Source organism: Anomalospiza imberbis, chromosome 23, assembly GCF_031753505.1.
Source record: "Anomalospiza imberbis isolate Cuckoo-Finch-1a 21T00152 chromosome 23, ASM3175350v1, whole genome shotgun sequence".
In the NCBI taxonomy this organism is placed as follows: Eukaryota; Metazoa; Chordata; class Aves; order Passeriformes; family Viduidae; genus Anomalospiza; species Anomalospiza imberbis.
The window spans coordinates 1665105-1771128 of NC_089703.1; the positions used below are offsets into that span (position 1 = coordinate 1665105).

At 52.7% G+C, this 106024-nt stretch overlaps 2 protein-coding genes across 8 annotated transcripts; one reads left to right on the forward strand and one right to left on the reverse strand.

The window, feature by feature from the left end:
• Positions 1-31766: 31766 nt before the first annotated feature.
• On the reverse strand, positions 31767-68701 carry ARHGEF10L (Rho guanine nucleotide exchange factor 10 like). Of its 6 annotated transcripts, XM_068171771.1 has the most exons (29): positions 68470-68610; positions 64298-64358; positions 60548-60766; positions 60057-60084; positions 59430-59515; positions 59217-59300; positions 58166-58344; positions 57063-57179; positions 55600-55708; positions 53255-53347; positions 51576-51682; positions 50692-50769; positions 50438-50617; positions 49083-49199; positions 48893-48985; positions 48041-48214; positions 46872-47017; positions 45444-45631; positions 44343-44458; positions 44125-44252; positions 43292-43392; positions 42268-42389; positions 41040-41126; positions 39870-40090; positions 38825-38979; positions 35295-35437; positions 34501-34675; positions 33377-33499; positions 31767-32714 (listed from the first exon to the last, which is right to left on the reverse strand). In XM_068171771.1, the coding sequence occupies exons 2-29, from the start codon at positions 64323-64325 to the stop codon at positions 32224-32226; spliced, it is 3888 nt and encodes a 1295-aa protein (XP_068027872.1). In that variant the 5' UTR covers positions 64326-64358; positions 68470-68610; the 3' UTR covers positions 31767-32223. The 6 variants fall into 6 exon arrangements, with proteins under 6 accessions (XP_068027872.1, XP_068027869.1, XP_068027871.1 ...); XM_068171768.1 differs by lacking the exon at positions 64298-64358 and having other exon boundaries at positions 68470-68701; XM_068171770.1 differs by lacking the exons at positions 57063-57179; positions 64298-64358 and having other exon boundaries at positions 68470-68701.
• A 14143-nt stretch (positions 68702-82844) lies between these two features.
• RCC2 (regulator of chromosome condensation 2) lies at positions 82845-103925 on the forward strand. 2 transcript variants are annotated; one of them, XM_068171857.1, is made up of 14 exons: positions 82845-83015; positions 83183-83257; positions 85591-85907; positions 88366-88459; positions 90801-90944; positions 92567-92698; positions 93483-93571; positions 94892-95006; positions 96605-96771; positions 97933-98113; positions 99101-99206; positions 99292-99364; positions 100716-100793; positions 103600-103925. In XM_068171857.1, exons 3-14 carry the CDS (start codon positions 85593-85595, stop codon positions 103702-103704), a joined length of 1599 nt encoding a protein of 532 aa, XP_068027958.1. In that variant the 5' UTR covers positions 82845-83015; positions 83183-83257; positions 85591-85592; the 3' UTR covers positions 103705-103925. The 2 variants fall into 2 exon arrangements, with proteins under 2 accessions (XP_068027958.1, XP_068027956.1); XM_068171855.1 differs by lacking the exons at positions 82845-83015; positions 83183-83257 and having other exon boundaries at positions 85490-85907.
• Positions 103926-106024: the final 2099 nt, after the last annotated feature.

The following is a 106024-nucleotide window of genomic DNA, read 5'->3' on the forward strand; positions in this document are numbered from 1 at the left end:
GTGACAGGAGGGGGGACACGGCGGGGTGGGGGTGGCACGGATGCAGGAGGGGTTGGATGCAGGCAGGGATGTGGGAAGGGGGATTGGGATGCAGGCAGGGATTTAGGATGCAGGATGGGGTTGGGATGCAGGGTTGGGATCTGGAAAGCAGGATTGGGGTGCAGGGTTGGGATGCAGGCAGGGATGTGGGATACTGCATGGGGTTGGAATACGGGGTTGGGATTTGGGATGCAGGGTTGGGATGCAGGGTTGGGATGTGGGGTTGGGATGCAGGCAGGGATGTGGGATACTGCATGGGGTTGGGGATGCAGGGTTGGGATGTGGGGTTGGGATGCAGGGTTGGGATGCAGGCAGGGATGTAGGATGCAGGGTTGGGATATGATCAGGGATGTGGGATACGGGATAGGGAGTAGGATCCAGACAGGGATGTAGGATACACGATGGGTTGGGATGCAGGAGGGGCTGGGATGCAAGATGGGGTTGGGATCCAGGATAAGGAGCAGAATGCAGGCAGGGATGTGGAGTCCAGGATGGGGTTGGGATGCAGGCAGGGATGCAGGATGCAGGATCCAGGAGCAGGGATCCACAGGGACCCACAGGGATAGACAGGGATCTGCAGGCATCCACGTTTTCTCCCTGCCCCCTCTTCCCTCAGCAATTCCCATCTCCCTGAACCCCCAGATCCAGCCTGGAGTGATCCCAGACTCCCCAAAATCCCCCCCTGGCTGGGATCCCAACCGCTTCAGGGCCCTGCCCCACAGCTTTTCCTGATTTTCCTGCAGCTCTCAGACTTCAGGAAAATGCCAGGATTCCTTGGGAAGAGGGATTGGGATGCCTGGGGCTTCCTGAGGGCAGAAGAGCTGGAGATCCACACCCCTTTTCTTACAAAACCCCACATTTTTATCCCTTATTCCTGCTTCCAGGTGGTCTCCCTGCCTTCCCAAATCCTTTCCTTCCAGCCCTCCACCCCCACCCATTCCCAAAATCCCAGGGTAACACTCCCTGATTTCCAGCTGGACAAAGCCATCCCATGGAAAAAAAACCCAAACCCACTCAGAATCCTCTTTGGGGGCTCAAATTTGGGAAAAAACACCGGGACAAAAGTTTTCCCTGGGGTGGGGATGGGAAACAGCTGGAATTCCAGCCCAGTAACACTGAGGGGAAAAGTCCTGGATTGGGTCAGCCCATGGCGATGGATTTGGACATTTTTGGCTCCTGGTGGTTCCTGTCAGGGAGGTTTTTTGGGAATCAAGTCCTACCAGTTTGGATCAGACTGGTGTTACCAGTTGGGCTGGAATTCCAGCTGTTCCCAATCCCCCTGAAAGCAAATTCCATGGAAAATCCCTCAATTTTCCCTCCCGGGATCCTCTTTTGAGGCTCTGCTTGGGCAAAAACACTGGGACAAAATTTTGGAGTCACCCATCCTCAATGCCTGGATATCTGGGATAAACCCAAATCCAACCCCATATTCCCAAGTTCCAATCTTTCATTTTCCCCCACATGAGGAGTTTTCCATGAAAAGCGGAACCACCAGGAGTCAAAAATTCCCAAATCCATCACCACGGGATGCCCCAATCCAGGATGCCCTCAGCTGCCAGAGCCCAAAGTCTGGCTCTTCCCGTCTTTTTTTCCATGGAAAACACGACATTCCCAACATTCTGCTCTCCCAGCATTCCCACTTTCCCCAGACAGGGCTGTTTCCATGGCTGGAACATTCCTTTGGATGGGAGTCACCCCTGGATGAGGTGGGTGGAGATTTTCAGGGAGCTGGGAATTGCTTCCCAAAGACTCGACAGCTCCAATACCTCCTTGGAAAACAAAAATAAACCGGGATTTAAAAAATTCCCACAATTCCACAGCTTCCCAATGGGAACTTCAGCCCCTTTCAGCACAACCTCACCCCAGAGCCAAACCCATGATCAGGTGGGGAAGGATAAAGGGGAATAACCCGGAATGTTAGGAGCAGAATTTGTTTTCCGAGGGCAAAGCTTCCTCGTCGGCCTCCAGATTCCGCGGGGAATTCCCAGGAGTGGCTCCCAGGACATCGGAACCCCGGGAATGGTGGTACACCAACCCCGCCATGTCCACATCGCTCCCATTTCCCCCAGCTTTGAATTCCCTGTGAATCCATCACTGGTGGGATCTCCCTTGGAATGCCCCGGGGAATTCCTGGCCTCGGGAAGGGAGGGAATGCATGGGGAATGCTGCTCCTGCCTCATCCAGACACGTCCAGCAGGGTGATTATTCCCAGTTTTTTCTGTAAATACGGATTTTCCCATGCTACCTTCCAAAGCTGGATCCCTTCACTCCCTAAAAAAAACCAATCCCTGTCTTTGGATGGAGCTGGCGCCCTCCTGTCCTTCCCAGATTCCCAAGGGATGGATCCAGCCTGGAAAACCAGGCCCAAGCCTCATTCCGTGCGTCCCTTGGGAACAGCCAGAACCCAGGGCAGCGCATTCCAGGCGAGGCTCCTCCATCCGCCCTCGGAGGTGGGAATTTGGGCCAAAAAAAATTCCCAAGGGGAAAAATTTCCAGTTTCTCTTTTTTTCCCCATCACCTTTCCAGAACAAATCCAGGGGCTAAATCCCAAATTAGAGAAGAAAACCCCAAATTTAGGGAAAAAGTCCAAAATTTTGGGGAGAAAGCCCTAAATTTAGGGAGAAAGTACCAATTTGGAAGACAAAGTCCCAAATTCAGGGGTAAAGTCACAAATTTAGAGAGAAAATGCCAGACTGGAAGAGAAAACCCCAAATTTAGGGAGAAAGTTCCAAATTTGGAATAATCAGGAATTTATTCCAGAGAATCATCCTGGGGAACAAATCCCAGGGAGGATGTTTTGATGGAACTTCGCCTCGGACAAATTCCAGGAATTTTGGTGCAGGAATGGGGTTTGGAAAGGAGGAATAAAGGAAAAATGGGAGGATTGGGATGAAAAATTCCCTGGTGACCAAAAATGGGGAAGGGCACCTGGAAATACCAAGAGTGGGAACGAGGAAAAGCCGGGAATATCCGGTGCTCCCGGAGCTGAGCCAGTCACCGGCTCAACCACTGGTAAAAATCCAAGGAGATGGAAAAAATCAGGGAATAGGGAGAGGAAAGAAGGGAAAACTCGAGGCTCTCAATGAATTTGGAATTTTGACTGGAATTTCCTTGGAACTGAGGGGATGAAGGATGGAGTTGGGTTCCCTGTGAAGTCCCATGGGATTTTTTGGGATTGATCCTGTTCTCTAGTGGAAAAGCCTGGAAAAAATGGAAAAAGGGGGAATATTCCCCATTCCAAACAAGGCTTGGTGAAGGGTGAGGAGTTGGAGCTGAGCCCCAAAATTCCTGCCTGGGTGAGGGAAGTGGATTTGGGATTTCAGTGGGATTTGGGGTTTGATCCCACAGCTTGGGGAGTGAGAAATAATTGGAATTTATCCTGGAGGGATCCAGGAAGACAAATAGGAACAGGGGTTTGGTTTTTTGGGAAGAAGGACTGGAAGTGCTGGTTTGGGGATATTTAGAGATAAAATAGGATCAGTGCCTGGATGTGGAATTTTTGGGATAGAGGGGAAGGATGGGGGGTCCTAAGCCCGGTTCTGTAGCGCTGGCACTTGGCAGCTCCTAAAAATTCCCAAAATTTCCCAAAAAATCCTTAGTTTCCTCATTCCATGCTCCCCCACTCCCAAGGGGGAATTTTCCAGTGCAAATCCCCAAAAAAATTGGCTGCGGCTCCAGCCAACAGGAAAAATCCCTCTGAGTATTTTCCAGCCCCAAATCCCATCCATGGAATGCTCTCTCATCCTGACGGACACAGGGACAGAGGGAAAACCCCTTGGAAAAGCGGGAACAGTTCCACATCAGCCTGAGGCTGCTCCCCCAAAAAGCTGGGATTTTAGGAAATTTTAGGGTATTTTGGCCATTTTTTGGGAGCATCCCTGGCTTTTCACAGTTCCCTCCTTCCTGCCACTTGTTTTTCCCAGTTTTTCATGGAATTTTTTCCCTGCAGGTGACACGAGGTCCCGGAACCCAGCCCCACTGCGGTCTCATCCCAGAGATTTCCAGGATTTTTTTCCAGATGTCCATCCCAATCCTTCCCTTCCTGAGGCCTCTTGGGTCCTCTTTGTTTCCAGGAGCTTCCAGGTGCTGATCCCAGGTTTATCCCGGATATTCCCATAGGTAACAGGACAATATATTCATTTTTCCTGGAAAATCAGTCATTAAGGGGATTTTCCTTGGGAATTCGGAGATTCTTTCCTTGGGAATTTGGAGTGCTGGGATATCCCCAAACTGGGAATGTTGCTGGAGCTTTTCCAGCTCCACCTCCACCCCCAAACCTTGGGAAGAGCCAAGGCTGGGAAGGCTCGGCGGGATCAACGGGATGGGACAGGTCCCCGGAGCCTCCGGGAACGTGGCAGGAGCAGATCCAGTGGGATTCCCACACCTGGCACCGGGATGAGCGGTTTTTCCAAACATTTCCCACCCCAAAGGCTCGAGAGCAAACAGAGCCAGGGCTGTGCAAGCAGAGATGCCACGGGATGGATCCTGGGATATTGACACTCCTGGAAAACCAATCCCGCATTCCCAGCTGGCGCCTCCGGCACAGCTCATCCCTGATTCCCAAATTCTGCCCCATCCTGCATTCCTGGCTTGGCTTCCCATTGGGGAAATCCTGCTGCATCCATAGCCCAGAGGAATCGCTCCACTTCCTTTGGGAATTCCATATCCTGGAGGGATTTCTCCACTTCCTTTGGTAATTCCACAGCCTGAAGGGATTTCTCCACTTCCTATGGGAATTCCACAGCCTGGAGGGATGGCTCTGCTTCCTTTGGGAATTCCTCCCTGGAGGAGGTGTGGTGCCACTGTGGCTGCTCTGGAATTTGGGAGTCACTGTCCAATCCTGCCCTGATCCTTCCATCCCGGGGCCTTCCCATATTCCCATCTCCCATCTTCCCGTATTCCCATCTTCCCATCACTGCAGGAGCATCTGGAGCAGGAGCTGGGATAGGAACCCTCCACGTGGAAATGTCAAAATTCCAGCAGGATAAATTCTGCTCCTGTCTCCAGGAGAATCCCGGCACCTCCTTCTTCATGAACTCCATGGAAAGCAGCGTTTGGATCCCAGCACGAGACCCTTGGAGCTGGAAAATCCCACCTGGATTTTCCCATTCTGCCTGCTCTCTTGGGAGCGGGGATGGTTTGGCTGCTCCAGGCTGAGGAGGAAGCAGGAATACGGTAGGAAAACCAGGATCCTGAATCCCGCCGGTTTTCCCTTCTGTCTCTTCCCACTCCTCCCCTCCCTGCTCCACCTCCCGGCCCTGGGAGTGGGATGAGCCAGGGGATTGTGGATCCCGGGAAAGGAATTTAATAAATATGGAAATGGCTGCTCCTCGGGTGGGAGAGGGACACGGGAAGAGGCTGGAATGAGGGAATGAATCCATCCAAGTACCTGGAAAAGAGGTGGAGGAAGAAGGGCTGGGAAAAACAGGGGAAAATGGATCTGAGGGCAACAAGGACGATTTTCTTGGAAGATGAATCCAAACTGTTGCACACAGGAAGGGAAAGTACCTTAATCCAGACAAGAGATCCCAAATCCACAAAACTGATCCCAAATCCACAAAATATATCTCAAATCTGGAAAACAGACCTGAAACCCACTAAATATATCCCAAATCCAAAAAATACATCCCAAATCCACAAAATATATCCCCAATTCACAAAATAGATCCTAGATCCATAAAATTGATCCAAAATCCAGAAAATATATCCCAAGTCTGCAAAATATATGCCAAATCCAGAAAATACTCCCCAAATCCACAAAATAGATCCCAAATCCGGAAAATAGAAATCCCAAATCCACAGAATACAGTCACATCCCAGCTTTTTACCAAGTAAGTTTCCCCCAGGGATTTTTCCAGCATTTCTGACTCCTCCTCCAGGACCTCCTGATTCTTCAGCTTTCCCCTATCCCACATTTCCCAGGTTCCGAATTCTCGAGCTCCAGGGTCTGCTCCTGGATCAATAAATCCAATCTTGGCCACGGCCCTTTGGAGAGGAGTTTTTGCAGGACAAGGAGCTTTGGGAATGTTTCGCCCATGGAATAAATCCCAATTTTCCCTTCAGGGCAACCAGGAAAATTCCTTGGGAATTTCCCTGCCACCAACAATTTCCCAGCTTTCCCTGCAGCCAGCATTCCAAAGAATTCCTGGAATATCCCACCACCACCACCAAGTGGCACTGGCAAATTCCATGGGTGACTCCCGGATCCAGCCACTCCACATCGCATGGGATCATCTTTTCCAAGAGATGGGAAGGAGCTGAGGAGATCCTGGATTTCCCAGGACCCAATCCTGGGAAACACCTAGGAGCTCCAAAAGGATGGAAAAGAGGGCAGGAAGAGGAGGAAGGAGCCATTTTTTGGTGGAAAGTCGCCTGGAATTTCCAACTTTGGAGCTTCACCAGAGGACAGGACTCGCCTTGGATGGATTTTAGGAGGAATTTGTCCATCCTGGGAATGTTCGGCTGTTGGGAAGCTCCAGAGTCGTTATCTCCACACAATTTAATTAAAGTCTGGCGTTAATGACACAATGGCCACTAATTAATTTAATTAATTTAATTAATTTTTAATTAATTTAATTAATTCTCGCTCCTGCCCAGGAGATTGGGGGCGGGGGGGAATGGGGATTTTTTTGGTTGGGAAGCAAAATTGAATTCCAGCCCTGGAAGTGTGGGGGGACCTCAGGAAACAAAGGGATTTGGGAATGCATGGGGGGCATCCAGGACAGGGAACTGGGAAAGTTTCTGGGAATATTGACTGGGAACCAGGAAAATCAATTGGGAACCAGGAATATTGGCTGGGTATTGGGAATATTGACTGGGAACTGGGAATGTTGACTGGGAACCAGGAATATTGGCTGGGAATTGGGAATATTGACTGGGAACTGGGAATGTTGAGTGGGAACTGGGAATATTGGCTGGAAGCTGGGAATACTGGCTGGGAACTGGGAATACTGGCTGGGAACAGGAATGTTGATGGGACAAAGCAGCACCAGGCAGGGTCAAGCAATGGGGACATCTCCAACTGGTTCCATTCCCATTTGGTCATGGAAAGATGGGAACAGGCTGTGACAAATCTGGAATTTTTAGGATGCCTTGGAAAGGACCTGGAAGCTGATCCCATTCCAATCCACTTCCCACGATCGCAGGCTGCTCCAGGGCCCATCCAGCCTGGCCTTGGGCACTTCCAGGGATCCAGGGGCAGCCACAGCTGCTCTGGAATTCCATCCCAGGGCCTTGCCACCCTCCCAGGAAGGATTTATCCCAATTATCCCATCTAACCCAGCTCATGGATTCCTGGAATGCTTCGGGTGCATGTAGGGTGCTCCAAGCCCTGTCCTTGGACACTCCAGGGATGGAGCAGCCCCAGATTCCCTGGATAAGCTGTGCCAGGGCCTCCCCATCCCGCTTATTCCTACAGCATCAAGCAGGAATTTTGGGATGAAGCAGAACTTCGGGATACAAACAATTTTGGCTGCTCCAATCGTGGCACAAAATCCAGGGATGGAGTTTGCCGACGGGAGATGAAACTCCTTGGAATGACACCGAAATCCGCTTTTCCTCCCTAAATAACTTCCCACACCGCAGCCCATCTCTGAGCTGTCACTTCTTTGGGAAAAATCCCTCTCCGCCTCAATCTGGCTCTTTCAAGCGGAATTATTCCCGCTCGGAGCCGCCGTGGCTCCGAACGCTCCGCGGCAATTTCAGCTCCACTCTTTCACCTCATCAGCAGAGTAGGGATTTGGGAATTCTGCTTTCCTTCCCTCCCTCCTGCCCAGCTTTATGCTGCTGAGAGATTTCCCAGCTTTCAGCCTCAGCTTCCCTGGAATTTGGAGATAACGAAGCCCAAATTCCTTTGATCTTTGAATTCCAGCACCCTCAGCTCTGCTGCCCCTCCTAAATCCATGGGGCGGAATTAAACATGGAATTTTCTCATCCCAGGGTGGAGTCTGGAAGTTCTCCAGGGGTCTGGGGAAGTTCTGCAACTTTGAGAAAATCCCCGGAATTTTTGGGTCCATTTTTGATGGATTCCCCCCACCTTGATATGAAAAAAAATCTCCACATTCCAAAGGGTTTCTTGTAGGGAATCTCCATTTTCCCACCAGACTTGGGAAATCTGGGAATGGTTGTTTCATGGAGATGTCGGAAACACCCGGCAATTCTGGCTGCTCCAAACACGAAATTGCCATCCCAGGATCCTGGACATCCCTAAAAATCCAGGTTTGTCCCAGCTGATGGATGGGGAATCCTCACTTGAAGGCTTCAAATATCCATGAAATATCCCAAAGTTTGGTGGACTGGGGGAAAAATCCTGCAGGATGCTTTTCCCAGCAGCATGACCTTGACTGGGAATTTTGCAAAGACATCCCAGAGAATTTGCATCCATGATTTTCCTCCTCCTCCTCCTCCTCCTCCTCAGCCATCTGCTCCCCTGGAATGGCTCCTGCTCCTCGGGGAGAAGTTTTCCGAGGTTGGAAGGAGCTGGAAAAGCTGGGATGGGAGCAGGAAGAGCCCTGGGAGGGGTTGGGAAGGGAGGGACGGAGCCACCTCAATGGCCTTTTCCACAGGGATTGTCTTGAGCTTTGAACACGGAGAAAAGACTTAAAAAATGAGGGAAAGGGGAGAAAAAAACGGGAAAAAAAGGAGGGGAAAAAGGAGCAGGAAAAAAGTGGCCAAAAAAAAATAGTGGGAAAAAGGAGGAAAAAGGAGGGAAGAAAGGACAAAAAAGAAAAAAGCAAAAAAAAAAAAGAGGAAAATAGGAAAGGAATATGAAAAAAGGAGGGAAAAGGGGGAAGAAAAGGAGGGAAAAGAGGGAGGAAAAAGGAGGAGGGAAAAGGAGGAAAATGAAAAAAAAAGGAGGGAGAAAATGAGGAATGTGCTCATTGCACATTCCAAGTTTTTTTCCCAGCTATGGGTAGCTCCATAAAAAGTTGAAATCCTCAGGAACAAATCAAAATAACAATGAAAAAATCCCAACGGGAGTGGCCAAGCTGGAGCATCCTGAGGGCTGGAAGTGGAGCCATTCCAAATCCATCCCTTTGGAAGCCTCCAGAGTTTTCCTTCTCCTCCAGAGCTCTGGGAATTCAGGAGAAGGGACCTCGGGGGTGGCTGAGCTGATCCCTCGTGCTCTGAGTCATTCCCAGTCGGATTTAGGCGCTCTCCCACGCGTGTTCCGGGTGTCCCAGCCCACCTGGAATTGCTGAGTCAGGATGACTTCCAGTCCCACACAGCCAATTCCAGGGCATCGGGAGCAGCCCGGATTCCCTGGAAAAGTTGGGGTCCAAGGATGCTCCCAGTCCACTCTGGCTGCATCCTGGGCAGAGGAATCCCAAGGGATTTTCCCACCCCTGCCCACAAGCCCAACCCCAAATTCCCAGGAACATGAATCCCATCGTCCTCCCAGCACAACTTTTGATGCTTTCCTACTGCAAATCCCAAAAAAACCCCCCAAATTCCCAGGAACACAAGTCCTGGCACCACCCAGCACAACTGTTGATTATTTGCTCCTGAAAAATCAAAAAAAACCCCACCCAAATTCCCACCAAAACATCTCCTGGCTGCTCTCAAAGCTGCATCCTGGGCAGAGGAATCCCGTGGGATTTTCCCACTGCTTCCCACCTGCCCAACCCCAAATTCCCAGGAACACTAATCCCATCATGCTCCCAGCACATCTTCTGATGTTTTGCTCCTGCAAATCCCAAAAAAACCCTAAATTCCCAAGAATGTGAATCCCATTGTCATATCAGCACAGCTTCACTGCTTTGCTCCTGCAAAATCCCAAAAAAACCCAAAATTCCCAGGAACATGAATCCCGTTGCCCCCACCAAGCACAACTTCACTTCTTTCCTCCTGAAAACCCCAAAAATCCCTGAATTCCCACCAAAACCTCTCCTCTCCTGCTTTTCCAGCAGCTCCTTCCTTTGGCTTGGCTGGGAACAGATCCAACGGGATCATCCCACACTGGGAAAACCAACCCGACCCCACAACAGGCCCGGAATCGGCAGAAATTCCCCCAAATCCCGCTTGCCGCATTCCAGCTGCTCCCTGTATTCCCAGGAGCTTCCCACTCCCACCGTGACTCCCTGGCACCGGTGGGTGCAGCTGTTCCCACCTTCCCAAAAAACCCTGAAATTATGTATTCCCACAAAACAGAGCTTTTTTCCAGCCCCTGTAGGATTCCTAGAAATAATAAAAAAAAAAAGGTGGAAAATATTCCCAGTGCGAGGTGGTGATGAAAAAACCCAGCCCCCAGCTCCCATTCCCAGGGGAAGAGCGGGAGGCTCCCCTTCCGCTGGAATAATTCCCGCTGGGAATTCTCACCCCTGGATTGGGAAAGGAGCTGCTCCCGAAATTCTGGGGGATGGGGGGGAGCAGGTGCTCTGCTTCCCAAGGTGAGGAACTCTTCCCGATCCCAAAAATCCATGGGGAGAGGTCAGGGGAGGTTTCCCTAAAAATCCAATTTTTTTTCACTGCTGGCGCATTCGAGGCTGCATTTTTCCTGGGAAAAGGGAGCTCAAGAAAAAGGGGAGAAAGGGGGAAAAGGGGAAAAAAGGGAAAAAAGAGGGTGTGCTGGTTTTGCATTAGAGCTACCAACAAAAGTAATTTTCTCTGAGAAGCAAAAAAAAAAGGGGGGGGGAAGAGGGAAAAAGGTAAAAAAGGGGAAAAAGGCGAAAAAGCTCAGAGGAAAAAGAGGAAAATCTCCCTCCATGAGGCCGGATCAACAGGCAATGGAAAATTCCTGTGGAAGGTGGAAAATCCAAGCTGGAAAACCAAAGGAAAGGGCAAAAAATGCTTCAGTTTCCCCCAGAGTGCTACAAAAGAGGAGAAAATCCAGGAAAAAACCCTGGAAATATTCCAAACCTCATTCCCGAAGGACATCCAGTTAAAGTGGGATGGGGAAAGGCTGGGAGATCAAAGCTGGATCCAAGTTGGAAGCTGAGGAAGGGCCTGAGCAGGCAACAAAGCCCCAATTCCAGGGATTTGTCTTTGCCTGAGGTCATTCCAGAGGAGAAAATGGGATTTTGGCAGAATTGAACCAAAAAATGGCTCGGATGTGACACAAACTGACTTCCTGGGAATTTCTCCCTCTCTGGGATGAACAGATGAACTCCCATAAGAACTCGTCAAATCCAGGAATTTAGTCCAGCTCTTTCCCACCTTCTCCATCCTCAAAACCAGCTTGAATACAGGAACCAGAACTTGGGAATGGCTGGAAAAAACCTGGATTTAATTCCAACTTCAGGATGATCTAGATCCCGGAGCCCAGGGTGGGATCCAGTGGGACCACACACCTTTGCCATCCTCCAGAATTCCATAAATCATTCATGATTCCCTCAAATCCCAGGATGGGATCCAATGGGAGCACGAGCCTAGACTGGCGTCATCGTAACTCATCCATAATTCCTGGAAATCTCGGGAATCCCATGTCACTTCCAGGCACCTGTCCCTCACTCTGACAGGGATAACGAAATCCAAGGGATCCATCCATAATGTGTGAAAGGAATGGGAAGAGAAAGGGTTTGAGCCCCAAAAACCTGGAAATGGCTCCCTCTGGGCATTCCCTTCCCAAAAAAACGCCAGATTTTGGCCATGGATTGAGGGATCATTTTCTCCTTGGGAATGGAAAATCCTCAGAGCTGGGTTTGTTTCCAAACAAAAACCAGGAAAACATCCCAAAAGTGTGAGAGAGGATGACATTTGGGATTTGAGGCCGTGGTCAATCCCCATCCTTGGATGTTGGATCATGGAAATATCCAGGTGGGAAAAGGCCATTGAGGTCACGGATTCCAACCATTCCCACAGGAATTCCAAGCCCCAAGGGCCACATCCAGGGATTTTTGAACAATTCCAGGGATGGGAAGCTCACACCAGAGCTTCCCCACCTTTTCCACAAAGGAATTTTCCCTATATCCAACCTAAACCCCTCCTGCTTCACCTTGAGGCCATTCCCTTTTTTCCCGCCCTTTATTCCCTGGGAAAAAGGATGGATCCCTGGAAATGCAGCCAGTAACCTCAGAGAGACTCCAAGAGGTGAGGAAAAGCCTCATTCAAACATCTCCTTAGTCCCTCAATCCCTGGTTTTCATCCCTAGAAACCTCCATCAGGAGGAAAACCACCCCAAAAACTCATGATTTTCCACAAAAAATCAGGAAAATCCCATCCAGGCAACAACTGGGAATAATTTTGACGATCCCGATGGAGCAGCTTTGGGATTCAGCCTCTCCAGCCTGTCCAAACTTGGGAATTCTGACATTTTTGTCCCATATATGGATAATTCCCACATCTGGATCTCCATGCTCCTCTCCCAGCTGGATGATGCTCCCATGGATTGGCCTTTCCTTAAATCCCAAGAAAAGCCAAACCCGAAGAAAACCTAACTTCCAAATCCTGGATTTTATCCCGTCCCATCCTCCAAGCTCGGCCTCAGAGGTCCCAAAGGCCCTTCCCCCACCTGGAAGCTCGCAACCAACATTTCCATCATGGAAAAGATGGAAAATTCCGGATCCCTCCCAGGAAAACCACAAAACCTCTGGAATTAGGGGCTACCCTGTGGATCCTTTTTCAGGGGTTTTGCGTCTGGATAAACCAGGAATTCTGGCTCCCTGCCAAGCTTGGGAAAGTTTTCCTCTCCCAAAAAAAAACCACAGGATCCTTCCCACCCCTTCCTGCCTTTTCCCTCCTCCAGCCGGGGCTCCTTGCTTCGGAGCAAGCTCAGCACCGGAAAATCTCATTTTCCCAGCTTTTTTTCTCTCCCCTCCTCCTTTCTCCCCCCAATTCCTGATGCAAATTTATGGAAATCAAGCGGTGCCTGCTCCCAGCCAGGGATAATAAAGGAGAAGGATGAAAAGAGGGAGGAATCCCAGCACGGGAAGGCTGGAAAAATCCATTGTTCCATGGAAAGGGGCGGATTTATTTTCCTGGTAAAGGCAAGGTTGGCTTTAATTAAATTTGTGTTTTCCACGCTTTTAATGAGCCCTGCTGTTGGGTGGTTCCTTCCTGAGGGATCGTTGGGGAATGGGAAAAGGGGGACCCAGCAGCCGGATCTGGCTCACCCGATCCCAGCAGTGTTTGGATGAGGATGGAAAAGGGCCAAACTGGGGGAAAATCCATTGGAAACTCATTTTTTCCAGGGAAATTTGAGCATGATCCCATTTAAACCTCATATTCCCAAAACTGCAACTTTGGGAGGATGCAAATGTTCCCATTTCCCTCATATTTCCAAATTTGTCACATTTGGAGGATGCAAACACATCCAAAGAGTTCTTGGAAAGAACCACGGAGCCAAATCCAGTTGGGAATTGTGGCTGGAAGGGAAAAGGGGGACCCGGCAGCCAGATCCGGCTCATCCCATTCACAGCAGTGCTTGGCAGAGGATGGGAAGGGGCCAAATTGGGGAAAAATCCATTGGAAATGGGTTTTTTTTTCCTGAGAAATTTGACCATGATCCCAACTTGAGCCTGTATTCCCAAACATCCCATGTTTGGAGGATGCAAACATTCCTGTATCTCTCAAATTCCCAAAAATGCTGCATTTGGAGGATGCAAACATTCCCATATCCCTAAAAACACCACATTTGAAGGATGCAAACATTCCCATATCTCTCATATTCCCAAAAACGCCACTTTTGAGGATGCAAACATTCCTATATCCCACAAATCCCCAAAACCCCCGCATCTGGAGGATTCCATCATTCCCATATCCTCCACATTCCCAAATGTGCCACCTTTGGAGGATGCACTCATCCAAGGAAAGGAGCACGGAGCCAAATTCAGCTGGGAATCGGAGGAAAATCTCCTTTGCAAAGGAGCCAGATCCAGCCAGGAATGGGATCAGAAGCAAATCTGGGGAGATGTAGCCCATGGAAAGCTGGGGATGCTCCGGAGAACCCCATTCCCACATCCCATTCCCGCTCCAGTCGGCATCGCCACCGGAGAGGCCAATCCCTTCCCTCCCCTCCTGGCCTGATCAAGGTTTTGGGAGGGGTTTCCATCCTTCCTCCCCTTCCAGCCCTTCCCACCAGCTCCGATACCATCTCGGGTCCTTCCATTCTCACTGCTCCAATAATCCCGATCTAATTTGCCGGGAGCCAGCGCCGACTTCCTTCGGCACTTCATTAGGGAGCGTGAGCAGCATCTCATTATCCCAACCCCGCCACCATTCCTGGCAAATTCCCTGCTGGAAAAACCCAAAGTCCAAGCCGGATTTGCCGTCCCCGCCATCCCCTGGGATGGGGGATCCCAGATCCATCCTTGATAGTACACAGAGCAGTTTCCACTCTCCAGACCTGGATTTATCCTTCAGGATTCCCCGGGTTGAGCTCAGTTTTAGCTTTTCCCAAAATTTCAGGCGCTTTCATCGGGATAATTTTGACTTTTTGGAGCTTTGTGTTCATACCAACCTTGGAATTATTTCTGGAATTCCACATTCCCATGGGCCAAGGGACCCTGGTCCTAATCCACATGCAGTCATTCCCTCCCAATCCACTCCAAACCCATCGTACCCAAAACAGGCTGGGAAGCATCATCACCAACATTTTCCTTTGGGAAATGTGCAGATTTAGGGATATTTTTGGGGTGGAAACCTAATGGCATCCTTGGGGGGAATGTTTAGGAAGCAGCTGCCTGGATTTGGGACTATCAGGAAGGATAAAAGGAAATCCAGGAATTATTTATGGGGGGATTGGGGATGAAATTGGTGTGTGGGGGGGAGGTTTGCATAAATCCAATTAAAAATTCCCCCACGTGCTTTGGATGCGGCTGATTCCAGGGATGAGGGGGCCATGGATGAGCTCAACCCCCACTCCTGGATTTTCCGGCGGCTCCTCCCGGCAGGAGAAGGGACAGACAAGGAGAAAGGAAGACGGATCCGAGGGAAGCAGGGAGGGGGAGCGAGCACGAGCCGCAGTTATTTATAGGAGCTGCGTTTGTGCCGGAGGAGGGAGCGCTGCCAAAAAGGGATGGGAAAAATAATCCCGGAGCCAGGTGCCGCCGCCTCGGGAAGAGCCAGGGGGGAGCTCAAGGTGAGACAGAAAATGAGGGAAGGAAGGGAGAGAAGGAAATCATAAAAATTGGGATTTGTCCGGGTTTCTCTGTCAGCTCTCACCTAGCTGAGAGCAGCTCCGACCTCTGCAAGCCCCGCATGCCACAGGATTGGAGGTTGGACATGAAGGATTTTCCTTCTGGCTGAGAATTTGGGATGCGGCCACGTCTCCGGATCAGGGTCTGGGGAGAGGAGATCCCTAAAATCCAAAGGAAGGGCCTGGGATGGGATTAGAGCCAGGGCACAGCTGACAACCAATTCCCAAGGGAACCGTAGGGAAAACAACCCCTGGATCCCACCATGAATCCCAGCCCACTTTGCCCCCATGGATGGAAACCCTCATCCCAAAAAACCCTTCTCCACAGCCGGCTTCCGGCCCAAACTGCACATGAATTAAAAATTATTTAACTCAGCCTGCAAGGTCTTACCCCCACCTTGGGGGAAAAAGGAGGAAATCTCCACATTATTTTAGGGAAAAGACCCATCCTGTCTTAATTTCGGGGTCACCCTGGAGTTCTTCATGCTCCAGGTGGAACATGGGAAGGGACAATCCCAGATCCACATGGACCATTCCACGTCCTCACACCACACAACACTGGGATGGCTCCTGATTTATTTATGGAAAAGTATAAATATAAAAGATACAAAATCTATAAAAATAACCTCGGGAAAAGCCAGGAGAAGCGGGGGAGGACACGAGTCCCATCTCCCAGGGAAGGGGGAGGCGAATCCGGCTCCAAGGAGCTGGGATGGGATAATCACGGCGAGTGCGAGCAGCGAAGTGGCATCTCCACATCTCCTCACTCCCTCCCAACCTCCTTCTCTGCCTCCCTCCCTCCTCTTCCCTGTTTTTCTCCCCCCCTGCACAAATCCATCGCCTCCCCCTCTTTTCGGAGCCGCTGTCATCACGTTGTCACCCGGCAATGCCGAGCAGGGCTCTGAGTGAGATGGAAAAAAATCTGGAGGAAAAAGAAGGGAAAAAAACCCATCAGAATGTTCCAACCCCGCCCCAAACTCGATTTGCCATCCCAATAACACAAAACCTGGGAATTTATTCCTAAACTGGAGGCGTTTTTGGCAGGAGGAGCTGACAGCGGCACCCGAGCCAGCAAAGGGAAGAGGGACCATGGAACTGGGGAGGTTGGGAAAGGTCTCCAAGGTCGTGGAGTCCAACCCTGAGCCCAGCGCTGAACACGGCCCCGAGCACCACGTCCACGGGGTGTGAACGCTGCCAGGGATGGGAACTCCATCGTCTCCTTGGGAAAAGAAGGAGAAGGAAGCAAGGAGACGGGCCAAGCCTTGCTGGGGGCTTTGGGAAGGAAAGGGCAAGTTGGGTTTTGGGAAGGAGAAGGCCAAGTCAGGCTTTGGAAAGAAAGAGCTGAGCTGGGTTTGGGAAAGAAAGACCCAAGTGGGGCTTTAGAAAGACATGGTCAAGTGGGCCTTTAGGAAGGAAAAGTCAAGTCAGGCTCTGGAAAGAAAAAGTCAAGTCGGGCTTTAGGAGGAAAAGGCCAAGTCAGGCTTTGGAAAGGAAGAAACAAGCGGGAATTTAGAAAGGAAGGAGTCAAGACAGGCTTTAGGAAGAAAGGGCCAAGTCGGGCTCTAGGAAGGAGAAGGCCAAGTCAGGCTCTGGAGAGGAAGAGGTAAATTGGGATTTAGAAAGGAAGAAAGAGCTAAGCTGGGCTTTAGGAAGGAAAGGCCAAAATGGGCTCTGGGAAACAAAGGTCAAGTCGGGCTTTAGGAAGGAAGAGCCAAGCAGGGCTTAGGAAAAAAAAAAAGGCCAAGTCAGGCTCTAGGAATGAAGGGCCAAGCCAGGCTTTAGCCCGTGATGGGCTGGGGTTAAATCTCTTTGCGAAGCAGAAACACAAAGCCCCTCGGGATTATGGCTTTTCTCGCCTTCGCTCCAGCCTGTGGAATGCGGAGGAGGAGGCCGAGCGGGATCTCCCCGGGCCGGGCTGACAAGGGCAGGACAAATGAGAGCGTTTAGGCGCTAATTAGGCACTAATGACCTGCTCGGAGGTCTCGGGAAAGCAGCGCAGCCGGGCGGCAGCTCAGCAATTTGTCAGGTTCTTGCCAAGCCCGGGGGAAGCGCGGCCGAGTCATTGACCCCATTACGAACTCGGCCTCTTCCAGACACCGGCTGGGAATAAAACCCCGCTTTATTCCCGAGTTTTTTCCAAATCGAGCTCCTTGAGGCTCTCGGAGCAGAGCCAAGAGGCTTTTCTGGGGTGCTCGAGGGTGCGCCGCTGCCTTTGCTGAGCCAACATGGGGAAAAAAAGGAGTTTAGCCCAAATTTTCCCTCTTTTCTACCCCCAGAAGAGCCTTTGGAAATATTAAAACCTCTTCCCGTCGCTATTTATAGAGGATATTTATAGACGAAAGGAATTGATTGTACTTTGGGGGGAGAAAACCGCGGTTTTGTCCAAGTTTCAGATTTAAACTCTGCCAAGCTCCTTCAAATTTAACGAGAGCTTTGGTGCTCAGCTCGGCTGGAGCGAAACCTCATCGGCCCTCTCTGCTCTGAGAGACCCCAAATCCGACCGGCAGGGCCTGGATGGGATCCCAGCCTCCCAGGAAGGAGCTGGATCCAAGCGGAGCCGCCCCAGGGTGGTTTTGGCAGGGAAAGCTGCGAAGACGAACCCTCACCGTGATGGGAGCAGACAGCTCCAGGCCTGGCACCAGCAGGGCTTGGTTTCTGCTTCGGATCCAAGTCCAAGCTTTTCCTCCCTTCCGGCTGACTTCCTCCATGCAGACGCCAGTGGGATCCAGGCATTTCACAGGAAAAGGATGGAAAAAAAGGTGGGAATTGGCTTTTTGGGCAGCCCTGGTGCCCAACCAAAGGAGAAACCCAAGGTGGGTTCACCTTCACCTTCAGCATCCAAGGCGGGGTTTGGATAATCCCAACTCATCCGTGATCATCACACTCTGAAGGAGGAAAGGGGGAGGTTTCAGTAGGAAGGGGGAGGAAAAGGACGTTGATTTGAGATAACAGCGCCCCAAAGGCTCAGATCTCGCGGTGGGAACGCGCACAATGCTCCAGCATCAGGATCATTCCCACAGACACCAAACCCTGGGAAAACTCATCCCTCTCCTGCCTTATCCCCACCCCGCAAGCTCCAGGGATAGCCTGGATTCGGCCATCAGGGCTGAAATCCTCATTAAATCCTCATTAATTATCTCTTAGCTCTATGGACCAGGATCATCTGCAGGCTGGGATCATCTGCGAGCTGGGATCTTCTGCAGGCCAGTATCATCTCCTGGCTGGGATCATCTCTGGGCTGGGATCATCTGCGGGCCAGGATCATCTCACAGCCGGCATCATTTCTCAACTGGGATCTTCTGTGGGCCGGGATCATTTGCTGGCTGGAATCATCTGCAGGCTGGGATCATCTCCCAGGTGGGATCATCTGCGGGCCGGGATCATCTCTGGGCTGGGATCATCTGCAGGCCAGGATCGTCTCACAGCCGGCATCATTTCTCATCTGGGATCTTCTGTGGGCTGGGATCATCTGCTGGCTGGGATCATCTGCAGGCTGAGATCATCTCTGGGCTGGGATCATCTCCCAGGTGGGATCATCTGCGGGCCGGGATCATCTGCAGGCCGGGATCATCTCCTGGCTGGGATCATCTCCCAGCCGGGATCATCTCCTGGCTGGGATCATGTCCCAGCCGGGATCATCTCCCAGCTGGGATCATGTCCCAGCTGGGATCATCTGCAGGCTGGGATCATCATGTCCTGTGCCACCATGGGGACTTCTCACACCCTTAATGCGTTGTGACTTCCGCAGCTCCAGCGCCGGCTCCGCAGCAATCCCAGGATCGACGCCACTGATCCAGTCCCCAACCTGTCACGGAGCCTTAAATTCAGCCAGGCACAGCTCTCGGGGACTCGGCAGCACCCGCGAAGCGCAGGAAGAATTCATGGAAGTGACAGCGCGGGAGCGGATCCCGGGGGAATGAGCTGAGCGGAGTGGGGAGTGCTCAGCAGATCCGTTGGAAAAGGGGAAAGGTGGGAAAGGCTCGATGCTGATCAATTAAGTAATTAAGAGAAGAACGAGGGGCTTGGTGTTGCTGTGGTGCAGCGTGACCTTGTCTTCAGCCTTTGCTTCCCATAAGGAAAATTCCCATGTTTTTTGTGGGATTATGAGCATTATGTGCAACAAAATCCCCACAACAAATCCCAAAGGGAGGAGAGACCCAGCACACAATGGGGTGGGACCAGTCCTTATCCAGGGATTATTCCCAAAAAACGCAACATTTCATCCCAAATCTTCCCTTTCCCCAAAGCCCTCTAAATCTAGGAAAAGCCATGAAAATCCTACTTGGAACAGGAGGAAAACGGCCTCAAACGAGGCTTTACTTCTACTCAAGAGCTTCCCAAGCTCACTGGAATTTATTTTTCCCATTTTCCCAGCAAATACAACCAGGAATGGCACAAAACCCATCCCAATCCCAGTTTGGGACATGGAGATGGAACAAAACCCATTCCAGCCAGGAAAATTCCCAGGATGTTGTCCAGGAAGTGTCATTGATGATCTCAGGTTGGGATGGGGCCTGCATCACATTCCAGGAGCATCCCACGGGATAATTGGCTCCTCCTGATGCTTCAATCCTATTGTTTGGTTTATTTCCAAATTATTTTCCCCTTTTTTCCCTTCCCAGAAACAAAATCCAAGGCTGAGCAGGAGAGGGAGACACCCAAGGTCATCCCAGAGCTTTTCTAAGGGTTGGACATGGAATTGATGCTCCGGAGCTTTTTTGGGATAAACACAAGCTGGAGGAGGAACTCATAATTTCTGGGACCTGGAGCATCCCAAACAAGGTCATTCCAAGGTCATTCCCAGTGGGAATCCACCAGAAGCCGCTGGTCCATGCTCAGGGATGTGGATTTCCAGCTCTGGAGAGGGATTTTTAAGGTTAAACCCAAAACATTCCTCTTCACTCTGATCATTGAATCCAAAAGTTTTGTGGCTCATTCCATGGGGTCAAATCCCACTCCCAGAGATCCAGATCCCAATTTTTCCATCCACATGGACAGAGGGCCAAGGAGTGGTGTCCAGCCCTGGGAGCTGGCCCCTCCATCCCATGAATTCTTTATTCCTTCTGCAAAATTCCTTATTATTTTCCAAAATTCCTTTTTCCTTTGCAGAATTCCTTATTCCCTCCACAAAATTCCTTTTTCCCTCCACAAAATTCCCTCATTCCCTCTGCAAAAATTCCTTTTTCATTTACAAAATTATTTATTCCCTCTGCAAACCCCCAGGAAAACCCCATGGTGGGGGTCCAGTGCTATAAAAATTCCCATATTTTCCCAAACTTGATGGTTTTGGAGACCTTTTCCAAGCTTGACGGCTCCTGCAGGGAGCAATTCCCAGTTCCCAATTCCCAGCGCCTGGCACACGTGGAATTGCAGATAAGGACATTTCCCTATTCCCAAGGCTCCTTGGCTGTGTTTTTTCCGCTGATAATGGGAATGGAGAAATTTAATTTAATGGAACAACTCCTGATCCCTGCGTTTATTGCCTGCCAGCACCTGGAAACACCTGGAATGAGCAATTCCATGAGAGAGAGAGGGGGAGAAAAAAAGATGGAAAATAAGAGAGGATCGCAAGTTTATGGTTGGAGCAAAGGATGTTCTGGGTCAAGGAAAATCGGAAATTTCTGGACAGAAATCAGCTCCACCTGGACCTAAACTTCCCTGTGATGATCCAGCAGCCAGGAGGGAACACAACATTCCCAGGAAATCAAAGAGGATGAGGAGGGAAAAGCACAGGGGGGATAAACAGGATGGGAACGGGGCTGGAAGTGATTCCGACGCCTTTTCCCAGCATCTGCCGGGGGTTGGTGGAAGAATGGGAAATGAGGAAAAATATGGAAAAATTCAGCTCCTGGATGTGGATTTGTGGATTGAGTAGGAAAATGCTCCGGGAACAAGAGGGAGAAGGATTCCCAAAGTAACAAAATTCCATCCATCCCAGAGAATCTATGATTTCCCTGCAGAGACAGGATTTGGGGAGGTGAAATTCCAGTCTTGGAAGTGGGAAGCTCAAGGATGCTCATCCCATTCCTTGCAGGAGTTGGAAAATTGGAGCCAAGGCCAAGTTGGGACACTCTGGAATGCGAGGGAAAGGACAATGCCAAAACTGATGATTATCCTTCAAAAAACGGGGATTTATCCCAAAATATCCCAAAAATATCCTAAAAACCAGGCTTGAATGGGAGGACAGGGAAGGACAATGCCAAAACTGATGATTATCCTTCAAAAAACAGGGATTTATCCCAAAATATCCCCAAAACCAGGCTGGAACGGCAGGACATGGAAGGACAATGACAAAACTAATGAATTTCCTTCCAAAAAATGAGGATTTATCCCAAAATCTCCCAAAATATCCCAAAATATCCCAAAATATCCCAAAAGCAGGCTGGTATGGGAGGGCAGGGAAGGACAATGCCAAAAATTATGATTATCCTTCCAAAACCAGGGATTTATCCCAAATTATCCCCCCATGCCAAGACCTGGAGCTCAGGTGGATCCAATCCCAGTTTTCCCAGTTCCTCCTGCTGTTCCATGTGCCAACTCCATCGATTTTTAAGGAAAAATAAACCAGATTTCCCTCCAATCCCAAGGGAACCCTAACTCCTCCATTATCCAGCTCCCAAATCCCTCCAAATGATCCCATTAATTGCTCTTCCCTCCCTTTTCACCGGAGCTTTTCTGCTCCCAGCTCATCCCATTACGGCTCCCAGCTCATCCCATTATGTCGCTTCCCATTTTCCTCCCGGCCCATTAAAAGCTGGAATTAGGCTTTTAGTCCCTGTTCCAAATGCAACAACTCCATCGATTCCCTGGAATGTTCTGCCCCTAAAAGGTTCCCAAACGTGCTGAGAATGCGGCGTTTTCCTCCTCTCCAGCCCCACCCGAGCCTTATTCCCTATTCCTTGTGCAAAATTCCTTTTTTTCCCTTTACAAAATTCCTTATTCCTTTGCAAAATTATTTATTCCCACTGCAGAATTCCCTATTCTCTCCACAAAGTCCCTTATTCCCTCTGCAAACACCCAGGAAAACCCCATGGAGGGGGTCCAGAATCCCTTATTCCCTCCACAAAAATTCCTTTGTCCCTTTGCACATTTCCTTATTCCTTTCCAAAATTCCTTTTTCCTTTGCAGAATTCCTTATTCCCTCCACAAAAATCACTTATTCCTTCAAAAAAATTCCTTATTCCCTCTTCAAAATTCCTTTTTACTTTGCAAAATTCATTATTCCCCCCATAAAATTCCTTATTCCCCCCACAAAAAATTCTTTTTCCCTTGTAAAATTCGTTATTCCCTCTGCAAAATCCCTTATTCCTTGAGCAAAAATTCCTTTTTCTTTTACAAAATTATTTATTGCCTCTGCAAACCCCCAGGAAAACTCCATGGAGGGGATCCAGCACTGTGAAAATTCCCATATTTTCCCAAACTTGATGGTTTTGGAGGCCGTTTCCAAGCTTGACGGCTCCTGCAGGGAGAAATTCCCAATCCTAAAAGGTTCCCAAATGTGCTGGGAATGTGGCGTTTCCCTCCTTTCCTCCTCCATCCAAGCTGGAATTTCAATCAATGTCAGATTCCACGGAATTTTTGTTCCCTTTCCTCAGGAAAAGCTCGGCTGGGCTTCCCCCACCTTCAGGGTTTCCACTACAGCAGGGAATAAATGAAGGAAAAAAGGCAGATTTTTGGGTTTTTCCCCCAAAATTCCCAACTTTTTTTTTGTTTTGCAGCCGTGGTTGGTGCAATGCAGCACAAGGGACACAGAGCAATTCCTGCTTCCCAAATTACTGCCCTAATTCCAGGCCCTGCTAATTAAAGTCCTTCCCAGGCCTGAGGACAGAGGAAGTGGAGCAGATCCCCAAATCCAGGACGCTGCTGGCACCTGGGCGACCCCAAAAAGGAGGTTGGGACGTCAAAGGTGCCCTCAGGGAGGCGTCCCCCATTCCAGAGGCTTGGAAAAGCTCCAGGGCAGGCTGGGATTTATGGAGCAGCTCAAGGAGAGGATGAAATCCCAGTGTGGAGGATGGGGAGGGCACAAATCCCACCCCCATCCCAGTTTGGGACACAGGGATGGCACAAATCCCATCCCAATCCCAGTTTGGATCATGGGGATGGCAGAAATCCCATCCCAGTCAGGAAAACTCAAAAAAGAGGGAAATTGGGAAAAAATAAAGGGATGTTGTAAAAATAATGGGGAAATTTAAGGAGGAAAAAAAGGGATAAAAAGTGGGGAGGGGAATTAGGGAGAGGGAAAAAGGGGAATTTCATAAATAATGGGAAAATTTTTAAAAAAAGGAAAAAAAGGAGATAAATGAGAAAAATATAAAAGGAAATTCAAAAAATTATTGGAAAATTTTCAAAATAAGGGGAAAAAGGGGAGAATTGGGAAAATAAAGGGAATTCCAAAAATAATGGGGAAATTTTGGGAAGAAAGGGGGGAAATCGGAAAAGATAAAAGGAAATTCCAAAAATAATGGGGAAACTGCAAAATTTAAGGAAAAACTTGAAAATTTAAATGGAAACTGCCCAAAGCAGCTGCTTCCTGCAGGAAAAATCCTCTTTTTTGGCTCCTTTGGGAAGGATTTGTGGCTCCTGCTGAGGTCAAAGCTGGGCTTAAACCCAGCCTAGGCCGAGCTTTACTCCCTGTCCTCAGTTCCCACTGCCAAACTCTTCTCCTTTGTTTTCTTTGGAAAAGGTTTGAGTTGAAATAGTTTGGGGGCACCTCCAGCATCCTAAAAACCTCTGGATTATAAAAATCTCCCCATGATGAGAACATCGTCATCCCAAAAACCCCCTGGGGGTGAAGAAAAGTGGGAAAACACAGAATTCCCCGGGGATAAATGGAATTTTCTCCCTGAGTTCCCTCCTCTCACAGAGGAGAATTTGCAATATTTTCCTGGAATTAAGGGAAGGGGCTCAGCAGAGCCTGGATTTTCCTGGACACATCCAGAGGGAATTTTTTCCCATTTTTCCCAGACTGGCTCCGACTACTGGATGCAAGTGGGAGAAAAACGGGAACAAATCGGCCGCGCTGTAAAACAAGGAGTGGGATTTCCTCCCATAGCTCTTCCCTCCTCCCTGCGTGGCTCCAAAATCCCAGATCCGTCCCTAATCCAGGCGTTTATTCCTTATTAATCACCGTGGAGATGTTTAAGTGCTCCACTGGCTGGGATTCAGTGGGAATTTTTAGCTTTTTGGGGCTTTTGGAAATCTTTTGCGGGAGAGGTTTTTTTATGCTTGGATGCAGAACAGGAACATCGAGGATGGGGGAAATCCAGGGAGGATCTCAAGGGAGTCCTGGAGAAGGAAAGTCCTTGGAATGAGGAAATCCAGGGCAGGAATATTTGAATTATACATCGAGATTTAAATACGGATGGGAATAAATCCAGCGGGAAATGGGAGGGGAAGGAAAGGGGGATAAAACCAAAGTTTTTAGGGAGTGGAGACACCCCCCCCCCCCCAGATACCCAACAACATCCCAAAATTCCTTCTTTTATCCCAATCCATTGGGATTTTAGCCCCATCTTGGAGCCTTCAAAAAAGAGAAATTCCTTTTTTTGCCATTATTTTCCCATATTAATTTTTCCAATTATTTGCAGCTTTTCCTTTTCTCCCTTTCCCCGTAAAGTCCTGGTTCCCAAATTTTCCCAGAAAAGGGGGGAAAAGGTGCAGGAGCTGTTCCCAAATGAAGAGACAACGTGGAGTGGAAAATCTCACCATTCCCTCTTTTTTCCCTCCCACAAAAGGGTTAATCCAGCTAAGAAAGCGAGAAGGGAATAAAAACCCACTCGAGCCATTCCATCCCATCCCTCCCGGCGGATAAATGCAGGAAAATTACCCGGAGCAGCTCCACGACCCCGAGATATTTTCAGGCAATTTGGAGGGATAACAGTGATTTGTGGACAAGAACAAGGAAGGGCAAACGATCCTGGATCCCGGATCCTGGAACTTGGGTCTCGGATCCTGGATCTTGGATCTTGGAACTTGGATCTGGGGCGCTGAATCCTGGATCTTGGACCATGAATCCTGGATCTTGGATCCTGGAACTTGGATCTTGGACTCTGAATCCTGGATCTTGGATTTTGGATTTTGGATCCTGGATCTTGGGTCTTGGATCCTGGACCCTGAATACTGGATCTTGGATCCTGGATCTTGGACCCTGAATACTGGATCTTGGATCCTGGATCCTGGATCCTGGATCCTGAATCCTTGATCCTGATTATTGGATCCTGGCAAGACACAGAGGAGCTGTGTGCTGGGCCTGGAGCTGAGCTGCTCCTTCCACAGGGAATTCCGAACCTCTGGAATTATCCCCTCCATTTAGAAACTTGGTAGAAAAACCGAGCCTGGGCCATGGAAGGGGGAATTTCTGGAATTTGGGGGGTTTGGAGCACTGGGAATGTGTTCCCATGGATTGATGCTCCACTCAGCATTCCCTGAGCATTCCTTAGCCTCTGCTCTAGACCCAATTCCCACTTCCCATAAAAATCAGCATTTATTTCAAATATTCCTAGAGAACTGAAGATATCAGGGTTTGGAGGTTTTTTTTCCCCTGGAAAACCCTGCTGTATCCAAGCCCAAGGGAATGGGAGAACGCTGGGATGGGATGGGAATACAGGAAGCCAAGAAAAACCCGGAATTTTGGAGCACTTCCCCCTCCCCACTCCTGCTTCCTTCATGTCCCCCACAGGGCCTCTCCTTTGGATGGCAAAATTCCCTCATCTCCCTATCCGAAGAATAATTTAATTAACTTGGAGAAACGTAATTAATTTTAATTGTGGGTGATAATTCATTGTTTCATGGGATATTAATAATTATATTTGGGAAATCTGAGTGCCTGGGAAGTGCCCTGGAACGTCCTAATTAACGGCTCGGATGGGAAGCATTTAATTGGAAACGTTGGGAAATTGGTTCTGCTCCCCAGGGCCGGAATCTGTGACCTGAGGACATGGAAAAGGAGGAAGGGAGGGAGATTGGGATTCTCCTGCTGCTTCCCAAATCCCAAATCCACCTGGGCTGGGTAATGATACACCTGGATATTAATTTTTCCTGGGATTTTTTGCTCCCAGCCTGCTGCCCCCTGGGAGTTTTGCAGGTGGGAAAAGCACTTTTTCCATGTTTTCCACCATTCTCGTGGCCATCTCAAGTACCTGAATATCCCATTTCCATCAAGGAATTACTGGCTCGGAATTTCCAGCAGCCTCAGAAAGCCAGGAAAGGACCCCCTGTGGAAGTGTCTGCGTTCCTGGAGTGGGATCAGCCCCGGGAAGGATTTGTTCTCTAATTGCTCCGTCTGTGCCTCAGGAAGACACGATCCCATCCTGGCCTTGGGTCCGGTTTTCCCATTTCTCCTTCATTTTTCTCCTGCCTGGGAGGAAAACTCGGCAATGTCAGGTCCTGATGTCCCCCCTGATCCAGGACTGGGATGCTCAGAATGCCCAAATCCTGATGTCCTTTAATGCAGGAATTGGATACTGGGACAACTCCACATCCCAGTATCCCCCCAGGCCAGGACTGGGATGCTCAGAGTTCCCTGACCCAATATCCCTGCAAAATCCCACTGTCCCCACAATCCAGGACCTGGATGTTTGGACAACTCAAATCCCACAATCCCCCCCCAGACTGGGATTTCGATGCTCAGAGACTCCTGATCCAATGTCCCCCCAAATCCCAGTGTTCACCCAGTCCAGGACTTGGATGCTCAGATCCCCCAGTCCCAATGTTTACCCTCAATTCCAGGACAAGGATGCTCAGACCCCCATGTCCCAGTGTCCCCCCAAAATCCCAATGTCCCCACAATCCAGGGGTCTGGATTTTTGGACAACCCAGATCCCAGAATCCCCCCCACACACACACACCATGCTGGGATTTGGATGTTCAGATCCCCCAGGTCCCAATATTCCCCCAAATCCCAATGACCCCCAAATCCCAATGTTCCCCCAAATCCCAATGTCCCCCCCATCCCAGGACATGGAAGATCAGACTCCCCAATCCCAATTTTTCCCCCATCCCAGGACATGGATGTTCAGACCTAAATGTTTGAATTTTAGTGGCTCCACCTGCTGGAAGAGGCTCATGGACATCTCCCAAATCCTCATCCCTGAGCAGGAGGGGTGGGAATGGTCCAAATCCATGGAATATTGCAGGGATGGGGTTAAGGAAGGGGGAAAATCCCTTAAAATCTAGTGACTCTGAAATAATGCGAGGGATTTTTTTTCCCTAGGAAATGGGAAGAAATTGGGGGCAACTGGACACTGAAGGGACTCAAGCCTTGTCCTCAAGCTCCTTGAGGAATTCCGACATCCGCGGTGGGGATTGATGGATCTGCCAGCATCCAGACAGGCTGATTGATGCAGGACCAAACAGTGGCTCCCAACCCTTGGGAATTCATCAAGGAAATCTGGGAATTGCTCCATAAACTCTTGGAGCACGCAATAAAAAAAATTAATCACAGACGGGTCTGCTGTGTAAACACGGCCAAGAAAACCGGGATTGGGAATGGGGAGGGGGCAATGATCCCACAATGCTTTTGTTTCCCTGTTTTTTCCCAGCAAACAGTACCAAGAAACCCAGGAAAAGAGCGACGCCTTCCAGCCGCATTCCAGACTCATCCAAGGACCGGTGGCTCCGTCTCCCGCAGGAGAAGGGCGAGGGGGGTTTATTTTAAATCCCTTTCCTGCCCTAATCCATGTGACGCTAATCAGGGATCCGGCCCCTTGGGAATCAATGATTAATGGAGTTAAATTTAGCGGGAGCTTGCCGGAGTAAAATTAGGTGCTATGCATAAAACATCACAGCTCCTCGTTAGCACGGCTAATTACGCTAATGGGGGGCGCTCATGCGGGCCTGGAATTAGGGATGGACCTCCCGACCTCCTCCCAGCTGCCCAATTCCGTGGTGGAGCTGGGAAAGAGCCCGGCCTGGAGCCTTAATGAGAAGGCAATTAGCACACAATTAACACTCAAGGGTGGGGGTGAAGGGGGGCTCGGGCATCCTGGAGGTCCAGGGTGTCCTGGGGATGGGTTTGTCCCACCCCAGGGGCTTGGGGGACTGAAGGTCCCTGTGGACCAACATTCCCAAGGGTTGGGATGAGGGGTTGGTGCGGCACATGGCCCCTTATCCCAATGGGGTGGCTGGGATTGACATTGTTAGGGGTTTCCTCCACCGTGGGTTTGCCATGGGGTCAGGCACCATGATGGGCTGGGGTCTGGTCACGGATCCAGCATTCCCAAGGATTGGGATGAGCATCTGCTGCAGCACGTGGCTCCTTATCCCAACGGAATACTTGGGATCAGCATCACTTTGGTTTGCCATGGGGCCACCATCATTATGGGTTGGATTTACCCAGTGGCATGGCCATGATTCCAACATCAACTTCCATCATGGCTGTAATTCCAGCATCCCCTTCCAGAGTGGCCATCATTCCAACATCCGTCATTCCACCATGGCCGTAATTCCAATATCTGTCATTCCACCATGGCCATGATTCCAGCATCTCCTTCCACCGTGGTTGTAATTCCAACATCCCGTTCCAGAGTGGTCATCATTCCAACATCCGTCATTCCACCATGGCCACCATTCCAACATGGCCACCATTCCAACATCTGTCATTCCAACATGGCCACCATTCCAACATCCATCATTCCAACATGGCCACCATTCCAACATCCCTTTGTTGCGCGGCCATTGCTGTTTCCCAGCTTCCCAAAATCCCCAGAATCCCGCAGCTGCTTCCCCATCATCTCCCAGCCTCCTGGTCACTCACCAGCTCCAAGGGAAGCAATTCCAGAGCCCAAATCCAGCAGGAGAAGGAGGGAGAAGGCGAAGCCGTCATCATTTCTGAGAGGTTCCTCCAAACCGGGCGCAGGGAGCACAAATCCAGCTGTAATTAATCCCATTATCTTGGGAAGAGGGAGCTGCTGAGCGCTGAGAGGGCTGTCAAAAACCAGGAATTTGGCCAGGATAAGCCTCTGGGGGAGTTTAAGCTCGGACAGGCACCAGCTCTAATCTGGTTTTGGGGGAGATCAGAGTGACAGGGAAATAAAGACGGCAGGACTCCGGCCTGGAGTGGGAAAATCCAGGAATGATTAATCCAACGCCCATTTCCTTAAGGAATGAGACGAAAATAACCCAAAAAGGTCTCAGCAGCAGCTCCATTGAATTCCCTGCAAAGCCCAAGCCAGCGGGTGGGAGTGGGATGGAATGTGGGATATCCAATGGAGTGCGGGATGTCCGATGGAAGGTGGGATATCCAATGGAATGTGGGATATCCAATGGATGTCCATGTGTTTCCCACCCGAGGATCTGCATCCTGCCCCACGGAGCTGCTCCAGACCCAGAAGATATTTCAGGAGAGGCGTTTTGGGGCAGGAAAGGTTTTTCCAGCGAGTCCGGGGGATGAGGTCGGATTCCAGATCCGGAGCAGAGTCTGGAATGTTCCCAGCTCCCTCAGCTTCTCCCTTTGGCAGCCTTTGCTGGCAGAGCCCAACTCCCAGGAAGAGCAGGGAACAATGATCCCTGATTGAGGCAGCTGCCTCGGACCCGGAAACTTGGAAAACTTTTTCCAGGAGCTCCAGGTCCCAGGAACAAAACGTGGAATGTCCCATGTCCATCTTTTCTGTCCCCAACCCCCACCACACCTGGAGTATTCCATGTCCATCTTTTCCATCCTCAGTTCCCACCACACCTGGAATGTTGCATGTCCATCTTTTACATTCCTAATTCCCACCAACACATGGATGGAGCCAGAGAGGAATTTGCATGTAAGTGCTTCCTTGGGAAGAGCAGCCAGGAGGAAAACACCTGGAATTTTTTCTGCATCCCTATTTTTAGCCCAGAAGAGCAAGGAGAGCTGGAGGTGAGTTGGGATAAATGGGACATGGACCTCCTCAGTAGGGACTGGAAAACTTGGGAAGGGCAAATCCAGCTCAAGGAGGGGAAAGAACACCAAGGGCAAAATATTCCTGGATTTCTACCCTGGAATTGCCTCTGGTCCCAAGGAACCCATACTGGAAATCCTGGGAAGGTTTTCCAAATGGGATGAGCCCACACGAGTCTCTGAGGTTTCCAACCTCTCTTTGTATGGAAGCCATGCAAGTTCTTCTGTAGCCCATTTTGGGGGTGAAATATTCCCAGAATTCTCCCCTAAAATTGGCTCTGCTCCCTGTTTACCCATCCTGGAAATCCAGGGAAGGTTTTCCAAAGGGGATGAGCCCCCATGAGTCGCAAATTCCAGCCCCTCCTTGCATGGAAGGCAGGGAAGCTCTGCCCACCTTGAGGGTGAAATATTTCCAGATTTCTCCTCTCAAACTGGCTTTGCCTCCGGTGAACCCACACGGGAAATCCTGGGAAGGTTTTCCAAAGGGGATGAGCTCCTACAAGTCATGGACACTCTGGTTTCCAACCTGTCCATGCATGGAAAGTATGGAATTGCCCCTCCTTCCATGGAATATTCAGAAGCTCTGCCCACCTTGGGGGTGAAATATTCCTGGATTTCTCCCCTAGAATTGACTTTGCTCCCTAGCTACTCATATTGGAAATCCTGGGAAGGTTTTCCAAATGGGATGAGCCCTCACGAGTCCCATTTCCAACTCCTCATCCCACGGAATTCCCAGGAGCCGCTGCCGCCTGCGGAGCTCGTCAATCAGCCCTGAATGCAGCCAACGTTGATTATTTTTAGCCGGGGCTGCTGCGGTGTTTGTGCGCAGGAATCAGACCATGAAATCCCTGGATCCGGAGCATTCCCAGCTCTCCGGCGCCTGGAGCAGCTGAGCCGTGCTGGGGTGAGGCGTTAAAAGCCTCCGAGTATCACTCGATGCCACCTGATGTCCCCAAGGCGGGCGACGCAGCCGGTGTCGAACACGGGACCCCCGGGGCAGGCAGGAGCGGGGCCTGCCCTGGAATCAACCCCCTGACCCGAATTCCCAGCCTGGAATGGGAAATGGGGGAAATGCACCGCTGGCCTTGGACAATCCAGCTCGGTGCCTGGCTCAGAGAGAGTGGGAGCAGCAAATCCGCTTTTCTTTGGGATCATTTCGGCCCCCAGAGCTGGATTGGCCCTGCAGGGGTGGCGGATGCTCTGTGGATTGCAAGGATGCAGCGAGAGCTGGGACAAGGAGAGGGGAATATTCCTGAGAGGGTTGGGATGAGGAGAGAGTATCGGTTGGGATGAGGATGGAATATCCCCGAGAGGGTTGGGATGAGGAGGGAATATCCATCAGCAGCTCCGATTCCAGGGCTCGGGAATATCCATCCCATCACTGGGATGCTCCCCATGGAATTCCCGTTACAGGTGGGAATGGATCCAGTCCTGGGATGAGCTCCCCACTCCCTGGGCTGGGATTTCTCCGGTCCAAATGGAAAGAGCAGAAGTAGAGGAACGAGGGGTGGATTTTCCCTCCATCCCATCCCATTCCCAGTGGGAAAAGAGGATATTTTGGGGGTTTTTACCTGATTTTTAGGATGTGCGGCTCCAGGGGGGTGCATCAGAATCCCAGAATTCCAGGATGGGCTAGAATCATCTTGAAGCTCATCCCATTCCATTGGAAACCTGCATTCCCAGGCTGCTCCAAGCCCCATCCCAGAGCATTCCCAGGGAAGCAGAACCCTTGGAATGCTGCCCCCAAATCCCAGAAAAGCCCCGAAGCCACAAACCAAGGAAACCACGGCCATTCCTATGGGATTTATTTCCACGCTCCCCATTTTCCTTTCCTCGGGAAGCCGAGCGGGCTCGGCTCCCAAATCCAGAGGATTTCAGTACCTCAAATTCCCAGTCGGGAACAGTAGTGGATATTGCAGCCGGAGCCGCTTTTTCGGGAGCTGCTCCCACTCTTCCCGGCATTCCCAATATATACAGATTCCTTCTTTTTACAGGTAATAATTTACAGCCTATTTATAATCCAGGGATTTCTATCTCTAGGGATTACCCACACACACACACACACACACACGCAGGGAAACCGGGAAAACCCCAACGCTCCCAACTCCAGATCCGCTGGATCTGGGGGAGAATCCCGCATTTTTCCCAGTTTTTATCCTCGCAGCGGCTCAAGTGCCCAGGGCGGCGCCACTTCTGGGAATTTGGGGGACTCCTGAGGTAGGAAATTCGGGAATTCCGGGCAGGCTCACAGCGCCAGCGGGAGCTGCCAGATGAGCAGGGAGCTGTCGGCGGCTCCGGAGCGGCGTGTGGATTCCGCCCGGAAATCCCGGTACCCGCGGCCTCCGGAGACGATGGCCACGGAGGAGATTTCCTTGCGGGAAGAATCCCGGGAGCAGGGCCGGCTCCGCACCCACACGTCGGGATCGTCGGCCAGCTCGTAGATGGATCCGTCCTCCTCAGCGTGTCCTGGCGTTCCCGGCGTTCCTGGCGCCGCTTCCCGCACGGAGAGCAGCTGGCCGGGCAGGTGGGCCGTGGAGCGCAGCCGGTATTGTAACAAAATCCCTTTTTTCCGCATTTCCCGCGGCTGGAGCCCCTCCGTATCCGGGGATTTCTCCTCCTCGGCCTCGTCGGGCTCGTCCTGCTCGGCCCGGAGGGCGTCGGGGGCCAAAGTGCTCAGAGCCAGCGCCAGGAACTGCACAGGGCCGGCGTGGCCATTCAGGGACACCATCCCCTTCCCTGGAAAACAGAGGGATCAGCTGGGAACGGGCCGGGAACGGGAACGGAAACAGCAGGATAGGAACAGAAACAGCGGGATTGGGATGGGAATGAGCCTGGGAATGGGCTAGGAATGGAAACAGCGGGACGGGAACAGAAACAGTGGGATTGGGATGGGAATGAGCCTGGGAATGGGCTAGGAATGGAAACAGCGGGACGGGAACAGAAACAGTGGGATTGGGATGGGAATGAGCCTGGGAACAGGCTGGGAATGGAAACAGCAGGATCAGGACGGGAATGAAACTGGGAATGGGAATGGAAACATCAGGATGGGAATAGAAACAGCCTAGGAATGGGGTGGGAATAGGAACAGTGGGATCGGGATGGGAATGAGCCCAGGAATGGGCTGGGAATAGCAACAGTAGAATTGGGATGGGAATGAGCTGGGAATAAGCTGGGAATGGTTGGGAACGGGCTGTGAATGGAAAGAGAGGGATTTGGATGGGAACAAGCCGGGAATGGGCTAGAAACAGACTGGGAACAGGCTGGGAATGGCATGTTCTTTGGGAACAGTGCTGTTTTTGGGGAACAACGTTGTTTTGTGGTAACGGCGTCATTTCTCCAGGAACGTTGCCATTTTCCCAGAAACTTCGCCATTTTCCTGGGAAGGCTGCAGGGCTCACCGGTGATTTTTGGGATGCCTTCCAGGCGCGGCACAGGCAGCAGGACGATGATTCCCAGATCCGTCCCCACCCAGAGCGAGCCCTGGCACAGCAGGAGGCTGGTGACGCGCACGAGCTTCTGCCCTGCAGTGGAAAAAGCCAGGAAAAGCCGGGATCAGGGAGAACCCCGCGGCCCAAATCCCGGCCGGCATCAGGGCTTCCGTAGGGATCGGCCTCGGGAAGATCCCAGCAGATCTGCACCAAGAGGGAGGCACTGGGAACAGAAAGGAATTAAAAAAGGGGAAAGAAAAAGTTGGAGAAAAGTGAGATTCCAACAGGAAATAAGGATTTTACAGGAAGGAGTTAACAGGAGTTGGGAAAGCGATAAATCCAGGGAAAGAGAGAAATCCAGGGAAATCGATAAATCCACGGCGTTGCGGCTCATGAAGGAGCTGCGGCTCATGAAGGAGCTGCCACATTCCAGAGGGTTTGGGAGCAGGAGTTCAAATGGATTTAATCCCAACGCTCCTGCCCGGGAATGCAGGGATGGGAGGGATATCGGGATATTGGGTTAGGGACATGCCCAGAAAAAGACGGAAAAGGGGAAAAAACAGGGAATGACACAAGTCTGGTGCTCGGAACTAATGAAGGGATTATGGAGCTGTGGAGTGGGAATGGGGCTTGGGATAACCCCGAGAGAGAGCGTGAATGAGGCTGGATAACCTGGAGTGGGAATGGGAATGGGAATGAGGCTGGGATAACCCGGAGTGGGACAGGGATGGGGGACAGGCATGGGATCACGGAACAAATTTGGGATCCAGGGATGGGATCATGGGACACAATTCCTAACCAGCTCCATCCCTGCCCCGTTCCTCGGGAAAGGTGCGGATCCTGGTGGGACCCCCTGGGCTGCCGCATTCGCTAATTCCCCCTGCATCCTTTAATTAACCCCCCACATTAGCTGTTAATTAGGATCCCGCTGGGCAGCAGGAAGATCCCATTCCCTAATCCCCCCTGAATCCATTAATTAATTGCTCTCATTAGTTATTAATTAGGATCTCACCGTGCAGCAGCAGGGTGGTCCCATTCCCCGATTCCTCATGGATCCATTAATTAATGACCCTAATTAATGGTTAATTGCTCACCGGGCAGCAGCAGGGTGGTCCTGGTGGCCACGTTGATCTCCTGGAGGTGCTCCTGGGTCTCCGTGTGGAACAGGCGGATGGAGGAGCCCTCGGCGAAGGCCATCCACACCCCGCTGCCCGCCCGCACCATCAGCGTCACCGCCGCCGCGGGGTCGGGGTGCGCCTCGAAACAGTGCTGGGGGATTCCCAGCATTCCCAGGATTACCGACATTCCCAGAATTCCCAACATTCCCAGAATTCCCAGGAACAGGCGGATGGAGGCCATCCAGACCCCGCTGCCCACCCACACCACCAGGGTGACAGCTGCTGCAAAACAGTGCTGGGGGATTCCCAACATTCTTGGATTACCAACATTCCCGGAATTCCCGGAATTCCTGCTCTTGGAGTGCAGAGCTCCACCAGGCATTCAGCCCCCAGCCCTCCCTGCCAGAATCCAGCCCTACTCCAAGCCCCTTCCAGGGCATTTTCCTATTCCTCTTCCCATTCCCCATTCCCCTTCCCCTTCCCATTCCTGTACCTGTTCCCAATCCCACTTCCATTCCCATTCCTGTACCCTTTCCCAATCCCATTCCCATTTCTGTACCCGTTCCTGATCCCATTCCCCTTCCCATTCCCACCCCCACTCCTGTACCTGTTCCCAATCCCATTCCCATTCTTATTCCTCCTCCCCTCCCTGCTCCCATTCCCGTTCCTGTTCCCATTCCTGATCCCGATCCCCATTCCCATTCCCGTTGTTCCCGCTCCCATCCCTATCCCCATTCCTGATGCCGGTCCCACTCCCGTTGTTCCCGTACCTGGCTCTGCAGCTCGGGTGTCCCCAGGACGCTGACGAGGTTCTGGGAGCTGGCCCAGAGTGACTCCTCCAGCGCCAGCAGCGCCCGCACGGGGCCCGGCCCCACCCGCAGCACCCGCACCGAGCCCGCGTCCCACAGACCCTCTGGAACGGGATCACCGGGAATGGGGTCAGGAATGGGGTCAGGGAAGGGCCCCGACCCCATCCGGAGCACCCGCACCGAGCCCGCGTCCCACAGACCCTCTGGAATGGGATCACCGGGAATGGGGTCAGGAATGGGGTCAGGGAAGGGCCCCGACCCCATCCGGAGCACCCGCACCGAGCCCGCGTCCCACAGACCCTCTGGAATGGGATCACCGGGAATGGGGTCAGGAATGGGGTCAGGGAAGGGCCCGGCCCCACCCGCAGCACCCGCACCGAGCCCGCATCCCACAGACCCTCTGGAACGGGATCACCGGGAATGGGGTCAGGAATGGGGTCAGGGAAGGGCCCCGACCCCATCCGGAGCACCCGCACTGAACCCGCATCCCACAGACCCTCTGGAACGGGATCACCGGGAATGGGGTCAGGAATGGGGTCAGGGAAGGGCCCCGACCCCATCCGGAGCACCCGCACTGAACCCGCATCCCACAGACCCTCTGGAATGTAACCACCGGGAATGGGGTCAGGAATGGGGTCAGGGAAGGGCCCGGCCCCACCCAGAGCATCCACACCAAGCCCACGCCCCACAGACCCTCTGGAATGGGATCATCAGGAATGGGGTCAGGAATGGGGTCAGGGAAGGGCCCCGACCCCATCCGGAGCATCCGCACCAAGCCCATGTCCCATAGACCCTCTGGAATGGGATCATCGGGAATGGGGTCAGGAATGGGATAACAGGGAACTCGAAAACATGGAACAGGATAATGGCAACAGAATAACAGGGAATGGGATAATGGGGAATGGGATAACAAGAGGGAAGGGGGATTGGGATAAAAGGGAATGGGATAACTGGGAAAACAGGGAATGCTGAGCACACATGGAACAGGATAAAAGGGAATGATCAGCACACATGCAACAGGATACCAGGGAATGCTGAGCACACATGGAATGGGGTACCAGGGAAATCAGGGAATGCTGAGCACACATGGAAAAGGGGGATACCAGGGAAAAGAAGGAACTCAGCAGACCCGGGAAGCTCCAGGTGCAGCTGAGCCCCACAGGGTCACCAGGAGGGTCATTCCCACTTCCCAACATTCCCAAAATTTCTTTTCAGGGATGGAGTGGCCACCTCCACCCTGAGGGCGTCTTGGAAAAGCCCTAATTCCCTTTTTTTTAACGGATTCACTCCACTCCAGGCCAATCCCAAGGATCCAGGAGCAGCTGGATCGGGATGAATCCACGGCCAGAGGCTCCGATCCATCAGCCTTTCCTTCTTTTTATTCCCAATTCATGTTTTGTATCCAAACCCTCGGATCCCAGGAATTTTGAGCCTTTGGATGCTCCTAGCAAATCCCAGTTTCCAGAGAAAAGGAGTGATTCCAGGGAAGCTCATTCCTCCCAAAAAATCGGGATGAGGTTAAGAACTCCCCCTCATGGCTGCTGTTTAATCAATTAAAATTAATTAAATCCCTTTAATTGGCTCCCAGTGTTGCCATCATTTGGGAAAGGGGATGGGCACAATCCCAAAAATCCGTGTTTAGGGGGATTCAGTGGCTCGGTATTGAGCCAGGTGCTGCTTCCTGGAGACAACCTGGAATCATGTCCAAAAATCCCGCATGATTCCCGGCTCTTCCCAACCCCCTAGCGATGAGAACGGGGAATTTCCCAAGCCAGGAATTCCTGCAGAACAGGGGTCACAGCAAGATGGGACCTCAGCCTGAGCCAAATCCCAGGAAAACGACCCCAAAATCCCGGGAATAAAGGGAATTTTCCACCGGGGCGGGGGGGGGGGGGGGGGGGGGGGGGGGTTGGAAGGGACCAATGCCATTTCCAGCCCCAACATCGGGAATTTTGGGAAGGCAAAAATTCCCATTCCTTGTGATCCCACCCTGGATCCTGCAGCAGCCCCTCTCCACAACCATTTCCCCAAGGATTTCCCCCAAAACGAGTTTGTTTGGATCCACCACGAGAAAATGGGATTTTCCTGCTCTGGGGCTGCCAAGGGAAAGGGAAAATATTGGGAAAATAAAGGAAAAATGGGGATTTATCCTAAATGGGATTTATCCTAAATGGGATTTATCCAGAGGGGACATCCTAAATGGGAATTTATCCCAATCCCAATGGGATATCCTAAATATAGATCCTAAATATGGATGTATCCCAATGGAATAGCCTAAATTTGGATCCTAAATACAAATTTATCCTAATGGGATATCCTAAATGAGGAATTACCCCAATGGGATATCCTAAGTGGGGATATATCCCAATCCCAACAGGATATCCTACATATTGATCCTACTAAATATGGATTCACCCTGATGGGATATCCTAAATGGGGATTTATCCTACATGGAGATTTATCCTAAATGGGGATTGATCCCAATCCCGGTGGAATATCCTAAAGGGGGATTTATCCTACACAGAGATTTATCCTAAAGGGGGAATCGATCCCAATCCTGATAGGATATCCTAAAGGGGAATTTATCGTAAATAGAGATTTATCCTAAATGGGGATTGATCCCAATCCTGATAGGATATCCTAAAGGGGGATTCATCCCAATCCCGATGGGATATCCTAAAGGGGGATTTATCCTACATGGAGATTTATTCTAAAGGGGGATTTATCCTAAACAAGGATCCATCCCAATCCTGACGGGATATCCTAAAGGGGGATTTATCCTAAACTGGGATCCATCCCAATCCTGATGGGATCCTAAAGGGATCCTAAATGGATCCTAAAGGGGGATTTATCCTAAATGGGTATTGATCCCAATCCTGATGGGATATCCTAAAAGGGGATTTATCCTACATGGAGATTTATCCTAAATAGGGATTGATCCCAATCCTGACGGGATATCCTAAAGGGGGATTTATCCTCCACAGAGATTTATCCTAAAGGGGGATTTATCCTAAACCGGATCCATCCCAATACCGACGGGATATCCTAAAGGGGGATTTATCCTACACAGAAATTGATCCTAAATGGGGATTGATCCCAATCCTGATGGGATATCCTAAAGGGGGATTTATCCTAAATGGAGATTCATCCTAAAGGGGGATTGATCCCAATCCTGACAGGATATCCTAAAGGGGGATTTATCCTAAACTGGGATCCATCCCAATCCCAACAGGATTTCCTAAAGGGGATTGATCCCAGTCCTGACAGGATATCCTAAAGGGGGATTTATCCTAAACCAGGATCCATCCCAATCCCGATGGGATATCCTAAAGGGGGATTTATCCTAAATGGATATTCATCCTAAAGGAGGATTTATCCCAAAGGGGAATTTATCCTAAACCGGGATCCATCCCAATCCCGACGGGATTTCCTAAAAGGGGGATTGATCCCAGTCCCTCGGGGATCCGGGCGCGCGCTCCCCGGGTGCTCACCGTGGTTGCGGGGGAAGGCGGCCACGCTCCCGTCCTGCAGCCCGGCCAGCAGGAAGCCGGGGCTGTTCCGCAGGCACAGCACGGGCACCGCGCCCGGCACGCGGCAGCGCTGCAGCACCGGCGTCCCCGCCGCCACCGCCCCGAACACCAGCAGGCTGCGGGACAGCGGGACAGCGGGGTCAGCGGGATCGGCCCCGCAGCGCGGGGACAGAACGGGATCGGGATCATCGGGATCGGCCCCGGAGTGCAGGGAGAGAACGGGATTGGGATCATCGAGATCGGCCCCGCAGCACGGGGAGAGAACGGGATCAGGATCATCGGGATCAGCCCCGGAGTGCAGGGAGAGAACGGGATCAGGATAGGGATTGGGATCGGCCCCGGAGTGCAGGGAGAGAACGGGATCGGGATCATTGAGATCAGCCCTGGAGTGCAGGGAGAGAACGGGATCAGGATGATCGGGATCGGCCCCACAGCGCAGGGAGAGAACGGGATCGGGATCATCGAGATCAGCCCCGGAGTGCAGGGAGAGAACGGGATCAGGATGATCGGGATCGGCCCCACAGCGCAGGGAGAGAACGGGATCGGGATCATCGAGATCAGCCCCGGAGTGCAGGGAGAGAACGGGATCGGGATCATCAGGATCGGCCCCACAGCACGGGGAGAGAACGGGATTGGGATCATCCGAGATCGGCCCCGGAGTGCAGGATTTGGGATCAGGGCTGGGATTTGGGATCGGGGCTGGGATTTGGGACGGGAGCCGGGATTTGGGACGGGAGCTGGGATTTGGGATCAGATTCAGATGGGACCTGGGATTTGGGATTGGAGCTGGGATTCGGGATCAGGGCTGGGATCTGGGATCAGAGCTGGGATTCAGGACAGGAACTGGGATTTGGGATCGGGGCCGGCATTTGGGACAGGAGCTGAGATTCAGGATCAGAGCTGGGATTCGGGATGGGATTCAGATGGGACCTGGGATTCGGGATTGGAGCTGGGATTCAGGATCAGGGCTGGGATTTGGGATCGAGGCTGGGATTCGGGATCTCACCTCCCGTCCTGCAGCCCCAGGCACACTGCGGGGTGGGGGGCATTGGGGGCCGGGTCCGAGGCCATTCCCTGCTCCGCGGGATCCTCGGGGTGCGGCTCTGGGATGAATTCCATGCACAGCACCGGGGCCGGCACCGGGAAGGATTTGACGGTTCGGGGCACAGAGCGGTTCAGGGAGAAGATCTCCACCTGCCCCCCCGCTCCCTCCTGCCCCCCTCCCACCTGGAGGAAAATGGGAAAAGCAGGAATGAGCATCTTGGGATTCCAGCAGAGCCATCCCAAATCCCAGCTGCAGATCCCAAATCCCAAATAACCCGAAATCCCGGGATCCATTGGGGTTGTGCTCACCCAGAGAGCTCCATCTGCACCCCACACCCTCCTGCCCCCCTCCCACCTGTGGGGCAGGAAAACCAGGAATGAGCATTCCGGCATTCCAGCCAGAGTCTCCCCAAATCCCAAATAACCCCAAATCCCAAATCCTGGGATCTGTTTGGGGTTTTCCTCACCCAGAGATCTCCACCTATCCCCCTGCCCCCACCTGGCCTCCTCCCACTGGCAGGAAAAGCGGGAAGAGGATTCCAGCCAGAGCCATCCCATATGCCAAACCCCAAACAACCTCAAATCCCAAACAGCCCCAAACCCCAAACTCCAAATAACCCAAACCCCAAATAACCCCAAATCCCAAACAGCCCCAAATAACCACAAACCATAAATAATCCCAGATCCCAAATAACCCCAAATCCCAGATCCCACACAACCCCAAATAACCCCAGATCCCAAATAACACCAAGTCCCAATCCCCAAATAACCTCAAACCCCAAATAACCCCAAATCCCAAATAACCCCAAATAACCCCAAATCCCAAACCCCAAATAACCCCAAACCCCAAAACTACCCCAAACCTCAAATCACAAATAACCCCAAACCCCAAACAACCCCAAATAACCCCAAATCACAAACCCCAAATAACCCCAAATCACAAATCACAAATCCCAAATAACCCCAAATCCCAAACCCCGAACTACCCCAAACTCCAAATCACAACTCCAAATCCTAAATAACCCCAAATCCCAAACCCCAAATAACCCCAAACCCCAAACCACAAATAATCCCAGGTCCCAAATCCCCCCAAATCCCAAATCCCCAACGCCGCAGTCTGGGCTCTGCTCACCCACAGGAAGCCCTGGGGCAGGGAGGTGCTGACGGCCGAGAACCCCAGGAGCGAGGAATGGACGGGATTGTGGACAGCGGCTCCGAGCTGGGGACAGAGGTGGGAACCAAAACATTGGGATTGGGACCCAGCCCGGCTGCAATTCCCCGATTTCCCCCTCGGAATGCCCCAATTACTGCTTTTTCCAGCCCCTCCACCGGGGGATTTGTGCTTTTCCACCCCAGAATCATGGATATGAAGGGTAAGGGGATGGAGAACCCAAATCATGCCAAGCAGGCAAGGGATCAGTCAGAACCCCAAAATTTGGGATGCGGCTGTCATTCCCAATTTTCCCCCTTAGATTCCATCAATTCCAGCCTTTCCCAGCCCCTCCACCATGGGATTTGTGCTTTTCCTCCCAAAAATCATGGATATGAAGGGTAAAGGGATAGAGAACCCAAATCATCCCAAACAGGCACAGAATGAGTGGGAATCCCAAAACTTGGGATCCAGCTGCCATTCCCGATTTCCCCCTTGGAATGCCCCAGTTCCTGCCTTTTCCAGCCCCTCCACTGGGAGATTTGTGGGATTTGTGCTTTTCCACCCCAAAATCACGGATATGAAGAGAAAGGAGATGGAAAACCCAAATCACCCCAAGCAGGCAGAATGTCAGTACATTCCCCAAAATTTGGGATCTACCTGCCATTCCCAACTTTCCCCCTTAGATTCCATCAATTCCTGCCTTTTCCAGCCCCTCCACTGTGGGATTTGTGCCTTTCCTCCCAAAAATGCTGGATCAGAGGGGAAGGGGATGGAGAACCCAAGTTATCCCAAGCAGGCAGCATGTCACTGCAGATCCCAAAATTTGGGATCCAGCTGCTATTCCCAACTTTCCAGGCTGGATTGCCCCATTTCCTGAATTTTCCATCCCCTCCAGGGTGGGATTTGTGCCTTTCCTGGCCAGATCCAAGGGATTTCCAGCTGCTCCGGAGTGGGATTTGTGCCTTTCTCACCCAGATTTGGGGCTTTCCATCCCCTCAGGAATGGGATTTGTGCCTTTCCCGTCTGGATCCGGGGTTTTCCATCCCCTCCAGAGTGGGATTTGTGCCTTTCCCGGCTGGATCCAGCGTTTTCCATCCCCTCCAGAGTGGGATTTGTGCCATTCCCACCCAGATTTGGGGTTTTCCATCCCCTCCAGGGTGGGATTTGTGCCTTTCCCAGCTGGATCCGGGGTTTTTCCGGCTCTCACCTGCAGATCCAAGGCTTTGGAGGAGAAGGCTGGAATGTGGCAGGAGAGGATGGGGCACCAGAAGGGAGCTCGGCTCTTCCTGTCCTCGTCGGGGCAGAGCCAGCCCGGCTGGTTCTCCTCCCCTGCGGAAAACCAGGAGCACCGGGATCACCCCAAACTCCTCCTCCAGGATCCATCCCCACCCCAATCAACCGTTTTCCACGGATTTGGGATGAGTCTCATCCCCTTTTCAGAATTACTGCAGTGTGGAGGAGAAAAAAATCCCAAAAAATCAAATTTACAGGAAAAAATTCCATCTTAAGGCATTCCCTCACATCAGCCTGGGATGGGATGTGGGTTCTGGCTCGTGGATAAAGGGTTATCCCAGATTTCAAAAAAAAAAAAAAATAGGGAAAAGCAAACAGGACTACCCTAGATTTTTTAAAAATGGGGAAAACCAAATGGGATTATACCAGATTAAAAAAAAAAAAAGGGGAAAACCAAACCCAAAGTGCTAAAATTCGGAGAATCCCCGAAGATTCCAGCCCAGCGCTCCAAGGGAATTACAGATTTTTTTCCAACATTCCCCAAACTTCCCAAACCTCCAGAACCTCCCCAGCCTTCTCAGAACATTCCCAAACCTTCTCCATGAGCTTCCCCAAAGCCTCCCCAAAACCTTCTCCAGAACCTCCACAAACCCCAAGAACCTCTCCAACATTCCCCAAACTTTCCCAAACCTTCGCCAAAAACCTTCCAAACTTTCTCCAGAACCTCCCAAAACCTTCTCCAGAACCTCCCCAGCCTTCTCAGAACATTCCCAAACCTTCTCCACGAGCTTCTCCAAAGCTTCCCAAACCTTCTCCAGAACCTCCCAAAACCTTCTCCAGAACCTCCCCAACCTTCCCAGAAAATTCCCAAACCTTCTCCACGAGCTTCCCCAAAGCTTCCCAAACCTTCTCCAGAACCTCCCCGTCCCCCTCCATCCCCTGGCTCCCGGATTTCCCGCCTTTCCCGCTCCGGGATCTGCGGGAAGAGCAGGACTCACGCAGGCCGATCTTGGCCAGGTGCAGCCGGTTCACCCAGGAGATCTTGCTCAGGGGGCTGGGGGTGATGAACACCACCATGACACTGATGGGGCGCCCGGACCTGCGGGACACGGCGGCCTTCAGCCTCGTCTTCATCCTCACCCCCGTCATCAGCGTTATCATCCTCGTCTTTGTCCTCCTCCTCATCATTGTTGTCCTCATCCCCATCCTCCTCCTCATCCCCATCATCCTCCTCCTCATCTTCTTCCTCATCCCCATCATCCTCATCCCCATCACCATTCTCCTTCTCATCTTCATCCTCATCCCCATCACCATCCTCCTTCTCATCTTCATCCTCATCCCCATTATCCTCCTCCTCCTCTTCATCTCCATCATCCTCCTCCTCCTCTTCATCCCCATCATCCTCCTCCTCCTCTTCCTCATCCTCTTCCTCATCCTCCTGATCTTCTTCTTCCTCATGCCCATCTTCTTCCTCCTCCTCCTCCCCTTCCTCCCCATCTTCTTCCTCCTCCTCTTCTTCATTTTCATCCTCATCATCTTCATCCTGCTCTTTTTCCTCCTCCTTCCTCCTCCTTTCTCCTCTTCTTCTTCCTTATCCTCATCTTCCACATCCTCTTCTTCCTCATCATCACCCTCATCATCTTCATCCTGCTCTTCATCCTGCTCCTCCTCTTCTTCTTCATCCTTCCCCTCATCCTCAGCATATTCCTCCTCCCCCTCTTCCTCTTCTTCCTCCTCCTCCCCATCTTCTTCTTCCTCATCCCCATCTTCTTCCTCCTCATCCCCATCTAATTCCTCCTCCTCCTCCTCCATCCCAGATTCCCGGCCTCACTTGTCCGGTTTCCCAGGCAGCAGCAGCCGCAGGCGGCACTTGTTGGCCGAGTGGATCTCCTCCTCCTTGACCTTCATCATCCTCTGCAGGGCCAGGCACCAGTCCTGTGCCACCGTCATGTTCAGGTTCTGGAGGACATTGGGAACGCTCCCTCAGAGCCGGGATCACCCCAGATCCCAGATCCCGCCCCGGGCGGCTCCCGGGAGCGCAGGTGGTACCTGGTAGGTGCCGTGCAGGGTGCTGACGAGCAGCGTGATCTGCTCCACCACCGCCAGGTCCTTCTGCAGGTCCTGCAGCTCCTGGAAGAGCCGCGGGGGGCCCAGGTAGACCTTATCTTTGGGGGGTAAAAATGGGATTTCAGGCACACGGAGAGCCACGGGATCCACCGGGTTGGAGATGACTCCGAGATGGACCCCAGCCCCCGACCCAACACCACCAGGGATGGCCCCACGGCTGCTGTTCCTCAAACATCTCCATGGGTGGTGAGTCCCAGAGTGGTGAAATCCCCTAAATCCAGCCCAGGGAGGTTCTCCTGCCAGGAATGAGGCTGGAGCTCTGCATCCGTGACTCCACCACCTCCCAGAGCAGTGAAATCCCCATAACCCCTCAAATCGCATCCCACCAAAGTCATCCCGTCAGGAAGGAGGCCCTGACCACCTCCCAGAATGGTGGAATCTGCCTAAAATCCCCCAAATCCCAGCCCAGAGAGGATCTCCTGCCAGGAATTCATCTGGAGCACCACATCTCTGACTCCACCAACTCCCAGAGTGGTGAAATCCCCTAAAACCCCCCCAAATCCCAGCCCAGGGAGGTTCTCCCACCAGGAATGAGGCCCCGAGTGCTGCATTGGTGACTCCACTACCCCTCAGAGCCATGAAATCCCCTAAAACACCCCAAATCCCCTAAAACCCCCCTAAATCCCAGCCCAGGGAGGTTCTCCCACCAGGAATGAGGCCCCGAGTGTTGTGTCCATGACTCCATCACCCATCAGAGCGGTGAAATCCCCTAAACACCCCCAAATCCCCTAACCCCCCCCCAAATCCCCTAAAACCCCCCAAATCCCAGCCCAGGGAGGTTCTCCCACCAGGAATGAGGCCCCGAGTGTTGTGTCCATGACTCCATCACCCATCAGAGAGGTGAAATCACCTAAAACACCCCAAATCCCCTAAACCCCCCCAAATCCCCTAAAACCCCCCAAATCCCAGCCCAGGGAGGTTCTCCCACCAGGAATGAGGCCCCGAGTGCTGTGTCCATGACTCCCCCACCCCTCAGAGCGCTGGAATCCCCTGGCAGGCCCCAGCCCCACCCCGGGAGCTCACTGTGTGCAGCCTGGCCGGCGGGCGCGTGCCGGCGGGCGCCGGCGTTGGCCACGGCCACGGCGCTGTCCTTGTCGCCGGTGCCGCTCTCCTGGCCCACCTCCACCACCTGCACCTGCGGGAGGGCCGTGCTCCACTTCAGCACATACTTGGGGCCCAGGGGCACCAGGCTGCTGATTTCCAGCTGGCCTCTGCCAAGGCAAGAATTCCAGGTCAAGAAAACCCCCGGGTTTTCCCAAAATCCCCAGATTTCCCCCCCCCACCCCAAAAAACACACCGCTGGTTTTTCCCCCAAAAATAAGTGTCCTCCAAGCTGAACACTCCACACCATGCAGGAACCCCCGAATGTGGGGCTGCTGATTTCCTGCTGGACTCTGCCAAGCCAAGAGCTCCAGGTCAAGAAAACCCCAGATTTTCCCAAAAAACATGGATTTCCCCCCAGAAAAGGCGTCCCACAGGTCGAGCACCCCACACCGTGCGGGAACCCCCAAAGGTGGGGCACACAACACAGCACAGCACACCTGGCACCTACCCTGCAGGCACTGGCCTGGAGAGGGGAAAAAGGAGGGATTCAGTGGGATTTGTGGAATTTCGGGAGGTTTTCCCACTTGGCGCCATCAAATTCTGCCAACTCCACCCCATTCCCAGATCCCACAGCAGCTCTGAGACCCCACAGCACCAGGGAGGGAGACCGGTCAAAGGTGGGCAGGTAAACCCCAAACTCGATGGTATTTCCCAAAAAAAAACCAAACTTGATGGGATACCCCTCAAAAACCCCAAACTGGATGGGACTCCCCCCAGAAACCTCGAACTCCATGTGAAATCTCCAAAAAACCCCAAACTCAATGGGATTCTCACCAAAAACCCTAGACTTGATGGGATTTCCCCCAAAAACCCCAAACTCGATAGGAACCCCCCATAAAAATCCCAGACTCAATGGGATTCACCTAAAAACCCGAAATTAGATGGGATTCCCCCCAAAAACCTCAAACCCGATGGGAAGCCCCAATAAAACCCCAAACTCAATGGGGAACCCCCCAAAAACCCCAAACTGGATGGGATTCCCCCAAAAATGAGGATAAGGAGGATAAGGAGGACAAGGAGGAGGATGAAGAGGACAAGGAGGAGGACGAGGAGGACGAGGAGGACAAGGAGGACGAGGAGGAGGATGAGGAGGACGAAGAGGATGGGAATGAGGAGGAGGAGGAGGTCGAGGAAGATGTGAATGAGGAGGAGGATGAGAAGGAAGAGGAGGACAAGGAGGATGATGAGGAAGACTAAGAAGATGGGAATGAGGAGGAGGATGAAGAGGAAGAGGAGGACGAGGAGGAAAACAAGGATGAGGAGGAAGAAGGCAAGGATGACGAGGTTGAGGAAGAGGATGAGGAGATCTCCCGAGGGTTCTGGGGTCAGGAGGTGCCCAGCACGTACTTGAAGTTGACGTTGGCACAGACCAGGAGGTCGCTGAGCAGGAACACCTTCCTCTCCTTGGACTTGAGCAGCTGCCCGCGGTCCCCGTACACCGTCTCGGTCAACGTCTCGCACAGCAGCAGCTGCCGCTGCCCCGAGCTCAGCAGCTGCAGGACAACCCCCAGATGGTGACTGCAGGCTGGAGACGCCACCCCGGAGCGGCCAGTCTCACCACGGAGACGGAATTGCCAATTCCCAGCATTGTCAAAATATAAAGCTTCTCCAAAAAGTCCCAAATCTCCTCCAGAACCTCCCAAAAACTTTCTCAAGAACCTCTCCAAACCTTCTCCACTGCTCCCCAGAACTTCTCCAAAAGCTCCTCAACCTCCTCCAGAACCTCCCAAAACCTTCTCCAGAGTCTCCCAAAAACCTTCTCCAGATCGTCCCAAAAACCTTCTCCAGAACGTCCCAAAAAACGTCTCCAGATTCTCCAAAAAAACGTCTCCAGATCCTCCCAAAAACCTTCTCCAAAAGCTCCCAAACCTCCTCCAGGAATTCCCAAAAAACCTTCTCCAGAACTCCCCAAAACTCCAAAAGCTCCCAAACCTCCTCCAGGAATTCCCAAAAAACCTTCTCCAGAACTCCCCAAAACTCCAAAAGCTCCCAAACCTCCTCCAGAATGTCCCTAAAACCTTCTCCAGAACCTGGAGACACCCTGACATGGAGTGGGACCTCCAAACCCAAACCTAGCAGATCCCTGGGGAGGAATTCCCAAATTCCACCTTCAGGGCTCAGTTTGGATCAAGATCTTCTGGGACCTAACAGGGATCCTGCTTCCCAAAAACCCCAATGTGGAGAGGGACCCACAAATCCCACCCAGCAGCTCCAAACCCCGCTGAGGATGAGGATGGGGATGAGGTGGAGGACAAGGAAGATGAGGAAGAGAAGGATGAGGAGGAGGATGAGGAGGATGAGGACAAGGAGGATGAGGAGGACGAGGAGGAGGACAAGGATGATGATGATGAGAGTAAGGATGAAGAAAATGAGGATGAGGAAGATGAGGTGAGGATGAGGAGGATGATGAAGATGAAGAAAAGGAGGATGAGGAAAATGAGGTGAGGAGGACGAGGAGGAGGATGAAGATGAACAGGAGAATGAGGATGAAGACGAGGATGATGAGGAGTCCCCACCTTGTTGAAGCTGCTGCGGTCGCTGATGCTCTTGCTGAGCTGCTGCATCTCGGCCACCTGGTCGGCCAAGCGCTTCTGCTCGTTGAGCTTCTCGGCCAGCGTCTCCAGCTCGGTCAGCGCCAGCTGCAGGGACAGGCGGTCGGCATGGCCGCGCGGGGTGTTCTTCAGCATGTCCTGGGACACGGAAACACCGGGAATGGCCCTGAGGAACCGCCACGGCAACGCTTACGGAGCCTCCACCACTGAGGTTTGGAGGATGATCCTTGGGTGGATCCAAAAATCCAACCAGGGTGTTTGCTCCAAAGTGCGTCCCTGTCCTGCAGCTCACAAAAAGGTGCTTCTCCAGAACCTCCCAAAAACCTTCTCCAGAACCTCCTCAAAACCTTGCCCAAAACCTCTCCAAAACCTTCTACAGAACCTCTCAAAAACCTCCTTCAAAAGCTCCCCAAATCCTTCTCCAGAACCTCCAAAAAACCTTCTCCAAAAGCTCCCCAAAATCTCCCCAAGACCTTTTCCAGAACCTCCCCAAAGTCGTCCAGAACCTCCCTTCTCTCACCTGCAGGAGAAGGATGGACTGAGGGAATTGGGAGCACTTTGGGCACCTCCAAATTCAAAGCTTAGGAGACAATCCTTGGGACGGATCCAAAAATCAAAAAAATCCAAAAAGTCAAAAAAAAAATCTGGCCCTGCCCTGTAGCACCAAAAAAGCTGCTTCTCCAGAACCTCCCAAAAACCTTCTCCAAAAGCTTCCCAAAACCTTCTCCAGAACCTCCCAAAAACCTTCTCCAAAAGCTCCCCAAAACCTTCTCCAGAACCTCCCAGATGTCCTCCAGAACCTCTCCCTCCTCTCACCTGCAGGAGGAGGATGAACTGAGGGAACCTCTGGATGGGCTTCACCATCAGCCCGTAGAGCGTGACGCGGTCGGCGCTGGCCATCTGCCGCTTCTGCCGCGGGGGAAACGCCACAAAAACGGGGATTTTGGGGAAATGCCATAAAAACGGGATTTTTGGGAAAAGCGGAGCCCGGAGGGGCCGCGCTGACCTTGAGGAAGTCCAGGAAGGCGGGTTTGGTCAGACAGGCCTTCTTGATCAGGGACATGGCCGTGGTGAAGTTGTTGACGTAGTCGCTGTAGACGTCCAGCACCATGGACTTGGAGAACTGGGAGAGGACGGGAGAGCAGGAATGGCGTGGGGCTTTCCAAAAAATGGGATGGGGCTTCCAAAAAACAGGGTGGGGCTTCTCAAAAAACAGAGTGGGTGAAGTGCTGGGGGTGTCCCAGCGCTCCAATCCTCCACCCATCCCTGGTGGGATCCCAAGGCATGTTTGGGGCTGATTCCCAGTTTTTCTTCCTACTGAGGCTGCAAGTCCAGCACCATGGACTTGGAGAACTGGGAGAGGATGGGAGAGCGGGAATGGTGTAGGGCTTCCCAAAAAACAGGGTGGGCAAAGTCTGGGGTGCTGGGGGTGTCCTAGATTGGGCTCCATCACTCCACCCATCCCTGGTGGGATCCAAAGAGGATTTTGGGGGTGATTCCCAACTGATGAGATCCCAGGGGGGTTTGGGGAGCAATTCCCAATCTCTAATGGGATATCAGGGGAGGTTTGGGGGTGATTCCCAATTCCTGTTTTTTTATGGGATCTCAGGGAGGTCTGGGAGAGATTCCCTGTCTCTGATCCCGGGGCGGGGGGGGAGTTTGGGGGAGATTCCCAGTCCTTGGGGAGGTTTGGGGGCACTTCCAGGTTTTTGATGAGATTTCAGGGAAAACTCCCTGGGGGAATTTTGGAGGCAATTTCTAGTTTTTGATGAGACCCCAGGGAGTTTTGGGGGTGATTCCCAATCGCTGATCCCAGCGGGATTTGGGGCCATTCCTGGTTTTTGCTGGAATTCACGCAGGATTTAGGGCCATTTCCAGTGTTTGCTGGGATCCCTGGGGAATTCTGGGGCCATTCCTGGCTTTTTATGAGATCCCAGGGGAGGTTTGGGGGTGATTCCCAATCTCTGATTCCAGGGGGATTATGGAGGTCGTTCCCAGTTTCTGCTGGGACCCCAGCGAGATGTGGGGCCGTTCCTGTTTTTTTATAGGATTTTGGGGGCCGTTTCCAGTTTTTGCTGGGACTCCAGTGGGATTTGTGGCCATTCCCAGTTGTTGCTGGGACCCCAGTGGGATTTGGGGCCATTCCCAGTTTTTGCTGGAACCCCAGCGGGATTTGGGGCCATTCCCAGTTGTTGCTGGGACCCCAGTGGGATTTGTGGCCATTCCCAGTTGTTGCTGGGACCCCAGTGGGATTTGGGGCCATTCCCGGTTTTTGCTGGGACCCCAGCGGGATTTGGGGCCATTCCCAGTTGTTGCTGGGACCCCAGTGGAATTTGGGGCCATTCCCGGTTTCCCCCGCACCGAGGCCACGAAGAGGTCCCCGATCTTCTCGTTGGAGTCCCACTCGGCCACGCGCGAGGCCAGGGCGATCTGGAACATGGAGTGGCACTGCAGGATCTCCTTCAGCCGGAAGAACACCACCTGGCACTTGCGGGCGCTCAGCACCTTGGGCTCCATCTCCAGCAGCGGGTTCCGGTAATCCTGCGGGAATTGCGGCGCTGGGATCCCGGGATCCGCACCGGGGGATCCCCATCCCGCCCAAACGGGGCCCCCACCTGCAGGATGCGCTTCAGGGAGTCCACGTAGCTGCGCTCGCTCTGCACGATGGAGCCCAGGATGTGCCGGCGGAGCACCTGCAGGGCACGGGAACGGGTCCTCATCCCAAAATTCCCTATCCTGGGATCAGGAAATGCAGGCACAGCCCTGATCCCAAAATCCCCAATCCCAGGATCCAGAAATGCAGGCACAGCCCTGATCCCTGAGTCCTGAATTCCGGGATCGGGGAAAGGCAGGCACAGCCCTGATCCCAAAATCCCCAATCCCAGGATCGGGAAATGCAATCACAGCCCTGATCCCAAAATCCCCAATCCCAGGATCGGGGAAATGCAGGCACAGCCCTGATCCTACAAATCCCAAATCCCAGGATCAGGGAAAGGCAAGCACAGTCCTGATCCCAAAATCCCCAATCCCAAAATCGGGAAACGCAGGAACGGCCATGATCCCCAAATCTTAAACGCCAGGATAGGGGAAAGGCAGGCCCAACTTGTGGGGTTCAGCCGTGATCCCCCAACCCCAAATCCCAGGAAAAGGGAACCAGCCCCAGCCCTGCGGAAGCGCTGACTCAGCCATGCCATTTTTGCTGACTCAGCCTTTCCTTGTTGCTCAACCACAGGGCCCAGGGGACACCGTGAGCCCCCAGATCCCAGGAAAGCCCTGATCCCAGTCCCAGGAAAGCCCCAGTCCCGGGAGATCCCAGGAAAGCCTCAATCCCCAGACATCCCAGGAAAGCCCTGATCCCAGGAGATCCCGGGAAAGCCCTGATCCCAATCCCAGGAAAGCCTCAATCCCCGGGGATCCCAGGAAAGCCCTGATCCCAATCCTAGGAAAGCCCCAATCCCCGGAGATCCCAGGAAAGCCCCGATCCCGGTGGATCTCGGACCTGCTGCGGGCTCAGCCCCTCGGGCGCGGGGCCCAGCTCGGGCGGGGGGTGCCTCATGTCGGACACGGTGACCTCCAGGAAGCCGGTGTCCTCCTCCTCCGAGTCCCCTGCCACACGGGAACACCAAAAATCCCAAACTGACCCCAAACTGAGCCTTCCGGGGCCAGAGGCGTAGCCCAGTTCTCCCGGTTTTCCTGGTTCCCGTGTCCTTCCAGAGCGGACACCGGGATGAGCCGGGCAGGAGCGGGGATGGGACTGAGAGGGGACAGGGAAGGTTCCCATCCCAAAAATCCGCCCGGAAACAGCGGGAACAGCGCCTCGTCCTCGCTCCGAGACAGCGGGAAACGGGAAAAGGAGCCGGGAAAAGGAGCTGGGAAAAGGGGAAGTGCCGCAGTGGGAACCAGGACAGCGCCACGGGGAGGGGACAGGGAGGGTCCCCATCCCAAAAATCCGCCCAGAAACAGCGGAAACATCGCCTCGTCCTCGCTCCGAGACAGCGGGATACGGGAAAAGGAGCCGGGAGCGCAGGAAAAGCGGGAAGCGCCGGAGCGAGCAGCCCTTACCCGAGGCGGAAGCAGCCGAGGAGGAGGAGGGCGAGCGAGCCAAGGAAAGCTCGGAATAAACCAAGGAAAACTTGGGATGGGAGCGCGGCCGTCGCCTCCACATGGCCCCGGCCCCATCCCGGGCCAGAAATCCCGGGAAAGGGAAGGGCTGGGGGGAGGGAAGGAGGAAGGGAAGGGAAGGGCTGCGGGGACCTTTTTCCTTCCCTAATTTCGGCTCCTCCTCCCCGGGGATGCTCTCCCGGGATTGCCGCGCCCCAAAGCCGCGCGGGCCATGCGGGAACGATCCCACGGGAATGGTGGGAATGGCAGGATACACTCAGCCAACCCCACAGGAATGGCAGGAACACACAGCCGATCCCATGGGAAGCTTTGGGAATGCCAGGAACACACGCTGCTAATCTAATCCCATGGAAAGCTGCAGGAAAGCTGGGAACACACAGCCAATCCCATGGGAACCTTTGGGAATGCTCAGGGAATGGCATGACACATGCAGCCGATCCCATCCCATGGGAGGCTTCGGGAATGTTGGGAACACACACGGCTGATCCCATCCCAAGAGAAACTGCAGGAAAGCCAGGAACACGCAGCCAATCTGATGGGAAGGCCGGGAACACACAGCTGATCCCATGGGAATGCTCTGGGAACATGCGTGGCTGATCCCATGGGAATGCCAGGAACACGCAGCTGATCCCATGGGAATGTTCTGGGAACACGCAGCTGATCCCATGGGAATGCCAGGAACACATGCAGTCAATCCCATGGGAATGCTGGGAACACACATGGTTGATCCCATGGGAATGATAGGAATACACGCAGCCGATCCCATGGGAATACTCTGGGAGTACGTGGCCGATCCCACGGGAATACTGGGAACACACGCAGCTGATCCCACAGGAATGCTCTGGGAATGCTCTGGGAACACACAGCCAATCCCACGGGAATGCTCTGGGAATGCTCTGGGAACACACAGCCAATCCCACAGGAATGCTCTGGGAATGCTCTGGGAACACACAGCCAATCCTACGGGAATGCTCTGGGAACACACGCAGCCGATCCCCCAGGAAGCTCCAGGCGCTGGGATCCAGCGGGATCGAGCCTACCTCCCCTGGATCCTACCTGCCCTCGGCTGCTCCAGGGAAACCCGGGAGCTCCGGCGGGAGCGCGGCGGCTTCTCCGCCTCGGCCACGCTCCTCCTGCGCTCCCCATCCCCTGCGGGACAGGGAAAAGCCCCGGGAATTGGGAATTCAGGGGAAAACCCGCAGGGAAAACCCAAGGACGGCTCTGGCACTGCAGTGGCTGTTTTATCCCAAAATTGTGAGGAGCAAGTTAGAGTTTGCAAGGAGTGGGAACAGCTGAAGGAAAGCCTCAAATGCAGGGAATAATCCAGGAAAAATGGGAAAGGGGAGCGGGATGAGGATTCCCTAAAAACCATCCTCTCCCAGGGCTTTGCTGGGCTGAGGGGTTTGGGTTTCCTGCTCCCCGTTCCCTACAGGACAGGGAAGGGTCAGGAAAAACCCCTGGGAACTGGGATTTAGGGAGAAATCCTGAGGGAAAAATCCACGGGAAACCCCCTGGGGAATTGGGAGTTCAGGGAAAAAATCCTCAAAGGAAAATCCAAGAACACCTCGTGGGAATTGGGAATTCAGGGGAAAAATCCTCAAGAAAAAACCCTGAGGGAAAAATTCAAGGGAAACCCCCTGGGAACTGGGATTTAGGGGAAAGTCCTGAGGGAAAAATCTAAGGGAAACCTCCTGGGAATGGGGATTTAGGGAAAAATCCTGAGGGAAAAATCCAAGGGAAACCCCAGTGCTGCTGGGTGGAGTGGCTGTTTTATCCCAAACGGATAAAAGGAGAGAGCTGGGAATGGGAACAAAGGAAAGCTCCAAATGCAGGGAATAATGCAGGAGAAAACTGGGAAAGGTGAGAGGGATCAGGATTCCCAAAATTTGCCCTCTCCAAAGGCTTCTCCCGGCTCCGAGCTTGGTTTTCCCACTCCCCATTCCCTACGAGACAAGGCTGGGCCAGGAAAAGCCCCAGGAATTAGGAATTCAAGGGGAAAAATCCCAAAGGAAGAATCCACAGGAAAGCCCCTGGGAATTGGGAGTTCAGGGAAAGAAATTATTAAAGAAAAATCCAAGAAAAACACCTGAGGAACTGGGAATTCAGGGAAAAAAGGCTGAAGGAAAAATCCAAGGGAAAGCTCCTGGGAATTGGGAATTCAGGGAAAGAAATTCTGAAGGGACAAAATCCTGAAGGAAAAGGGCAAGGACAAGGCCGGGTGCTGCTGTTTTATCCCCGAAGGACAAAAGGAGGGAGGTGGAGCCTGCAGAGATCCCAGGAAGCTCCAGATCCATGGAATGAGGTGGGAGAAGGGGAAGGAGATTCCATAGAGATGGGATCCCCAGGGTTCCGGAGGGACATCCTGGGATGGGATTCCCAGGGTTCCATAGGGATGGGATTCTCTGGGGATGGGATCCCTGGGTTCCCTGGGGATGGGATTCCCAGGGTTCCATAGGAATGGGATCCCTGGGTTCCCTGGGGATGGGATTCCCAGGGTTCCATAGAGATGGGATCCCCAGGGTTCCAGAGGGACGCGATTCCCTGGGGATGGGATCCTGGAGGTTCCCCGGGTATGGGATTCCCAGGGCTCCATAGGGATGGGATTCCCAGGGTTCCATGGGGATGGGATCCCCAGGGTTCCAGAGGGACGCGATTCCCTGGGGATGGGATCCCAGAGGTTCCCCGGGTATGGGATCCCAGGTTCCCTGAGGATGAGAACCTGGGAGGTTCCATGGGGATGGGATCCCCAGGGTTCCAGAGGGACGGGATTCCCTGGGGATGGGATCCTGGAGGTTCCCCAGGTATGGGATTCCCAGGGTTCCATAGAGATGGGATCCCCAGGGTTCCGGAGGGACATCCTGGGATGGGATTCCCAGGGTTCCATAGGGATGGGATTCTCTGGGGATGGGATCCTGGAGGTTCCCTGGGGATGGGATTCCCAGGGTTCCATAGGAATGGGATCCCTGGGTTCCCTGGGGATGGGATTCCTGGGGTTCCATAGAGATGGGATCCCCAGGGTTCCAGAGGGACGCGATTCCCTGGGGATGGGATCCTGGAGGTTCCCCGGGTATGGGATTCCCAGGGCTCCATAGGGATGGGATTCCCAGGGTTCCATGGGGATGGGATCCCCAGGGTTCCAGAGGGACGCGATTCCCTGGGGATGGGATCCCAGAGGTTCCCCGGGTATGGGATCCCAAGGGATGGGATCCCAGGTTCCCTGAGGATGAGAACCTGGGAGGTTCCATGGGGATGGGATCCCCAGGGTTCCAGAGGGACGGGATTCCCTGGGGATGGGATCCTGGAGGTTCCCCAGGTATGGGATTCCCAGGGTTCCATAGGGATGGGATCCCCAGGGTTCCGGAGGGACGGGATCCCCTGGGGATGGGATCCCGGAGCCTCACCTGGGCCGTCGCGGCGCTGCAGGAAGGTGACCCTGCGCAGCACGGCCATGCGCGTGCGCTCCAGCCCGTCCTTGGTGCCGCTGCGCGCCGCCCGCATCAGCTGCGACACCTGCAACGGGAACCGGGATCGGCGCTGGGATCACGGGGATTGCAGGGGTCAACAGGATCACAGGGATCATCACCGGGGTTTCAGGGAGCACGGGGATCACAAGGATCAGCGGGATCATCACTGGGATCGCAGGGATCACCAGGATCACTGGGATTGTAGGGATTCGCTGGGATTACAGGTGTCACCAGGATCTCAGGGAGCACAGGGATCACAAGGATCAACGGGATCATTGCAGGGATCATCGCCAGGATCACTGGGATCGCAGGGATCACCAGGATCATCACCGGGATTACAGGATCTCAGGGATCACAAGAACCAGTGGGATCATCACTGGGATCACAGGGGTCACTGGGATCATCACAAAGACCACAGGAATCATCAGGAACACCAGGATCAGAGGAATAACAGGAATAACATGGATCTCAGGGATCATCACCAGGATCACAGGGATCAGCACAGGGATCTCAGGGATCAGCACAGGGATCTCAGGGATCAGAAAGCTCCAGGCTGCCCCAGGATCCCTCCTGGATCCAGCCCCTCAGGAAGATCCCTGGAGTGCCATTCCCTGTTTTTCCATGCAGCTGGGAGCAGCATGCACACGGCCAGTGTTCCGGGATCCCCCTGGATCCCTCCCATGGATCTCCCCGGATCCCTCCCGTGGATGTGCAGCAGCCGGAGCGGGATCGGGCAGCGCAGCCAAGCAGGGACACCTCCGGCCCTTCCTGAGCCCGGGTGGGATGTGTGGGGCAGGGAAAGGGGGATCAGCCTTTCCAACCCCAAATCCTGGGCTTTTATCCCAAATCCCAGAGTTCTACCCCAAATCCTGGCATTTCTACTCCAAATCCCAGAGTTTCTACCCCAAATCCCAGCATTTCTAACCCAAATCTGACAGTTCAGTCCTACCCCAAATCCCAGCAGTTCAACCCCAAATAGTATCAGCCAGGATGGGATGGGGTGGGAAAGGCTTTGCCCTGAGGTTCCACAATTCCCAAAATTCTCCTTCCTGAATTCCTGAATTCCTTCCCTCCTGAATTCTTTCCCTCCTGAATTCCTCCCGAATTCCTGAATTCCTTCCTTTGTGAATTCCTTCCTGAACTCCTGCTGTTCTTCCTGAATTCTTGAATTCCTTCCTGAATTCCTTTCTTTGTGAATTCCTTCCTGAATCCCCGAATCCCTGAATTCCGATGGCTTGGGAAGGCCCAGGAGCTGCAACACGAGCGGCACCTCAGCAGCTCCAGGCTGATTTTCTGGGACAGGAATGGGATGGGCCCAGCCTGGATCCACTCCACGGGGGAATTTTATCCCCTCAGGCCGAGAATTTTGGGAATTTCGGGATGCGGGATGGGATTGGTACCTTCCAATCGGATTTGTGCTTCAGCTCCTGCATTTCCTTCCCCCCAACTCTCAGAGCCAGGAGCTCCCGCTTAGTCCTGGCGCATTTTTCCTTGAGTTTATGGAGGTCTGGAGAGAGCTGAGCCCAAAGCAAAGCGGGAGAGCAGCAGAGCAGAGATCCCGGGAAGCAGCAAATGCAAAAAAACAGGAGAGATCATCCCAAAGGAGCAGGGAACAGCAGCAGCAGCCCGGAATTCCGGCTGGGAGCAGGCAGGGAGTGCAGGAACAACAAGGAGAGGCTCAGAAATGGGAGGAATAATCCCAAAAATCCTGAAATGCTGGCTGGGATGGAGCAGGGAGTGCACCAGGAGTAGGGAAAAGCAGGGAGAGGCTCAAAACCAGAAGAAATCATCTGAAAAATCACAAAATTCCATCTGGGATGGTGCAGGGAGTGCAGGAACAACAGGGAAAGGCAGCGAGAGGCTCAAAAACAGGAGAAATCACCCTGGAATTCTGGTTGGGATGGAGCAGGGAATGCAGCAGGAGCAGGGAAAGCAGCAAAGAACAGGCAGCAGCATCCCAGAATTTCAGATGGGCACAGGCAGGGAGTGCAGGAGCAGCAGGGAAAGGCTCAGAAACAGAAAAAATCATCCCAAAAATCCCATCTGGGAGCAAGCAGGGAGGGCAGAAGCAGGGAAAGACAGGGAAAGGATCAAAACCAGGAAGAATCATCCCAAAAATCCCAAAATTCCAGCTGGGAGTGAGCAGGCAGTGCAGGAGCAGCAGGGAGAGCCCCAAAAGCAGGAGGAATCATCTCAAAGTGGCAGGAACGGGCAGCAGCATCCCAAAATTCCAGCTGGGATGGAGGAGGGAGTGCACCAGGAGCAGGGAAAGGCAGGGAGAGGCTCCAGCAGGAGGAAAATTAAAAGGGGAGGAGGAAACCGGAAAGAAAATTCCAGGAAAAACGCAGCAGCATCTGCAGGATGCTCCGGTGCCTCCACGCAGGAGAATCCCAGGAAAAGCCAGGATGAGGATTCCAAGGGAGGGATGAGGATTCTAAGGAGGGATGGATGAGGATTCTAAGGAGGGTTCTAAGGAGGGATGAGGATTCCAAGGAATGGGTACCTTGGGCTGGAACGCCGCGCGGAGCTTGGCCGGCTCCGCGTCCCGCCGGGATTCCGGCCGGGATTCCTCTCCAGAATCGCCCTCGCTGTAGCTCTCGAACTCGCTGGAGCTCCAGCCCAGGTCCTGGCCCAGGCGCGTCCCCTCCCCGCGCTGCACCTCGGCGTAGATCAGCCCTGCGCCTGCCAAGCCGGGAATTCCCACTCCATCCCCCATTCCCACTCCATCCCCCATCCCTACTCCATCCCCCATTCCCACTCCATCCCCATTCCCACTCCATCCCTATCCCCACTCCATCCCCATTCCCACTCCATCCCCATTCCCACTCCATCCCCCATTCCCACTCCATCCCCATTCCCACTCCATCCCCCATCCCTACTCCATCCCCATTCCCACTCCATCCCCATTCCCACTCCATCCCCATTCCCACTCCATTCCCATTCCCACTCCATCCCCCATTCCCACTCCATCCCCCATTCCCACTCCATCCCCCATTCCCACTCCATCCCCATCCCTACTCCATCCCCCATTCCCACTCCATCCCCGCTCCATCCTCGTGCTCCCAAGCCATGGGAGTTCTGGGTTTTGCTTGTTTGGAAGGGAGCTGGGAGCACACCAGGATGCATGGATGGATCCAAGGGGATTGATCCCCTGGGAGTGGTGGGAATGAAGGGGATAAGGGAAGGGAAAAGGGAATGGGAAAAGGGAAATTTTGGGAATTGGGGAACCCTAGTGTAGAACTCCAGAATTCCCATTTTCCGGAACCCTCAGGGTCCTGCAGCCCCTCTGGGAGCGGCTCCATCCCTCCCAGATCCCGGGATTTCCCCGGTTATTCCCACCCACAGCCTCCTGGAGGATAGGACTCTCCTTCTTGATGGAAAATGGGAAGGGGGGCCCTGGAAAACTGGGAAGAGGCAGTTTCCTTATAGAAAATGGGATTGGGAGCCCTGGAAAAATAGGAAGAGGTGATTCCTGCTAGAAAATGGGATGGGGGCTCTGGAAAACCAGGAAGAGGCAGCTCCCAGCTGGAAAAGCAGGAAGAGCACTCCCGTACCGTCCTGCTCCACATCCAGGCCCTCGCAGGGAACGTCGTCGTAGATGACCTCATCCTCCACCTCCGGGAAGGAGAAACGTTCCCCTGGAAACCCAGGATCAGAACTGGGATCAGGACTGGGATCGAGATCAGCAGCCCAGGATCCCAACGGGATGTGGAAACCTTCCCGAACCCAGCTGGGGCTTTCCCGGAGTCATCCCGGCTTTTCCCCACCTTGGCAGATGCTCTCCCTCTTCCAGGTGCGGGTCCGGATCTGGGAATCTCCTCCAGCCTCGCCATTGCTCACCTGTGGCAGGATCCTGCAGGAGCATTCCAGGGAAAAATCCCTCAGGATTGGGTGCAAATCCCCCAGGATCAGGGGATCCCAAAGCTCCCACCCGCTGTCACCCCCTTCCCAAGTCAGGAACAAAATAAGGAATTTTTTTAAGGATTTTCCCCCCTCATCTGCTCCTTGGGATCCCAGGATTTAGGGTCATCCAAGATTTTTAGGGATGTCTTGCCAGGATTCTCAGGGATGATGAAAAAGATCCCAAAATCCCAGAGTTCTCCTGCTTGGAGCTCTCTGAAATGCAGAGAAGTTGGGGGAAACTGAGGCACGGCAGCAGCTGTGACACCAAACGGAGGGGACAGATCCCAAAGATCCAGCACAGGACCTAAAATCCCATCAGAACTCCCGGAATTCCCACCAAAACCTCCTGAAGCCCCCCGAAATCCCAGGAAACTCCCTGAAATCCCACCAGAACCCCCAGATTCCCTGGAAATCCCACTAAATGCCCCAAATCCCAGCAGAACCCCCCAAATTCCCTGGAAATCCCACTAAATGCCCCAAATCCCACTCACCCTTCCTTGGTCTCTGGCTCCAGCCCCTCTGCGAGGAAGGAAATCAAAGAGAAACGGTGTCGGCACCCCCGGGATGCACCGGGAATACCGGGAATTCCACACCAGGAATGAGTGGGAATTCCACACCTAATGAGCAGGAATTCCACACAGGGAATGAGCAGGAATTCCACACCAGAAATGAGCGGGAATTCCACACCTAATGAGCAGGAATTCCACACCAGGAATGGGAATTCCACACCAGGAATGAGCGGGAATTCCACATGGGCAACGAGCAGGAATTCCACACCGAGTGGGAATTCCACACCGGGAATGAGCAGGAGCTCCACACTGGCAATGAGCGGGAATTCCACACCGGGAACGGGAATTCCACACCGGGAATGAGCAGGAGTTCCACACTGGGAACAAGCGGGAATTCCACATCGGGAATGAGTGGGAATTCCACACCAGGAATGAGCCGGAATTCCACACGGAATGAGCAGAACGCTCCTCACCGGAGCTGGGCGGGCGCCGCCGGCGCGGAGGCGCCTGGAGAGCAACATCGGCACCGGGATCGGATCCAGGATCGGCTCCGGGATCGGGGCAGGGATCAGCTCCTGAATCCGAGTCCTCGTCCTCCCCCTCCTCCTCTTCCTCCTCCTCGCTGTCCTCAAAGGCAAAGGCCTGGCCCAGCTCCTCCATCCCCGCGGGGCCAGGGGGATCCGGGGGAGATCCTGAGCGGGAACAGGCACGGAAAACATGGAGTGGGGCACAGAAGAGTGGGAAACAGGGACGGGGTGGGGAAAAGGGGGATAGAGGAAAAAAAGGGATGGAGGAAAAAAAGGGATGGAGATGGGAGATGTAGACAAAGGAGGGAGAAGGAGGATGCAGGAGATGGAAAAGGGAGATGGAGAAAATGGAGGAAAAAGGGGTGGAGATGGAATAGAAGGGGGACGGAGAGTGGGAGGGAGAAGGGGATGGGGGTGGAGGAGGAGGATGAAGGGAAAGGGGAAGGAAGAGATGGAGGAGATGGAAAAGGGAGATGGAGGAGGAGAGTGGGGATGGAGCAAAAGAGGGATGGAGATGGAGGGAGAAGAGGGATGGAAATGGAGGATGGAAAAGGGGAGAGAGGAGAGGGAAGAGGAAGGGGATGGAGGAGGAAAAGGGGGATGGAGGTGGAGGAGGGGAAAAAAAAAGGGAATGGAGGAGGAGAAGGGGGATGGAGAAACCAGGGAAGGGGGATGGAGGGGAAAAGGGGATTGTCACCCAGGAGTCAGGAATGACATGGACTCTGGGCCAGAAGTTAAGAGGCCCAAAGCCCCATTTTTATTGGAACCCCAAAGCCCCGTTTCCACTGGAACCCCAAAGCCCCGTTTCCATTGGAACCCCAAAGGCCCGTTTCCACTGGAACCCCAAAGCCCCGTTTCCATTGGAACCCCAAAGCCCCGTTTCCACTGGAACCCCAAAGCCCCGTTTCCACTGGAACCCCAAAGACCCGTTTCCATTGGAACCCCAAAGCCCCGTTTCCACTGGAACCCCAAAGCCCTGTTTATACTGGAACCCCAAAGCCCCGTTTCCATTGGAACCCCAAAGCCCTGCATCCATTGGAACCCCAAAGCCCCGTTTCCATTGGAACCCCAAAGCCCCGTTTCCACTGGAACCCCAAAGCCCTGTTTCCATTGGAACCCCAAAGCCCTGTTTTTACTGGAACCCCAAAGCCTCGTTTCCATTGGAACCCCAAAGCCCTGTTTCCACTGGAACCCCAAAGGCCCGTTTCCATTGGAACCCCAAAGCCCCGTTTCCACTGGAACCCCAAAGCCCTGTTTATACTGGAACCCCAAAGCCCCGTTTCCATTGGAACCCCAAAGCCCTGCATCCATTGGAACCCCAAAGCCCCGTTTCCATTGGAACCCCAAAGCCCCGTTTCCACTGGAACCCCAAAGCCCTGTGTTCACTGGAACCCCAAAGCCCCGTTTCCATTGGAACCCCAAAGCCCCGTTTCCACTGGAACCCCAAAGGCCCGTTTCCATTGGAACCCCAAAGCCCCGTTTCCACTGGAACCCCAAAGCCCTGTTTATACTGGAACCCCAAAGCCCCGTTTCCATTGGAACCCCAAAGCCCTGCATCCATTGGAACCCCAAAGCCCCGTTTCCATTGGAACCCCAAAGCCCCGTTTCCATTGGAACCCCAAAGCCCTGCATCCATTGGAACCCCAAAGCCCCGTTTCCATTGGAACCCCAAAGCCCCGTTTCCACTGGAACCCCAAAGCCCTGTTTATACTGGAACCCCAAAGCCCCGTTTCCATTGGAACCCCAAAGCCCTGCATCCATTGGAATCCCAAAGCCCCGTTTCCATTGGAACCCCAAAGCCCCGTTTCCACTGGAACCCCAAAGCCCTGTTTCCATTGGAACCCCAAAGCCCTGTTTTTACTGGAACCCCAAAGCCTCGTTTCCATTGGAACCCCAAAGCCCTGTTTCCACTGGAACCCCAAAGGCCCGTTTCCATTGGAACCTCAAAGCCCCGTTTCCACTGGAACCCCAAAGCCCTGTTTATACTGGAACCCCAAAGCCCCGTTTCCATTGGAACCCCAAAGCCTCGTTTCCATTGGAACCCCAAAGCCCTGTTTCCATTGGAACCCCAAAGCCCCGTTTCCATTGGAACCCCAAAGCCCTGTGTTCACTGGAACCCCAAAGCCCCGTTTCCATTGGAACCCCAAAGCCCCGTCTCCACTGGAACCCCAAAGCCCTGTTTCCATTGGAACCCCAAAGCCCTGTTTTTACTGGAACCCCAAAGCCTCGTTTCCATTGGAACCCCAAAGCCCTGTTTCCATTGGAACCCCAAAGCCCCGTTTCCATTGGAACCCCAAAGCCCTGTGTTCTTTGGAACCCCAAAGCCCTGTTTCCATTGGAACCCCAAAGCCCTGTTTCCACTGGAACCCCAAAGCCCTGTTTATACTGGAACCCCAAAGCCTCGTTTCCATTGGAACCCCAAAGCCCTGTTTCCATTGGAACCCCAAACCCCTGCTTCCATTGGAACCCCAAAGCCCTGTGTTCACTGGAACCCCAAAGCCCCGTTTCCATTGGAACCCCAAAGCCCCGTTTCCATTGGAACCCCAAAGCCCTGTTTCCATTGGAACCCCAAAGCCCCGTTTCCACTGGACCCCCAAAGCCCCGTTTCCACTGAAACCCCAAAGCCCCATTTCCACTGGAACCCCAAAGCCCCGTTTCCATTGGAACCCCAAAGCCCCATTTCCATTGGAAACCCTTCTCCTATTCCCTGGTCCGCTCCAGGTGCACCGGGCTGGTCATTTAATCAGCACGATTCACCTGAGCGGCTAATTAAGGCGGCACCCTCGGGGGTAAGGATCTAGTGAGGAAGAGAGCTTGTTAAAACTCCACCTGCAGACAGTTCACCACTGCTGCAAACAAACAAACTCCACCTGCAATTTTTCACCCTTCATTTATCATTCCTTCTCTCTGGCTCCCTAAAACTTCCCAGACCAATCCATGGGAAAGCTCGCCTGGCTTTCTCTCGCTCTGACCAGACTGTGACATCCACAGGGGATGGAGGAGGAGGGGATGGAGATGGAGAAGGGAAGGGGGAGGGAGAGGGATGGGAACAGGAACGGAGTCCAGGAATGGAGGGAGGGAGCCAGAGAACCTGGGAACAGGGAAATAGGGAATCAGGAAAACAGGGAAATAGGGAATCAGGGGACCAGGAAAAGAGGGAACCAGGGAAATAGGGATTCAGGGAGAGGGAATCAGGGAACCAAGGAAAGAGGGAACCAGGGATAGGGAACCAGGGAAATAGGGAACCAGGGACAGGGAAGTAGGGAATCAGGGTACCAGGAATATAGGCAATCAGGGAACCAGGGAAATAGGGGAAATAGGGAATCGGGGAACCAGGGAAATACAGAATCAGGGAACCAGGGAAATAGGGGAAATAGGGAATCAGGGAACCAGGGAAATACAGAATCAGGGAACCAGGGAAATACAGAATCAGGGAAATAGGAAACAGGGAACCAGGGAATCAGGTACACAGAAGTAGGGAACCAGGGGACAGGGAAATAGGGAACCAGGGACAGAGAACGGGACCAGCACCCCCAGCCCCCAGGATCCAAGAGCCCTCCATGTTTTCCCAATCCCAAAAGGTTCCATCTGGGATATCCAGGCTCCCCAGGGCTCCCTCCTTCCCACCCTGGGCTGGCTGTCCCCTTCCCAAAATTCTCCAAATCCCCAAATTCCCGAAGCTGAGGCTGACAGTACCTACTGCGGCTGGGGGGGGCGAGGCCATGGCGGGGGGGGCTCAGCTGCTCCAGGGGCGTTCCTGCAGAAAACAGGGAATGAAGGGTTGGGAAGGGGGGGGGAAATGGTTGGAAAAGGGATGGGAAAGGTGGGAAAAGGGTTGGGAAAGGCTTGGGAAAAAGGGTTGGGAAAAAGGATTGGAAAAGGGGGAAAAACAGTTGGAAAAAAGAGTTGGGAAAGGGGCAAAAAGGGTTGGAAAAGGCTTGAGAAAAAGGGCTGGAAAAGGGGAAAAAAGGGGTGGGAAAGGGGGATCAGCCCCAGTCCCAGCCCTGGAAAGCACCGGGAGGCTCCAGCGGGATGGATCCAACTCTGGCTCCAGCTCAGCCAGGGAGCTGGGAATGGCTCAGTGAGAATTTATCCCGGGAATTGCAGCTCCCTCTCCCAGGGAAGGGCGGGAAGCGCTGGGATCTGGCCAGGATCGATGCAGGGATCGATGGAGCATCCGCCCGGAAAGCAGAGAGTGCCTGGAAGGCACCTGGAAGGGCAGCAAGGTCGGAGCCGTGGGATGGTCTCAAGGGATGATCCCGGAAAAGGCTGGGATCTTTCCTCCTGGAATTCTTTCCCTGGAGTGGGAACCTCTCCTGGGTCACCCAACCTGGGAATTTTCCCTGTGGATGCGACGCCGAGCGAGCCAGAAATCCAGGACAAGAATCCACCAGAAACCAGGAGATCAATTCCCAAAAACTGGAAGAAGGATCCCCAAAAACCAGGAGGTGAATCTCCCAGAATCGGGAGACAGATCCTCAAAAACTGGGAGAAAAATCCCCAAAAAACCAGATGAATCCACAAAAAACCAAGGAGATCAATCCCCAAAAACCAGGAGATGAATCCACAAAAAAAAAAAAAAAAAAGAGATCAATCCAGAAAAAAATGGGAGATGAATCCCCAAAAACCAGGACAAGAATTTCCAAAATCCCAAGAGAAGAATCTCCAAAATCCTGGGAGAAGAATCCCCCAAAAACCCAGGGAAGCTCTGGAGCCGGGTGTTCCCAGGACACCGAGAAGTCCCAGTTTCTGCAGCGCCAGCTCCAGAAAAAGCCTCAAAGTTGGGAATCCTCAGGAAAAACAACCCCAGGATTGGGACTGGGATCAGGATCCGGCCCCTTCCCGCTCTGGGTCCCTCTCCCGGCGGGAATTGCGGCCCATCCCAAATTTATCCTGGGAAAAGGTCATTCCCCTTTGGAGCGCTGAGCTCAGCCTAGCCCAGCCCAGATTTATCCCAGGCCTCCAAAATAATCCTGGGATTGGGATGGATCCAAGCAAAAAAAGGATTTTTCCCGAAGTTTCCTGCGCAGTGAGGGGTGGGAACATCCCAGGAGCGAAACGGATCCCATGGGATGAGGGAAAAACGGGATCTGTGGGAATGCACAGGGAGAGAAAGAGTGGGAAGTGGGAAAATGCAGGGGTGGGGGAGGGGAGATCATCCCTGGGAATGGGGAGTCCCAGGAGCTGCTGGGGATCCATGGAAATGAAGTGGGAGAGGAAAACTGGGAAGCAGGAATCCATGGAAATAAAGTGGGAGAGGAAAATCAGGATTCAGGATAATCCAGGGATGTGGGGATGGGGAATCAGCCCTGGGAATGTGGAACTTTGGGAGCTGCAGGGGATCCATGGAAATAAATAAGGAGACAAAAAACGGGAAGTGGGAGAGGAAAACTGGGACTCAGGGATCCATGGAAATGAAGTGGGGCAGGAAAACGGGGAGGCAGGAGAACCCAGGGATGTTGGGATGGGAAGACCCCTGGGAATGGGGATTCCCAAGGAGGCCCCAGCCCCGGGAGAAGCCGGATCCAAACCCCGGCCCAGGCCGGCCTCTCCCATCCCGGGGTATTTTTATCCTGGGATATTTTTATCCCTGGCACTGGAGCTGCTGCATAGGGGAGCTGCTGCTGGATCTGCCCCGGGATCCAAAACCATCCCAGGATAACCCCAGGGATCTGGATCCATCCTGGGATCCTCTCAGGGATCTGGATCCATCTGGGATCATCCCAGGACCATCCCAAGGATCCAAATCCATCCTGGGATCCACCCAGGGATCCAGATCCATCCCAGGATCATCCCAGGATCATCCCGGGGACCCAAATCCATCCTGGGATCCTCTCAGGGATCCGGATCCATCCCAGGGACCCAGATCCATCCCAGGATCCCTCCCAGGATCATCCTAGGGATCCAGATCCATCCCAGGATCATCCGGGGATGATCCCAGGGTTCTGAATCCCTCCTGGGATCCTCTCAGGGATCTGGATCCATCCTGGGACCATCCCAAGCCCTTCCAATGGATCCTGATCCACCCCAGGATCATCCCAACCCATGAGGATTGGATCAGGGATTGGGAACAGCGGGGGAAAATCCAGGATCAGTACCAGCGGGGAATCTGGGATCCATCCCAGTGGGAAATCCAGGATCCATCCCAGCGGGAAATCCGGGATCCCTTCCAGCAGGGAATCCAGGATCCATTCCAGCGGGAAATCCGGGATCCCTTCTAGCAGGGAATCCAGGATCCATCCCAGTAGGATCGGCAGGGAATTGGCCCTGCCCCACTGCTGATCCCAGGAGTAAATGACTGGGAATAAACAACTGGGAATAAATAAATAATCTTTAAAAAAATCCCCTTCATTTGCCCCAAATTCCCTTCATTTGTCCCAAAATTCCTCTTTAATTGGCTCTGTAATCCCGTTTATTTTTCCCCAAAACTCCCTTTCATTGGGCCCCAAAATTCCATTTATTGACCCCAAAAAATTCCCTTTATTTGCCAAAAAATCCCCCTTCTCTTCCTCAAATTCCCCTTCATTTGGCCCCCAAGATTCCCTTTATTTTTCCCCAAAATTCCCCTAATCTTCCCCAAAACTCCCTTTCATTAGGCACCAAAACTCCTTTTATTTACAAAAAAAAAAATCCTTTCATTTGTCCCAAAATTCCCTTTATTTGTCCCAAAATTCCCTTTATTTTTGTCACCGATGGGAACTTCCCATTCCCAGCTTTTTGGGAGTTTGAAATCCAATCCTTAGAGAAAAACTGGGAATTCTCGAGCAGGAACAGCCGGGGCAGCGGGGAGGGAAGGGAAGGGCTCATGCCAATGGGAAAACCTCTGGATACTGGGATTTGGGGGTGGGAATGGGGATTTGGGGGTGGATTTTTGGGAAGCGGGAGCATGAAAAGAATGAATGCTCAGGAAAACCTCTGGAATATCGGGATCTGGGGTTGGAAATGGGAATGTGGGGGTGGATCCGGGGAGTTTTTGGAAGTGGGAGAAGGAAAAGCAGGAATCTCCTGACCTGGGCAGAGGGAGAGAAGGGTGGGCTCTTCCCACCGGGTAAACCTCGGGATCCAGAGATTTTGGGGTGGGAATGGGGATTTCCAGGGGGATCCAGGGATTTTGGGGTGGGAATGGGGATTTCCGGGGGGATCCAGGGATTTTGGGGTGGGAAGGGGATTTCCGGGTGGATCCATGGATTTAGGGCTGGATTTTTGGGAAGCAGGTGCAGCAAGAAACCGGGAATAGCTGTGACAGCAGAGAGCACCGGGAAGGCTCTTCCCGCCGGGAATTTGGGGGCGGATAAGGGGATCTGGGGCTGGATCCGGGGATCTGGGGCTGGATTCGGGGATCTGGGGCTGGATCCGAGGATTTGGGGCTGGATCCGGGGATTTGGGGCTGGATTCGGGGATCTGGGGCTGGATCCGGGGCTGGATCCGGGGATCTGGGGCTGAATCCGGGGATTTGGGGCTGGATCCAGGGATCTGGGGGTGGATCCAGGGATCTGGGGCTGGATTCGGGGATCTGGGGCTGGATCCGAGGATTTGGGACTGGATCCGGGGATTTGGGGCTGGATTCGGGGATCTGGGGCTGGATCCGGGGCTGGATCCGGGGATCTGGGGCTGAATCCGGGGATCTGGGGGTGGATCCAGGGATCTAGGGGTGGATCCAGGGATCTGGGGCTGGATCCGGGGCTGGATCCAGGGATCTGGGGCTGGGTTTTTGGGAAGCAGGAGCGGCAGGAAAAACCAGCAGGGAACGGCTGGGGCTGAGGACAGCCGGGAAAAGCGCTGGAAGTTTGGGAATGCGGGCGGTCCCGGGCTCCGGGGGTGGATCCCGGCCGGATCCAGGGATTTTGGGGAACCGGGAATGCGCTGACCTGGGCAGGCCGCGGCCGCCGCTCGGTGTCCGCATGGGCCGCGGGCCGGGAATCGCCGATCCCGGCGGGATCCGCTGTCCCCGGGATCCCGGGATCCTCCCGGGGCCCTCCCGGCTCCCGGAGCTGGGCCCGCAATTCCCAAATCCCGGCGGGGAGCGCCGGGCCCGGCCCGGAGCCGCTTCCAGCGGAGCGAGGGATGCCGGGATTTGGGAATCATCGCCGCTCCTCCTCCCCTTCCTCCTCCTCCTCCTCCTCCTTTTCCTCTTCCTGCTTTTCCAGCTTTTCCTGCTTCTCCTGTTTTTCCTTCTCCTGCTTTTCCTCCTCCCGCTTCTTCTGCTTTTCCTGCTTTTCCTTCTCCTTTTTCCCACTTTTCCTCCACCTCCTTCTCCTTTTCCTGCTTTCCCTCCTTTTTCCTGCTTTTCCTCCTTTTCCCTGCTTTTCCTGCTTTTCCTTCTCCTTTTTCCTCCTTTCCCTCCTCCTCCTCCTTTTCCTGCTTTTCCTCTTTTTCCTCCTTTTCCTTTTCCTTTTTCTTTTCCTTTTCCTTTTCCTCCTTTTCCCTCTTTTTCCTCCTTTTCCTTTTCCTCCTTTTCCTTTTCCTCCTTTTCCTTTTCCTCCTTTTCCCTCTTTTTCCTCCTTTTCCTTTTCCTCCCCCCCTCTTCCCGGGATTCCCAGCCCCAGGAATTCGGGATTTCTCCCTTCAACCCCAGCCCAGAATTCCCGGGCAAATCGGATTTTTCTCTGGAAAATTCCTTTTAAAACTCCCAAAATCCGGCCGGGAGCCGAAAACCCCCCGGATTTAAAGCGTCCCATGTATGGATTCCATATTTTTCCCAAAAAAATCCCTTTCATTTGGCCCCAAAATTCCCTTTCTTTTCCCAAAATTCCCCTTTAATTTGCCCCAAATTTCCCTTTACTTTGCCCCAAAAATCCCTTTCATTCGGCCCAAAAATTCCATTTATTTGCCAAAAAACCCCTTTATTTTCAAAAAAAAAAAAACCCTTCCTCTTCTCCAAATATCCCTTTATTTTGCCCCAGAAATCTCTTTCACTGGGCCCCAAAATTCCCTTTATTTGGCAAAAAAAAAAAATCCCTTTATTTTCTCAAAAATATCCATTTAATTTGTCCCAAAATTCCATTTATTTGTCCTAAAAAAATCCCTTTATTTTCCAAAAAAAAAATTCCCTTTCTCTTCCCCAAATTTCCCTGTGTTTGGATCCCTCCCATCCCGGTTTTTGGGAGGGAAAACCTTTCCCGGATTATTTTTGGGAAGTGGCAAAAGCATCTGCGGGGCTTTGTGAAACAAAGGGAATTTTCCTGGGGTTTTTTTTGGGGATTAAAGTGAATTTTTATGGGAATTCAAGTGATTTCTCCTATTTTTTTTTTTTCTTCCAAGAATTAAAGGGATTTTTCTGGATTTTTTTTTTCCCTGGGATTAAAGTGAAATTAAAGTGATTTTTCTGGAGGTTTTTCCTGGGATTTACAGTGATTTTCCCTTGGATTTACAGTGATTTTTCCTGGGAATTACACAGATTATCCCTGAGATTTTTGGGAATTAAAGTCATTTTTCTAGAGTTTTTTTTGCTGGGATTTACAGTTAATTATTCTGGAATTTACATTGATTTTTCCTGGGGTTTACAGCAATTTTCTAAGAGTTTTTTGGGAATTAAAGTGATTTTTCTGGAGTTTTTTCCTGGGATTTACAGTGATTTTTCTTGGGAATTACAGTGATTTATCCTGGCGTTTACAGTGATTTTCCCAGAGTTTTTTGGGAATTAAAGTGTTTTTCCCAGGTTTTCACAGACCTTCTTCCCAGCCCAAAGGCCGGGAATGGCTCCTGGGCTCTGGGAACGCTCATCCCAAAACTCCTCCTCGGGAAAGGGCCAGGACTTTTTGGGATCAGCCCCAATTTTGGGATGGCTCATGCCCCTTGGGAAAATCCCGGAATTCCAGACCTTGGATCCTCCAGCCCAAGGGATCAGCCTTGGGATCCAACCCTTGCCCAGTGCTTTTTTGGGGTTTTTTTTGGGATCCAACCCTTTCCCACAGGTTTGGGGTTTTTTTTTTTTTGGGGGGGGGATCCAACCCTTTCCCTGGTGGTTTGGGTTTTTTTTTTGAGATTCAACCCTTTCCTGCACCTTTTTTGGGGGGGATCCAACCCTTTCCCACAGTTTTCTTGGGATCCAACCCTTTCCCACAGGTGTTCTTTTGGGATCCAACCCTTTCCCACAGGTGGGGTTTTTTTTGGATCCAACCCTTTCCTGGTTGCTTGGGGGTTTTTTGGGGCTCCAACCCTTGCCTGCAGCTTTTTTTGGGGGGATCCAACCCTTTCCCACAGGTGTTTTTAGGGGATCCAACCCTTTCCCACAGGTGTTTTTAGGATCCAACCCTTTCCCGCAGTTTTTTTTTGGGATCCAACCCTTTCCCACAGGTGTTCTTTTGGGATCCAACCTTTTCCCACAGGTGGGGTTTTTTTTTGGATCCAACCCTTTCCTGGTTGCTTGGGGGTTTTTTGGGGCTCCAACCCTTGCCTGCAGCTTTTTTTGGGGTGATCCAACCCTTTCCCACAGGTGTTTTTAGGGGATCCAACCCTTTCCCACAGGTGTTTTTAGGGGATCCAACCCTTTCCCACAGGTGTTTTTAGGGGATCCAACCCTTTCCCACAGGTGTTTTTAGGATCCAACCCTTTCCCGCAGTTTTTTTTTTTGGGATCCAACCCTTTCCCACAGGTTTGGGTTTTTTTTTGGGGGGGGATCCAACCCTTTCCCTGGTGGTTTGGGGGTTTTTTTTGAGATTCAACCCTTTCCTGCACCTTTTTGGGGGGGGATCCAACCCTTTCCCACAGTTTTCTTGGGATCCAACCCTTTCCCACAGGTGTTCTTTTGGGATCCAACCCTTTCCCACAGGTGGGGTTTTTTTTTGGATCCAACCCTTTCCTGGTTGCTTGGGGGAATTTGGGGCTCCAACCCTTGCCTGCAGCTTTTTTTGGAGGGATCCAACCCTTTCCCACAGGTGTTTTTAGGGGATCCAACCCTTTCCCATAGGTGTTTTTAGGGGATCCAACCCTTTCCCATAGGTGTTTTTAGGGGATCCAACCCTTTCCCATAGGTGTTTTTAGGGGATCCAACCCTTTCCCATAGGTGTTTTTAGGGGATCCAACCCTTTCCCACAGGTGTTTTTAGGGGATCCAACCCTTTCCCACAGGTGTTTTTAGGATCCAACCCTTTCCCGCAGTTTTTTTTTGGGATCCAACCCTTTCCCACAGGTTTGGGTTTTTTTTTTTTTTTTTTGGGGATCCAACCCTTTCCCTGGTGGTTTGGGGGTTTTTTTTGAGATTCAACCCTTTCCTGCACCTTTTTGGGGGGGATCCAACCCTTTCCCACGGTTTTCTTGGGATCCAACCCTTTCCCACAGGTGTTCTTTTGGGATCCAACCCTTTCCCACAGGTGGGGTTTTTTTTTGGATCCAACCCTTTCCTGGTTGCTTGGGGGTTTTTTGGGGCTCCAACCCTTGCCTGCAGCTTTTTTTGGGGGGATCCAACCTTTTCCCACAGGTGTTTTTAGGGGATCCAACCCTTTCCCACAGGTGTTTTTAGGGGATCCAACCCTTTCCCACAGGTGTTTTTAGGATCCAACCCTTTCCCGCAGTTTTTTCTTGGGATCCAACCCTTTCCCACAGGTGCTTTTTTTGATCCAACCCTTTCCCGGTGTTTGTTTTTTTTTTTTAGGATCAGGGATGTGCACACCCCAAATCCGCCCCTCCAGAGCCCCCTCGGGCACGCATTCCCGAGCCATTCCCGGTTTTCCAGCCTCCCCCATCCCAAAGAAGCTCACCTGGGCTGGGAGAAGCGGGAGCGTGCTGGGAATGTCCCCGGGGAGCGGCCGCGGGGCCGCCGGGCCGGGCCGGGCTCGGGCGGGGCCGGGCGGGAGCGGGGCCGGGCTCCAGCCGAGCCTGAAATTCCAGGGGATCGTTCCGGGGGATCGTTCCAGGGAATCATTCCAGGGGATCGTTCCGGGGGATCGTTCCGGGGGATCGTTCTGGGGGATCGTTCTGGGGGATCGTTCCAGGGGTTTGGCCAGGTGTGCGGGGATCCACACCGGGAATTGTCCAGCTGGGATTCCGGGATGGGGAATTCATGGGAATTGTCCAACCTGGAATTTCGGGACGGGGAATTGTCCAGCTGGGATTTCAGGATATGGGAATTGTCCAGCCGGGATTTCGGGATGGGGAATTCATGGGAATTGTCCAGACTGGGATTTTGGGATGGGGAATTCACAGGGAATTGTCCAGCTGGGATTTTGGGATGGGGAATTCATGGGAATTGTCCAGCTGGGATTTCTGGATGTGGGATCCCCCCAAAGAGCAGCTCCGTGGCCGGGGCAGGGCAGAACCAGGAAATGATCCCAAAAAAAACCCCAGGAGTGATTTTCCAGGTGGGTCAGGGGGGTTTGATGGCTCCTGGCTTGGGAAAAAAATCCCAAAATGCTCAACAAGGTTGGATCAGCCTGGAAAAATTTGGGACGGAGAGCTTGGAATGGGGTCAGGCCACAGGGGTTGGATCCAGCTGGTGCATCCTGGATCCAGGGAAAACTGGGAACGCTCAGCCCGGCATGAGGTCACAGGGGTTGGATCCTTGATCCAGGGAAAACTGGGATTGGATCCAGGAAAAAACTGGGGATGGAGAGCTTGGAATGGGGTCAGGTCACAGGGGCTGGACCCCACCCATGGATCTTGGATCCAGGGAAAATTTGGGATGTGAAGTTTGGAGTAGATCCAGGAGAAATTTGGGATGCTCAGCCTGGGATGGGGTCACAGGGGTTGGATCCCACCTATGGATCCTGGATCCAGGGAAAATTTGGGATGCAGAGCCTGGGATTGGATCCAGGAACAAACTGGGGATAGAGAGCTTGGAATGGGGTCAGGTCACAGGGGCTGGATCCAGCCCGTGGATCCCGGATCCAAGGAAAACTAGGAATTCTCAGGCCGGGATGGGGTCACAGGGGTTGGATCCCACCTATGGATCCTGGATCCAGGGAAAATTTGGGATGCACAGCTCAGGATGGGGTCATTCCACAGGGATTGGATCCAGGGAAATGGGGGATATGGAGCTCGGGATGAACTCAGCCCCCATGGACACGGCTGTGGATCCTGGATCCAGGGAAAGCCAGGAATGCTCAGGCTGGGATGGAATCACAGGGGGTGGATCCCACCCATGGATCCTGGATCCAGGGAAAACTGGGAATAGGGCCCCAGGGGCTGGATCCCACCAGTGGATCCTGGAACTCCCTGGGACGTTGGGAATGTGGAGTTCCCCAGGATGTTGGGAATGTGGAATTCTCGGGATGCTGGGAATGTGGAACTCCCCAGCACGTTGGGAACAGGGTCCCAGGGCTGGGATCCTGGAGTTCCCCGGATGTTGGGAAGGGGGAATTCCCTGGATTTTGGGAATGTGGAATTCCCTGGGATGTTGGAATGTGGAACTCTCCGAGATGTTGGGAACGGGATCCAAGGGCTGGGATCCCAGAACTCCCCGGGATGTTGGGATGTGGAATTCCTGGGAATTGTTGGGAATGTGCAGTTCCCCAGGATGTTGTGAATGTGGAATTCTTTGGGATGTTGGGATGTGGAATTCTTTGGGACGTTGGGATGTGGAATTCTTTGGGACGTTGGGATGTGGAACTCTTTGGGACGTTGGGAAGGGGGAATTCTTTGGGACGTTGGGAAGGGGGAATTCTTTGGGACATTGGGATGTGGAATTCTTTGGGACATTGGGATGTGGAACTCTTTGGGATGTTGGGAAGGGGGAATTCCCAGGATTTTGGGAATGTGGAATTCTCGGGATGCTGGGAATGTGGAACTCCCCAGCACGTTGGGAACAGGGTCCCAGGGCTGGGATCCCGGAACTCCCCAGGATTTTGGGTTCCCATCCCTGCCCGGCCCTCTCGCTCTCCCAGGGAGCCAACCCATGCAGATGAATGCAAATATATGCAAAAGAGGGGCGGGGACCGCTCGGACCGGTCTGGGCGGGATCTGGGCGGAGCCGGGAATGGGAAACATCCGGGCGGGACCGGGCAGGACCCGAGCCGCGCCCCGGCTGACCCGGGACTCGCCCGGACTCACCGGGAGTCACCCGGGACTCGCCCGGACTCACCGGGACTCGCCCGGGACTCGCCCGGACTCACCGGGAGTCACCCGGGACTCGCCCGGACGCACCGGGACTCACCCGGGACTCGCCCGGGACTCACCGGGATTCGCTCGGGACTCACCGGGATTCGCCCGGGACTCACCGGGATTCGCTCGGGACTCACCCGGGACTCGCCCGGGACTCGCCCGGGACTCGCCCCGGCTCCCGCCCCGCGTTTGTGCTCCTGCGTTCGGTTTTTCCCTTTCCATTTCTGCATTCCTGCTGCGTTTCTCTCCAAATTTATCTTTGTGTTCTGATTTTTATATTTACACGTATAAATTTACAGTTATAGCTATAGGTGTATTTATATTTGTTTTTATTTAGTTTTTATTTTTACTTTTATTTTTATTCTTATTTTTTTATTTTTTATTCCTATATGTACTTACTTTTATATTTATATTCGCATTTGCATTAGTTTATATTTATAGTTGTATGTTGATTTGTATGTATACACTTATGTTTATTATTTATATTTGTAATTTATATTTTATGTTCTTATTTGTACTGTTACCTTTATAATTTATATTTGTATTTTATTTATATTTATATTTGTATTTGTGTTTATATTCAAATTTATCTTTGTATTTTTAATTTTTAAAATGTTTATATTGGCATGTATAAGGTTATATCTATTATTCATATTAATATATTCCTAATTATACTTACTGTTACCTTTATATTAATATTTGTATTTTATTTGTAATTATATTTATATTTGTGTTTATGTTCAAATTCATCTTTGAATTTTGATTTTTTGTGTTTATATTTGTATGAATACATGTATATTTATATTTATATTTGTATTTTTATTTACATTTGTGTTCCTATTTACACTTACTGTTATATTTATTTTCCTATTTGTGTTTATATTCAAACTTATCTTTGTATTTTGATTTTGCATTTAAGTTTACCATCATACATTCGTATTTATATTTATTTTAAAAATTATATTTACAACTTTACATTTATCTTAAAGATTATGTTTGTTGTTTATGTTCACATTTGTATTTGTATTTCTGTATTTTTGTTACACTTTTGGTTTATTTTTCTATTTATACTTTCATATTTACATTTACCTTTATATTTCCATTTTCATTTGTATTTATATTTATATTCCTGTTTAAATTCATATTTATATTTCTATTTATTTTAGAATTTATGTTTACATTTATTTTAAAATCTCTATTTCTGTATTTATGAACATTTAAATATGTTAATATTCAAATTTCCTCATTTAAATACCCATTTTAATTAATGCTCCTGATCCATCCAGAACTTTCACAGTTATTAACGCTAATCGTTAATATTAATTACCCGTGTTAATAATTATTAATAATTAATGTTCATAATTACACGGAATGTTCTCCATTCCCAGAAATACCTGGATTTTCCCGGGATTCCCGGGATCGGAGCCTGCCCCCTGCTGGATCCCTTTCCCAGGAATATTCCAGTTTTTCCAGAGGGTTTGGGGTTATTCCCTAATTAAACACTGGGATTTGGACAGAAATCCATGGAATTGTGGGGTTTTAACGGCGTCATTCTCACTTTTCCCAAGGAATAGCCCAAATTTTCCAGAGGGTTTGGAATTATTCTCGAGTTAAACACTGGGATTTTGACAGAAATCCATGGAATTTTGGCATCATTCCCACCCGTCCCAAGGAATATCCCAGATTTTCCAAAAGTTTTGGGATTATTCCCTGATTAAACACTGGGATTTTCACAGAAATCCATGGAATTCTGCGCCATTCCCACCCTTCCCAAGGAATATCCCAACTTTTCCAGAGGTTTTTTGGCAGTGCATTTGAATTAAACACTTGGATTTGGGCAGAAATCCATGGAATTCTGGAGCTTTAACGGCATCATTTCCACCTTTCCCAATGAATATCCCAGCTTTTCCAAAGGGTTTGGGATTATTCTCAATACTGGGATTTGGGCAGAAATCCATGGAATTGTGGGGTTTTAACAGTGTCATTCCCACTTTTCACAAGGAATATCCCAATTTTTCCAGAGGTTTTTTGGCAGTGTATTTGAATTAAACACCTGGATCTGGGCAGAAATACATGCAATTCTGGGGCTTTAACAGCATAATTCCCACCTTTCCCAATGAATATCCCTGTTTTTCCAGAGGGTTTGGGATTATTCTCTAATTAAACACCGGTATTTGGGCAGAAATCCATGGAATTTAACAGCATTATTCTCACTTTTCCCAAAGAATATCCCAGCTTTTCCAGAGGGTTTGGGATTATTCTCAAGTTAAATACTGGGATTTGGGCAGAAATCCATGGAATTGTGGGGCTTTAACAGCGTCATTCCCACTTTTCCCAAGGAATAGCCCAAATTTGCCAGAGGGTTTGGGATTATTCTCGAGTTAAATACTGGGATTTGGGCAGAAATCCATGGAATTGTGGGGCTGGAGCCACTCCAGGGATGCCCTTTTCTGCCATCATTCCCTGGAAAGTTTCGGAGCAGCTTTCCCAAGGAATATCCCAACTTTTCCCAAGGGTTGTGGGCCATTGAACACCTGGAATTTGGGCCTGGAGCCCCCCTTTTCTCCATCATTCGCTGGAAATCCCTGGAGCCCCTTTCCCAAGGGGGTTTTCTGGAATGGCTCCCATGGAGTGCCTGGGATCTGCTCCCCGGGAATTCCCGGCCTGGAGGGAACCTGGGGTGGATCCATGGGATGAGGGATGAGGGAGAGGGGCAGGGCCGGGCCTGATCCCCGATCCCTGATCCCCAATCCCTGATCCTGCTTTTCCAGCCCCAAATCCCTCAGCACAGCTCAGAAGTTGTGTGGATCCAGAATCCCAGCTCAGCCCTTGCTCCTTCCAAAGAAATTCCCAGCAAATTCCCAGCAGAACCCTACAAATTCCCAGGCAATTCACACCCAACTCCCAGCCAGGCCTTGGATCCGCCCCATCCCAAATGAAATCCCGGGAAAATCCCGTGTTTGTGTAGCCGGAGCCTCTGCAGTTCCTGGAAAACCTCTGGCAGGGAAAGAAGCCTGGGAAGGGCCTGGCATGGATCCCATCCCTGAATCCCACAGATCCCATCCTGATCCCATGGATCCCGTCCCTGAATCCCACAGATCCTGCTCCAGCCCCATCCCGATCCCAGCCCCCATTTCCAGGCTGTTCCCAAGGTCTCTGTTTTCCCACAATTTCCACACAGGGTCCTGCTGCAAATCCCCCTTTCCCGAGGATTCCCACCCCTGGGGATGCAAATCCCAGAATCCCAGAGATGCCAATCCCATGGATATCCCAAATCCCATGGATATCCCAAATCCCTGAACGTGAGAGATGCCAATCACATGGGTATCCCAAATCCCTGAATCCCAGAGATCCCAATCCCATTGATTTCCCAAATCCCCTTTCCCAGAGATGCCAATCCCATGGATATCCCAAATCCCTGGATCCGAGAGATCCCAATCCCATGGATATCCCAAAACCCTGAATCCCAGGGATCCCAAATCCATGGCTATTCCAAAACCCTGAATCCCAGGGATCCCAATTCCATGGATATCCCAAATCCCTGAATCCCAGGGATCCCAATCCCATGGATATCCCAAATCCCCGAGTCCCAGAGATGCCAATCCCATGGGTATCCCAAATCACTGAATCCCAGAGATCCCAATTCCATGGATATCCCAAATCCCTGAATCCCAGAGATCCCAATCCCATGGATATCCCAAATCCCTGAATCCCAGAGATCCCAATCCCATGGATATCCCAAATCCCTGAATCCCAGAGATCCCAATCCCATGGATATCCCAAATCCCTGAATCCCAGAGATCCCAATCCCATGGATATCCCAAATCCCTGAATCCCAGAGATCCCAATCCCATGGATATCCCAAATCCCTGAGTCCCAGAGATCCCAATCCCACGGGTATCCCAAATCCCTGAATCCCAGAGATCCCAATCCCGTGGTTATCCCAAATCCCCTTTCCCAGAGACGCCAATCCCATGGGTCCATCCCAGCCCGGGCAGCTCCGGGGTTATCCTGGGTGAGCCGTTCCCGCTCCCTGGGAGCGCAGCAATTCCAGTTTTTCCGTATCCCGGTAGAACCAGTTCCAGCCGGCCTGCCCCGGCCTGCCCCGACATTCCCGGCTCCCTATAAATCCCGGCCGGCCTTTTGGGGGAAAATCCCCTTTTTAGGGAGCCCGTTCCCATGGAAATGCTGGAAAATCCCTGAACAGGCCCTGGAAGTGCTCCCGGGATAATTCCGTGAGTAAGGAATTCACCTGGGGGGTTTGAACCCTTTTCCTTTCCTTCCAAGGCTTTTTTTGGGATTTTGGGGGTTTTTCCATCGGAATTCCGCGAGCTCGGGGCCCATCCCAAAACTGCAATAAATTCAGAGACATACCAAATCTATCCCGGTGAAATATCTATCCCACATATATCCCAAATTTAATCCCAAATATCCCAAATTTAATCCCACATTTATCCCAGCGAAATATCCAAAATTTATCCCAGTGAAATATCTCAAATTTTCCAAATTTAATCCCAATTATTCCAAATTTATCCCAGTGAAATATCCCAAATTTTCCAAACTTAGTCTCAATTATCCCAAATTTGTCCCAGTGAAATATCCCAAATTTATGCCAAATATCTACAATTTATCCTAGAGAAATACTCCAAATTTATCCCAGAGAAATATCTATCCCAAGTTTTCCAAATTTAATCCAAATTATCCCAAATTTAATTCCAAATTTATCCCATTGAAATATCATGAGTTTCTCCCAAATTTAATCCAAATCATCCCAAATTTATCCCAGAGAAATATTCCGCATTTATCTCAGTGAAACATCCCAAATTTATCCCAAATTCCCAAGGCACCACAAATTCCCCTCCTTGCTATCACGGAAATTTTCTCCTGGTTAAAAAAAAAAAACCTGGAATAAGGGGAGGGAGCAAAAAAATCCCCACCTGGAATGAAGGGAGTATTTCAATTTATTTCCTGGAAAAATCCACTTTTTAATGTGTGCATTCCGTTTTGGAGTGGGAAAAACCTTTGGAATAAAAGCAGTACATTGATTTCTTGGGGAATTTTTGCAAGATGAGCTTTTGTTTTGGGGGAAAATATCCTTGGTTAAATAGGACTTATTTTTTGGGGAAAAAAAAAATCCTTGGAATAAGTGAATTTAATTTGGGGGGGGAAATCCCTTTGAAATATGTGCATTTATTTTGGGGGGGGGGAAATCCATTCGGAATAAGTGAAATTATTTTTTTTTTTGAGGGGAGAAGCCATTGGAATAAGTGGATTTAATTCTGGGGAGGAAAAAAACCTTGGCTAAATACACATTTATTTTTTGGGGAAGAAACCCCATTGAATCCGTGCATTTTTTATTTTTGGGAAGAAACCCCATGGAATCCATACATTTATCATTTTTAGGAACAACCCCAATGGAATCCATACATTTATTATTATTTTTTGGGGAGCCAGACTTTTGGAATCCATGCATTTCTTATTTATTATTTTTGGGGAATAAACCCCATGGAATCCATACATTTATTATTTTTTGGGAACACACCTTTTGGAATAAGTGCATTTATTATTTTTTTGGGAAGAAACCCCATGGAATCCATACATTTATTATTATTTTTTAGGAACAACCCCAATGGAATCCATTTTTTTTTTTTGGGGGGGAGCCAACCTTTTGGAATCCATGCATTTATTATTATTTTTGGGAACAAATGTTTTGGAATCCGTGCATTTATTACTATTTTTTAGGAACAAACCCCATGGAATCCATGCATTTATTATTTATTAATTTTTGGGAATAAACCACATGAAATCCATACATTTATTATTATTTTTTGGGGAGCCAACCTTTTGGAATCCGTGCATTTATTATTATTTTTTGGGAACACACCTTTTGGAATCTGTGCATTTATTATTTATTACTTTTGGGGAATAAACCTTTTGGAATCCATACATTTATTATTTTTTGGGAAACACACCCCATGGAATCCATATATTTATCATTTTTTGGGAACAAATCCCATGGAATCCGTGCATTTATTATTTATTAATTTTTGGGAATAAACCACATGAAATCCATACATTTATTATTATTCTTTGGGGAGCCAACCTTTTGGAATCCGTGCATTTATTATTATTTTTTGGGAACACACCTTTTGGAATCCGCGCATTTATTATTTATTACTTTTGGGGAATAAACGTTTTGGAATCCATACATTTATTATTATTTTATGGGAAACACACCCCATGGAATCCATATATTTATCATTTTTTGGGAACACACCTTTTGGAACCCGTGCATTTATTATTTATATGTTTTTAGGAACAACCCCCATGGAATCCATACATTTATTATTATTTTTTGGGAACACACCTTTTGGAATCCATGTAATTATTATTTATTATTTTTTGGGAACAACCCCCATGGAATCCATACATTTATTATTATTTTTTTGGGAGCCAACCTTTCGGAATCCATACATTTATTATTTTTTTGGGAACAAACCCCATGGAATCCATATATTTATCATTTTTTGGGAACACACCTTTTGGAATCCGCGCATTTATTATTTATTATTTTTTTAGGAACAACCCCCATGGAATCCATACATTTATTATTATTTTTTGGGGAGCCAACCTTTTGGAATTCATGCATTTATTATTTATTATTTTTTGGGAATAAACCCCATGGAATCCGTGCATTTATTATTTATTATTTTTGGGAATAAACCCCATGGAATCCGTGCATTTATTATTTACTATTTTTGGGAATAAACCCCATGGAATCCATACATTTATTATTATTTTTTTGGGAGCCAACCTTTTGGAATCCGTGCATTTATTATTTATTATTTTTTGGGAATAAACCCCATGGAATCCATACATTTATTATTTTTTTGGGGAACACACCTTTTGGAATCCGTGCATTTATTATTTTTTTGGGAACACACCCCATGGAATCCATACATTTATTATTTTTTTGGGAACAAACCCCATGGAATCCATACATTTATCATTTTTTGGGAACACACCTTTTGGAATCCGTGCATTTATTATTGATTAATATTTGGGAATAAACCACATGGAATCCATATATTTATTATTATTTTTTGGGAACAAACCTTTTGGAATCTGTGCATTTATTATTTTTTTTGGAAACACACCCCATGGAATCCATATATTTATTATTTTTTTGGGAACACACCCCATGGAATCCATACATTTATTATTTTTTTGGGAACAAACCCCATGGAATCCATATATTTATCATTTTTTGGGAACACACCTTTTGGAACCCATGCATTTATTATTTATTATTTTTTGGGAATAAACCCTTTGGAATCTATGCATTTATTATTATTTTTTGGGAACAAACCTTTCGGAATCCATACATTTATTATTTTTTTGGGAACACACCCCATGGAATCCATACATTTATTATTATTTTTTGGGAAACACACCCCATGGAATCCATATCTTTATCATTTTTTGGGAACACACCTTTTGGAACCCATACATTTATTATTTATTATTTTTTGGGAATAAACCACATGGAATCCATACATTTATTATTATTTTTTGGGAACACACCTTTTGGAATCTGTGCATTTATTATTTTTTTGGGAACACACCCCATGGAATCCATACATTTATTATTATTTTTTGGGAAACACACCCCATGGAATCCATATATTTATCATTTTTTGGGAACACACCTTTTGGAACCCATGCATTTATTATTTATCATTTTTTGGGAACAAACCTTTCGGAATCCATACATTTATTATTATTTTTTGGGAACAAACCTTTTGGAATCTGTGCATTTATTTTTTTTTTTTTTGGGAAACACACCCCATGGAATCCATATATTTATTATTTTTTTGGGAACACACCCCATGGAATCCATACATTTATTATTTTTTTGGGAACAAACCCCATGGAATCCATATCTTTATCATTTTTTGGGAACACACCTTTTGGAACCCGTGCATTTATTATTTTTTTTTATTTATTTTTGGGGAACACACCCCATGGAATCCCTGCATTAACCCTACACCCACTTTTCTTCGGGGGTGGGGAGGACAAAAAAGAAAAAATAATAATTAAAAAAAAATATAAAAATCAATCCCATTTCCTCCCAAAGCCCCCAGATCCGCGGATTCCCCTCGCCCAGCGCCTCGGGGACGCTGCGGGGGCAGGACCCGCGGGGCGCGGCGCTGGCGCGGAGTCTTCCAGCCCTAAAGATGGAGCTGCTCGGCTCCGGAGCCGCTCCCTCGCGGCCGCCGCGATCCGGGCTCTTCTCCCTTTCCCCCTTTTCCTGCCCATCCATGTGGTTCTGTTTTGTATTGTCCCGCTCGCCCGCACTCCCGCTTCCAGGGGATTCGGTGGGTGGGATTTGAGGAGGGAAAAGGGGAAAAGAATAAAGGGGGGAGAAGGGGGGGGGAAAAAAAAAAAAACAAAAAAACAATCGAGGAGGAGGGGAAAAAAAGCGAGAAAAAAATCCCCCAAAATTACCTTTTTTTTTTTTTTTTTTTCTCTTTTCCTGCAACAGGAACCGCCACCAAAAATAGTGCAAAGGCCCCGCGCCGCCGCTTTCTTTATGCTGCACCTCTCGCCCTAAAATCAGGTTTGGAATTGGGGGGCTCAAAAAAAGTGGGATTTGGGGGGAGGGGGAGAGGGATTTGGGGAGGGACGGAGTGGGGGGGGGGCGGAAAAATGGTTTAAAAAAAAAAAAAAGGCCAAAAAAAAAAAAAAAGGCGGATCCACGTGGTGCGAGGGGGGCAGACAGAGATCCCATTGTTCCAGGGAAATCTGGGAATGGGAACGCGGGGGGGGGGCGGGGGGATGGACACGGGGGAGACCCCCGGAGGGGCTCTGCCCCCTCCCCAATCCACAAAATCGCCCCCACCCCAAAATCCAGCGGCAGCGCCCCGAGAGCGGCGGGGCTTTGGGGTTTTGGGGGTTCCGGGCGGTTTGGGGTGGGGATAAAGGAGGGGGGACCCCAAAATCCCACCGGTGCTCCCCTTGCCTTTTGTCTCCGGGCCCTTTTCCTGCCCCGGATCTCCTTTGGGAATCCCCCGGCACCCCAAAGCCCCGGGATCTCTCCGTACACCCCCAAATCTTCCCGAGACCCCCCCATGTGCCCCCCTTTACACCCCCGGGCCCCCCTTTTCCAAACTGTCCCTTTGCACCTTCTCCTTGCACCCCCCTTTGAAGCCTCCTTTTCCAGCCCCCCTTTTCCAGCTCCTCCTTTTCCAGCCCCCTTCTCTCCCCCCCAGCCAGGAGTCCCCTCTCTCCCCTCCCCCCGTGTCCCCCCCATCCCGTGTGCCTCAAATCCCCCCGTGTCCCCTCACTGGGGGTCACCCGTGCCCCTTGTCCCATGTCCCCCAAATCCCCCCATTTTCCCCATCCCATGTCCCCCAAATCCCCCCATTTTCCCCATCCCATGTCCCCCAAATCCCCCTATTTTCCCCATCCCATGTCCCCCAAATCCCCCCATTTTCCCCATCCCGTGTCCCCCAAATCTCCCCTTGTCCCCTTGCTGGGGGTCACCCATGTGCACTTGTCCCATGTCCCCCAAATCCCCCCATTTCCCCCATCCTGTGTCCCCAAATCCCATTTGTCCCATCCCATGTCCCCCAAATCACCCCCCTTTTCCCTATCCTGTGTCCCCCAAAACTCCTGAATCCCCTCACTGGGGGTCACCCATGTCCCCCTGTCCCGTGTCCCCCCAAACCCCCCATGTCCCCTGGCTGGGGGTCACCCTTGTCCCCATGTCCCCCCAAACCCCCCATGTCCCCTGGCTGGGGGTCACCCTTGTCCCCATGTCCCCCCAAACCCCCCATGTCCCCTGGCTGGGATTCACCCTTGTCCCCATGTCCCCCCAAACCCCCCATGTCCCCTGGCTGGGGGTCACCCTTATCCCCCTGTCCTCCCAAATCCCCCCATGTCCCCTGGCTGAGGGTCACCCTTGTCCCCCTGTCCCCCCAGATCCCCCCATGTCCCCTGGCTGGGGGTCACCCTTGTCCCCACATCCCCCCAGTTTTCCCACACTGAGGTCTCCCCGTGTGCCCCTCTCTGTCCCCATCCCAGGTCCCCCCATATCGCCCCCACAGGGTGTCCCCCATTTCTCCCCCATGTCCCCCCGGTGTCCCTGTCACCGGAGGGTCCCACCTTCTATCTCCCCATGGCCACCATCGTGGGTCCCCCTTTCGCCCCATTCCGTGCCCCCATGTCCCCTCACCCCTGTCCCCCACAGCCCCATGTCCCCTCACCCCATGTCCCCCCGTGTCCCCTCTCACCCCCTCCACACTCCCCCCACAGCAGCTCCCTCTCCGTCCCCATTTCCCCTCACTGTCCCCCCTTACCCCACATCCCCCAATTCCCCCTCTGTCCCCATCTCACCTTACCCCATCTCCCCTCACTGTGTCCCCTCACCCCATTTCCTTGTGTCCCCATCTCCCCTTCCTGTGTCCCCTCACCCCATTTCCCTGTGTCCCCATCTCCCCTCACTGTGTCCCCTCACCCCATTTCCCCCTCTGTCCCCATTTCCCTGTGTCCCCATCTCCCCACACTGTGTCCCCTCACCCCATTTCCCTGTGTCCCCATCTCCCCTCACTGTGTCCCCTCACCCCATTTCCCCCTCTGTCCCCATTTCCCCTCACCCCATTTCCCTGTGTCCCCATCTCCCCTCACTGTGTCCCCTCACCCCATTTCCCCCTCTGTCCCCATTTCCCCTCACCCCATTTCCCTGTGTCCCCATCTCCCCTCACCCCATCTCCCCTCACTGTGTGCCCTCACCCCACATCCCCCATTTCCCCTCACTGTGTCCCCCCTCACGCCGTGTCCCCATCTCCCCTCACCGCGTGTCCCGGTGTCTGTGGGTGTCTGTCTGTGTGTCTGTCTGTCGCTGTCTGTCTGTGTGTCGCTGTCGGTGCGGCGGCTGACGCGGCCCCGCAGCCATGCCCCGCAGGAAGGCGGCGGGGCCGCCCTGGGACGCTGCGGGCCCGGGCCCTCAGGGCGGCGGGCGGCGGCGGCCGGGCCCTCAGGGCGGCGGGCGGCGGCGGCCCCGGCCCAGCGGCGGCAGCAGCGGCGGCAGCAGCGAGGAGGAGGCGCCCCGGGAGCGGCGGCCGCGGGACGGCAGCCCCGGGGCCCGCAGGCCCGGCAGGCCCGGCGGGGCGGCGGCGGCGGCGGCGGCGGCGGCGGGGCCCGGAGGCCCCGGGGCCCGCGGGCAGAACGTGGTGATCTGCGAGCCCGAGCACAGCAAGGAGCGCATCGTGAGCTCGGGGGGGAGGGCAGCGGCACCCCCGGGAGCCCCTGGGACCCTGGTGTACCCCCGTGCCCCACTGTGCCCCACGAGACACCCCCACTGTGCCCCACTGTGCCCCATGAAACACCCCCATTGTGTCCCACTGTGCCCCATGAGACACCCCCACTGTGCCCCACTGCGCCCCATGAGACACCCCCACTGCGCCCCATGAAACACCCCCATTGTGTCCCACTGTGCCCCATGAGACACCCCCATTGTGCCCCACTGTGCCCCATGAGACGCCCCCACTGTGCCCCATGAGACACCCCCACTGTGCCCCACTGCGCCCCATGAGACACCCCCACTGTGCCCCATGAAACACCCCCATTGTGTCCCACTGTGCCCCATTGCACACCCCCACTGTGCCCCACTGTGCCCCATGAGACACCCCCATTGTGTCCCACTGTGCCCCATTGCACACCCCCCTGTGCCCCACTGTGCCCCATGAGACACCCCCACTGTGCCCCACTGTGCCCCATGAGACACCCCCACTGTGCCCCATGAGACACCCCCACTGTGCCCCACTGTGCCCCATGAGACACCCCCACTGTGCCCCACTGTGCCCCATGAAACACCCCCATTGTGTCCCACTGTGCCCCATTGCACACACCCCTGTGCCCCACTGTGCCCCATGAGACACCTCCACTGTGCCCCACTGTGCCCCACGAGACACCCCCACTGTGCCCCATGAGACACCCCCCCGTGCCCCACTGTGCCCCATGAAACGCCCCCACTGTGCCCCACTGTGCCCCACGAGACACCCCCTGTGCCCCATTGCACACTCCCCCCGTGCCCCACTGCGCCCCATGAGACATCCCCACCGCACCCCTTGGCCCCACTGTCCCCCACAGTGCCCCATTACATTCCCCCAATGCCCCCATTGTGCCCCATTACATTCCCCCACTGTGCCCCCATTGTGCCCCTTTATCCCCCCCTCACTGCACCCCCAGGACCCCCTTGTACCCCCTGCACCCCCACACTGCACCCCTCACCCCATCCTGTCCCACTGCACCCCAAATTCCACCCCACTGCACCCCAAACCCACTGCACCCCCTGACCCCATCCCACCCCACTGCACCCCAAATTCCACTCCACTGCACCCCAAACCCACTGCACCCCAAATTCCACCCCACTGCACCCCAAACCCACTGCACCCCCTGACGCCCATCCCACCCCACTGCAGCCCTTCAAGCACCCTGTCACTGCCCCATGTCCCTGATGTCCCCGTGTCTCCTCATTTCCCCGATGTCTCCCTGCCCCTGATGTCCCCCATGTCCCTGATGTCCCCAATATCCCCATGTCCCTGATGTCCATGATGTCCCCATGTCCCTGATATCCCCCTGCCCCTGATGTCCCCCTGCCTCTGATGTCCCCGATGTCCCCATGTCCCTGATGTCCCCATGCCCCTGATGTCCCCAATGCCGTCCATGTCCCTGATGTCCTTAATGTCCCTAATGTCTCTGTGTCTTTGATGTCCCTGATGTCCCCATGTCCCCGATATCCTCATGTCCCTGATGTCCCCTGATGTCCCCCTGCCCCTGATGTCCCCAATGCCCCCCATGTCCCTGATGTCCCCTGATATCCCTGATGTCCCCATGTCCCTAATGTCTCTGTGTCTTTGATGTCCCCAATATCCCCATGTCCCTGATATCCCCATGTCCCTGATGATGTCCCCATGTCCCTAATGTCCCTAATGTCTCTGTGTCTTTGATGTCCCCGATATCCCCATGTCCCCGATATCCCCATGTCCCTAATGACCCTAATGTCTCCATGTCTTTGATGTCCCCGATATCCCCATGTCCCCGATATCCCCATGTCCCCGATATCCCCATGTCCCTGATGTCCCCTGATGTCCCCATGTCCCTAATGTCCCTAATGTCTCTGTGTCTTTGATGTCCCCAATATCCCCATGTCCCTGATGTCCCCAATGCCCCTGATGATGTCCCCGATGTCCCCCATGTCCCTAATGTCTCTGTGTCCTTGATGTCCCCGATATCCCCATGTCCTCAGTGTCCTCATGTCCCTGATGTCCCCAATGCCCCCCGTGTCCCCAGTGCCATCCATGTCCCTGGTGTCCCCCAATGTTCCCTGGTGTCCCCTGATGTCCCTGGTGTCCCCCAATGTTCCCTGGTGTCCCTGATGTCCCCAGTGCCCCCCATGTCCCTGGTGTCCCCCAATGTTCCCTGGTGTCCCCTGATGTCCCTGGTGTCCCCCAATGTTCCCTGGTGTCCCCTGATGTCCCTGGTGTCCCCCAATGTTCCCTGGTGTCCCTGATGTCCCCAGTGCCCCCCATGTCCCTGGTGTCCCCCAATGTTCCCTGGTGTCCCCTGATGTCCCTGGTGTCCCCCAATGTTCCCTGGTGTCCCCTGATGTCCCCAGTGCCCCCCATGTCCCTGGTGTCCCCTGATGTCCCCGTGTCCCCGCAGAAGCTCGAGGGCTCCAAGAGCCGGGGGCAGCTCCTGATCTTCGGTGCCACCAACTGGGACCTGATCGGCCGCAAGGAGGTGCCCAAGCAGCAGGGTAGGACTGCTAATTAACGGCTGTTAATTAGTCATTAATGAGCGGTGTGGGGCAGGGTAGGGCTGCTTAATTAACTGGTTAATTAGTCATTAATGAATGTGTGGGACAGGGCAGGGGCTCATTAATGGCTGTGATTAATTGCTATTAATTAGTAATCAATGAATGGTTTGTGGCGGGGTAGGGGCCCATTAATAGCTCATTAATTAATTGGTATTAATTAGTAATTAGTGAATGGTTTGGGGCAGGGTAGGGGCTCATTAATGGCTGTGATTATTTACTATTAATTAGTAATCAATGAATGGTTTGGGGTAGGGTAGGGGCTCATTAATGGCTGATTAATTTGGGTTAATTAGTAATCAATTAATGTTTTGTAGCAGTGTTAATGGCTGGGATTAATTGGTATAATTAGTAATCAGTGTATGTATTGGGGCAGAGCAGGGCCCTCATTAATGGCGGTGTGATTAATTGGTGTTAATTTGTAATTAACTTTGGGTCTCCAGCAGAGCCCAAAAACCAGGGCTTGCCTTGGCTTTAATGGATTTATAGTTTATTAATCTTCCTGTTTATTTTATATGCTTCTATTTTATTTAATTAATTAACTAATTAATTAATAACTGGCGATGGAGGCACAGTTTTATCGCCCATTTTGGGGTGCACTGGGTCTCCAGCAGAGCCAAATTAGGGCTTTGTTTATTTCTGATGTATTTATAGTTTGTTAATTTCGCTGATTGTTTTTGTGTAGATCTAATTAATTAATCAATTAGCTGGGGGAGGAGCCAGAGGTTCAACCCTTAATTGGGGCAGGTTTGAGGGGCACCAGCTCTGCTGCAAAGCCAAATTAAGATTTTGCTCATTTTAGATGCATTTCTATTTCATCAATTGATCTGCTTTTCATGTGTTTATGTTAATTAATATTAACATCTAATTAATTTTAAAGTTGGCTAATTGGGGAGGAGCCACAGTCTGATACACTAATTTGGGGTGCACCAGGCCTGTGGCAAAGCAAAACGAAGGCTCGCTTTAATTGGAGCGCTTTGATAGTTCATTCATTTTCCTGATTATTTTTAGCTATTCCTAATTAATTATTTTCATTAATTACTGGGGAGAAGCCCCAGTTTCACCCCTTAATTGGGGCAGGTCTGAGGGGCGCCAGCTCTGCTGCAAAGCCAAATTAAGCCTCTGCTTCATTTATAGTTCATCGATTATCTTCTTCTTTTATGGGATATATTTAACTAATATTAAAATTAGTGTTTCAGCTAATTGATGTTTAAAATTAACGAGCTGGGGGAGGAGTCACAGTTTTAGGTCTGCATGGGGGGGCGCCAGCTCTGCTGCGCGGCCTCTGCTCGTTTGGGATGCCTGAAAAGTTCGTTAATTTGTCTGCTCTCAGCGGAACAGGTTCGTTAATTAATGTTTTGTTAATTGGGGCAGCAGGCAGGGCTGGCCACGCTCATTGGGGCAGGTTTGGAGTGCTCATTATTTTCCTGGTATTCCCTGATTTCCCAGATGATTTTCCCAGATTTTCCAGGATGATTTTCCCACATGATTTCCCTGATGATTTTCCCAGTATTCCCGGTTTTCCCAGATGATTTTCCCAGATTTTCTGGGATGATTTTCCTGGATTTTCTTGGATATTCCACAGTGATTTTCCCAGTATTCCCAGATGATTTTTCCTAGTTGATTTTCCCAGATTTTCCTGCATTTTCCTGGATTGTTTTCCTGAAGTTTCCTGGATTATTTTCCCAGAAGATTTTCCTGGATTATTTTCCTGGATGATTGTCCTGGATTTTCCTGGATGATTTTCCCAGTATTCCCAGATGATTTCCCAGATCCTCACATATTATTTTCCTGGATTTTCCAGGATGATTTTTCTGGATAATTTTCCTGGATTTTCCCAGATGATTTTGCTGGCTGTTTTTCCAGATTATTTTCCTGGATTTTCTCAGACGATTTTCCCAGATGATTTTCCTGGATTTTCCCAGATTATTTTCCTGGATGATTTTCCCAGATGATTTTTCCAGATGATTTTTCCGGATTATTTTTCCAGTACTCCCAGATGATTTTCCTGGATTATTTTCCTGTACTTTCCCGGATTATTTTCCTGAATTTTCCTGGATTCTCCAAGATGATTCTCCTCGATGATTTCCCTGGATTTTCCAGGATTATTTTCCCGGTATTCCCAGACGTTTTTCCTGGCAGATTTTCCGGGATGATTTTCCTGTATCTCCCAGATTATTTTCCTGTATTTCCTGGATTGTTTTCCCAGCTGTTTTCCCCAGCTGCTTTTCCCTGCCCGTTCTTTTCCCGGTGCTGACCCGGGTTCGATCCCGGTGTTTTCCAGCGGCGTACCGGAACCTGGGCCAGAACCTGTGGGGGCCGCACCGCTACGGCAGCCTGGGGGCGCTGCGCGTGCGCTCGGTGGTGTCGGGGCCCTGCGCCGCGCACAGCCTGCTCATCACGGCCGAGGGCCGCCTCTGGAGCTGGGGTGAGCCCGGGGACTCCGGAGAGCGGGAGCCAAACTGGGAACCACCCCGGAGAGCGGGATCCGTCCTGGGAACCCAACCGGGAGAGCGGGATCCGTCCTGGGAACCCAGCCGGGAGAGCGGGATCCGTCCTGGGAACCCAACCGGGAGAGCGGGATCCGTCCTCGGAACCCAACTGGGAGAGCGGGATCCGTCCTGGGAACCCAGCTGGGAGAGCGGGATCCGTCCTGGGAACCCAACTGGGAGAGCGGGATCCGTCCTGGGAACCCAACCGGGAGAGCGGGATCCGTCCTGGGAACAGAACCGGGAGAGTGGGATCCGTCCTGGGAACAGAACCGGGAGAGCGGGATCCGTCCTGGGAACCCAACCGGGAGAGCGGGAACCGTCCTGGGAACCCAACCGGGAGAGTGGGATCCGTCCTGGGAACAGAACCGGGAGAGTGGGATCCGTCCTGGGAACCCAACCGGGAGAGTGGGAACCGTCCTGGGAACCCAACCGGGAGAGCGGGAGCCGTCCTGGGAACCCAACCGGGAGAGCGGGATCCGTCCTGGGAACCCAACCGGGAGAGCGGGAACCGTCCTGGGAACCCAACCGGGAGAGTGGGATCCGTCCTGGGAACCCAACCGGGAGAGTGGGATCTGTCCTGGGAATCCAACTGGGATCCATCCCGTGAACCCCCCGGGATAGCGGGATCCGTCCTGGGAACCCAACCGGGAGAGCGGGATCCGTCCTGGGAACAGAACCAGGATGGAGGGATCCGTCCTGGGAACTAAACTGGGATAGTGGGATCTGTTCTGAGAACCCAACTGGGAGAGCCAGATCCGTCCTGGGAACCAAACTGGGATCTGTCCTGGGAACCCCCCGGGACAGCAGGATCCATCCTAGGAACCTCCCCTGGGATAGAGGGATCCATCCTGGGAACCAAACTGGGATCCATCCTGGGAACCTCCCGGGATAGCAGGATCTGTCCTGGGAACCCCCCTGGGATAGCGAGATCTGTCCTGGGAACCTCCCCTGGGAGAGCGAGATCTGTCCTGGGAACTGGGCTGGGATAGCGGGATCAGAGGGAACCCCTGGGATAGGATCCATCTGAGAAACCCCTGGGATAACGGGATCAGCCAGAAATGCCCCAGGACAGCAGGATCAGTGGGAACCCCTGGGATAGCGGGATCAGTGGGAACCCCTGGGATAGCGGGATCAGCGGGAAGCCCTGGGATAATGGGATCAGCGGGAAGCCCTGGGATAGCAGGATCAGTGGGAAGCCCTGGGATAGCAGGATCAGCGGGAAGCCCTGGGATAGCGGGATCAGCAGGAAGCCCTGGGATAATGGGATCAGCGGGAAGCCCTGGGATAGCAGGATCAGCGGGAAGCCCTGGGATAATGGGATCAGCGGGAAGCCCTGGGATAGCAGGATCAGCGGGAAGCCCTGGGATATCAGGATCAGCAGGAAGCCCTGGGATAACGGGACCAGCAGGAACCCCTGGGAGAGCAGGCTCAGCCAGAAACCCCCCTGGGACAGTGAGGTCAATGGGAACCCCTGGGATAGCGGGATCAGAGGGAACCCCTGGGATAGCGGGATCAGCGGGGCTCCCACGGATGCCGGGATTTCGGGGGTCTCCCGCAGGGCGGAACGAGAAGGGGCAGCTGGGCCACGGCGACACGAAGCGCGTGGAGGCGCCGCGGCCGATCGAGGCCCTGGGCAGCGAGGCCATCGTGGCAGCCGCCTGCGGCCGGAACCACACCCTGGCACTGACCGGTACGGAGCGACGGGACACGGGGCTGGATCCTGGGACATGGCCGGAGCCCAGGACATGGCCAGAGCCTGGGACACGGGGCTGGATCCTGGGACACGGGGCAGATCCCAGGACACGGCCAGATCCCGGGACACAGCTGGAGCCTGGGACACAGCCAGATCCTGGGACATGGGGCCGGATCCTGGGACACGGGGCTGGAACCCAAGACACAGTTGGATCCTGGGACACAGCTGGATCCTGGGACACAGCTGGATCCCGGGACACGGCTGGATCGCGGGACATGGCTGGAGCCCAGGACATGGGGCTGGATCCCGGGACACAGCCAGATCCCGGGACACAGGGCCAGATACCAGGACATGGGGCTGGATCCCAAGACACAGCTGGATCCTGGGACACGGCTGGATCCCGGGACACAGCTGGAGCCTGGGAAACAGGGCTGGATCCCGGGACACGGGGCTGAATCCTGGGAAACAGGGCTGGATCCTGGGAATGGGGTTGGATCCCAGGAAACGGGGCTGGGTCCCGGGAAACTGCACTGAATCCCAGGAAAACTGCACCAAATCCAACCCTTTACCCCAAAATCCGTCCCTTGCCCCAAAATCCTGGGAAAACAGCCCCAAATCTGTCCCTTTTGCCCCAAATTCTGGGAAAACTGCCCCAAAATCCTCCCCTTTTGCCCTCAAATCCACCCCTTTTTCCCCAAATCCATCCCTTTTGGCCCCAAATTCTGGGAGATCGGTCCCAAAATCCTGGTCTTCCCCCCCAAAATTCCCGTTTTCCCCGCAGAGAGCGGCTCCGTGTTCGCCTTCGGGGAGAACAAGCTGGGCCAGCTGGGGCTGGGGAACCAGACGGATGCCGTGCCCAGCCCCACCCAGGTACGGACCCCAAACCCCGGGATTTGGGGGGAATCTGGGGATTTTGGGGCTTTTAGTGACATATTCCCTAAAAATCCCTTGGGGTGCACGATTCCCTCTCAGCCGGGAGCCATTCCCAGCTGCGGTGGGGAGAGGAAAAGCCAGGATTTAGAAATGGAATTTTTGAGGATTTTTAGGGATTTCCTGATGGAAATTCCTTTTTTTTCCCTTGTTTCCCAGATTTTTTGATCCTGTTTTTGCAGCTTTTCATGCAGGTCAGGGATTTCCTGTGGAAAATTCCCCTTTTTTTCCTTTTTCCTGTGTTTTCTGATCCAGTTTTTCCCGCTTTTCCCACAGATCAAGGGTTTCCCATGGAAATTTCCCTTTTTTTTTCCCCTTTTCCCAACTTTTTTCAATCCTAATTTTTTTGCTTTTCCCATAGATCAGGGATTTCCCATGGAAATTTCCCATTTTTACCTTTTCCTGTGTTTTTAGATCTCGTTTTTCCTGCTTTTCCTGTGTTTTTTCAATCCTGTTTTTCCAGCTTATCCCACAGATCAGGGATTTCCCCTAGAAATTCACCTTTTTACCCTTTTGCTGCATTTCTGATCCAGTTTTTCACTTTTCCCCGTGTTTTCAAACCCATTTTTCCTACTTTTCCAGATCAATGATATCCCATGGAAATATCCCTTTTTTTCCTTTTTCCCAATTTTTTTCAATCCAACTTTTCCTGCTTTTCCCACAGATCAGGGCTTTCCTCTGGAAATCTCCCATTTTTCCTTTTTCCAATTCTGTTTTTCCTGCTTTTCCTGTTTTTTTCTCATCCCTTTTTATCTGCTCTTCCCCTGTTCTTGATCCTATTTTTCCTGCCGATCAGGGATTTCGATGGAAATTCCCCATTTTTCCCTTTTTCCAGCTTTTCCTGATACCATTTTCCAGCTTTTCCTGTGATTCTGATCCCCATTTTTCCATCTTTTCCCATGTTTCTGATCCCCATTTTCCTCTTTTTCCTGGCTTTTCTAATCCTATTTTACTGGCTTTTCCCATATTTCTGATCCCCATTTTTCCTGGCTTTTCTGATCCTATTTTTCTGGCTTTTCCTCTGTTTCTTATCTCCATTTTCCTGGCTTTTCTGATCCCATTTTGCCAGCTTTTCCCATATTTCTGATCCCCATTTCCCCCTTTTTCCTGGCTTTTCTGATCCCATTTTTCTGGCTTTTCCTGTGTTTCTGATCCCCATTTTTCCCCTTCTCCTGCATTTCTGATCCCGTTTTCCCATTTTCCCGGTTTTTCTGGTCCCCTGTTCCCGCATTTCCTGACCCCATTCCCGGTTTTCCCCAGATCCTGTACAATGGGCAGCCGATCTCCAAGCTGGGCTGCGGGGCCGAGTTCAGCATGGTCATGGACTGCAAGGGGAACCTGTATTCCTTCGGGTGCCCCGAGTACGGCCAGCTGGGTACGGGATTTGGGAACACCCCATGGGAACGGGATTTGGGATCGCCCCATGGGAACCTGTATTCCTTCGGGTGCCCCGAGCACGGCCAGCTGGGTACAGGATTTGGGAACACCCCATGGGAAGGGGATTTGGGATCGCCCCATGGGAACCTGTATTCCTTCGGGTGCCCCGAGTACGGCCAGCTGGGTACGGGATTTGGGAACACCCCATGGGAACGGGATTTGGGATCACCCCATGGGAACCTGTATTCCTTCGGGTGCCCCGAGCACGGCCAGCTGGGTACAGGATTTGGGAACACCCCATAGGAACAGGATTTGGGATCACCCCATGGGAACCTGTATTCCTTCGGGTGCCCCGAGCACGGCCAGCTGGGTACAGGATTTGGGAACACCCCATAGGAACGGGATTTGGGATCACCCCATGGGAACCTGTATTCCTTCGGGTGCCCCGAGCACGGCCAGCTGGGTACAGGATTTGGGAACACCCCATAGGAACGGGATTTGGGATCACCCCATGGGAACCTGTATTCCTTCGGGTGCCCCGAGCACGGCCAGCTGGGTACAGGATTTGGGAACACCCCATGGGAACGGGATTTGGGATCGCCCCATGGGAACCTGTATTCCTTCGGGTGCCCCGAGCACAGCCAGCTGGGTACGGGATTTGGGAACACCCCATGGGAACGGGATTTGGGATCGCCCCATGGGAACCTGTATTCCTTCGGGTGCCCCGAGCACGGCCAGCTGGGTACGGGATTTGGGAACACCCCATGGGAACGGGATTTGGGATCGCCCCATGGGAACCTGTATTCCTTCGGGTGCCCCGAGCACGGCCAGCTGGGTACGGGGTTTGGGATCTATAGGATCACCCCATGGGATCACCCCATGGGAACCTGTATTCCTTCCGGTGCCCCAAGTGCGGCCAGCTGGGTATGGGATTTGGGATCTATGGGATCACCCCATGGGATCACCCCATGGGAACCTGTATTCCTTCGGGTGCCCCGAGTATGGCCAGCTGGGTATGGGATTTGGGATCACCCCATGGGAACGGGATTTGGGATCACCCCATGGGAACCTGTATTCCTTCAGGTGCCCCAAGTACGGCCTGCTGGGTATGGGATTTGGAATCACTCCATGGGATCACCCCATGGGAACGGGATTTGGGATCACCCCATGGGAACTTGTATTCCTTTGGGTGTCCCAAGTATGGCCAGCTGCGTATGGGATTTGGGATCACCCCTTGGGATATTGGCTGGTTTGCTATCACCCCGCGGGATGGGGCGGTTTGGGATGACCCCATGGGATGGAGTCAGTTTGGGATCACCCCGTGGGATGATGGGGGGCAGTTTGGGATCACCCTGCAGGGCTCAGGGCGGTTTGGGATGATCCCATGGGATCGGCGTAGTTCGGGATCACCCCGCAGGATGGGGTGGTTTGGGATGATCCTGCGGAATTGGGGCAGTTCAGGATGACCCCATGGGATCAGGGTAGTTCGGGATGGCCCAACGGGATGGGGCAGTTCGGGATCACCCTGTGGGATCAGAGTGGTTCGGGATGACCCCGCAGGACGCTCAGGCAGGCTGTGCCCCGTTCCCGTTCCAGGACACAATTCCGACGGGAAGTTCATCGCGCGGGCGCAGCGCATCGAGTACGACTGCGAGCTGCTGCCGCGGCGCGTGGCGCTCTTCGTGGAGCGCACCAAGGACGGCCAGGTGCTGCCCGTGCCCAACGTCGTGGTCAGGGACGTGGCCTGCGGGGCCAACCACACGGTACGGGAACGTGGGATTGGGGTAATGGGATCAGGAATGGGATCGGGATAACAGGAATGGGTCAGGGACGTGGCCTGCGGGGCCAACCACATGGTACGGGAACGTGGGATTGGGGTAATGGGATCAGGAATGGGATCGGGATAACAGGAGTGGGTCAGGGACATGGCCTGCGGGGCCAACCACACGGTACGGGAACGTGGGATTGGGGTAATGGGATCAGGAATGGGATCGGGATAACAGGAATGGGTCAGGGATGTGGCCTGCGGGGCCAACCACACGGTACGGGAACGTGGGATTGGGGTAATGGGATCAGGAATGGGATCGGGATAACAGGAATGGGTCAGGGACGTGGCCTGCGGGACCAACCACACAGTATGGGAACATGGGAATGGAATAATGGGATCAGGAATGAGATTGGGATAATGGGAATGGGTCAGGGATGTGGCCTGCGGGGCCAACCACATGGTACGGGAATGTGGGATTGGGATCATGGGATTGGTAATATGGGGTAATGGGAATATGGGATTGGGATAATGGGATCATGGGATCGGGATAACGGGAATGAGTCTGGGATGTGGCCTGCGGTGCCAACCACATGGTACAGAATGGGATTGGGAATGAGAATGGAAATGGGAATGGGAATATGGGATCGGGAATGGGAATGGGAACGGGTGCAGGAATTGGACACTGGAGAATGGAATGAGACAGCAGCAATGCAGTGGGAGAGGACAGCTCTCGGCCCCTGCTGCCCCATCCCAGCTGGGGCTGTATTCCCACTAATGTCTTTTCCTGGGATTTGGGGTCTCTGAGGCTGTTTTCCCCCATCCCAGCTAATGCTGGATTCCCAGAAGCGCGTCTTCTCTGGGATCTGGGGGTCTATGAAGCTGTTTTCCCTGTCCCAGCTGGTGCTGGATACCCAGGAATGTCTTCTTGTGGGAGTTGGGATCTGGGATCTGGGGTCTCTGAGGCTGTTTTCCCTGTCCCAGCTGGTGCTGGATTCTCAGGAATGTCTTCTCGTGGGATTTGGGATCTGGGATCTGGGGTCTCTGAGGCTGTTTTCCTGTCCCAGCTGGTGCTGGATTCCCAGAAGCGCGTCTTCTCCTGGGATTTTCGATTTGGGATCTGGGATCTGGGGTCTCTGAGGCTGTTTTCCTGTCCCAGCTGGTGCTGGATTCCCAGAAGCGCGTCTTCTCCTGGGGCTTCGGGGGCTACGGGCGCCTGGGCCACGCGGAGCAGAAGGACGAGATGGTTCCCAGGCTGGTGAAGCTCTTCGACTTCCCAGGACGCGGCGCTGCCCAGATCTACGCGGGATACACCTGCTCCTTCGCCGTCAGCGAGACGGGTGCGAGCTGGGATTCGGAAATGCTGGGAATGCCAGGGGGGCTGGCAGCGGGATGGGTGGGAATGCCGGGATCTGGGATTTGGGACTGGGGAATGCTGGGGGCGCCATCAGTGAGACAGGTGGGGATTCGGGATTTGGGAATGCTGGGGGAGATGGCAGCGGGACAGGTGGGGATTTGGGAATGCTGGGAATGCCAGTGGGGCCGTCAGCGGGACAGGTGGGAATGCTGGGATCTGGGATTTGGGAATGCTGGGGGAGATGGCAGCGAGTCAGGTGGGGATCTGGGATTTGGGAATGCTGGAAATGCCAGTGGGGCCATCAGCGGGACAGGTGGGAATGCTGGGATTTGGGAATGCTGGGGGAGATGGCAGCGGGACAGGTGGGGATCTGGGATTTGGGAATGCTGGGAATGCCAGTGGGGCCGTCAGCGGGACAGGTGGGAATGCTGGGATCCAGGATTTGGGAATGCTTGGGGAGATGGCAGCAGGACAGGTGGGAATCCAGGATTTGGGAATGCTGGGGGGCAACTGTCAGTGGGAGAGGTGGAATTCCCAGGATCCCAGGATTTGGGAATCTCAGGGGAGCCTTCAGCGAGACAGGTGGGATTCCTGGGATCTGGGATTTGGGAATGCTGGGCACGCTGTGGGATTCCCAGGATCCTGAGATCTGGGAATGCTGGGGGAGCCATAGACTGACAGCTGGGGATCCCAGGGATCCTGAGATTTGGGAATGCTGGGGGGAGCTGTTACCTGACAGGTGGGATTCCCAGGGATCCCTGACAGGTGGGATTCCCAGGAATGCTGGGATTTGGGAATTCTGGGGGGAGCTGTTACCTGACAGGTGGGATACCTGGGATGGGGAATTCCGGGATCCATGGAGGGTGGGATTCCCGTGGATCCAGGATTTGGGAATTCCGGGGGATCCGTGCCCTGACGGGTGGGATTCCCATGGATCTGGGATTTGGGAATTCTGGGGGTTCCCTTGCAGGTGGATTGTTCTTCTGGGGTGCCACCAACACCTCCCGGGAATCCACCATGTACCCCAAGGCCGTGCAGGACCTGTGCGGGTGGAAGATCCGCAGCCTGGCCTGCGGGTGAGTGCGGCTCCGGGAATTCCCACCCCATCCCGGGATTTGGGGCGCTGGGACACTCGGGGATCAGGGATCTCCTCCCTTGCAGGAAGAGCTCCGTCATCGTGGCGGCCGACGAGAGCACCATCAGCTGGGGGCCCTCGCCCACCTTCGGGGAGCTGGTACTGAATGACACCCCAAATAAAACCCCAAAAACCCCAAATAAAACCCCAAAAACCCCAAATAAAACCCCAAATTGGCACCCCAAACGCACCATCAGCTGGGGGCCATCGCCCACCTTTGGGGAGTTCATACTGAATGACACCCCTAAAACCCCAAATAAAACCCCAAATCCCCCAAACTGGCACCCCAAACCAAACCCACCATCAGCTGGGGGCCCTCGCCCACCTTCGGGGAGCTGGTACTGAATGACACCCCAAAAACCCCAAATCCCCCAAACTGGCACCCTAAATACCCCAAGGAATCCCAAACTGACACCCCAAACCCACCATCAGCTGGGGGCCATCACACACCTTTGGGGAGTTCATACTGAATGACACCCCAAAAACCCCAAATAAAACCCCAAATCCCCCAAACTGACACCCCTGAACCCACCATCAGCTGGGGGCCCTCACCCACCTTCAGGGAGCTGGTACCAACACCCCAAAAACCCCACATAAAATCCCAAAAACCCCAAATGGACACCCTAAATGCCCCAAGGAACCCCAAACTGACACCCCAAATCCCCCAAACTGGCACCCCAAACCCACCATCAGCTGGGGGCCCTCGCCCACCTTCAGGGAGCTGGTACTGAATGACACCCCAAATAAAACCCCAGATGACACCCCAAATACCCCAAAAGGTCACCTCAAATGCCCCTGGGAACCCCCGATGGACATCCCAAATCCCCCAAACCCTGGGGCCCCACTGAGTGTTCTGTACCTATGGGATGTTCCCACAGGGATTGGGGACCACAAACCCAAATCCCCCAAAGGGACACCCCAAAACCCCCAAACCCCAGTGACCAATCCCTGTCCATGGAATGTTCCTACAGGGATATGGGGACCACAAACCCAAATCCCCCAAAGGGACACCCCAAAACCCCCAAACCCCAGTGACCAATCCCTGTCCATGGGATGTTCCTACAGGGATATGGGGACCACAAACCCAAATCCCCCAAAGGGATACCCCAAAACCCCCAAACCCCAGTGACCAATCCCTGTCCATGGGATGTTCCCACATCCATGGACAGGGATTGGGGACCACAAACCCAAATCTCCCAAAGGGACACCCCAAAACCCCCAAACCCCAGTGACCAATCCCTGTCCATGGGATGTTCCTACAGGGATATGGGGACCACAAACCCAAATCCCCCAAAGGGACACCCCAAAACCCCCAAACTCCAGTGACCAATCCCTGTCCATGAGATGTTCCCACAGGGATATGGGGACCACAAACCCAAATCTCCCAAAGGGACACCCCAAAACCCCCAAACCCCAGTGACCAATCCCTGTCCATGGGATGTTCCTACAGGGATATGGGGACCACAAACCCAAATCGTCCACGGCAGCGCAGGAGGTGAAAACCCTGGATGGGATCTACACCGAGCAGGTGAGGGGACCCCACAGGGCTTGGGGTGGGGCTCACCACACCTGTGGGGTGAGGGGGGGACATATGGGGAATCATTTGGGGTGGCTGAGGCCGTGCCCAGCTCATCCCACCTGTGGGGTGAGGGAGGGCACCTATGGGGAATCCTTTGGGGTGGCTGAGGCCATACACGGCTCCTGACACCCATGGGGTGATGGAGAGGGCACCCCGATTGCCCTTAAATAATTTGGGGTGGCTGAGCTCATCACACCTGTGGGTTCACCACACCTGTGGGGCCCTTCCCCTAAAATGAGCAGGGACACTGAGGCCATACACAGCTCACCACACCTGTGGGGTGCGGGAGGGCACCTGTGGGGAATCATTTGGGGTGGCTGAGGCTGTGTGAACTCATCCCATCTGTGGGGTGAGGGAGGGAGGGAGCACCTGTGGGACCCTCCCCTAAAATAATTTGGGTTGGGTGAGGCCGTGCCCAGCTCATCACACCCATGGGGGGACCCTCCCCTTAGGTAAACCCAGGGGCTGAGGCCGTGCCCAGCTCGTGACACCCGTGGGGTGATGGAGAGAGGGCACCTGGGGGCTCTTCCCTAAAATAAGCAGGGAAACTGAGGCCGTGTCCAGCTCATCACATCCATGGGGTCATGGAGAGGGCACCTGGGGGCTCTTCCCTAAAATAAGCAGGGAAACTGAGGCCGTGTCCAGCTCATCACATCCATGGGGTCATGGAGAGGGCACCTGGGGGCTCTTCCCTAAAATAAGCAGGGAAACTGAGGCCGTGTCCAGCTCATCACATCCATGGGGTCATGGAGAGGGCACCTGGGGGCTCTTCCCTAAAATAAGCAGGGAAACTGAGGCCGTGCCCTGCTCGTGACACCCATGGGGCCCTCCCCTAAAATAAACAGGGAAACTGAGGCTGTGCACAACTCATCACATCCATAGGCCCTCCCCTAAAATAAACAGGGCAGCTGAGGCCGTGGCCAGCTCATCACACCAGGGTCCATTCCCTAAAATAAACAGGGAAACTGAGGCCGTGCACAACTCGTGACACCAGGGTGCATTCCCTAAAATAAACAGGGAAACTGAGGCCGTGCCCAGCTCATCACGCCAGGGTCCATTCCCTAAAACAAACGGGGAAACTGAGGCCATGCACAACTCATGGCACCAGGGTCCATTCTCAAAAATAAACGGGGAAACTGAGGCCGTGGCCAGCCCACGACACCGGGGTGCATTCCCTGAACCAAACGGGGACACTGAGGCCGTGCCCAGCCCAGCACCCCCGTGGGTGATGTGTTTGGACCCCCCTTTAAACAAACCCAGGGCCGAGGCCGTGCCCAGCTCGTGACCCCCGTGGGTGCCAGGCAGGGGGTGCGGGGCCCTTCCCTAAAACTTCCTTGGCGTGCTCCAGCCTGGACTGGATCCCAGCAGGTGGGAGGGATCCCGGGAGGGATCCCCAGGAAGGCTCCAGATCCCTTCAGCTCCCCCTTTCCCTTTTCCATGGGCAGTGTCCACTCCCGGGTGTCCCTTCCCAGTTCCATGGCCATTCCCAGTCCCAGCTGACCCATTCCCAGTTCCATGGGCCATTCAGACTCCATTCCAGGTGGCCGTGGGCTATTCCCAGCTGACCCATTCCCATTCCTGTCCCCATTCCCATTCCAGGTGGCCATGGGCTATTCCCAGCTGACCCATTCCCATTCCAGGTGGCCATGGGCTATTCCCAACTGACCCATTCCCATTCCAGGTGGCCATGGGCTATTCCCAGCTGACCCATTCCCATTCCAGGTGGCCATGGGCTATTCCCAGCTGACCCATTCCCATTCCTGTTCCCATTCCAGGTGGCCATGGGCTATTCTCAGCTGACCCATTCCCATTCCAGGTGGCCATGGGCTATTCCCAACTGACCCATTCCCATTCCAGGTGGCCATGGGCTATTCCCAGCTGACCCATTCCCATTCCAGGTGGCCATGGGCTATTCCCAACTGACCCATTCCCATTCCAGGTGGCCATGGGCTATTCCCAGCTGACCCATTCCCATTCCCATTCCAGGTGGCCATGGGCTATTCCCAGCTGACCTATTCCCATTCCAGGTGGCCATGGGCTATTCCCAGCTGACCCATTCCCATTCCTGTCCCCATTCCCATTCCAGATGGCCATGGGCTATTCCCAGCTGACCCATTCCCATTCCAGGTGGCCATGGGCTATTCCCAGCTGACCCATTCGCATTCCAGGTGGCCATGGGCTATTCTCAGCTGACCCATTCCCATTCCAGGTGGCCATGGGCTATTCCCAACTGACCCATTCCCATTCCAGGTGGCCATGGGCTATTCCCAGCTGACCCATTCCCATTCCTGTTCCCATTCCAGGTGGCCATGGGCTATTCCCAACTGACCCATTCCCATTCCAGGTGGCCATGGGCTATTCCCAGCTGACCCATTCCCATTCCCATTCCAGGTGGCCATGGGCTATTCCCAGCTGACCTATTCCCATTCCAGGTGGCCATGGGCTATTCCCAGCTGACCCATTCCCATTCCTGTCCCCATTCCCATTCCAGATGGCCATGGGCTATTCCCAGCTGACCCATTCCCATTCCAGGTGGCCATGGGCTATTCCCAGCTGACCCATTCGCATTCCAGGTGGCCATGGGCTATTCCCAGCTGACCCATTCCCATTCCAGGTGGCCATGGGCTATTCCCAACTGACCCATTCCCATTCCCATTCCAGGTGGCCATGGGCTATTCCCAGCTGACCCATTCCCATTCCCATTCCAGGTGGCCATGGGCTATTCCCAGCTGACCCATTCCAATTCCCATTCCAGGTGGCCATGGGCTATTCCCACTCGCTGGTGATCGCCCGGGACGAGTCGGAGGCGGAGCAGGAGAAGCTGCGGAAGCTCCCGGAGTACAACCCCCGCACCCTCTGAGGGGCCCCCATCCCAATCCCGATCCCCATCCCGACCCCGATCCCGCTTCTCCATCCCGGCCGCCGTGCTCCCTCCCCGTTCCTGCATTCCCAGCCCTCAGGGGGCTCATTCCCACCCCCGTTCCTGGCTTTTGGAATTCCCGACCGCAGCCGGGCCTTCCGGCACATCCCGCCCCGGCTTTTGTAGGGTCTGGCCTTGAATTGTTTTTTATTTTATTTGTATTTTTCCGCAGCTTTTTTTTACTGTTTCCCATTTTTCTAGCCCCAAATCTCCATGGCTGCAGGCTCGGGATCACTTTGGGGATCTGATCCCAGCTTGGGATCCCTTTAGGGATCTGGGATCCCTAAAGAGCAGCTGCCAATGCCTGGTTTTTCCCTATATTCCCATTTTTCCCCCCAGTATTCCCATTTTTTGCTGGTTTTCCCTACTTTGGGTGCTACAGTTTTCGGGATTTCCCCCCTCCCACCCCTCCAGCATCCGCAGGGATCCCGGATCCCATCCCAGCAGCATTCCTGGATCCCATCCCAGCAGCATTCCCGGGCTCCCCACCCTCGCCCACCCCGGGGACATCTCAGGGATCACGAGGGGAGTCCCAAAGGAATTTTTTTCCCGGGAATTCGGGGTTTTTTTCCTTCTGGCGGATGGTTTGGCCCGGGATCAGCCGGAATTCCCGCGTTCCCAGTTCCCTCCGTGCCAGGTCACTGTGCTGGAATCTCGAGGTGCCTTCAGGAGCAGAGCCCGGCTCTGCCCCGCGCCATTCCCGCTCCCTTCGGGCCGTTTTTAGGGATTCTCCTGGATTTTTCCATGGATTTTTGCTCCTTCCCATCTCCCCCGGGGCGGCGCTCGGGGAGTTTGCAGTAAAAAAAATGGGTTTTGGTCAATTTTTGGGATCGGGGGTCATTCTCCAGGGGGTTTGGAGAGGGGAGATCCCGGCCGGGGGGAGCAGCCGGTGGGAAAATCCCAAATCCCGCTTTTTTAGCAGGGTTTAGGATTTGGGGGTGGGGAATCGCCAAAACCCTGCTTGGAGCCTCGGAAGCTGCAGGAGGGTCATTCCCACATTCCAGAGGAATTCTCAGGTTCGGGAAGGATCCAAGGGTGCCATTCCCACATTTCCATGGGGTCATTCCTGAGGATTTCCCAGCTCGGGAAGGATCCAGCGGGGTCATTCCCACATTCCCGGGGAATTCCCGAGTTTGGGAAGGATTTAGGGGGGCCATTCCTGAATCCTCAAGGGTTATTCCCACATTCCCAAGGAATTCCCAAGTTCGGGAAGGATCTTGGATGGAGAGAGGGTCATTCCCACATTCCCATGGGGTCATTCCTGTATTCCTGAGGGGCTGTTCTCACATTCCCAAGGAATTCCCAGGTTCAGGAAGGATCCTGGATGGGGAAAGGGCCATTCCCACATTTCTGAGGGTCATTCCTACAATCCCAAGAAGTTCCCAGGTTCAGGAAGTTTCCTGGATGGGGACAGGATCATTCCCACAATCCCAAAGCGCCATTCCAGCATTTCCAAGGGTCATTCCTGAGGGGCCATTCTCACATTCCCAAGGAATTCCCAGGTTTGGGAAGGATCCTGGATGGGGGAGAGGGTCATTCCCACATTCCCATGGGGTCATTCCCACATTTCTGAGGGTCATTCCCGCAATCCCAAGAAGTTCCCAGGTTCAGGAAGTTTCCTGGATGGGGACAGGATCATTCCCACAATCCCAAAGCGCCATTCCCGCATTCCCATGGAGCTGTTCCTGCATTCCCATGAAGTCATTCCCACATTTCTGAGGGTCATTCCCGCACTCCCAAGGAATTCCCAGGTTCAGGAAGTTTCCTGGATGAGGACAGGGTCATTCCCGCAATCCCAAGGGGCCATTCCCGCATTTCCAAGGGTCGTTCCCGCATTCCCATGGGGCCATTCCTGCATTCTTGAGGAATTCCAGGTTTGGGAAGGATCCTGGATGGGGACAGGGTCATTCCCACATTCCCAACGGTCATTCCCACATTTCCAAGGGTCGTTCCCGCATTCCCAAGGAATTCCCAGCTCGGGAGGGCTCCAGGATGGGCCGGGGGAGGATCCTGGGATTTTTGTATCCTTAGGAGCCACCCTCACCTTCCACTGGTTGGAGTTTAAAAAATTCCCATTTTCCACTTTCAGTCCCTGATTTTTGGCATTTTTAGGCCTTTGCTTCTGCATTTTTCAATATTTAATTTTTATTTTTACTTTTTTGTTGTTTTTTTACCGTCAAGTTTCATTTTTAATTTTATTTTTCACTCCATTTTTTGTTTCATCAAAGTCTCCTCATTTCAATTCCTAATTTTTTATTTG

Coding starts and splice junctions, on each gene's coding strand:
- ARHGEF10L (XM_068171768.1), bottom strand. CDS start 68,686: ATGATTCCCAAATCCCGGCATCCCTCGCTCCGCTGGAAGCGGCTCCGG. Junction 53,348..55,599: donor GCAGCGCCGCGACGGCCCAG/GTGAGGCTCCGG, acceptor CCTGTCCCGCAG/GGGATGGGGAGCGCAGGAGG. Junction 48,215..48,892: donor AGTTCATCCTCCTCCTGCAG/GTGAGAGGAGGG, acceptor TCCGTGTCCCAG/GACATGCTGAAGAACACCCC.
- RCC2 (XM_068171857.1), top strand. CDS start 85,593: ATGCCCCGCAGGAAGGCGGCGGGGCCGCCCTGGGACGCTGCGGGCCCG. Junction 88,460..90,800: donor GGAGGTGCCCAAGCAGCAGG/GTAGGACTGCTA, acceptor GGTGTTTTCCAG/CGGCGTACCGGAACCTGGGC. Junction 95,007..96,604: donor CCCCGAGTACGGCCAGCTGG/GTACGGGATTTG, acceptor TTCCCGTTCCAG/GACACAATTCCGACGGGAAG.